The sequence below is a fragment of the Oncorhynchus clarkii genome, chromosome 4 (assembly GCF_045791955.1).
Source record: "Oncorhynchus clarkii lewisi isolate Uvic-CL-2024 chromosome 4, UVic_Ocla_1.0, whole genome shotgun sequence".
Lineage (NCBI taxonomy): Eukaryota > Metazoa > Chordata > Actinopteri > Salmoniformes > Salmonidae > Oncorhynchus > Oncorhynchus clarkii.
This window is the reverse complement of record NC_092150.1, coordinates 88342735-88480054: the sequence shown is the minus strand read 5'-3', so window position 1 is coordinate 88480054 and position 137320 is coordinate 88342735. Positions and strand designations below refer to the sequence as shown.

At 44.8% G+C, this 137320-nt stretch overlaps 5 protein-coding genes across 10 annotated transcripts; 2 read left to right on the top strand and 3 right to left on the bottom strand.

Annotated features, from left to right (window-relative positions):
- Window positions 1–15397: 15397 nt before the first annotated feature.
- LOC139407891 (prepronociceptin b) lies at window positions 15398–21362 on the top strand. Its single transcript, XM_071151766.1, has 2 exons — window positions 15398–15643; window positions 17528–21362. Exons 1-2 carry the CDS (start codon window positions 15497–15499, stop codon window positions 18182–18184), a joined length of 804 nt encoding a protein of 267 aa, XP_071007867.1. The 5' UTR covers window positions 15398–15496; the 3' UTR covers window positions 18185–21362.
- Window positions 21363–21617: 255 nt separating this feature from the next.
- Window positions 21618–35953, bottom strand: LOC139407414 (zinc finger protein 395b). Of its 6 annotated transcripts, XM_071151181.1 has the most exons (11): window positions 35774–35938; window positions 34407–34552; window positions 34023–34219; window positions 33696–33814; window positions 30398–30409; window positions 30150–30355; window positions 29902–30002; window positions 29273–29627; window positions 28819–28926; window positions 28446–28567; window positions 21618–24072 (listed from the first exon to the last, which is right to left on the bottom strand). In XM_071151181.1, the coding sequence occupies exons 2-11, from the start codon at window positions 34521–34523 to the stop codon at window positions 23961–23963; spliced, it is 1449 nt and encodes a 482-aa protein (XP_071007282.1). In that variant the 5' UTR covers window positions 34524–34552; window positions 35774–35938; the 3' UTR covers window positions 21618–23960. The 6 variants fall into 6 exon arrangements, with proteins under 6 accessions (XP_071007282.1, XP_071007277.1, XP_071007278.1 ...); XM_071151176.1 differs by having other exon boundaries at window positions 30150–30409; window positions 35774–35953; XM_071151177.1 differs by having other exon boundaries at window positions 30150–30409; window positions 34407–34543; window positions 35774–35952.
- Window positions 35954–61580: 25627 nt separating this feature from the next.
- On the bottom strand, window positions 61581–64098 carry LOC139407890 (progestin and adipoQ receptor family member VIII). The gene is made up of 3 exons (XM_071151765.1): window positions 63478–64098; window positions 62783–63003; window positions 61581–62515 (listed from the first exon to the last, which is right to left on the bottom strand). Exons 1-3 carry the CDS (start codon window positions 64007–64009, stop codon window positions 62195–62197), a joined length of 1074 nt encoding a protein of 357 aa, XP_071007866.1. The 5' UTR covers window positions 64010–64098; the 3' UTR covers window positions 61581–62194.
- An 8235-nt stretch (window positions 64099–72333) lies between these two features.
- LOC139408074 (minichromosome maintenance complex component 3) lies at window positions 72334–87250 on the top strand. Its single transcript, XM_071151890.1, is given in 11 exon segments — window positions 72334–72474; window positions 73615–73768; window positions 78827–78903; window positions 78905–78959; window positions 79558–79681; window positions 79713–79782; window positions 83990–84164; window positions 84716–84842; window positions 85345–85495; window positions 85589–85641; window positions 87052–87250. Coding segments are annotated over 11 exon segments (1326 nt in total).
- A 15438-nt stretch (window positions 87251–102688) lies between these two features.
- On the bottom strand, window positions 102689–136421 carry LOC139407413 (stathmin-like 4). The gene is made up of 8 exons (XM_071151175.1): window positions 136351–136421; window positions 132903–132974; window positions 128890–128988; window positions 126569–126774; window positions 125864–126055; window positions 109451–109702; window positions 108968–109159; window positions 102689–105020 (listed from the first exon to the last, which is right to left on the bottom strand). The coding sequence occupies exons 2-8, from the start codon at window positions 132913–132915 to the stop codon at window positions 104961–104963; spliced, it is 1014 nt and encodes a 337-aa protein (XP_071007276.1). The 5' UTR covers window positions 132916–132974; window positions 136351–136421; the 3' UTR covers window positions 102689–104960.
- Window positions 136422–137320: the final 899 nt, after the last annotated feature.

Here is a 137320-nt window from a genome sequence, read left to right as displayed (position 1 = left end):
TGTCATGACTTTTAGGAACTACTGGTGTGGGCAAAAATGGAAGTCCTTCAGCTAGTTCTGTAGAGCATTCAGGCCTCTAAATACATGTGTGTGTGTGTGTGTGTGTGTGTGTGTGTGGTAGATGGGAAACGGGAGGTTGTAAACTACATAATGACTCCAACAACAGTTAGTGCTTTAATCGCCATGTGTTTTGTAACTGAATGGTGCTTCTGTGAGGTTGCTGTTGTGTTGCTAATTATCACGTAGCTCTTGTAATTATCTCTAATTGGGGTCAAAGCCTCTCGTTTAGTTCTAAAGCGTGTGTGTGCGTGCGCGTGTGTGCATGTGTGTGTGTTTGTCTGTGTCTCTGTGTGTGTGTGCGTTCGTATGTGTGTGTCAGCACCTCTCAGAGAGAGAGAGAGACATTCTCCACAGCATTTCAGTTCCATGCTCCATTTAATAGAAGACAGTTGTCATGAATCATTATTTGTTTCTCGACTGGAGCCGAGCTGTTATTGAAGTCCACAGTCTTCTCTTTCTCACAGTATCCTTATCTTTTAAAGCTTAGCGAACAGGAAATTAAATGACATGTCAATACATCTGTCTCCTGGGTTGACCCATGCTGACCTTTGGTTAGTCCACAGTTAAGAGTTTCTTCATGCCTTAAATTGCACCAACAAGGAACTTTTAAAAGGAAATATGTGGGGAGCTGGTACATCTATGATTCACATAAAGTATTTCATACAAAATATGAATGACATATCCACATTCAAACTTCCACCCAGCTACTCTCAATAACCCACTCAACACATTATTTCTCCTTGATTCTTTGGTTCAGGGCTGGCTCCAGACATAAGCAATTGCTCAGGGGCCCCCTGCCACAAGCAGATTGACATAAAGTGTAGTCAACTTTGATCTTAGGGCAGACATAATATGGTTGGTTTAGAACAAATCTGATTGGTTATTAAAAAGGTCGATGGGCGGAGTTTAACAGATGCACAATTTTTGCAAGCATGGCAGAGGTTTGAAGTGAGAATCTTGAAAATAAAACTTTGAGTTAGTGTTTTAAAATGTTTTAAATGAATAATTGTTGTGTTACGGTAGTTAGACAAATGTGACAATATCTCTTAGATACAACTGGTCTGTTGACTTGAAGCAAAGTGTAAAATGTAGCAAGCTAGCAGCGACATGCTAAACTAGTCAGTGCAAGTTCTTAGCCTCTTAGCTACTCATGTTGAATGAATAAATAGAGCTAGCTGGCTAGGTCTCAAATATACAAGTAAGTCAGCTAACATTTGCTTTATTGAAATGTTAAGTTGAATAAGGTTCATGAACTTAAATAAAATAAGTAATGGACAGCTATGCTGCCGCTGGGGCAGCAAAGTTAAATGCTAAGCTAAACAGAGCTAGTTGGCTAGCAAATAGCTATTTCTTACTAATGTTGAGGCATAAAATATAGCTAGCTAGCTAGGTCTCAAATATTCCAGTAAATGAGAAAATGATAAAAAGCAAGAATAATTGGTCAAATAAATTTTAATAAACTACAAATCGGAATGCTGATCCAGGAGCATTATTGTTAGTTTGGGTGAAGATAACCATAGGATATATTTTAGATACTTATTGCATGAATTAACAACATTTGCTTGAAGTCTGCCTTTAGGGCACAAAATTGATCTTAACCCAAACTAACATTACTTCGCCTGGGGAAGCATTTAAACAGCGCATTCAAATGGCTTCCCCGAGGACAGTAAAGACTTTAGTATTACCTTTTGTGCTTGAAGTGCCCTGATGGCCTCAAGCGATCTTTTCAAGCAATCTTTTTCAAATTTCAATACAGCAAATGTTAGCTGACTTACTTGTATATTTGACATCTAGCTAGCTCTATGTATTAATTCAACATATGTAGCTAAGAGGTTGCTAAATGCCTAGCTAGCTTGCTTGCTCTGATTATTTTAGCATGTTGCTGATAGCTTGCTACATTTGACTTTTTTTGCTTCAAGTGAGAAGACCAGTTGTATCTTGGAGATATTGTCACATGAAGTCTGACTATTGTAACACAATTCGAACTTGTAATTCAACATTTAATTTACAAGATTCTCAGTTCAAACCTCCACCATGTTTACAAAATTTGTGCATCTGTTAAACTCCGCCCATTGACCTTTAAGAAACCAATCGGATTTGTTCTGCAACAAACCAGTCAGATTCTTTCTGCCCTTAGAACAAAGTTGACTACACTTCATGTCAATCTGCCGTCTGCAAAGGCAATAAATAAAAAATATCTAAAAATGTGAAACTCGGGCCTCCCGGGTGGCGCAGTGGTTAAGGGCGCTGTACTGCAGCGCCAGCTGTGCCATCAGAGTCCCTGGGTTCGCGCCCAGGCTCTGTCGTAACCGGCCGCGACCGGGAGGTCCGTGGGGCGACGCACAATTGGCCTAGCGTCGCCCGGGTTAGGGAGGGCTTGGTCGGTAGGGGTGTCCTTGTCTCATCGCGCACCAGCGACTCCTGTGGCGGGCTGGGCGCAGTGTACGCTAGCCAAGGTGGCCAGGTGAACGGTGTTTCCTCCGGCGCATTGGTGCGGCTGGCTTCCGGGTTGGATGTGCGCTGTGTTAAAGAAGCAGCTGCTTGGTTGGTTGTGTATCGGAGGACGCATGACTTTCAACCTTCGTCTCTCCCGAGCCCGTACAGGAGTTGTAGGGATGAGACAAGATAGTAGCTACTACAACAATTGGATACTACGAAAATTGGGGAGAAAAAGGGGTAAAAAAATTCAAAAAAAAAAAAAAAAAAAAAAATGTGAAACTCAGTCGAGGTCTCAATTTAGAGAATAGTAGAATAAACAAGTCACAATGTGATTGCGCATTATCAGTTTTTCTCTTGTTATGGCAGTCACTGACAGTCACTCAATTAGCTATGTCAGAAAAAAATAATGTAGTCTAGCCAGCTAATCATAGCCGAATACTGACAGGGCACACATGGCATGTACCCAGGGGCCCTGACCTCAAGTTTAACGGTTTATTAGTTGTATGTACAGGATACACATGGTATACACATTGTCCAACTAAATGCTTACTTGTAGGTTCCTTCTCGACAATAAGAAATAATACAAGATGAGAAAACAAACATAAATTAAATGGCTCAGTAAAATATAATAAATATTTTAGCATAAGTATAATACAGGAAGGGACCATTTATTGTACAATATTTACACCTATAACAGGGGAGGGCGAGGGGGGGGGGGGGGGGATTGGGGGGCAAGTTTTTAAATGGTGCAGTATTAGCTATAATAAATAAGGGTCTGGTTGCAGCAGTTGTGATGATGAATGTGTGTGTGTCTTTTTGTGTGTGTGTGTGTGTGCAGCTGCAGGGTGAATGTGACCGTCTACTGCAATAGTGCCTAGGTAGAGCAAAGTTGAATGCCCGCTTACCACGTGCTTGCATACTCTCGCTTACAGCTCCCTGCCGCCGGGCTATTCCTTGTGGTGAATTGGGGAGCAGCTTCATGCACACGTCTCCCCTTGCCGGTACAAAGCCTCTCCATGACAAAGACTCCTGTCGGGCCTCCTCACAGCTGCACAAGTTAACTGGTTGTCTTGAAAGTCTAGGCTAACCGGCAGGGGGATGTCGGAGCACCAGTGGGCCCCAGAGATGCGTCTGTTCAGGCAGGGGATCTCAGAGCAGCAGTGGGCCCCAGAGATGCGTCTGTACAGGCAGGGGATCTCAGAGCACCAGTGGGCCCCAGACATTCATCTTTAAAGGCAGGGGATCTCAGAGCAGCAGTGGGCCCCAGAGATGCGTCTGTTCAGGCAGGGGATCTCAGAGCAGCAGTGGGCCCCAGAGATGCGTCTGTACAGGCAGGGGATCTCAGAGCAGCAGTGGGCCCCAGAGATGCATCTTTAAAGGCAGGGGATTTCAGAGCAGCAGTGGGCCCCAGAGATGTGTCTGTTCAGGCAGGGGATCTCAGAGCAGCAGTGGGCCCCAGAGATGTGTCTGTACCGGCAGGGGATCTCAGAGCAGCAGTGGGCCCCAGAGATGCATCTCTACAGGCCCACCTCTGTATGGACACGTCCTGGCAGCCATCAGCCACTACCCCGCTGCCTTGTGGGTTAGTCAGGCACGACAAAGGCTAGGGGAGAACACCCTGAGAGAAAAGCAGTGTGCTGGCGGCGCGCGGTAGGCGGATGTGGACAGACTGGGGAATCCGGAAGCCTCCTGCAGGTGTGGAAGATACTGGTCGTCCTGGGTTTCCCCCCTTGCCACTGGAATTCACCTTCCTACAGGGAGGAAGTGCTGTTGGAGATTGCACACCCTCAGTAGCACTTTAAATAACTTTCTATGTGCAGGTATCCACTTCTGACCTCAGCTGAAGCCATCAACTGTGAAACCGGACTAAAGTATGGCGGTGTTGGGGTATCCGGTGATGGGGGCAGGAGTGAATGCACCGGAAGCCCTTAATCAGACCCCTGCACTCCAGCGGCACAGGACTATTATGGTCGTCAGCGGTTGGGACTTGAGTGGCAGCTGCTCTCGGCAGACCCCTGTATGACTGAGCAGCCCTATTTAGGAATCACACTGCTCACCCCAGCTGGGGAGAGGCATGGAAAAAGTGGCCTAAAAATTGCTCACAAACTACATCCTGGATAGGCTACCGCACCCATCGGGAGTTCCACTCAGTAGTCGAAAAATGCTGGTGACATGGAACATCAGAACTCCTTTGGAAAACTGACGATAATAGCGACAGGCCCCATCAGAGAACAGCTTTGATTGATGCAGAACTAAGGCTCTTCAACATTGACATTGCTGCCCTGAGTGAGAACAGGTTCCTGGATGAAGGGTCCCTGAAAGAGGAGGGAGAAGGCTACACCTTATGGACAACATGGACAACATCAGCACGGCGTGGGACTGGCAACTAAGAACAGCCTTTTACCCAGCCTTCACCGAAACCACCTGTAGGCATAAATGAAAGACTCATGTCTCTCCGTATAGACCCTAGCCAAGATGTGGGGGACTTCAATGCAAGGTTGGGACAGAACAACAGGATATGGAGTGGAGTGGAGTGCTGGGTAGGCATGCTGTTGGCCAGGTCAATGAGAACGGCATAAGACGGCTAACTCTATGTGCCAGCACAATCTCATCATTGATGACTGTGTTCTTGTGGCCCACACGCCAGAAGACCTTCAGTCCGTGAGGGTCTGTGAGGTTGTGAGGGTCTATAGGACTGTCTATCAACACCCCCAAGACAGAGGTGGTCTGCCAATGGAGATCCTGCCCTCCACCCACCATGCCTGTCTTCACCATTAAACACAAATCACTGGCAATAGTCCCGTCCTTCAAATACCCGGGCAGCAGGTTCAAATTCAAAATAGGATCGAGCATCAACTGCTTTCGGGAAACTCAGGAAACTCAGGTCTTCCACAACAGGGATCTCCACCTCCACACCAAAGTCTCCGTCTATCAAGCCGCCTGCATCACCACACTTCTTTACAGCTGGGAAGCCTGGGTCACTTACAGTCGCCACAACGAATGGCTCGAGGGATTCCACATAAGATGCCTGCAGTGCATCCTGGGAATCACCTGGTGCAACCGTGTGCCCCATACAGAAATACTTGCTAAAACCAACTACAAGAGTATGGAGGCCTTGGTCACCCAACATCAACTACGCTGGCTTTGGCATGTCATTAGAATGTCTCAGGAGTGCTTGCCACAGAAGATCCTGAATGACCAGCTACATCTTGGCCGGCGGTCCGCAGGGGGGCAGATGAAGCATTACAAGGACCAGCTGAAAATGACGTAGATTTTCTTTTTCCAGTGACGGGGTGTATATCTGTGTATGTCTGTGTGGGTCTGTGTATGTCTGTGTGGGTCTCTGTATGTCTGTGTGGGTCTGTGTATGTCTGTGTGGGTTTGTGTATGTCTGTGTGTGTGTATGTGTGTGTGGGTGTGTGGGTGAGTGAGTGCATGTGTGCTAAGGTGTGGAGAGTCCATTTAAAGTGTTCAGCAGTCTGATGGCTTGTAGATAGGAACTGAGCCTGTTGATATCAGACCTCGTGCTCCGATACCATCTGTCCGACGGTAAGGGAGTGAAGAGCTCATGGCCGGGGTCTGTGGGGTCCTTGATGATGCTGCGGGACATTCTTAGGCATCGTTTCAAGTAGATGTCCTGGATGGGGGAGAGCATGGCCCCAGTGGCAAAATCTCCACCCCATGGCAAAATCAGAAGAATTGCAGGAAATTAGCTGTGAAATTGCACATTTGTTCTCTCTACCATATGGCAAAAATGGCTAAACTTCTCTACTCCCCGTGGCAAAATGTGTAGAATTGCAGGAAATTTATTTTAAAATGTACATTTTTCTCTCTCGCTTAGGGCACCCAAATAGCTTTGGTGGACAGTGTTTTTGCAATGGTGTTTTTTAATTAACTTGGCTTAAAACATGTATTGTTTACAGACAAAATTAATGAAGGGTCCATGCAGTATTAGTTATGACCAGTTGGTCTGACAGATTATGCTTTAGAGTGCTATAAACCAGGCAGGGTAGTGATGCACCCAATGGGACAGGTACAGCACGGCTGCCTTTCATAGCTGTACAGGACAGGTTCATGGCTGCCTTTCATAGCTGTTCAAGACAGGTTCAGCAGTATTTAGAGATACTGATATACTGATAGCAGAGAGTAGATATACTGATAGTAGAGATACTGATAGCAGAGAGTAGATATACTGATAGCAGAGAGTAGATATACTGATAGCAGAGAGTAGATATACTGATAGTAGAGATACTGATAGCAGAGAGTAGATATACTGATAGCAGAGAGTATCAGTATTTCTGCGTTAGGAACACGTCAGGAACACATTTATCGATCCCTGATCGATTGATTTGGGATTGTGTTTCTAACTTGCATCTTTAGAATCAATGTGGATTAGTTTGACCTTAGATTGTGGATTTGATAGTGGGTTTGATAGTGGTTTGATAGTGGTTTGATAGTGGTTTGATAGTGGTTTGATAGTGATTTGATTGTGGGTTTGATTGTGGGTTTGATAGTGGTTTGATAGTGGGTTTGATAGTGGTTTGATAGTGGGTTTGATAGTGGTTTGATAGTAGGTTTGATAGTGGTTTGATAGTGGGTTTGATAGTGGGTTTGATAGTGGTTTGATAGTGGGTTTGATAGTGGATTTGATAGTGGTTTGATAGTGGGTTTGATAGTGGTTTGATAGTGGGTTTGATAGTGGGTTTGATAGTGGGTTTGATAGTGGGTTTGATAGTGGTTTGATAGTGGTTTGATAGTGGTTTGATAGTGGTTTGATAGTGGGTTTGATAGTGGGTTTGATAGTGGTTTGATATGAAAGCAATAGAAATACAGTCTGTAGATGCAGTTTAGCGTAGATGGTGGATATATACAATTTGTTTGTTTGTTCTTAGAGCACTAGAGATAAAAGTGATGTAGGCCAAGCCTCATATAGTACATCAGTGTTGATCACAGAATTAATGTATGGTATCTCCATTGTGTGCGTAACAGGGTACACCCCACGTCACTCTCTCCCTCCCCTCGGCTACGTGAATGGTGAGGTGAGGGGAAGGGGGAGCGGTGGGGGTATGTGCTAGGGGAACGGGTGTGTCACTATAAGAAGCCAGAGAGGGGAGCATGCAGACAGTTGGTTCAGAGAAACTCTTTGAAGCCTAAGGACAACACCTTACCGCTACTGCCACTCTGCATCCACAAGAGACTAAGATTCAAAAGCCACAAATACAGGTACGAGAGAGATTCGTTTGATTTCCGTGTGTGTGTGTGTGTGTGTGTCTGTGTGTGCATGCATTGGATAAGATAATATTTATATTTTGGGAGGGGGTGAAAGAAAAATATCTAATGAGAGAAATTGACACACCGTTTGTGTAGTCATGGGTTTAATCCTTAATTATGCCTACGGGTAATATCATTGGACAGAATGCTTATTACATTGTTTAGCCAATCATCATCATGTACTTTTCTCTATATTGTTTCAAAAGGGTTCTGTTCCTTTCATTCACACTGGATTTTCTATCTTTCCTGATATATTTTATACCAGCATTTCTTAAAGCTGGTCCTGGAAGACCCAAAGGGGTTCACCTTTTAGTTTTTACCCTAGCACTACACACCTGATTCCACTAATCAACTCATCATCAAACCTCTGATCAGTGGAACCACGTGAGTGTAACACTAGAGCAAAAACTACCATGTGGACAACGTTGTGTCCCCAGGACCTGTTTTACAGGATATACATTCCACCTTGAATAACACTTGTATTTCCATTACTCCATTATGCTTTTCCCGTGTTTCATTGCGTTGTTATCACCGTGCTGTGTCCCCTGGCCCGTGACACCGTCGTCATTACCACCGCGCTGAGTATGTTCCATTCCCATAGCATCATAGCAACTGTCCACCTGTTTCTCTGGCTCGCCAATTAATTAACAGAGGAATAAAAACCTCACCGAGAGTCACAACACCCAGCCTTTCTGCTGACTTAGTAGTTGTCCTTCGTTTCAGTAGTTATCGTCCAGCTTACTCATGCTTTCACAAGGAACCTCTTTGATGTCTTGTGTGTGTGTGTAATTTGTCCAATCAATGACGTCGGCGTGCAGAATTGATTTCTGCCATAACATTAGGTACATGGTATCTTTAATTAGTGACTACTTGCAATGTTATTACCGGATTTATCATCATAAATTACTAACAGGAAGATACATTAATTAATTATGTTCTAATCTATAAGTAGTGCTTGTAGTGTACAAAGCCCAATGGACCATGTACCTTTATGTATTGTTTTAAGTGTACAAGTGTACCCTACGTCATGTAGTTTTATGTATTGTTTTAAGTGTACAAGTGTACCCTACGTCATGTACCTTTATGTATTGTTTTAAGTGTACAAGTGTACCCTACGTCATGTAGTTTTATGTATTGTTTTAAGTGTACAAGTGCACCCTACGTCATGTAGTTTTATGTATTGTTTTAAGTGTACAAGTGTACCCTACGTCATGTAGTTTTATGTATTGTTTTAAGTGTACAAGTGTACCCTACGTCATGTAGTTTTATGCCTTTAGGCCTACGTGCTTCAGAGGGGGGTTTATTAAGCTCTAACAGGTTGGTTTATTAAGGTAGCCAGCTCCAACAGGTTGGTTTATTTATTAAGGTAGCCAGCTCTAACAGGTTGGTTTATTAAGGTAGCCAGCTCCAACAGGATGGTTTATTAAGGTAGCCAGCTCCAACAGGATGGTTTATTAAGGTAGCCAACTCCAATAGGATGGTTTATTAAGGTAGCCAGCTCCAACAGGATGGTTTATTAAGGTAGCCAGCTCCAACAGGTTGGTTTATTTATTAAGGTAGCCAGCTCTAACAGGTTGGTTTATTAAGGTAGCCAGCTCTAACAGGTTGGTTTATTAAGGTAGCCAGCTCTAACAGGTTGGTTTATTAAGGTAGCCAGCTCCAACAGGTTGGTTTATTAAGGTAGCCAGCTCTAACAGGTTGGTTTATTAAGGTAGCCAGTTCTAACAGGTTGGTTTATTAAGGTAGCCAGCTCCAACAGGATGGTTTATTAAGGTAGCCAGCTCCAACAGGATGGTTTATTAGGGTAGCCAGCTCCAATAGGATGGTTTATTAAGGTAGCCAGCTCCAACAGGATGGTTTATTAAGGTAGGCAGCTCCAACAGGTTGGTTTATTTATTAAGGTAGCCAGCTCTAACAGGATGGTTTATTAAGGTAGCCAGCTCTAACAAGATGGTTTATTAAGGTAGCCAGCTCTAACAAGATGGTTTATTAAGGTAGCTAGCTCTAACAGGATGGTTTATTAAGGTAGCTAGCTCTAACAGGATGGTTTATTAAGGTAACTAGCTCTAACAGGATGGTTTATTAAGGTAGCTAGCTCTAACAAGATGGTTTATTAAGGTAGCTAGCTCCAACAGGATGGTTTATTAAGGTAGCCAGCTCTAACAAGATGGTTTATTAAGGTAGCCAGCTCTAACAAGATGGTTTATTAAGATAGCCAGCTCTAACAGAGGGGTTTATTAAGGTAGCTAGCTCTAACAGGATGGTTTATTAAGGTAGCCAGCTCCAACAGGATGGTTTATTAAGGTAGCTAGCTCTAACAGGATGGTTTATTAAGGTAGCTAGCTCTAACAGGATGGTTTATTTATTAATGTAGCAGAGGGATATAGCTTAAGGTAACTAGCTCTAACAGGATGGTTTATTAAGGTAGCTAGCTCTAACAAGATGGTTTATTAAGATAGCCAGCTCTAACAGAGGGGTTTATTAAGGTAGCTAGCTCTAACAGGATGGTTTATTAAGGTAGCCAGCTCCAACAGGATGGTTTATTAAGGTAGCTAGCTCTAACAGGATGGTTTATTAAGGTAGCTAGCTCTAACAGGATGGTTTATTTATTAATGTAGCAGAGGGATATAGCTTAAGGTAACTAGCTCTAACAGGATGGTTTATTAAGGTAGCTAGCTCTAACAAGATGGTTTATTAAGGTAGCTAGCTCTAACAGAGGGGTTAATTAAGGTAGCTAGCTCTAACAGGATGGTTTATTAAGGTAGCCAGGTCTAACAGGGTGGTTAATTAAGGTAGCTAGCTCTAACAGGATAGTTTATTAAGGTAGCTAGCTCTAAGCTCTCAGTCATGGCCAAGCTAGTAGGCCTTTCCATTGTTTTATATTTTTCCATTAGTGTTTGACAGTGCTTTTAATTTGTGTTATTTTCATTCTACTTCCTCTTTGTCCTTTAGCACCCAATTACACCAGACAGAATACCCCAACATTATAATCCGAATACCTTGCATTTATAATCCATACAAGCTGTAGCCTGGGGTTTTATTTTTAATTTTTCTGATAGGTGGAAAGAGATAAAAAAACAAAAACGTTAGGCTATGATTGTTGTTGTTTTTCTCCGAAATAAAAGCATAATCAGTACGATCCTGAAGGTCTGCCCTAAAGCTGCTCCATCTGTTCTCCATCATAATAACCCTAGGAGATTGCAGTGTCATACTGCCATAATATAAACAGTCTGCTCAATTAAACTAACACGACGATGCTGGAAACGGATGGAATCAGTGGGTGTCTATCATGTTGTCACAGGCTTCGAATATAATAGAATTACTTCATATTATCCACACAAATGCTATTTTATTAAGCGAAACCTCGTCCCCAGGCTGGCACAAGAGGATTGCGCAAAGCATTAAAAATGTATTTCAAATTCTGTAGGATAGAAGTGGCAAAACCCCTGAATCGACAGAGACCTAGACACAGTGCTACTTTCAACAGACCTAGAGACAGTGCTAATTTCAACAGACCTAGAGACAGTGCTAATTTCAACAGACGTAGAGACAGTGCTAATTTCAACAGACCTAGAGACAGTGCTAATTTCAACAGACATAGAGACAGTGCTACTTTCAACAGACATAGACACAGTGCTAATTTCAACAGACCTAGAGACAGTGCTAATTTCAACAGACATAGACACAGTGCTAATTTCAACAGACCTAGAGACAGTGCTAATTTCAACAGACCTAGACACAGTGCTACTTTCAACAGACCTAGAGACAGTGCTAATTTCAACAGACCTAGAGACAGTGCTAATTTCAACAGACATAGACACAGTGCTAATTTCAACAGACCTAGAGACAGTGCTAATTTCAACAGACCTAGAGACAGTGCTAATTTCAACAGACATAGACACAGTGCTAATTTCAACAGACCTAGAGACAGTGCTAATTTCAACAGACCTAGACACAGTGCTACTTTCAACAGACCTAGAGACAGTGCTAATTTCAACAGACCCAGAGACAGTGCTAATTTCAACAGACATAGAGACAGTGCTAATTTCAACAGACCTAGAGACAGTGCTAATTTCAACAGACCTAGAGACAGTGCTACTTTCAACAGACATAGACACAGTGCTAATTTCAACAGACATAGAGACAGTGCTAATTTCAACAGACCTAGAGACAGTGCTAATTTCAACAGACCTAGAGACAGTGCTAATTTCAACAGACCTAGAGACAGTGCTAATTTCAACAGACCTAGAGACAGTGCTAATTTCAACAGACCTAGAGACAGTGCTAATTTCAACATCAGAGGTACTCATGATGAAACTACTTCTAAAGGCAAGAGCACATTGGGCACAGATGTCAGTTCAACGTCTAGGTTTGATTTACATTTGGTTGAGTTGTCAACTAACGTGAATTCAATGTGAAATCAACAACAACAACAAAACATCTTTACTTTGATGACTTTTTTTTGTAAATCCAATCAGTATTCCACATTGATTCAACATCATCACATTGCATTTGTTGTTGTTGTTGTTGTTGTTGTTGTTGAAATGATGTGGAAACAACGTTGATTGAACCAGTTTTTTTTGGCCCAGTGGGACCTGAACAAGTGTCACTGAACTGAACACTCCTCTCATAGTTATTTCCTTACACAGACATCGGTTTAACTCTCTTCCTCCAGACAGTACATTTACATAATCTATTTACATTTGATTAATTTGACAGAAGCTTTTATCCTGAGAGACTTATCAGTGGGCAAAAAAAAAAAAGGTTGATGTCACCTTTTAATCCATTTTGACAATTGGGTTATAATCAGTACCTGCACAATCTCATGTCTTCCTTCACCTTGACATTAATCCCTGTACATCCTGTACATACTATACCTATCCCGTATCCCCAGCCTCTGCTGTTTGACAGTGATTCAACCTTCTCCTGTGTGATACCACAGGTGTGTGGATCCATACTGCAGGATTAGGATCTATACAGGGTTGTTGCAGACCTGGGTTCAAACGCTATTTGAAATCTTTCAGATAACCTTGAGAGTTAGCTTTAGTCTGCGTGGAGTTCTAAGCGGGCAGTGTTTGCAGTTTTGCGACATTTATATTGGTTTATTGCACCAGAAATCCTTAATCACTACCAGCTATAGTATTTGAAATGATTTCAAATAGTACTTGAGCCCAGGTCTGGAGACAGGAGTGCGCTGCTGTTTACCAGCGGCTGGTATAATCAGGTAGTCCTACCCTGGGAGGATTAGCACATTGTCTCTGGCTCAGATATAGATCAGTCATTTCACATTTCCTCCTCCAGGATGACTGCTTAACAGAGATTCTGACAGACTATCGCGCTCACTCAGCGTCACTCTTCTACACCGTATTGTCAAATATGTTGAAGCCCATTCAGAAAAGTGATGTTGACACACCAGGTTGTAAATCCAAGTGAAGTGAGCTGAGTAATTGAACAAAAGGGCTCTGAGCAATGATGTATATAAACCCTTTAAACATTTCAAATAGAAAATTACAAGTGTTTAAGTCTTCTTTTGTTATTGTAATATAGTGGGTACAGTAACATTAGAACTTTCAAAAAAATTATACTTTAATTTATATATTTCTTTAGTAAAAACGTTATGTTTAGCTCACATAATATAATGTAAAAGTATGTATTAAGGTTGTCTGTAATAGAATAAACATGTCAGAAAACAAATGTAGACGTGAATAAGGGGTGTGGGAGGGAGGTGTGATGGCTTCTAAACAGCGCCCCCTGTCAGTCGTCTAATGTATATATAAATCATTGGTTCTGAGGCACTACAACTTCACATCTACTAGTTAGTATAGACATTGGAATTTACACTCTGAGAAATGTCTTTATTGTTTTGAAACTTCTGTATGTGTAATGTTTACTGTTCATTTTTATTGTTTATTTAACTTTATATATTCACTTTATATATTATCTACCTCACTTGCTTTGGCAATGTTAACACATGTTTCCCATGCCAATAAAGCCCTTGAATTGAATTGAATTGAAAAAAAAGGGATCCGAATGTTTTTTGGGGGGCTGTCCCCATAGGAGAACCATTTTTAGTTCCAGGTAGAACCCTTTTAGGTTCCGGGTAGAACCCTCTGTGGAAAGGTTTCTACATGGAACCCAAAAGGGTTCTACCTGGAACCATAATGGGTTATTCAAAGGGTTCTCCTATTTGGGAACAGTGGAAGAACCATTTTGGGTTCTTTTTTTTCTAAGAGTGTAGTCATTTCTTGAAGAACCGTCCTCTCCCCTGTCTTGTCCTCGGAAACACTGTCTGCTCTTTATATCTCGTTAGATATTCATGTCATTTCAAACAAGTGAACAAGTTCTTATCAAAGAGAATATCATGAAAAAAAAACTCTCCATCAAGTCACTTCTCAAAAACGTATAAAAAAACATTAATGATGTGTGAAGATTTAATAGGTATGAGAGAGAATTTGAATCATTTCAAAATCATTTTCTCCTCGACAATCACCTTACCTTAGTCTGACATAGAATAGCCCTTTTCAATATTCACTCTGCACGTCTTTATGAACTCTGGAAAGACATATGTGACATCATATATATGACATCTCAATGCATTATTATCCTCATGATCATATAATGGCACCAAATGGTACCCTAGTCCCTATATAGTGCACTACTTTGGACCAGAGTCCCATGGGAATAGGGTCCAAGTTAGTGTCTAATACAGGAGTAAAGTACCAGGGCCTTATGTTGGTATCTAATACAGGAGTAAAGTACCAGGGCCTTATGTTGGTGTCTAATACAGGAGTAAAGTACCAGGGCCTTATGTTGGTGTCTAATACAGGAGTAAAGTACCAGGGCCTTATGTTGGTGTCTAATACAGGAGTAAAGTACCAGGGCCTTATGTTGGTATCTAATACAGGAGTAAAGTACCAGGGCCTTATGTTGGTATCTAATACAGGAGTAAAGTACCAGGGCCTTATGTTGGTATCTAATACAGGAGTAAAGTACCAGGGCCTTATGTTGGTATCTATTACAGGAGTACAGTACCAGGGCCTTATGTTGGTGTCTAATACAGGAGTAAAGTACCAGGGCCTTATGTTGGTATCTAATACAGGAGTAAAGTACCAGGGCCTTATGTTGGTATCTAATACAGGAGTACACGGTGGCAATGTGAGTCAGAAGCGCAAAACTTTGTTGGTTGGTCGGATCGTGAGCGAGCGGCAGCGCCGTTCCTTCTTCGCGTTCCCCCACTCTCTTTTTTTTCTCCTGTTTCCTCGCTCTCATTCATTTCCTCCCTATTAAAACCACCAGGCAGCTAATGCACAGTACAATTACTGAGGCTGATAATGAACTTCCCTTTGTGACTCTTTAATGAACGTATTGCGCTGTGTATGAAACAAGCTGCTCCTGCATCGCTGTCGGGCCGACTGAGAACTCTTTCTTCATCGACTTTACAGAACAGGCCCTCGAGGTCTATCTATCCTGTCTGGAAAAGTGGACACACCTGACCAATTGAACTTTTCTCAGTTGTATTATGCTGTTGTTGTTGTTATTGTTGGTGTTGTTGTTGTTGTGCCCCTGCTCACCCCTTTGAAATGAGCGACTAACCTCCTCTTTCCTCACCTCTGTGTCTTCTCACCAGGCCGTGCCCTACTCCACATACCCTACACTTCCGGGCCTCCACCCTCTTCCTGTCCCTATTGCCCGTCCGTCCCGCCCCTCCCTCCCTCTGTAGTGAGTCATGAAGTGGTCCCTGTGGAGCCTACTGCTGCTGGTGGTGCGTCTGTGTTCCCCAGGACGAAGTGACTGCCAGGGTGACTGCCTGGCCTGTGGTCTCCTACTACCCCTACCCAACCCCCAGACCCAGCAGCAAACATTCAACACACTGGTGAGTGACTGTGTGTGTGTGTATGTCCTGCATGCAGAATGGGGATGATGGTTGTATGGATGATGGTTGTATGGATAATGGTTGTATGGATGATGGTTGTATGGATGTATGGATGTGTGGATGATGGATGATGGTTGTATGGATGATAGATGTGTGGATGATAGATGATAGTTGTATGGATGATGGTTGTATGGATGATAGATGATGGTTGTATGGATGATAGATGATGGTTGTATGGATGATGGTTGTATGGATGATAGATGATGGTTGTATGGATGATGGATGATGGTTGTATGGATGACGGTTGTATGGATGATGGTTGTATGGATGACGGTTGTATGGATGATGGTTGTATGGATGATGGTTGTATGGATGATAGACGATGGTTGTATGGATGACGGTTGTATGGTTGTATGGATGATGGATGATGGTTGTATGGATGACGGTTGTATGGATGATGGTTGTATGGATGATGGTTGTATGGATGATAGATGATGGTTGTATGGATGATGGATGATGGTTGTATGGATGACGGTTGTATGGATGATGGTTGTATGGATGATGGTTGTATGGATGATAGATGATGGTTGTATGGATGATGGATGATGGTTGTATGGATGATGGTTGTATGGATGTGTGGATGATAGATGATGATTGTATGGATGAAAGTTGTAGTGTGATCATCATTGTTTATTTGGAAAAAAAACGTTCTCCCTAAAAGGTTTACGACACAGCGTTTACAAGTTAGAACAGTAATTGAGTATTCTGCCATTAAGGTGACTCATGGGATGTAGCAGTGCTAATGTAGAAAATCATTCTAATGATGCTTCTGACTGAGGCAGCTTAACGAAGCAAATAGCACACCTGGGTTTAAACACTATTAGACATTTTTTTTCAGTGTTTGCTCTAGCTTGCCTGGAGTGCCAGATGGGGTGATGAGTTTTTCAGTATTGGGACTATTCTATAGGTTCCATTAAGCCAGTCAAGCTTAATCAAGCCCAGCTCAAGTATTTGAAATGGTTTCAAATACTCTTTGAACCCAAGTAGTTCTGAGACATAGCAGTGCAGATAATGATTATGTGGGCTGGTGCAGCTGGGTGATAGAGCTCTGTGGTAATATAGCAGCTAATTGGCTGTTGTAGCTGGGTGATAGAGCTCTGTGGTAATATAGCAGCTAATTGATTGGTGCAGCTGGGGGATAGAGCTCTGTGGTAATATAGCAGCTAATTGGCTAGTGCAGCTGGGGATGGAGCTCTGTGGTAATATAGCAGCTAATTGGCTGTTGTAGCTGGGTGATAGAGCTCTGTGGTAATATAGCAGCTAATTGATTGGTGCAGCTGGGGGATAGATCTCTGTGGTGCTCTGTATTAGCTGTTTATGAGGGTGATGCAGACAGAGATTGATGATTGACACATTGTATCAGGAACTTCTAGATGGAAAGATTGTGGTTTTATTGGTACATAGATTCCCCACCACTCACTGAGAGATTGTGAGGCCATTACATGGTCTGCATTCACACACACACACACACACACACACACACAAATTGCTGCAAAGATCTGACGTGAGGAGAATCTCCCGGTGAGCCCATTTCCATTTGAGACGGATAAATCATTTCCGCCAATAGCTACCCATTCTCTTTTGATGTGAGCCGCATTTCATACAACTCTCTTCAATTCATCTCCAATCCGAAGGGGATTAGTTAACAGGATTTACTGTTTACTTCATCAAAACTGACAATTACAGCTATCATGGGCCTGTCAGGTTTGTGCATGAGTCTTAAATGACTCCCTTTAACCCAAACAAACGTACAGGGCTACTTGACGCAGAGGACATATAGTCTAGACTCTACTAACACCTCTCCCTGTCCTTCTCTGTCCACAGGTGTGTCTGTTGGAGTGTGAGGGTCACGTCTCCACTGCCCTCACCTGGGAGCTGTGTCAGCGAGCCATCCTACCGCACTATCTCCTCCCACCAGATGGCGGTGCTGTGTCTAAGAGAGCAGCAGAGGAGCTGAACCTGGGCCCTGTACACCTGGAGTCTGATGGACAACTCCTCTACTCTGCAGCCATGGAGCACTACCAGCAGGACAGAGAAGACCAGGAAGACAGGGCCCTGGAGCAACGTGATGCCCAGTACGACTCCTCCCCACTGGGCTCGACCGAGGAGGAAGACTCCCTGGCTCTGGAAAACAGGGAGGAGAAGAAGGAGGAAGAGGACAGGAGGAGGAGCAGTCAGGGGGAGGGAGGAGATGAGGAGGAGGAAGCCACGGTCCAGCTGACCAAGCGTTTCGGGGGCTTCCTGAAAGGTCACCACGGTTATAGGAAGTTTATTGGCGGGCCGGTGGGGCGGCCACTGCAGAAACGCCTAGGAGGGTTCATCGGGATCAGGAAGTCGGCCAGGAAGTGGAACAACCAGAAGAGGGTGAGCCAGCTCCTCCGGCAGTACCTGGGGATGACCAGCAGCAGCATCCCTGGCCGCGGTGTTGGTCGGTTCAATAACCCAGGCCAGGGATTCAGGAGGCTACCCAGCCGGCTGTAGCCTCCCCTTCCCTCCACAACCCCCTGGGGGAGCAGAATTCTCTTTTCCCCTTCCCTCCACAACCCCCTGGGGGAGCAGAATTCTCTTCTCCCCTTCCCTCCACAACCCCCTGGGGGAGCAGAATTCTCTTCTCCCCTTCCCTCCACAACCCCCTGGGGGAGCAGAATTCTCTTCTCCCCTTCCCTCCACAACCCCCTGGGGGAGCAGAATTCTCTTCTCCCCTTCCCTCCACAACCCCCTGGGGGAGCAGAATTCTCTTCTCCCCGTGCCTCCACAACCCCCTGGGGGAGCAGAATTCTCTTCTCCCCGTGCCTCCACCCTCCCAAGGACCTCCATAGAAATGATAATAACTTTAGTTTACCGTTTGTCTACTATTATTTTAGTGTTCTGTTCCTATAGTCACCAACTATGTCTACGGGGGACCGTGAACTCCCTCGTACCTCATCAGCCTAATGAAGAAGAGTAACGATATGGTCATTCTGAAACCCATCCGGTGTTGTGAAGAGAAAGTAAGGAACGTTTCCTTCCAACCAATCAATGTTTCTCCCCCTCTACCGCCCCAGTTAATGAACTGCATCCTGAAAAAAATAAAAGTACAATGTGATATTGTGTGTCGGTATCGTAAAATCCAGACGACATGATACTAGATATAATACCAACCCATGTTAGGATGATGACTGGATGGATGTTTAGGATCTATGTATGCACTTTTAACTTTTTATTTATTTAAAGCTTGAGCGAGTGAGGGGTTGCATTTGTTATTTGCACTGTTCACGGTCTCTGGGTCATTAAAGAACTGGTGATCTGCATCTTCTCTATTCTGAGAATACACTGTATGTCACTGGGCAGAGAACAGTCGTCACTATCTGGCCAAGTTGCAAAGTTGGAAGCCCCTGCCTATTCTACAATTTCTCTTCTTAAAATCAGATTTTAAACCTAACCCTAACCTTAATCCTAAACTTAACCTTTACCTCCAACCTTAGGCTTGCCCACCTCATTTTTTATTTCCACCAAAAAGCTCCTTTTAGTTTTTCATAAATGTTTACTATATAGCCAATTTAGATTTTGCAGCTTGGGCATATAGTGGCAACCGCAGATTGGATCAGCTACCAGACAGTAGATATTAGGGTAACACTGCCAACTGGTGTTGTGTTGGTAGAGTAGAATCAGCATACTAGAGAGTAGGGTTATACTGCCCCCTGGTGTTGGTAGAGTAGATCAGCATCCCAGACAGTAGGGTAACACTGCCCCCTGGTGTTGTGTTAGTAGAGTAGATCAGCATCCCAGAGAGTAGGGTAACACTGCCCCCTGGTGTTGGTAGAGTAGATCAGCATCCCAGACAGTAGGGTTACACTGCCCCCTGGTGTTGGTAGAGTAGAATCAGCATCCCAGACAGTAGGGTAACAATGCCCCCTGGTGTTGGTAGAGTAGAATCAGCATCCCAGACAGTAGGGTAACAATGCCCCCTGGTGTTAGTAGAGTATAATCAGCATCCCAGACAGTAGGGTAACAATGCCCCCTGGTGTTGTGTTGGTAGAGTAGATCAGCATACCAGACAGTAGGGTAACACTGCCCCCTGGTGTTGTGTTGGTAGAGTAGATCAGCATCCCAGAGAGTAGGGTAACACTGCCCCCTGGTGTTGGTAGAGTAGATCAGCATCCCAGACAGTAGGGTTACACTGCCCCCTGGTGTTGGTAGAGTAGAATCAGCATCCCAGACAGTAGGGTAACAATGCCCCCTGGTGTTAGTAGAGTAGATCAGCATCCCAGACAGTAGGGTACCACTGCCCCCTGGTGTTGGTAGAGTAGATCAGCATCCCAGACAGTAGGGTAACAATGCCCCCTGGTGTTGTGTTGGTAGAGTAGATCAGCATACCAGACAGTAGGGTAACAATGCCCCCTGGTGTTGTGTTGGTAGAGTAGATCAGCATACCAGACAGTAGGGTAACACTGCCCCCTGGTGTTGTGTTGGTAGAGTAGATCAGCATCCCAGAGAGTAGGGTAACACTGCCCCCTGGTGTTGGTAGAGTAGATCAGCATCCCAGACAGTAGGGTTACACTGCCCCCTGGTGTTGGTAGAGTAGAATCAGCATCCCAGACAGTAGGGTAACAATGCCCCCTGGTGTTAGTAGAGTAGATCAGCATCCCAGACAGTAGGGTACCACTGCCCCCTGGTGTTGGTAGAGTAGATCAGCATCCCAGACAGTAGGGTAACAATGCCCCCTGGTGTTGTGTTGGTAGAGTAGATCAGCATACCAGACAGTAGGGTAACAATGCCCCCTGGTGTTGTGTTGGTAGAGTAGATCAGCATACCAGACAGTAGGGTAACACTGCCCCCTGGTGTTGTGTTGGTAGAGTAGATCAGCATCCCAGAGAGTAGGGTAACACTGCCCCCTGGTGTTGGTAGAGTAGATCAGCATCCCAGACAGTAGGGTTACACTGCCCCCTGGTGTTGGTAGAGTAGAATCAGCATCCCAGACAGTAGGGTAACAATGCCCCCTGGTGTTAGTAGAGTAGAATCAGCATCCCAGACAGTAGGGTAACACTGCCCCCTGGTGTTGGTAGAGTAGATCAGCATCCCAGACAGTAGGGTACCACTGCCCCCTGGTGTTGGTAGAGTAGATCAGCATCCCAGACAGTAGGGTAACACTGCCCCCTGGTGTTGGTAGAGTAGATCAGCATCCCAGACAGTAGGGTAACACTGCCCCCTGGTGTTGGTAGAGTAGATCAGCATCCCAGACAGTAGGGTAACACTGCCCCCTGGTGTTGGTAGAGTAGATCATGTCCTGTATTTGTTTTCTAGGATACATACCAAACTGAATTTACCACCTATCTGATTTTAACAAAAAAAAAGGCAAGATGAGAGATATGTGCATGTTATCTTCTTGCTACTGTATGAAACACAGTTTGTCTGCTTGTCTGAAAATACTCAATAACACAACACTATGTTATGGTTTTAGGTTAGAATTTCACCTGTTAGAGGTTGATATTGTTTTGCCATACCTTTAGGCAGTATTTATCCAGTGGGGTATGTTAAAGAGTGTGTGTTTGTGAGTACATGTCTCTCGTTCATACACAAAGAACTTTGGGAATACAGTGTACATTTCTAACGTGTATTATTGTTTAAAAGTCTTTAAGAAACCTGTATAGAGAAAAATATAATAAATGAATTTGCTATTTCTCTTGTGGATTGTCGTTACAGAAAATTGTCAGTGCCCGATATTCTCAGTGGTTATTTCTGTTGATACATTATTTGAATGTGTTAATAACATTAGACAATACGTTTTTGTTGTTTCATTAGAAGGCTATAACAAATTTAGTTGTCTAATTGCCTGATCCCTTGGTAGTGGTCCAATAGTAGAATTGGGTTCAATTCCAATTCAAATCAATCAATACAGAAAGTGTTTTGAATAAAAATTCTAAACTTGACAAACTTTTGAAATAATTTGCTTCTCCTCTTCCATTTATTGAGAAATCATTGAGAACAAACACCATTTTTAAAAAATTGGAATTTCAGTTTAAATTCCTGAATTGACTGCCCAATTCAAAATGACCCCAATACTGTCCAGAAGCTTATACAGACAGAACCATAACAATGCTTACCAAGACGGGGAAGAGTAAAATACTGTTATGGAAGGAACTGACTCGATTAAAAACCACAACGAGTCAAACCAAATGTAGCTTATTTATCATTATCCTTGTAAAATACATTTCCATAAAATGTGCCAAAACATAACATAAACCTCTGCCTACCTCTCAGGCGGGACAGAAAGACAATCATTTAAAAAGAGACACAAACACAAAATAGTCCAAAGGAAGAACTCATAGATAGCACACCATGTAGAAGGTTTCCATTACCTCCGTAGAGACCACAGGGAAGAATGAAATGTTGAAGAAGAAGAGAAAAAACATACAGTGGAAGGTGTGTAGAGATGCTCTCAGTGGAAGGTGAGGAGAAATGCTCTCAGTGGAAGGTGAGGAGAAATGCTCTCAGTGGAAGGTGAGGAGAAATGCTCTCAGTGGAAGGTGAGGAGAAATGCTCTCAGTGGAAGGTGAGGAGAAATGCTCTCAGTGGAAGGTGTGTAGAGATGCTCTCAGTGGAAGGTGAGGAGAAATGCTCTCAGTGGAAGGTGAGGAGAAATGCTCTCAGTGGAAGGTGTGTAGAGATGCTCTCAGTGGAAGGTGAGGAGAAATGCTCTCAGTGGAAGGTGAGGAGAAATGCTCTCAGTGGAAGGTGAGGAGAAATGCTCTCAGTGGAAGGTGTGTAGAGATGCTCTCAGTGGAAGGTGGAAGGAACCTGGGGACAGATCGGTTTCCTGTATAGAAGAAGAAGAATCCTGGATGGGGAGCAGTTAAGGGTTAAGTATCTTGTTCAAGAGTTCAACCAGGGATGGATATGAACCGTTCAGACCAGGCTAGTAGGATATGAAGCTAGCCCGCTAGTACCGTTCAGACCAGGCTAGTAGGATATGAAGCTAGCCCGCTAGTACCGTTCAGACCAGGCTAGTAGGATATGAAGCTAGCCCGATAGTACCATTCAGACCAGGCTAGTAGGATATAAAGCTAGCCCGCTAGTACCGTTCAGACCAGGCTAGTAGGATATGAAGCTAGCCCGCTAGTACTGTACAGACCAGGCTAGTAGGATATAAAGCTAGCCCGATAGTACCGTACAGACCAGGCTAGTAGGATATGAAGCTAGCCCGCTAGTGCTATTCAGACCAGGCTAGTAGGATATGAAGCTAGCCCGCTAGTACCGTACAGACCAGGCTAATAGGATATGAAGCTAGCCCGCTAGTACCGTACAGACCAGGCTAGTAGGATATGAAGCTAGCCCGCTAGTACTGTTCAGACCAGGCTAGTAGGATATGAAGCTAGCCCGCTAGTACGTACAGACCAGGCTAATAGGATATGAAGCTAGCCCGCTAGTACCGTACAGACCAGGCTAGTAGGATATGAAGCTAGCCCGCTAGTACTGTTCAGACCAGGCTAGTAGGATATGAAGCTAGCCCGCTAGTACTATTCAGACCAGGCTAGTAGGATATGAAGCTAGCCCGATAGTACCGTACAGACCATACTAGTAGGATATGAAGCTAGCCCGCTAGTACTATTCAGACCAGGCTAGTAGGATATGAAGCTAGCCCGCTAGTACTATTCAGACCAGGCTAGTAGGATATGAAGCTAGCCCGCTAGTACTATTCAGACCAGGCTAGTAGGATATGAAGCTAGCCCGCTAGTACTATTCAGACCAGGCTAGTAGGATATGAAGCTAGCCCGCTAGTACTATTCAGACCAGGCTAGTAGGATATGAAGCTAGCCCGCTAGTACTATTCAGACCAGGCTAGTAGGATATGAAGCTAGTCCGCTAGTACTATTCAGATCACACCAGGCCAGTCAAAGTTTGTTCTTAGAAATATTGTATGGCGCATACTTTGGACCCAAATGTTACCCAGGGCAACTAGCCAGTGCCCATCCCTGTGTATAGCTAACTCCTATGGTTGTTGCCATGCTACACAGCACAAACAGGTCTGGGACGGAAGAGCATTGGTAGGCCTACCACATAACACAGTCTAACCTACTAGCTACTAGCACCACCATCGCACACTGAAGTACTTCTCAGGTCAACGAATAAAAAAACAGAACTTTATTCCTCGAGGGGAAAATAAACAAGGTAGAAAAAAAGGAAGTTGTTGTTGTTGATGGCTTTACAGGCCCTGATCCTGATCGTGTCCTCTCTTTTTCAGTCTCTTTCTTTCATCATCCTTCGTTCACACACTCGTTTAGTCTGTGAAGCGCTGGCAGGCTTTCTTCCAGCGGCAGGCCGTGCACCACTGCTCCTTGTGCTCCACTCCGTACACCTTACGACACTTCTTAGCCTCCCCTCGCCCCTTCCTACAGGGATGATACATAAGAAACGTTTCAGACTCCCCTCGTCCCTTCCTACAGGGATGATACACAAGAAACCTTTCAATCTCCCCTTGTCCCTTCCCACAGGGATGAAACACAAGAAACGTTTCAGCCTCCACTCGTCCCTTCCCACAGGGATGAAACACAAGAAACGTTTCAGCCTCCCCTCGTCCCTTCCTACAGGGATGATACACAAGAAACCTTTCAGCCTCCCCTCGCCCCTTCCTACAGGGATGATACAGAAGAAACGTTTCAGCCTCCCCTCGTCCCTTCCCACAGGGATGAAACACAAGACACGTTTCAGCCTCCCCTCGTCCCTTCCTACAGGGATGATACACAAGAAACGTTTCAGCCTCCCCTCGTCCCTTCCTACAGGGATGATACACAAGAAACGTTTCAGCCTCCCCTCGTCCCTTCCTACAGGGATGATACACAAGAAACGTTTCAGCCTCCCCTCGTTCCTTCCTACAGGGATGATACATAAGAAACGTTTCAGGCTCCCCTCGTCCCTTTCCACAGGGATGAAACACAAGACACGTTTCAGGCTCCCCTCGTCCCTTCCCACAGGGATGAAACACAAGACACGTTTCAGCCTCCCCTCGTCCCTTCCTACAGGGATGATACATAAGAAACGTTTCAGGCTCCCCTCGTCCCTTCCCACAGGGATGAAACACAAGAAACGTTTCAGGCTCCCCTCGTCCCTTCCCACAGGGATGAAACACAAGACACGTTTCAGCCTCCCCTCGTCCCTTCCTACAGGGATGATACACAAGACACGTTTCAGCCTCCCCTCGCCCCTTCCTACAGGGATGAAACACAAGACACGTTTCAGCCTCCCCTCGTCCCTTCCTACAGGGATGATACACAAGAAACGTTTCAGCCTCCCCTCGCCCCTTCCTACAGGGATGAAACACAAGACACGTTTCAGCCTCCCCTCGTTCCTTCCTACAGGGATGATACACAAGAAACGTTTCAGCCTCCCCTCGTCCCTTCCTACAGGGATGATACAGAAGAAACGTTTCAGCCTCCCCTCGTCCCTTCCTACAGGGATGATACAGAAGAAACGTTTCAGCCTCCCCTCGTCCCTTCCTACAGGGAGGATACAGAAGAAACGTTTCAGCCTCCCCTCGTCCCTTCCTACAGGGATGATACACAAGAAACGTTTCAGCCTCCCCTCGTCCCTTCCCACAGGGAGGATACAGAAGAAACGTTTCAGCCTCCCCTCGTCCCTTCCTACAGGGAGGATACAGAAGACACGTTTCAGCCTCCCCTCGTCCCTTCCTACAGGGAGGATACAGAAGACACGTTTCAGCCTCCCCTCGTCCCTTCCTACAGGGAGGATACAGAAGACACGTTTCAGCCTCCCCTCGTCCCTTCCCACAGGGATGAAACACAAGACACGTTTCAGCCTCCCCTCGTCCCTTCCTACAGGGATGATACACAAGAAACGTTTCAGCCTCCCCTCGTTCCTTCCTACAGGGAGGATACATAAGAAACGTTTCAGCCTCCCCTCGTCCCTTCCTACAGGGATGAAACACAAGACACGTTTCAGCCTCCCCTCGTCCCTTCCTACAGGGATGATACACAAGAAACGTTTCAGCCTCCCCTCGTCCCTTCCCACAGGGAGGATACAGAAGAAACGTTTCAGCCTCCCCTCGTCCCTTCCTACAGGGAGGATACAGAAGACACGTTTCAGCCTCCCCTCGTCCCTTCCTACAGGGAGGATACAGAAGACACGTTTCAGCCTCCCCTCGTCCCTTCCTACAGGGAGGATACAGAAGACACGTTTCAGCCTCCCCTCGTCCCTTCCCACAGGGATGAAACACAAGACACGTTTCAGCCTCCCCTCGTCCCTTCCTACAGGGATGATACACAAGAAACGTTTCAGCCTCCCCTCGTTCCTTCCTACAGGGAGGATACATAAGAAACGTTTCAGCCTCCCCTCGTCCCTTCCTACAGGGATGAAACACAAGACACGTTTCAGCCTCCCCTCGTCCCTTCCTACAGGGAGGATACAGAAGAAACCAAGATGGGGACATGTGGCAGACTAATAGTATACATAATATAGAGAAAAGGTTGTGTTAGAGAGAACACGTTACACATTCTCCATCATGTTTCTTATCTAGCCATCTAATCATGCCCTCCCGTCACATTGGGAGAGGTGTGGAGTCTGTGCAGAGAAAAAGATAGAAGAGAAAGATAGAGGAGTTATCAGGAATGGAGAGGAGAGATAGTTGAGACATAATGGAGAGGAGAGATGTTGAGACATAGGGAGAAAGGGAGATAGTTGAGAGAATGGAGAGGAGAGACAGTTGAGACAGAGGGGAAAGAAGAGATAGTTGAGAGACGGGAAAGGAGAGATAGTTGAGACTAAATGGAGAGGAGAGATAGTTGAGACAGAGGGGAAAGAAGATAGTTGAGACATAATGGAGAGGAGAGATAGTTGAGACAGAGAGGAGAGGAGATATAGTTGAGACAGAGAGGAGAGGGGAAATAGTTGAGACAGAGAGGAGAGGATAGATAGTTGAGACAGAGGGGAGAGGAGAGATAGTTGAGACAGAGAGGAGAGGATAGATAGTTGAGACAGAGAGGAGAGGAGAGATAGTTGAGACAGAGGGGAGAGGAGAGATAGTTGAGACAGAGAGGAGAGGATAGATAGTTGAGACAGAGAGGAGAGGAGAGATAGTTGAGACAGAGAGGAGAGATAGTTGAGACAGAGAGGAGAGGAGAGATAGTTGAGACAGAGGAGAGAGGAGAGATAGTTGAGACAGAATGGAGAGATAGTTGAGACAGAATGGAGAGATAGTTGAGACAGAACGGAGAGGAGAGAAAGTTGAGTCAGAGGGGAAAGAAGATAGTTGGAACAGAATAGAGGAGAGGTAGTTGAGACAGAATGGAGAGGAGAGAATAGTTGAGACACAGGGGAGAGGAGAGATAGTTGAGACAGAGGGGAGAGGAGAGATAGTTGAGACAGAGAGGAGAGGATAGATAGTTGAGACAGAGAGGAGAGGAGAGATAGTTGAGACAGAATGGAGAGGATAGATAGTTGAGACAGAGAGGAGAGGATAGATAGTTGAGACAGAGGGGAGAGGAGAGATAGTTGAGACAGAGGGGAGAGGAGAGATAGTTGAGACAGAGAGGAGAGGATAGATAGTTGAGACAGAGAGGAGAGATAGTTGAGACAGAGAGGAGAGGAGGGATAGTTGAGACAGAGAGGAGAGGAGAGATAGTTAAGACAGAGGGGAGAGGAGCGATAGTTGAGACAGAGGGGAGAGGAGAGATAGTTGAGACAGAGGGGAGAGGAGAGATAGTTGAGACAGAGGGGAGAGGAGAGATAGTTGAGACAGAGAGGAGAGGATAGATAGTTCTAACCTGAAGGAGCAGTCATAGGTAGTTCTAACCTGAAGGAGCAGTCATAGGTAGTTCTAACCTGAAGGAGCAGTCATAGGTAGTTCTAACCTGAAGGAGCAGTCATAGGTATTTCTAACCTGAAGGAGCAGTCATAGGTAGTTCTAACCTGAAGGAGCAGTCATAGGTAGTTCTAACCTGAAGGAGCATTCATAGGTAGTTCTAACCTGAAGGAGCAGACATAGGTAGTTCTAACCTGAAGGAGCAGTCATAGGTAGTTCTAACCTGAAGGAGCAGTCATATGTAGTTCTAACCTGAAGGAGCAGTCATAGGTAGTTCTAACCTGAAGGAGCAGTCATATGTAGTTCTAACCTGAAGGAGCAGTCATAGGTAGTTCTAACCCGAAGGAGCAGTCATAGGTAGTTCTAACCCGAAGGAGCAGACATAGGTAGTTCTAACCTGAAGGAGCAGACATAGGTAGTTCTAACCTGAAGGAGCAGTCATAGGTAGTTCTAACCTGAAGGAGCAGCCATAGGTAGTTCTAACCTGAAGGAGCAGACATAGGTAGTTCTAACCTGAAGGAGCAGTCATAGGTAGTTCTACCCTGAAGGAGCAGTCATAGGTAGTTCTAACCTGAAGGAGCAGTCATAGGTAGTTCTAACCTGAAGGAGCAGTCATAGGTATTTCTAACCTGAAGGAGCAGTCATAGGTAGTTCTAACCTGAAGGAGCAGTCATAGGTATTTCTAACCTGAAGGAGCAGTCATAGGTAGTTCTAACCTGAAGGAGCAGTCATAGGTAGTTCTAACCTGAAGGAGCAGACATAGGTAGTTCTACCCTGAAGGAGCAGTCATAGGTAGTTCTAACCTGAAGGAGCAGTCATAGGTAGTTCTAACCTGAAGGAGCAGTCATAGGTATTTCTAACCTGAAGGAGCAGTCATAGGTAGTTCTAACCTGAAGGAGCAGTCATAGGTAGTTCTAACCTGAAGGAGCAGTCATAGGTAGTTCTAACCTGAAGGGGCAGTGAGAGCCTGACGGGGAGGCTGCTCTCAAGGTGGTTAGCCTGTTGGTGGCGCTGTTCTGTTGAAGCCACTGCTCTCCCACACTCACAGACCTGCAGCGACCCGTCACCACCTGTAGGGGGCAGGAGAGAAGGAGCAGAGGGGGAAGAGAAAAGCAAGGCATGTCTTAATAATAATAATAATAAATCATTAAATAGACACTAGTAATAAGCTCACATCCGCCTGTTATCCTACTGATGCTCTGACGTTAACCAGGACATAGATGTTAGCCAGATATCACAAGATATTCTCGTTCTGGAGAGACCTGGGAAGGAACGGCTGAGGTTGAGCCTAACCAGGAAGAGGAGAGGAGAGCAGACGTACCTGGGTGTTGTGATGGCTGTGTTGGTTAGAGACGGTGAGAGGGGGAGGGGTCCAACAACAGGGGGCGGGGCTGCAGGAGGACATGGTCACCTGGAGGGGAGTGCAGGCCTGGAGGACAGGAAGACAACAACAGACCAGACATCTCTCAAACTCCCATACATTTATTTGACTGCAATTCTAGTCAAACTATTTTCTAAACACAACGCATAAAACAATTCAACAACGCAACATCACTGCCTTGCCATACAAGACGAGCTGGTTGAAATGCGAAACAGAGAAACCAGCCTAAAACCATAAAAATGAATAAACAATCATGAACTGCAAAGGATCTCAACATCCAGAGCATCGACCCTCTGCAGGCCATGGCAGACCCAGTACGCCATAGAAAGCAGTGGCAATTGTTACTGAGTGGAATATATATGAAATGAAAAAGAGACCAGGGCCACCTACCTACCTGATAGAGATGGTCTGTCTGTATCTGCCAGGAGGAGCTAGGGGCAGACTGGCTGAGAGGTCTGTGCTGGTATGGGGCTGACTCTGGACCTGAGCTGGGCCTGGAGCTCCCTGACCCCGAGGAGGTGATCTGGAGTCCGGAATCTGGATCAGGGCTTAGAGGGGAGCCACAGGATGCCCAGGGGACGTGAGGGGAAGAAGCCGGGAGGGGGGCTGGGGGAAGAGGGGAGACGGGAGAGGGGTCTGGAGAGGGTTCTGGGGGAAGAGGGGAAACGAGAGAGGGGTCTGCTGGAGCTTCGCAGGAAATCTTTGTGTAGTAGAAGTCCTCCTCTCTTGGGGACTGCTCCGATCCACTGCTGTAGGTGTGTGCCGGGGTGTGGTGTGTGTGTGCCGGAGTGGGGTGTGTGTGTGTGCCGGGGTGTGGTGTGTGTGTGTGCCGGGGTGGGGTGTGTGTGTGTGCCGGGGTGTGGTGTGTGTGTGTGTGCCGGGGTGGGGTGTGTGTATGTGCCGGGGTATGGTTTGTGCGTGTTAATTTGGAAGGGAGAGACAAAGAGAGGGAGACAGAGTAAGTTAACAATATAATTGGGCTACATGGTTTCTCTAAACCAGATGGCTGAGAGGGAAACTCACCCCAGGTGCATCACACGGACATGTCTCTTCATACCAACTGAAGACGTGAGCACCTTGCCACAGCTGGGCCACAGACACCTGTACGTTCCTCTGAAAGAACTCTGTGATCAGAGAGAGAGAGAGGTAAAGAGAAAGAGAGACAGAGAGAAAGAGAGAAGAACAAAACAAACCTCATCAGCTACCTCACCGATTCTTCAACTGCCTTATTCTCTCTCTATCTTCATGGTGACAGCCTCCTCCCGCCTCACCTTTGACCTTGCGGCTGTATGTAGCTCACCCCCCAGCTCCATATGCAGTCCTTCATCTGGGCGGCTGTCCATCTCGGCGACAGAAGGGGACGGAGCGGGACTAACGTTGCCGTGGTCCCAGCTCCAGTAGCCACTGCTGCCGCTGTCCGAAAGCTCCCCGCCCCCACACTCCATGTCTCCGCCCCCACACTCCATGTCTCCGCCCCCACACTCCATGTCTCCGCCCCTACACTCCATGTCTCCGCCCCATGATGATGAACCTAGAGAGACACAGCATGGTGGTCAGTATAGTCACTATATAACCATGTTAGAGAGACAGCATGGTGGTCAGTATAGTCACTATATAACCATGTTAGAGAGACAGCATGGTGGTCAGTATAGTCACTATTTAACCATGTTAGAGAGACAACATGGTGGTCAGTATAGTCACTAGTCACTATATAACCATGTTAGAGAGACAACATTGTGGTCAGTATAGTCACTATATAACCATGTTAGAGAGACAGCATGGTGGTCAGTATAGTCACTATATAACCATGTTAGAGAGACAGCATGGTGGTCAGTATAGTCACTATATAACCATGTTAGAGAGACAGCATGGTGGTCAGTATAGTCACTATATAACCATGTTAGAGAGACAGCATGGTGGTCAGTATAGTCACTATATAACCATGTTAGAGAGACAGCATGGTGGTCAGTATAGTCACTAGTCACTATATAACCATGTTAGAGAGACAGCATGGTGGTCAGTATAGTTACTAGTCACTATATAACCATGTTAGAGAGACAACATGGTGGTCAGTATAGTCACTATATAACCATGTTAGAGAGACAGCATGGTGGTCAGTATAGTCACTATATAACCATGTTAGAGAGACGGCATGGTGGTCAGTATAGTTACTATATAACCATGTTAGAGAAACAGCATGGCGGTTAGTATAGTCACTATATAACCATGTTAGAGAGACAACATGGTGGTCAGTATAGTCACTATATAACCATGTTAGAGAGACAGCATGGTGGTCAGTATAGTCACTAGTCACTATATAACCATGTTAGAGAGACAACATTGTGGTCAGTATAGTCACTATATAACCATGCTAGAGAGACAACATGGTGGTCAGTATAGTCACTATATAACCATGTTAGAGAGACAGCATGGTGGTCAGTATAGTCACTATATAACCATGTTAGAGAGACAGCATGGTGGTCAGTATAGTCACTATATAACCATGTTAGAGAGACAGCATGGTGGTCAGTATAGTCACTATATAACCATGTTAGAGAGACAGCATGGTGGTCAGTATAGTCACTATATAACCATGTTAGAGAGACAGCATGGTGGTCAGTATAGTTACTATATAACCATGTTAGAGAGACAGCATGGTGGTCAGTATAGTCACTATATAACCATGTTAGAGAGACAGCATGGTGGTCAGTATAGTCACTAGTCACTATATAACCATGTTAGAGAGACAACATTGTGGTCAGTATAGTCACTATATAACCATGTTAGAGAGACAGCATGGTGGTCAGTATAGTCACTATATAACCATGTTAGAGAGACAGCATGGTGGTCAGTATAGTCACTACATAACCATGTTAGAGAGACAGCATGGTGGTCAGTATAGTCACTATATAACCATGTTAGAGAGACAGCATGGTGGTCAGTATAGTCACTATATAACCATGTTAGAGAGACAGCATGGTGGTCAGTATAGTCACTAGTCACTATATAACCATGTTAGAGAGACAACATTGTGGTCAGTATAGTCACTATATAACCATATTAGAGAGACAGCATGGTGGTCAGTATAGTCACTATATAACCATGTTAGAGAGACAGCATGGTGGTCAGTATAGTCACTATATAACCATGTTAGAGAGACAGCATGGTGGTCAGTATAGTCACTATTTAACCATGTTAGAGAGACAGCATGGTGGTCAGTATAGTCACTATATAACCATGTTAGAGAGACAGCATGGTGGTCAGTATAGTCACTACATAACCATGTTAGAGAGACAGCATGGTGGTCAGTATAGTTACTATATAACCATGTTAGAGAGACAGCATGGTGGTCAGTATAGTTACTATATAACCATGTTAGAGAGACAGCATGGTGGTCAGTATAGTCACTATTTAACCATGTTAGAGAGACAGCATGGTGGTCAGTATAGTCACTATATAACCATGTTAGAGAGACAGCATGGTGGTCAGTATAGTCACTACATAACCATGTTAGAGAGACAGCATGGTGGTCAGTATAGTTACTATATAACCATGTTAGAGAGACAGCATGGTGGTCAGTATAGTTACAATGTAACCATGTTAGAGAGGGGGGGGGGGGGGGCTTCTGTTGGTGGTTACTATTTAACCATGTTAGAGAGGAGGGGGGGGCTTCTGTTGGTAACCATGTTAGAGAGAGGGAGGGGGGGGGGGGCTTCTGTTGGTGGTTACTATGTAACCATGTTAGAGAGAGGGGGGGGGGGGGCTTCTGTTGGTGGTTACTATTTAACCATGTTAGAGAGAGGGGGGGGGGGGGGCTTCTGTTGGTAACCATGTTAGAGAGGGGGGGGGCTTCTGTTGGTGTTCACTATGTAACCATGTTAGAGAGAGGGGGGGGGTCGCTTCTGTTGGTGTAACCATGTTAGAGAGAGGGGGGGGGGGGTTCTGTTGGGGGTCACTATGTAACCATGTTAGAGAGAAGGGGGGGGGGGGCTTCTGTTGGTGGTCACTATGTAACCATGTTAGAGAGAGGGGGGGGGTCGCTTCTGTTGGTGTAACCATGTTAGAGAGAGGGGGGGCTTCTGTGGTAACCATGTTAGAGAGAGGGGGGGCTTCTGTTGGTGGTTAACTTCTCCTCAGGAACCCTCAGCTTTTCCATGTATTTTAAATATTCCAGAGCTAGCACACCTGATTTAAATTGTCAACTGTCAAGCCCTTGATTAGGTGAATCAGGTGAGCTGGTTCAGGGCTACAACCACTGTCTTAAAAGGTTCCAATTCCAGGGCAGGTTGGGCACCTCAAAGAGTCAATGTGTAATTGGAACCCTGGGTTGCAATTGGTTCTCTGTGTGTTTGCCTCACTGTGTCACGCCCTGACCTTAGAGAGACGTTTTATTTCTCTATTTGGTTAGGTCAGGGTGTGATTTGGGGTGGGCATTCTATGTTGTTTGTTTCTATGTTTTGGCCCGGGTGTGGTTCTCAATCAGGGACAGTTGTCTATCGTTGTCTCTGATTGGGAATCATACTTAGGCAGCCTTTTGTTCCTTTTGGTAGTTGTGGGTAGTTGTCTTCGTTTGTGCGTACAGCCTTACTGAGCTTCACGTTCGTTTTGTTGGCGACATTTGCATAATAAAGGACAAATGTACGCTCACCACGCTGCACCTTGGTCCATTCCATACGACGATCGTGACACACTGACTTACCTGGTACTGGGTCAGTGAGTGAGTGAGTGAGTGAGTGAGTGAGTGAGTGAGTGAGTGAGAGAGAGACAGAGGAAAAAAACGGAAGAGCAAGATGGTTCTGATTTATTGACTAACCTACCTGGTAGAGAGTCATTCTGACTCTGAGGAGAACTCTGGACCACAGGGCTGCAGGACAGACTGGTCAGAACCATGGCTGCCATGATCTCATCCATCTCCACCGACCCTGGGCTCCAGAAACTGAGGAGGAGGGGGGGGGCATTAATTACAAGATGGATTTAGTCTTGGGGCAACGATCACAATCTTCACCTACAACTTAAAGAAGAGGAGCAGATTAAGAATGGAGACTCCATTGAGGAGTACCAAGATAACAGTTGATGTTGTAAGGTGGTGTGAAAAGATGAAGAACAGCTTTAGGCTGAAGGATGCCCACAGCGAGAGAGCCTACCTGTAAGGGGCAGACACAGGGCAGGAGGGTATTGTGGGAGTTGTAGTCTGCTGGGGAGCCGAGGGGTGGGTCCAGACCCTCTCAGTCCTCCCCTGGGGCACGAAGACTGGGCCCTGATGGTTTCTATCCATGATTTTCCTATGACCGTTCCTCTCTGTCATGTTAGGGGCTTCCTGCCCACAGCACTGCATGTACACCTGCAGACAGACACAGGGACAGAGGTGCAACACTGATAAGATATGGGCGAGACGCAGAGATGGAGGCACAGTTGAGACAATGACACCTGTACAGTAAAACTGTGACAATACTTTTAGATACCCACAAAATATTGAAATTGAATGATGGATTCCTTCTTCCTATCTCTGCTTGTATGGGTCCACTTACCAGTGTCTCCTGTGTCTCTGCCCCAGGCTGCCTGGTGTCTGTGGGTCTTACTGCTGTAGAGGGACATGACTGTGGTCCTGAAGAAGAGATCCTGTCCTCTGGTCTCTTGGTTGCCATGGTGCTGCTGCTGGTAGAGGCTGGAGGAGCTCAGAATAAAAAATAAATAAAATCTAAGATACATCATGAAGTTCTATTAGAATAAAAGTTATGCTATTCTAGAACCATAGAATAAAAGTTATGCTATTCTAGAACCATAGAATAAAAGTTATGCTATTCTAGAACCATAGAATAAAAGTTATGCTATTCTAGAACCATAGAATAAAAGTTATGCTATTCTAGAACCATAGAATAAAAGTTATGCTATTCTAGAACCATATAATAAAAGTTATGCTATTCTAGAACCTTAGAATAAAGGTTATGCTATTCTAGAACCATAAAATAAAAGCCATCTCTTCATTGGAAGGAAAGCAGCAAATCATGTTTTTTTTTGTGTGCATATAAATATTATGTAATGTTTTGGAATGTAAATCACAGCACAAAATGTTTTACTTCAATCATTACTGGTAATTACATGTTTATCACATACACCTGCATGTGTAATTACAGTTTCCATCTAACAAAGGAGTGATGTTGCGAAAATTCCTAAAAGTCAACCACACAACCAATGACATCATCCTGTACCGAGAGTGTTTTATTTTTTTAAGATCACACACCCCTCTCTGTCTGACTGACCGAGAGGTAGCAAGTGTGCAGTGTGTGTGGACTCCTGAGTGGCTTTTAGTGGAGCACAATATCCCATTTCTGTTTAACCTAACGTTTATAATTTTAAAACATAGACTTGTTTTAAACTGCATTATTTGGGGACTGTGCCGATAGGCTAGTAAAGACCCTGGAGGTATAGTCATCTAGTCCAATAGGCGCTCACATCCACTAGTAAACAGCCCTACTGTGGAGGAGACGGGCGCTCATTGGCTGAGAGCTTCTTTCCAGGCTACACACCCCTTTCTGACAACGTGTTCGGACACGAGTTTCGGCCGGAGCGTTGGAGATGGTGATGGGAATGTAGTCATATCCGCTTAATGTTTAATACAAAGTAGAATAATTTCCCTGAGAATATTGCCATTTTCGTATTAGTCCGAAGTCATGTGTTGTAATAGTGAAAAGAAAATAGAGAAATCTCAAAACAACACCGATAAACTCAATGAAAACATCTATCCTACCCGGCAACCCAGAACGATTAGGAAATCCCCCTCATTACAAACATGCCCAAACATGTATTTAAAAAAAGCAGACCCATCACTAACGTTATTAATATTTTCTAAACATTACTACTATCCTATTTAATAATAAAACATGATGATATTTACCGTTAGAGCGATCGAGAATCTTGTGTCCAGTTTGGAGAGTGAATGAAAGTAGGCGTCTCCACCGGGTCTGCCTTGAAGACTACCAGTGAAAGGGTGGCTGGATGGGGAACGGATTGCAGGATGCGCTCTGTGCGGATGTGGCTACGTGCGCGCGTATGGTGGAGCAGTGCGGAGAGCGACAGCTGGCCACAGCGCGAGATATCAGACTGCACAAGGGCAGATCTGGGTGATAGGTTACGAGATAAAAATTATACCCTCGGCGCACAGACACAGACAGACGGAGGGAGAACTGCGCCAGAGAAAATAGGCTACATGAAACACAATGACCAGAGATTTTTACTTCTTCAGATTTTTTTTGATGCGTGTTTTCAATGTGCAGATAGTTTTGTTCAAATATAAATGTTCATAATGGGTTTCCCCCTCTCATTCTCGCAATTCGGAAAATAAACAAACACAAACAAAACATATGAGCTGAAAACACATTGAATGACTAAAATCTAAACATTTGTCATAACCTCAGAATTGTCATAGTCTTTTTTTACAACAGACCAGTAGACAATGTAAATGCATCTCTCATCAGTATAGGCCTGAACCACTCTATTTTGCACCTTAAAATATGTTGTATATGTTTAATGTGATATTAGCCTATTGGGGGGGGGGGGGGGGGGGTCCTGGAGGGGAGGGGGCAACCTCCCCCACACATATATCCAAGAAGAAAGTTGAATCTCATCTACTGCATTACTATACAATTTAAAAACTCTAAAATGCAATTTGGAGATCAGCAAAAACAAGCAAAATTTACACCAGCCATTAAAACGTTGGTTGCTGTAGCTTCATTCACCTCAGTCGATCTTATGCCATGTTACTGTGATATCTGAGTGAGAGGAACTAACACAATGAGTGGGTGCCCTGGTTGGTAATTAGGCCATGAACACTACACCCTGGCACGTCTACACTGATTCACCCTGGCTAGACTAACGAGACTCATTTACCAATCCATTTTTTTTTTTTTAACTGACATGGTCTAATTGAATGACTGTCAGTAGCTAGTGTTCCATCCAATTGGTGACAGATTTTCATGTAAATATGCTGCACTGAACAAAAAAATATAAAACACAACATGTAAAGTGTTGGTCCCATGTTTCATGAGCTGAAATAAGAGATACCAGAAATGTTCCTTAGGCACAAAAAGCTTATTTCTCTCAAATTTGTTTACATCCTTGTTAGTGAGCATTTCACTTTTGTCAAGATAATCCATCCACTTGACAGGTGTGGCATATTAAGAAGCTGATTAAACAGCATGATCATTATACAGGTGCGCCTTATGCTGGGGACAATAAAAGGCCACTATAAAATGTGCACTTTTGTCACACAATACAATGCCACAGATGTCTCAAGTTGAGGGAAAATGCAATCTGCATGCTGACCGCAGGAATGTCCACCAGAGCTGTTTACAGATAATTTTATGTTAATTTCTCTACCATAAGCCGCCTCCAAAGTCATTTTAGAGAATTTGGCAGTACGTCCAACTGGCCTCACAACCGCAGACCACGTGTAACCATGACAGCCCAGGACTTCCACGTGTCTTCACCTGCGTGATCGTCTGAGGGTGGAGGGCATGGTGCTATGGAATATTTCTGTCCCTTTTGTGTGGAAAAACTTTTATGATTGGCTGGGCCTGGCTCCCCAGTGTATAGACCTAATGAATTTATTTCAATTTATTTCAATTGACTGATTGCCTTATGCAGTGGGGCAAAAAAGTATTTAGTCAGCCACCAATTGTGCAAGTTGTCCCACTTAAAAAGATGAGAGAGGCCTGTAATTTTCATCATAGGTACACTTCAACTATGACAGACAAAATGAGAAAAAAAAATCCAGAAATTCACATTGTAGGATTTTTAATGAATTTATTTGCAAATTATGGTGGAAAATAAGTATTTGGTCATCTACAAACAAGCAAGATTTCTGACTCTCACAGACCTGTAACTTCTTCTTTAAGAGGCTCCTATGTCCTCCACTCGTTACCTGTATTAATGGCACCTGTTTGAACTTGTTATCAGTATAAAAGACACCTGTCCACAACCTCAAACAGTCACACTCCAAACTCCACTACGGCCAAGACCAAAGAGCTGACAAAGGACACCAGAAACAGAATTGTAGACCTGCTCCAGGCTGGGAAGACTGAATCTGCAATAGGTAAGCAGCTTGGTTTGAAGAAATCAACTGTGGGAGCAATTATTAGGAAATGGAAGACATACAAGACCACTGATAATCTCCCTCGATCTGGGGCCCCACACAAGATCTCACCCCGTGGGGTCAGGTGAGCAAAAATCCCAGAACCACACGAGGGGACCTAGTGAATGACCTGCAGAGAGCTGGGACCAAAGTAACAAAGCCTACCATCAGTAACACGCTACGCCGCCAGGGACTCAAATCCTGCAGTGCCAGACGTGTCCCCTTGCTTTAACTGTATATGAACTGTAACTCAGCAAAATCTTAGAAATTATTGCATGTTGCCTTTATATTTTTGTTCAGGAAAAAATATGCATAAAACAATATGTGCATTTTCCCACCAGATTTTCCTCAAATTGTCCTGTTGCAGATAAAGGCTGTGAGTGATGATGGAGTACTCATAAAAACACAGTTTACTGTTCAATTCCCACATACCGAACAAAAAATCCAAGTTAAACGTGTTTCCATCGCATTTTCAACTCTACTGATGATATTCTCGCTAAAAAAAAATTGCACTATATAGCGAGTGTGTCCACTCTGGTATGGACACGTGTGCCCACTCTGGTATGGACATGTGTGCCCACTCTGGTATGGACACGTGTGCCCACTCTGGTATGGACACGTGTGCCCACTCTGGTATGGACACGTGTGCCCACTCTGGTATGGACACGTGTGCCCACTCTGGTATGGACACGTGTGCCCACTCTGGTATGGACACGTGTGCCCACTCTGGTATGGACACGTGTGCCCACTCTGGTATGGACACTTGCGCTCTAGCCAACAGCTAGCAGATATGGTGCGGGTAGCTTATAGCCTACATGACTAAATTATTATTTGTCAAACCGTAGCAAAGCATCAATCATCATATCACCAGAATAAAACCCACAATATTTATTTGAAAAGGAACATCTCAATTATCGCCTTGCAATTTGTAGAATAATAATTCCATTTAGCAGACACTTTTATTCAAAGCAGTTTACAGTCCCTTATGGGTGGCCCCCGGGAATTAAACACACTATCCTGGCATTGCTGGTGCCTTGCTCTACCAACTACGCCATACAGGACCATTCACCACCCTGGGAAGTTCATCATCTTGTATTTAATCTGTATCCTAATAACCTGGTTTCCCGATTAGTCGTAGTGGGAGGACCACACATGTCATCGGATGACTCCAAGTTTAGTTCAATATGATGGTTATTATAATCAACATTTACGCATTAAAAAACTTTTCCCCTACCGACATTTGTCACACAATTCATTTTACAACACAAAAAGATCTCACCTTTTATTATGTCGACATTTGGAAAGTTTAACGAAAAATGTGTGGTTTCCATCAGGCTTGTTGTGACATTTTTGTACTTTACTCACATAAAAATGTTGGATGGAAACCTGGTTAGTGAGTGACATATAACAAGAGGAAAACTGATGATGCACAACGAAATTTCAAATTGTACTTTGGTGTGTATTCTACAATTCTAACTCTCAAAAGTACATTTTAGACCCTGACTGAGTTCCTAGAAAATGTAATTGAGGTCTGGACTTCTGTGTCCTCATATGTATCTACAGCCCTGCATATTTGTGAGTGGATTACAGCCCAAACCCTGTCTGTGTTTTTGGAATGAATGTGTAGTTACTTCAGCAGACCAGACAGACAGACGCTGCACAGACAGGGATTTTAGTCTGAGCTACAGCACTACTCAGTCCCTGAGTTACAGACAGAGGACCCAATCCCACTGCCAATCTCAAACCCAATCTAGACGGAATCCTGTCTATTAATTAAATCATGTGACCATGTCAGATTTATAACAACCCAGATGAAAGCTTGTTGGTGCTATGTTCTGAGCTGCTTCTTGTTTGCTTTAGATAGAATATCAAATGAAATGTATTTATAAAGCCCTATTTACATCAGCAGATGTTACAAAGTGTTTATACCGAAACCCAAACAGCAAGCAAACACAGTGGCTAGGAAAAACTAACTAGAAAGGCAGGAACCTAGGAAGAAGCCTAGAGAGGAACCAGGCTCTGAGGGGTGACCAGTCCTCTTCTGGCTGTACTGGGTAGAGAGGAACCAGGCTCTGAGGGGTGACCAGTCCTCTTCTGGCTGTGCCGGGTGGAGATTATAAGAGTACATGGCCATTAAAAGGATTTTCAATTTTTGCCAAAAATGACATACCCAAATCTAACTGCCTGGAGCTTAAGCCCCGAAGCAAGGATATGCATATTCTTGGTATCATTTGAAAGGAAACACTTTGTAATTTGTGGAAATGTGAAAGGAATGTAGGAGAATATAACACAATAGATCTGGTGATAGATAATACAAAGAAACGTATTTCTTATTTTGTATTTTTTTTGTACCATTATCTTTGAAAATGCAAGAGAAAGGCCATAATGTATTATTCCAGCCTAGGTAGAGTTTAGATTTTGGCCACTAGATGGCAGCAGTGTATGTGCAAAGTTTTAGACTGATCCAATTATCCATTACATTTCTGTTCAAAATGTTGTACCAAGACTGCTCAAATGTGCCTAATTTGTTTATTATTAACTTTTCATGTTCAAAATTGTGCACTCTCCTCAAACAATAGCATGGTATTATTTCACTGTAATAGCGACTAACTTGGACAGTGCAGTTAGATTAACAAGAATTTAAGTGTTTTGCCAATATCAGATATGTCTATGTCCTGGGAAATTTTCTTGTTACTTACAACCTCATGCTAATCGCATTAGCCTATGTTAGCTCAACCGTCCCGTGGAAGGGACACTGATCCTGAAGAAGTTTTAAGCCCGGATTGTTCTTCAGATGTTCAAACATTCATAGATGATCAGTAGGGTCAAGTAATAATCACAGTGGTTATAGAGGGTGCAACATGTCAGCACCTCAGGAGTTCATGTCAGTTGGCTTTTCATAGCTGAGCAGTCAGAGGTTGAAAGAGAGGAAGATCGGAGAGGAAGATCACGTCAGTGACTCAACCCACTCAAGTCGAGTATAGCGAAATAAGCCTGGCACGATGTGACGCACCCCTCCTAGGGACGGCATGGAAGAGCACTGGTAAGCCATTGACGAGGGACAATAAGGAGGCCTGTGTCTTGTGTGATCATAGGGCATGTTTAGGTATGTAAGGCAGGACCAAATCGGAGAGATAGGTAGGAGCAAGCCCATGTAATGCTTTGTAGGTTAGCAGTAAAACATTGAAATCAGTCATAACCGTAACAGGAAGCCAGTGTAGAGAGGCTAGCACTGGAGTAATATTATCGAAGATTCTAGAAGCTGTATTTACCATTAACTGAAGTCTATTAGCCGGAGAGTAGAGCATTGCAGTCTTCAAATCTAAAAAGGACAAAAGCATGGTTTAGCTTTTCTGCATAATTTTTGGAAAAAAGTTTCTGATTTTTTCGCAATGTTACGAAGATGAAAAAAAAAAAGCTGTCCTTTAAATATTTTTGATATGTTTGTTTAGAGTAACGCCGAGGTCCTTCACAGTTTTATTTGACTGTACAACCATCAAGATTAATTGTCAGATCAAACAGCAGATCTCTTTGTTTCTTGGGACCTAGAACTAGCATCTCTGTTTTGTCCGAGTTTAAAAGTAAAACATTTGCTGCTATCCACTTCCTAATGTCTGAAACACAGGCTTCCAAGGTATGCAATTTTGAAATGTACAGTTGTGTGTCATCTGCATAGCGAGTGAAAGTTGTGCTTCCGAATGACATGTATAGTGAAAGCCAAGGCCTTGGGTGACAGCAACGTCCCCCGATAAAAACCTGTAACGCAAGGCCTTGCGTGACAGCAACGTCCCCTGATAAAAACCTGTAAGGCAAGGCCTTCCGTGACAGCAACGTCCCCTGATAAAAACCTGTAAGGCAATGCCTTGCGTGACAGCAACGTCCCCTGGAAAGTAATCTTACAGTGGAGGAACACAACCACCGAAATGTTTATTTATTTATCCTTTATTTAACCTGGCAAGTCAGTTAAGAACAAATTCTTATTTTACAATGACGGCATAATTGAGACATGAGCCAACTGAGGGTGACATGGAACCCAAACCGGCTGCGCACGTGCGCCATCGTGCATGAATTTATTTTGTCCCCCCTGACCAAACGCGATCACGACACGCAGGTTAAAATATCAAAACAAACTCTGAACCAATTATATTAATTTGAGGACAGGTCGAAAAGCATTAAACATTTATGGCAATTTAGCTAGTTAGCTTGCACTTGCTAGCTAATTTGTCCTGGGATATAAACATTGAGTTGTTATTTTACCTGAAATGCACAAGGTCCTCTACTCCGCCAATTAATCCACACATAAAACAATCAACCGAATCATTTCTAGTCATCTCTCTTCCTTCCAGGCATTTTCTTCTCTTGACTTTATATTGCGATTGGCAACTTTCATAAATTAGGTGCTTCTATGACCAGACAACTCGAGACCTACCAGAGCTGGAGGTGGGCGACACATTTTCAAAAAAAATCGACTAGCGACAAATCTAGCGACTTTTTCTGGTGTTATTGGAGACTTTTGGAGACTGACGTGAAAACACTTATCGTTCTTACTCTTCTCAACAGCGGGCAGCGGGTGCTGCCTTGGCCCCCAGCCCCGTCCCAAAGCAGTCCTCGTGCACAGTCCCTCCCAGCTCTGCAGTCAGAGCAGGAGATGTTCACCCCTCCACATCCAGACTGCAAATGAATCGCGCGGGAAGCCACCGCAGGATGATTGTACTTTTTTGATTGTGTCATACCTGTGTTGGTGGACTTGCCAATTATAGTACGCTTTCTCAGACATCTCTGCTCTCCTGCGCCTGACTCCTTCACCTACCTCCTAAACGCAACATTATCACAGAATCCACATTTGATGGAGTCAGCAGGAGCGGATGTGCTCCTCCATAGATACTGGGAGCATGTCCGCTCCTGCTGACTCTATCAAATGTGGTGCGAGATTCTGTCATAATGTTGCGCTCAACACCAAGCGGTAGTGTTACACCGGCCTTGGACCGTGATGGATCAGGTGATGGCGACGATGGAAAGATGGGAGAGAGGTGGCCTTCCCACAACTCCATCAGCCACACCCCAACCAGTACCACAACTCTCTCCTTCATTGCCTGGGTCCAGTGGTATTCGACTCGCACTCCTGAGGGAGTACGATGGAACGGCAGCCGGGTGCCAGGGGTTCTTACTCCAGATGGAATTATACCTGGCAACCATTCACCCGACTCCATCGGGAGGTGAGAGCGTGAATGCCCTCGTCTCCTGCCTCTCAGGCAAAGCCCTGGAGTGGGCCAATGCGGTATGGAACGATCCTGACTCGGCGAGGGACAACTACCCAGAGTTCAACCGCCGCTTTCGGGCCGTGTTCGACCACCCACCTGAGCGCCGAGCGGCGGGTGAACGGCTGTTTCATCTAAGGCAGGAGAAGAGGAGTGCTCAGGATTTTGCCCTAGAGTTCCGGACCTTGGCCGCTGGCACGGGATGGAACGACAGGGCCCTGATCGATCACTATAGGTGCAATTTACGCGAGGACATCCGTAGGGAGCTAGCCTGTAGAGACACCACCCTCTCCTTGGACCAGCTGATAGACATGTACATTCGGTTGAACAACTTGCTAGGAGGTGCTGCAGTGAGGGCGACCGGAGGAGGGGGCCTTTCCTGTACCAGCTGTGGTCGTAGAGGGCACACTGCTGCTGCTGACCGGTGCTGGAGGGGTCCTTCAGGGAGTCGAGACGCCAGGCCGAGCACTGCTCGGACACCTCTGGTGAGTCGGCACCAGGCTCACCCAGAGCCCCCTGTTGGTCACATGTGTGTTGATTTTTTTTCCTGAATTTTCCCCTCATTCCCGGCATAAGGCGCTAGTAGATTCAGGCACAGCAGGGAATTTTATTGACCACGGTTTAGCGCATAGGTTAGGGATCCCCCTTGTTCAGCTTGACATGCCCTTCCCTGTGCACGCCTTCGATAGCCGACCATTAGGGTCAGGGCTAGTCAGGGAGGTCACGGCTCCACTGGGCATGGTTACGCAGGAGGGTCATGAGGAGAGAATTAGTCTCTTCCTCATTGATTCTCCTGCGTTTCCGGTGGTGCTGGGGATCCCCTGGTTGGCCCGTCACAACCCCAGGATTTCGTGATAACAGAGGGCTCTAAAGAAGTGGTCAGAGGAGTGCTCAGGTAGGTGTGTAGAAGTTTCCATCGGTGCTACGAAGGTGGAGAGTCCAGACCAAATCTTCACCGTGCGCATTCCCTCAGAATATGCCGATTTGGCAATTGCCTTCTGTAAAAAGAAGGCGACCCAATTACCACCTCATCGACGAGGGGACTGTGCAATAAATCTGCACTTCCCAGGAGTCACGTGTATCCCCTGTCACAGGAGGAGACGGTGGCTATGGAGACATATATACAGTATCTGAATCTCTGGAATCTCTGAATCTCTGGGGTTCATTCGGCCCTCCATATCACCTGCCTTCTCGAGTTTCTTTTTTGTTCATTTTTTGTGAAAAAAAAGGAGGGAGGGCTGCGTCCGTGCATTGACTATAGATGTCTAAATTCCATCATGGTGGGGTACAGTTACTCGCTACCTCTCATTGCCACAGCGATTGAGTCATTTCACAGAGCACGCTTTTTCACAAAACTGAATCTCAGGAGCGTATCCGGGAGGGAGATGAGTGGAAGACAGCGTTTAGTACCACATCCGGCCATTATGAGTACCTCGTCATGCTGTACGGGTTGAAGAATGCTCCAGCAGTCTCCTAATCTTTTGCAGACGAGATTCTCAGGGACCTGCACGTGCAGGGTGTGGTGGTTTATATCGATGACATTCTGGTCTATTCCGCTACACGCTCCGCGCATGTGTCTCTGGTGCGCAAGGTACTTGGGCGACTGTTGGAGTATGACCTGTACGTCAAGGCTGAGAAATGCTTGTTCTTCAAACAGGCTGTCTCCATTCTTGGGTATCGCATTTCCACATCAGGGTTGGTGATGGATTGTGACCACATTGCAGCCGTGCGTAATTGGCCGACTCCAACCATGGTAAACGAGGTGCAGCGGTTCTTAGGGTTTGCCAATTACTACCGGAGGTTTATCCGGGGTTTTGGGCAGGTGGCTGCTCCCATTACGTCACTGCCGAAGAGGGGGCCGGTGCGTCTGGGGTGGTCGGCTGAGGCGGACAGGGATTTTGGTCGCCTGAAGGCTCTTTTCACCTCGGCTCCCGTGCTGGCGCATCCGAATCCCTCTTTGGCATTCATAGTGGAGGTGGATGCGTCCGAGGCTGGGATTGGAGCCATGTTCTCACAGCGCTCGGCTACGCCACCGAAGCTCCGCCTCTGTGCTTTATTTTCGCGGAAGCTCAGCCTGGCGGAGCGAAACTATGACATGGGGGATTGGGAGTTGCTGGCTGTTGTCAGGGCCTTGAAGGTGTGGAGACATTGGTTTGAGGGGGCTCAACACCCTTTTCTCATCTGGATTTACCACTGTAATCTAGAGTACATTCGGTCAGCGAGGAGACTGAACCCTCGTCAGGCAAGGTGGGCCATGTTTTTCACCCGATTTAGGTTCACCATCTCCTATAGACCAGGCTCACAGAACACTTAGGCAGATGCACTGTCCCGACTGTATGATACGAAGGAGCGGGCCATCTATCCTGCTCCCATCCTCCCAGCCTCTTGTCTGGTGGCACCGGTGAGGTGGGAGGTGGACTCAGACATCGAGCGAGCATCGCGGGTTGAGCCTACTCCACCACAGTGTCCAGCTGGACGGGTGTACGTTCCGCTGGAGGTTAGGGACAGGCTGATTTGGTGGGCTCACACCATCCTCTGGTCATCTGGGGATCGGTAGGACGGTGCGATGTCTTAGTGGGAAGTACTGGTGGTCCACTTTAGCCAAGGACGTGAGGGTTTATGTGTCCTCCTGCTCGGTGTGCGCTCAGTGCAAGGCTCCTAGGCACCTGCCCAGAGGGAAGTTACAACCACTTCCCGTTCCACAGCGGCCTTGGTCACACCTGTCGGTTGACTTCCTGACCGATCTACCTCCGTCACAGAGCAACACCACGATCCTGTTAGTTGTGGATCGTATTTTTGTCCTGTCGTCTCCTCCCTTTGTCCGGTCTCCCTACGGCCCTATAGACTGCGGAGGCCCTGTTTACTCATGTCTTCCGGCACTACGGGGTGCCCGAGGACATTGTTTCTGATCGGGGTCCCCAGTTCTCGTCCAGGGTGTGGAAGGCATTCATGGAATGTTTGGGAGTCTCGGTCAGCCTTACCTCAGGTTTTCACCCTGAGAGTAATGGGCAGGTGGATAGAGTGAACCAGGAACCAGGACCGGCCAGGGGAGCGGGCAAAGTATATCCCATGGGCAGAGATGGCCCAGAACTCACTCCGCCACTCCTCTACGAACCTTTCGCCCTTCCAGTGCGTGTTGGGCTATCAGCCGGTTCTGGTACCATGGCATCAGAGCCAGACCGAGGCTCCTGTGGTGTACAATTGGGTAAGGCGCTCAAGGGAGACCTGGGAGGCCGCTCACGGGTACCTTAAAAGGGCCGAAGGGCGGCAGAAGGCAAGTGCTGGACCGCAACCGCAGCGAGGCCCCGGTGTTCGCACCGGGGGACCGGGTCTGGCTCTCGACCCGAAACCTGCCCCTCTGCCTGCCCTGCCGGAAGCTGGGTCCGCGGTTTATGGGGCCATTTAAAGTCCTGAGAAGAATAAACGAGGTGTGTTATAGGTTACAGCTCCCCCTTATTACCGTATTAACCCCTCGTTTCATGTGTCTCTCCTCAGGCCGGTGGTGGCTGGTCCGCTTCAAGAAGCTGAGGTGCCCGGAGGACGAGGGTCCCTCCGCCCCCCCTGGACATCAAGGGGGCGCCGGCGTATGCAATTTGGTCCTTGCTGGACTCGAGGCGTCGGGTGAGGGGCCTTCAGTGCCTCGTGGATTGGGAGGGGTACGGTCAGGAGGAGAGATGCTGGGTGCCGGTGGAGGACGTATTGGACCCACCTATGCTGAGAGAGTTTCACTGCCTCCATCCGGATCGCCCTGCGCCTCGTCCTCCGGGTCGCCCTCGAGGCCGGCGTCGGCGCGCTGCGGGAGCCGAGCGTCAGGGTGGGGGGTGCTGTCACGACTTCTACCGAAGGTAGTTCCTCTCCCTGCCATATGGGACATGTCCTCGGGTGCCATATGGGACATGTCCTCGGGTGCCATATGGGACATGTCCTCGGGTGCCATATGGGAAGTGTAATAGGGTGTCATTGGGGATAAGTACTGGCGTTTTACAACTGTGTGATCATTAATTCAGTTAAATTTCCCAGACACTTCAAGTGGTGCCTCTTTTGTCACGAGAAAATAATCTTGAAACCTTGTAAAAACAAAAACACACCCATTTACTATGCAGCATTAGTACTGGTATGGCTAGCTGTCTATCATCACCCAGACTCATTCCAGTACGGGGACAGCATTCCATTCCTCTGGGTGACAACAACGCGACCCAACCCATAATGCATTGTGCAAGGAGCCTAAGACATCAATATAAAGTATGGGCCCTAAATGGCACCATATTCCCCCTATGGGCCCTAAATGGCACCCTATTCCCCTAGGGCCCTAAATGGCACCCTATTCCCCTATGGGCCCTTAATAGCACCCTATTCCCCTATGGGCCCTTAATGGCACCCTAGCCCCTATGGGCCTTAAATGGCACCCTATTCCCCTATGGGCCCTTAATGGCACCCTATTCCCCTATGGGCCCTTAATAGCACCCTATTCCCCTATGGGCCCTTAATGGCACCCTACTCCCCTATTCCCATATGGGCCCTTAATGGCACCCTATTCCCCTATGGGCCCTTAATGGCACCCTATTCCCCTATCCCCTATGGGCCCTTAATAGCACCCTATTCCCCTATTCCCCTATGGGCCTTAAATGGCACCCTATTCCCCTATGGGCCCTTAATAGCACCCTATTCCCCTATGGGCCCTTAATGGCACCCTAGCCCCTGTGGGCCTTAAATGGCACCCTATTCCCCTATGGGCCCTTAATGGCACCCTATTCCCCTATGGGCCCTTAATAGCACCCTATTCCCCTATGGGCCCTTAATGGCACCCTATTCCCCTATCCCCTATGGGCCCTTAATAGCACCCTATTCCCCTATGGGCCTTAAATGGCACCCTATTCCCCTATGGGCCCTTAATAGCACCCTATTCCCCTATTGGCCCTTAATGGCACCCTAGCCCCTATGAGCCTTAAATGGCACCCTATTCCCCTATGGGCCCTTAATGGCACCCTATTCCCCTATCCTTTATGGGCCCTTAATAGCACCCTATTCCCCTATTCCCCTATGGGCCCTTAATGGCACCCTAGCCCCTATGGGCCTTAAATGGCACCCTATTCCCCTATGGGCCCTTAATGGCACCCTATTCCCCTATGGGCCCTTAATAGCACCCTATTCCCCTATGGGCCCTTAATAGCACCCTATTCCCCTATGGGCCCTTAATAGCACCCTATTCCCCTATGGGCCCTTAATGGCACCCTACTCCCCTATTCCCCTATGGGCCCCTAATGGCACCCTATTCCCCTATGGGCCCTTAATGGCACCCTATTCCCCTATGGGCCCTTAATGGCACCCTATTCCCCTATGGGCTCTTAATGGCACCCTATTCCCCTATGGGTCCTGGTCAAAAGTAGTGCACCAGCACTATATAGGGAAAAGGGTGCCATTTGGGATGCAAACAAACTTTCCCTGTGTTGTCTGTTTCCTGATGCCTCTCAATACTCATCTCAACACATTATACCTCATCTTACACACCACAGGTTCAGATGATAGATTATACAGTATATTACATTATGACCATTAATGCTACACAAGTAGACAAAGTCAATAACATACTCAAACAGTAGAATCGAAGCAGGGTACATGTAAGGGTTTTCCTCCTCCTCTTCGTCTGAGGAGGAGAAGCGAGAAGGATCGGGTGATCAATGCGCAGCGTGGTAAGTGTCCATGGTTGTTTATTTAGAAAACATATATTGAACACTATGAATACAAAAACAATAAACGTGAACAAAACCGAAACAGTACCGTGTGGCGATAAACACAGACACGGAAACAATCACCCACAAAACAACAGTGAAACCCAGGCTACCTAAGTATGATTCTCAATCAGAGACAACTAACGACACCTGCCTCTGATTGAGAACCATACTAGGCCGAAACACAGAAAACCAACCTAGAAACACAAAACATAGAATGCCCACCCAACTCACGTCCTGACCAACTAAAACAAAGAAATAACACAAGAACTAGGGTCAGAACGTGACAGTACAAATCAAATCAAATTTTATTTGTCACATACACATGGTTAGCAGATGTTAATGCGAGTGTAGCGAAATGCTTGTGAGTTGACACTGATCTTATATTCAGTAGTTCTTCTCGACTGTATGTAATGAAACCTAAGATGACCTGGTGTACTAATGTAAGAAATAACACGTAAAAAAACAAAAAACTGCATAGTTTCCTAGGAACGCGAAGCGAGGCGGCCATCTCTGTCGGCGCCGGAGGTTACACACTCACAGTAAATAGGTGTATGCATTTTTCTTTGCTGAGTGACACTTTGTCTGCTGAGGCAACTCGTAGCCTAACCTATCAAATTGAAGTCAGTCATTAAACCAACTGGTCAAAAGCAGTAGTCAGTCTGTCTGGTGTCTGTCATTCACCAGACTGATTGCATGATCTAGTCTCTGTACTGTTGTTGTTCTGTGTCTCTGTCTAGATTCTAGAGGTTATTATCTAATCCATAGTTCCTGTCTGTCTATTAAAAATTTGGCACTCATTTTTTTTGGTCCGGATACAACACATGAATTCAATGAATGAGGTTTATGGAAATGCATAAAGGAAGCTTTTACTAGTGCCATGATATTTCTCACATTCCAACAACAACCAGATATGAACACGCTTTACAGAATTTACTGTGAAGGATACTCAGTTGAGGTAATTGAGCATTGATGGGCTGTGGGCTGTGGTGACACACAATGTTTGTTTGTCAGTCATGTTGTGACATCACTTTTAAGGACAACACTGACCCCTACTGGTGATTTATAGGATTACAGAAAATCACAGACCGGAATAAAAATATATCTAAATAAAATTAAAGGTTATTGGTCGCTTACACATCTTTTTTAGATGTTATCACAGGTGCATCAAAAATGCTTATATTTCTAGCTCCATCATTGCCATAATATCTAACATAAAAAATACACACAATCCCCCCAAAATTTAAAGAAACAAATGAAGACATCAGAACGAGCAATGTATATATATATATATACACACACACACACACACACACACACACACACACACACACACACACACACACACACACACACACACACACACACTACCGTTCAAAAGTTTGGGTTCACTTAGAAGTGTCCTTGTTTTTGAAAGAAAAGCTAATATTTTGTCCATTAACATAACATTGATTGATCAGAAATACAGTGTAGACATTGTTAATGTAAACGCTTAAAAAAAAAAAAGTATTTACAAAATATATAATTTTACCCCCTTTTTCATAGTATCCAACTGTTAGTAGGACATCCCTACTGTAGGACATCCCTACTGAAGGACATCCCTACCGAAGGACATCCCTACCGAAGGACATCCCTACTGAAGGACATCCCTACTGAAGGACATCCCTACCGAAGGACATCCCTACCGAAGGACATCCCTACCGAAGGACATCCCTACTGAAGGACATCCCTACCCAAGGATATCCCTACCGAAGGACATCCCTACTGAAGGACATCCCTACCGAAGGACATCCCTACTGAAGGACATCCCTACCCAAGGACATCCCTACTGAAGGACATCCCTACTGAAGGACATCCCTACTGTAGGACATCCCTACCGAAGGACATCCCTACCGAAGGACATCCCTACCGAAGGACATCCCTACCGAAGGACATCCCTACTGAAGGACATCCCTACTGAAGGACATCCCTACCGAAGGACATCCCTACCGAAGGACATCCCTACCGAAGGACATCCCTACCGAAGGACATCCCTACCCAAGGACATCCCTACCCAAGGACATCCCTACTGAAGGACATCCCTACTGAAGGACATCCCTACCCAAGGACATCCCTACCGAAGGACATCCCTACCAACCAAACCCTCCCTAACCCGGGCGACACTAGGCCAATTGTGCGTCGCCCCATGGACCTCCCGGCCGCGGCCGGGTGTGACAGAGCCTGGGCTCGAACCCAGAGTCTTTGGTGACACAGTTAGACCACTGCCTTAGACCACTGCGCCACCCGGAAGGCAAATGCTGACCTTCTAGGCAGAGTTTCTATGTCCAGTGTCTGTGTTTAATGAATCTTTTCTTTTTATTGGCCAGTCTGAGATATGGCTTTTTCTTTGCAATTCTGCCCAGAAAGCCAGGATCCCGGAGTCACCTCTTCACGGTTGACGTTGAGAATGGTGTTTTGCGGGTACTAATTAATAATGAAGCTGCCAGTTAAGGACTTGTGAGGCCTCTGTTTCTCAAACTAGACACTCAAATGTACTTGTCTTCTTGCTCAGTCGTGCATCGGGGCCTCCCACTCTTCTTTCTATTCTGGTTAGCGCCAGTTTGCGCTATTCTGTGAAGGGAGTAGTACACAGCGTTGTACGAGATCCTCAGTTTCTTGGCAATTTCTCGCATGGAATAGCCTTCATTTCTCATAACAAGAATAGACTGACAAGTTTCAGAAGAAAGTTATTAGTTTCTGGCCATTTTAAGCCTGTAATTGAACCCACAAATGCTGATGCTCTAGATACTCAACTAGTCTAAAGAAGGCCAGTTTTATTGCTTCTTCAATTCATGACAGCAGTTTTCAGCTGTGCTAGCACAATTGCAAAAGGGTTTTCTAATGATCAATTTTAAAATGAGAAACTTGGATTAGCTAACACAACGTGCCATTGGACCACAGGAGTAATGGTTGCTGATAGTGGGCCTCTGTACGCCTATGTAGATAGTTCATTAAAAAAAATCAGCCGTTTCCAGCTGCAATAGTAATTTACAACATTGACAATGTCTACACTGTATTTATGATCAATTTGATGTTATTTTAATGGACAATTTTTTGGGGCTTTTTGTTCAAAAACAAGGACATTTCTAAGTGACCCCAAACTTTCAAAAGGTAGTGTATATATATATATTAGTATGTACTGTATGTATGTATGTATGTATGTTTGTATGCATGTATACATACATATATATACACATATATATATATATACTGTATACACACAAATATATATATACAGTGGGGGAAAAAAGTATTTAGTCAGCCACCAATTGTGCAAGTTCTCCCACTTAAAAAGATGTGAGAGGCCTGTAATTTTCATCATAGGTACACTTCAACTATGACAGACAAAATGAGAAAGAAAATCCAGAAAATCACATTGTAGGATTTTTAATGAATTTATTTGCAAATTATGGTGGAAAATAAGTACACACACACACAGCGCCTTAGGAAAGTTTTAGACTCCTGGACTTTTTCCACATTTTGTTAGATTAAAGCCTTATTCTAAAATGGATTCAATATTTTGTTTTTCTCATCAATCTACACACAATACCCCATAATGACATCACAATACCCCATAATGACATCACAATACCCCATAATGACATCACAATACCCCATAATGACAAAAAGCGAAAACAGATTTGATTCAATATTTTGTTTTTCTCATCAATCTACACACAATACCCCATAATGACAAAGCGAAAACAGATTTTTATTTTTTTGTGTGCAAATTTATTAATCCTTTCTCACCTTCACAAGACGCCATCTGCCATCTTCCAGATACATTTGAAACCGGGATTCATCCCTAAAGAGCTTCTCCAGCGTGCCAGTGGCCATCGAAGGTGAGCATTTGCCCACTGAAGTCGGGTTACGACGCCGAACTCCAGTCAAGTTAAGACCCGTGTGAGGACGACGAGCACTGATATTACCTTCCCTGAGACGGTTTGTGACAGTTTGTGCAGAAATGTTTTGTATGTGCAAACGCTCAGTTTCATCAGCTGTCCGGCTGGCTCATCTTAGACCACCCCACAGGTGAAGAAGCCGGAGTGGCTACACTCGCTATATAATGCAAAAAATAATTGTGAGAAAACCATCAGTATAGTTGAAAATGCGATGGAAACACATTTAACTTGTATTTTTTATTCGGTACACGGTAATTTTAACAGTAAACTGTATTTTTTTTTATTTGCACAGCTTTTTATCCACAACAAGTCAATTTGAATTAAATACATCTCTGGTGAGAAAATGTACATTGTTTTATGCGTTTTTTGTTTTATACAGAAAAATATACACTACCGTTTAAAAGTTTGGGGTCACTTAGAAATGTCCTTGTTTTTGAAAGAAAATCACATTTTTTTTGTCCATTAAAATAACATCAAATTGATCAGAAATACCGTGTAGACATTGTTAATGTTGTAAATGACTATAGTAGCTGAAAACGGCTTATTTTTAATGGAATATCTACATAGGTGTACAGAGGCCCATTATCAGCAACCATCACTCCTGTGTTCCAATGACACGTTGTGTTAGCTAATCCAAGTTTATCATTTTTTTTGCAAATGCAACTTATTTCTATGTGAAAACTGAAATGGTTTATTCATACTTTTCCATTTTAGTAGACGCTCCTATCCGGAGCATCTTACAGTAGTGTCTACATGTTTATACTTCATCTTGAACCCACAACCCTACCATTGCAAATGCCATACTCTTATCAACTGAGCCACATAGAAAGTCTACAGGTACAACCCTAAATGACCAGCCTATCTACAGTACAGTACATTTACATGAAGTGGTTTGTAAGGATGGTCAATTAATGATGCACAAAAAGTGGTTGTTTTCCAGGTTATTTGATCAAGAAAAATATTTAATTTGATGTGGATGTCTTTGCCTGTAACTTTGCACCTTTTCATGTAACTGTTTGAGGACAGGGTTTTGTTCTTTCTAGATTCCATTAGAATGACACCACAGAGAAAGGGCCAGGGTTTTGTTCTTTCTGGATTCCATTAGAATGACACCACAGAGAAAGGGCCAGGGTTTTGTTCTTTCTAGATTCCATTAGAATGACACCACAGAGAAAGGGCCAGGGTTTTGTTCTTTCTGGATTCCATTAGAATGACACCACAGAGAAAGGGCCAGGGTTTTGTTCTTTCTGGATTCCATTAGAAGGACACCACAGAGAAAGGGCCAGGGTTTTGTTCTTTCTGGATTCTATTAGAATGACACCACAGAGAAAGGGCCAGGGTTTATTCTTTCTGGATTCTATTAGAATGACATCACAGAGAAAGGGCCAGGGTTTTGTTCTTTCTGGATTCCATTAGAATGACATCACAGAGAAAGGGGCAGGGTTTTGTTCTTTCTGGATTCTAATAGAATGACACCACAGAGAAAGGGCCAGGGTTTTGTTCTTTCTGGATTCTATTAGAATGACATCACAGAGAAAGGGCCAGGGTTTTGTTCTTTCTAGATTCCATTAGAATGACACCACAGAGAAAGGGCCAGGGTTTTGTTCTTTCTGGATTATATTAGAATGACATCACAGAGAAAGGGCCAGGGTTTTGTTCTTTCTGGATTCTATTAGAATGACATCACAGAGAAAGGGCCAGGGTTTTGTTCTTTCTGGATTCTATTAGAATGAAATCACAGAGAAAGGGGCAGGGTTTTGTTCTTTCTGGATTCTATTAGAATGACATCACAGAGAAAGGGCCAGGGTTTTGTTCTTTCTAGATTCCATTAGAATGACACCACAGAGAAAGGGCCAGGGTTTTGTTCTTTCTGGATTCCATTAAAATGACATCACAGAGAAAGGGACAGGGTTTTGTTCTTTCTGGATTCTATTAGAATGACACCACAGAGAAAGGGCCAGGGTTTTGTTCTTTCTGGATTCTATTAGAATGACATCACAGAGAAAGGGCCAGGGTTTTGTTCTTTCTGGATTCTATTAGAATGACATCACAGAGAAGGGGCAGGGGCAACAACTCTTATAATTCCAACTATTGAATCCTACAAGATTCTGTTCTTAATTATACAACTACCTTTTTTGCCAAAGTGGAGATGCTGAAAAAAAAAACTGCACTAATTTTGTGAAATAATATATATTTTTTCCTTCAAATTTTCAGGGGGTACTGCAGCACCCTCAGCCGTTCTACCTCCTACAGCTGTGCTAGTTTGGGCCCCCATGTTGAGGATCAGCATTTTTGGAGGTGTTGTTGTCTACCTTCAACACCTGGGGTCGGCCCGTCAGCAAGTCCAGGACCCAGTTGCACAGGGCGAGGTTCAGACCCAGGGCCCCAAGCTCAGTGATGCGCTTGGAGGGCACCATGGTGTTGAAAGGCGAGCTGTAGTCGATGAACAGCATTCTTAAATGAAGTATTTTTCTTGTCCCGTTGGGATAGAGCAGTGTTCAGTGCGATGGCGTCATCGGTAGAATGAAGTGGGTCTAGGGTATCAGGTAAGATGGAGGTGATATAATCCTTAACTAGCCTCTCAATGCACTTCACGATGAAAGAAGTGAATGCTACGGGGCGATCAAAGCATTTGGCAGTTCTAGTACAGATGCTCCACAGCCAACTAATTTATATTCCAGCTAGGATAACACTATCACACTTGATTCAACTAATCATTAAGCCCTTGAGTACTTGAGTCAGGAGTAATAACATAGGCCTGAAAATAACATGTCACTGCTGTGGATCAATTGAAATCCTCTGGTCTATCACATTTGGTTGAAAATGCCATTATATATTGCCATTGTCAACTATGTCAGGTTTGGTCTCTATATCTGGTTCGATCACAGAATGAGCAATATTGGGTGTAACAAAAATACACATATTTTTCTCTGTTTTAAATTTAAATTCTTCTTCCTAAGAGCTGGCTGGCTAAAACCCCATAGTGAGACCATTTTCACAAGGAAAGTCTTCAGTCCACAGAAATACTGTTGTTCTGTACTGCAGCACTAGAACAGATGGGCCAACCAGGGCAGAGAAACAGAATCAGGGGACACGGCCCAAATAGCACCCTATTCCCTATCTACAGTGCCTTCGGATAGTATTCAGACCCCTTGACCTTTTCTACATTTTGTTTACGTTACAGCCTTATTCTAAAATGGATTACATTAATTTTCTCATCAATCTACACACAATACCCCATAATGACAAAGCAAAAACATGTTTTTTGAAATGTTTGCAAATGTATAGAAAACTAAAATACCTTATTTACATAAGTATTCAGACTCTTCGCTTTGAGACTCTAAATTGGGGACAGGTGCATCCTGTTTCCATTGATCATCCTTGTGATGTTTCTACAACTTGATTGGAGTCCACCTGTGGTAAATTAAATTGATTGGACATGATTTGGAAAGGCAGACACCTGTCTATATTAGGTCCCACATTTGACAGTGCATGTCAGAGCACAAACCAAGCCATGAGGTTGAAGGAATTGTCTGTAGAGGTCCGACAGACAGAGATGGCCGCCTCGCTTCGCGTTCCTAGGAAACTATGCAGTGTTTTGTTTTTTTACGTGTTATTTCTTACATTAGTACACCAGGTCATCTTAGGTTTCATTACATACAGTCGAGAATAACTACTGAATATAAGATCAGCGTCAACTCACCATCAGTACGACCAAGAATATGTTTTTCGTGACGCGGATCCTGTGTTCTGCCTTACAAACAGGACAACGGAGTGGATCCCATGCAGCGACCCAAAAAAACAACTCCGAAAAAGAGGGAAACGAGGCGGTCTTCTGGTCAGACTCCGGAGACGGGCACACCGTGCACCACTTCCTAGCATTCTTCTTGCCAATGTCCAGTCTCTTGACAACAAGGTTGATGAAATCCGAGCAAGGGTAGCATTCCAGAGGGACATCAGAGACTGTAACGTTCTTTGCTTCACGGAAACGTGGCTCACTGGAGAGACGCTATCCGAGGCGGTGCAGCCAACGGGTTTCTCCACGCATCGCGCAGACAGAAACAAACATCTTTCTGGTAAGAAGAGGGGTGGGGGCGTATGCCTTATGACTAACGTGACATGGTGTGATGAAAGAAACATACAGGAACTCAAATCCTTCTGTTCACCTGATTTAGAATTCCTCACAATCAAATGTAGACCGCATTATCTACCAAGAGAATTCTCTTCGATTATAATCACAGCCGTATATATCCCCCCCCAAGCAGACACATCGATGGCTCTGAATGAACTTTATTTGACTCTTTGCAAACTGGAAACCATTTATCCGGAGGCTGCATTCATTGTAGCTGGGGATTTTAACAAGGCTAATCTGAAAACAAGACTCCCTAAATTTTATCAGCATATCGATTGCGCAACCAGGGGTGGAAAGACCTTGGATCATTGTTACTCTAACTTCCGCGACGCATATAAGGCCCTGCCCCGCCCCCCTTTCGGAAAAGCTGACCACGACTCCATTTTGTTGATCCCTGCCTACAGACAGAAACTAAAACAAGAGGCTCCCACGCTGAGGTCTGTCCAACGCTGGTCCGACCAAGCTGACTCCACACTCCAAGACTGCTTCCACCACGTGGACTGGGACATGTTTCGTATTGCGTCAGACAACAACATTGACGAATACGCTGATTCGGTGTGCGAGTTCATTAGAACGTGCGTTGAAGATGTCGTTCCCATAGCAACGATTAAAACATTCACTAACCAGAAACCGTGGATTGATGGCAGCATTCGTGTGAAACTGAAAGCGCGAACCACTGCTTTTAATCAGGGCAAGGTGTCTGGTAACATGACCGAATACAAACAGTGCAGCTATTCCCTCCGCAAGGCTATCAAACAAGCTAAGCGTCAGTACAGAGACAAAGTAGAATCTCAATTCAACGGCTCAGACACAAGAGGCATGTGGCAGGGTCTACAGTCAATCACGGACTACAGGAAGAAATCCAGCCCAGTCACGGACCAGGATGTCCTGCTCCCAGGCAGACTAAATAACTTTTTTGCCCACTTTGAGGACAATACAGTGCCACTGACACGGCCTGCAACGAAAACATGCGGTCTCTCCTTCACTGCAGCCGAGGTGAGTAAGACATTTAAACGTGTTAACCCTCGCAAGGCTGCAGGCCCAGACGGCATCCCCAGCCGCGCCCTCAGAGCATGCGCAGACCAGCTGGCCGGTGTGTTTACGGACATATTCAATCAATCCCTATACCAGTCTGCTGTTCCCACATGCTTCAAGAGGGCCACCATTGTTCCTGTTCCCAAGAAAGCTAAGGTAGCACTCACTCCCGTCATCATGAAGTGCTTTGAGAGACTAGTCAAGGACCATATCACCTTCACCCTACCTGACACCCTAGACCCACTCCAATTTGCTTACCGCCCAAATAGGTCCACAGACGATGCAATCTCAACCACACTGCACACCGCCCTAACCCATCTGGACAAGAGGAATACCTATGTGAGAATGCTGTTCATTGAATACAGCTCGGCATTCAACACCATAGTACCCTCCAAGCTCGTCATCAAGCTCGAGACCCTGGGTCTCGACCCCGCCCTGTGCAACTGGGTACTGGACTTCCTGACGGGCCACCCCCAGGTGGTGAGGGTAGGCAACAACATCTCCTCCCCGCTGATCCTCAACACTGGGGCCCCACAAGGGTGCGTTCTGAGCCCTCTCCTGTACTCCCTGTTCACCCACGACTGCGTGGCCACGCACGCCTCCAACTCAATCATCAAGTTTGCGGACGACACAACAGTGGTAGGCTTGATTACCAACAACGACGAGACGGCATACAGGGAGGAGGTGAGGGCCCTCGGAGTGTGGTGTCAGGAAAATAACCTCACACTCAACGTCAACAAAACTAAGGAGATGATTGTGGACTTCAGGAAACAGCAGAGGGAACACCCCCCTATCCACATCGACGGAACAGTAGTGGAGAGGGTAGCAAGTTAAGTTCCTCGGTATACACATCACAGACAAACTGAATTGGTCCACTCACACAGACAGCATTGTGAAGAAGGCGCAGCAGCGCCTCTTCAACCTCAGGAGGCTGAAGAAATTCGGCTTGTCACCAAAAGCACTCACAAACTTCTACAGATGCACAATCGAGAGCATCCTGGCGGGCTGTATCACCGCCTGGTACGGCAACTGCTCCGCCCTCAACCGTAAGGCTCTCCAGAGGGTAGTGAGGTCTGCACAACGCATCACCGGGGGCAAACTACCTGCCCTCCAGGACACCTACACCACCCGATGTCACAGGAAGGCCATAAAGATCATCAAGGACATCAACCACCCGAGCCACTGCCTGTTCACCCCGCTATCATCCAGAAGGCGAGGTCAGTACAGGTGCATCAAAGCTGGGACCGAGAGACTGAAAAACAGCTTCTATCTCAAGGCCATCAGACTGTTAAACAGCCACCACTAACATTGAGTGGCTGCTGCCAACACACTGACACTGACACTGACTCAACTCCAGCCACTTTAATAATGGGAATTGATGGGAAATGATGTAAATATATCACTAGCCACTTTAAACAATGCTACCTTATATAATGTTACTTACCCTACATTATTCATCTCATATGCATACGTATATACTGTACTCTATATCATCGACTGTATCCTTATGTAATACATGTATCACTAGCCACTTTAACTATGCCACTTTGTTTACATACTCATCTCATATGTATATACTGTACTCGATACCATCTACTGTATCTTGCCTATGCTGCTCTGTACCATCACTCATTCATATATCCTTATGTACATATTCTTTATCCCCTTACACTGTGTATAAGACAGTAGTTTTGGAATTGTTAGTTAGATTACTTGTTGGTTATTACTGCATTGTCGGAACTAGAAGCACAAGCATTTCGCTACACTCACATTAACATCTGCTAACCATGTGTATGTGACAAATAAAATTTGATTTGATTTGATTTTGATTTGAGAAAGGATTGTGTCGAGGCACATATCTGGGAAAGGGTACCAAAATATGTCTGCAGCATTGAAGGTCCCCAAGAATACAGTGGCCTCCATCATTCTTAAATGGAAGAAGTTTGGAACCACCAAGACTCTTCCTAGAGCTGGCCGCCCAGCCAAACTGACCAATCAGGGGAGAATGACCTTGGTCAGGGAGGTAACCAAGAACCCGATGGTTACTCTGACAGAGCTCCAGAGTTCGTCTGTGGAGATGGGAGAACCTTCCAGAAGGACAACCGTCTCTGGAGCACACCACCAATCAGGCCTTTATGGTAGAGTGGCCAGACAGAAGCCACTCCTCAGTAAAAGGCACATGACAGCCCACTTGGAGTTTACCAAAGGGCACCTTAAGGACTCTCAGAACATAAGAAACAAGATTCTCTGGTCTGATGATACATCGATTGAACTCTTTGGCCTGAATGCTAAGTGTTACGTCCTGAGGAAACCAGGCACCACTCATCACCTGGCCAATACCATCCCTACGGTGAAGCATGGTGGCGGCAGCATCATGCTGTGGGGATGTTTTTCAGCAGCAGGGACTGGGAGACTAGTCAGGATTGAGGGAAAGATGAACAGAGTGGCTTTGGGACTCTGAAAGTCTCTGAATGTCCTTAAGTGGCCCACCCAGAGCCCGGACTTGAACCCAATGGAACATCTCTGGAGAATCCTGAAAATAGCTGTGCAGCGACGCTCCTCATCCAACCTGACAGAGCTTGAGAGGAACTGCAGAGAAGAATGGGAGGCACTCCCCAAATACGGGTGTGCCAAGCTTGTAACGGCAGTAAAAAAAAAATTGAAAACATTTCTAAAAACCTGTTTTTCCTTCGTCATTATGTTGTATTGTGTGTAGATTGATGTGGAACAACAACACCTTAATCCATTTTAGAACAAGGCTGTAATGTAACAAAATGTGTAAAAAGTCAAAGGGGTCTGAATACTTTCCTGAAGGCACAACTCTTGACCATGCAGAGCCCTGTGAGGAATCGGGCAGCATTTCAGATGCAACCAGAGTCAATAGTGTGCACAGAAACCTGATCAAGTGTGCTGTGTACCAATAGCAGAATTAGAGGAAGAGTTTGAACGGCTTTCTCTGCCTGCCTGGTACAGTCATGGTTTTCATGGATCGCAATGTCAACTAAAATCATAACACTGGTATTCAATTACCGGCCATACAAACAACAAGCTCGCTATAGAATTCTACATTCATGTTCGGAAAATTCCCATTCCCAAGCGAGTCATCCTATTTATTTATTTATTTAATTTATTTTATTTCACCTTTTATTTAACCAGGTAGGCTAGTTGAGAACAAGTTCTCATTTACAACTGCGACCTGGCCAAGATAAAGCAAAGCAGTGTGAACAGACAACAACACAGAGTTACACATGGATGTTGATGGGCTTTTTTCATATGGACGTCATACAAATGTCTAGGTCCAATCACACAACACATTTCTTTGTGTAGATGTGTCTTGCATCAATGCTTTTTTTTTGGCTAGTTTTGTAAAAATGCCAATTAGTGTATCCACTATGACCCAGGTTCGGCATGTATAAAAGCATGACTCCTCGTCACCCACAGCTCTCCTCCTGATCCTCAACCCACTCGCTCTAGTTGTCATATCCTGCTCTGCAATGGCCTATAGTCTGCCTGTCACTATGGCCAAAATCACAGCCTGTTCTGTTCACTGCTCAATAAAACAGACTTCTTTGTTTGCTCAATCCCGTGGCCTGCCCAGTTTCACTCCGACAGCTGAAAGAGAAATCCAAAAAATCCAGCTTTAAAAATGTCACTGACTCTTTATCAGACAGACTTCAGGGTGAACTTCCATTAAGCTTAACACAAAAACACCCTTCATGGGTTCCTCAGATATAAACTGAATCAATAGCCTGGTCCCAGATCTGTTTGTACATTTGGCATGACAATGTCCATAGGCGTTGACTATACAGCACAAACAGATCTGGGACCAGGCGTCTGAATCTAAGCTTATTGACCAATAACTAGTCAGAAATAGGCAATGAAGAAATATTTAACCCCGTGTCCAGGAAGTAAACAAAGAAGGACATGGTTAGATTGTACAGGAATCAAATGATCTTTTAAGGCAAGAAACCTTTATCTGCTACAAAGATGCTCATTATCTTAGATAAATACTGTCTCTCTATACATTTACAGGACATGATTATTCTCAAAACACTGAACATGTCTCTCGTTCTTCCTCTCCCTGCCATTCCTCACTGTTTCACAGTTTCACTTTTCTCCAGTCGTCTCTGTACATGCCTCCTCATGACAACCGCAGTCAGGGTGCTACATAGTGCCAGGGCGAGGAAGGATACACCGGCGAACCACAGCTGCCTCTCCCCATACAACTGCAGCACTGTATCCCTCCGACCCCCATAGTCCAGGAAAAGGGCCTCCAGCTGACACAGCGTACACAGAGACAGGAAGAGGTGGAAGATCTGGTGACCCTGACCCATGATGTCACAATGCCCCGGGAAGAACCTCTCAGGAACAGGGCAGGAGAAGAAGAAGGCTGCAAGCAGGAAGGCGGCCATCTAAATATGGAGGACCACAATGGAAACAAGTCAGTTGACTCTGTGAATTGTTTTTAAAAAAAATCCTCAATCATTTTTGTGTGTGTTGTATTCTCACGACTCAGGCAACTCTATGGGCCAGTTTACCAGACACAGATGGGAGCTTCTCCATTGACCATGCTTTGTAGACTAGGACTTGGCTTTCGTTATCTGTGTCTGGGAAACCGGCCCATAGAGTTGCCACACCATGATAATTCCCTCCATTCATTCATCCAGTCATCCACCCACCTGCAGGGCGTGGAGCGGTAGAGCGGGGTCCTGACCCCAGGGTACGGTAGCCAGGCGGTGGGCTACAGGGCTGATGTCCAGGAAGTAGGCCATGCTGGTGGGGATCAGCTGGCAGATCTTCCTCCGGAGCGGGTAAGGCCGGCGGTAGCGTGACTTGGCAAAGCAGCAGCTAGCACAGGACAGCCAGCCAAGTAAGGCAGCGCCAGGGAGGAACCAGTACCCTAGAGGTAGAGGTAGAACAGTTTGTCATTCCACAGTATTAAGAATAGGGTGATATTGCCCTTAGATGCTGATCCTGGGTCACTTTTGCATTTTCCCCACTAATGGTTAAAGTTAGGATTGGGGGAGGAGAAACTGATCCTAGTACAGTGTCTCGGGAAATTTCACCCCGGAGCACAATATTACAACAATCGGCAATACATATTACAGATTTAAAAGCCACCATGTGGGACCACTTAGAGTTAAGAGACTGTAATCCTCCGTAGGCAATTATAACACAACATCAGAATCAGGTATGCTAAAACGAAACACAATGTACCTAAGGCATCCAAAATGGCATTCTTTTCCCTTTTGGGCCCAGGTGAAAAGTAGTGCACTACATCGGGTATCACTTGGGATGCAGACAAGTTGAATAAAGTGCACTAGAGTGTGGAGAGAAAGCGTGTTGCCATAGCAATAATAAAAACACAAACTACCTACGGGGCTCTCCCTCCAGGCTGGCTCAGAGCAGTAGAAATAGTGAGCCAGCGAACAGCCATACTGATACACAGACACACCCACGTAGTCCAGGAAGAACAGAGTATAGTGGGCCAGCTCAGAGTGGGACTGAAGCAGGTGAGCTGCTACGCTACAACACAAGTAGGTGAGGGCAGACAGTATGTACAGGCAGAGAGGCAGGGACGCCGAGTCTAGGGACAATCCATAGGCCCAGACGCGTAGTAGCACCAGGGGACCTGCCAGAAGGTGTGTCCAGACATTGAGGGATTCATTGTGTCTCTGGAAGAGGCTGAGGACGTAACAGCGCCAGTCTTGCCCAACCGGGCGGTAGCCAGAGAGGATGTAAGGCTCCTGGAACAGAGTGGGGACGCAGGAGACAGGGACGGTGGGGCTGGGGGAGGGGAGGGAGGGGAGTGAAGAGGGGAGGATGTCGGAGAGGTGAGGCAGCCGGCTGAGCTGCTTCACACTCAGAGTCAAGGTACTGAGACGCCCCAGGGCTCCGCTGGACATGATGATGGTGGGGCGAGGGAAGGAAAGAGGTATGGAGGGAAAGAGGTGGGAATGGGTATAGAGGAGGAGTAGGGTGGAAAGTTGATTTGGGAAGACTTGGGTTTTGCTGTGTAAACAGAGAGAAACAAAATGCAGTTAAGATTATTTAAGAATCAAAGTATAGCTTAGGTTGTATTGTATTCTGTATTATACCAACAGTAGCAACTAGGTCAAAACCGATGCTGTTTAAAATGAGGCAGGCTGACAGACACACATTTCTCACATAGCTGGCCATCTGGGAATTGGTTCACCGGTCTGTCAGCTTACACTGGGAAGCAGGTAGGTAAGCTGGCATGCACCAGAGAGCAGGCATGCAATCATACCTGTAAATTGTTACCTCTAGCCTGCTACCTGACCCAGTACCCTAGTCTCACTGCCTCCCTTGACACCCCACCCACACACTACGGAATGACAACAGCCACCCTATCTATGGCGTTAGCAGCGATACTAATAAGCACCTATGGAGACCAAAGACAAACATATACACCCAGAGAATACAAACCAAGCCATGATTGTGACTGATACAGTGCCAACTGGAAAGGGGACACTTCTGAAACTCCTAACAGCCGCCTTACCTTCCTCACATTAAGCGTGATTGTGTCCGATATTAGTGGTGACATTTCCCTTATTTGAAAAAACTTTACAACCGGGGTTGTCATTTATGGGTGACATGCTTCTACAATTAGCCTGGGTAGCCAGTCTGTTTGAGTTATCATTCCACTCCTTGTTATCATGCGTTCTACAGTAGCCTGGCCCCAGATCTAGGATCAGGTTACTTGTACAAGGGGAGAAAAAGACTACAAAGACAGGGATGAGGCAAACAGCATTCTAGACAATACAACTACAGAAACAGATGAGGCAAACAGCATTCTAGCCAATACAACTACAGAAACAGATGAGGCAAACAGCATTCTAGCCAATACAACTACAGAAACAGATGAGGCAAACAGCATTCTAGCCAATGCAACTACAAAAACAGATGAGGCAAACAGCATTCTAGCCAATACAACTACAGAAACAGATGAGGCAAACAGCATTCTAGCCAATACAACTACAGAAACAGATGAGGCAACAGCATTCTGCACTGGCTGAATGGAGTGTCTGTCTGTCTCTATCCATGTCAGTGGCCCATTATCAGCATTCAACTAAACCTCTAGAATCTAGAAGAAAATGACCAAGAATGGGATAACCACAAGAAGCAATGAGAGAGAGAGAGAGTTCTAGATGAATGTAAAAGGGGAAATAATATATTTAAAAAAAATGCTAGACAAGTTATTATCCTCTCATATTCAAATTATTGTTTGAAAATATAGAAATCTCACCTGTCTTTCTGTATGTTCCTGAATGTCTAGACAGAACACACCTGTTGCTGGGAGCCGTCGCAGTTATCAAATACCACTACAGCGCTAGACCCACTCCACATCGTTTTTCATTTCTACATCGATTTCGTGATGCTGATGGTGAAGCCTATTCTCAAGCAGACAGTGAGTGGCAGCAGCACGACAGGTGAACTCTAGCAATCTACAAGTGACAGCCTAGCAACCCTACTGCAAAGAAGTGATTTGGGAGACTGGGCGTGCCTAAAAAGGTATGCTAAACCATTGGGCTAAACAGAGAACGCCCAAAACTCAAGGACTGACCTACATTTTCCGAGGCAGTGGCGCTATGAAAAAAATGATCTAATCCTAAAGCTACGCACATAGGGTTACGCATCACAATCAAATATATAGCCTAGGATATTTTGTGTCTCATAATACAATCACAATAGCTTATCAAAACAACCATTTTTTCATGCACACGAGAAACAGAAAACATGATTTATTATTGAAGCATAATATCAAATTGCATGATATGTTGATAAATGATTTCGAATAGCATTCTAATATATATTTTTTGCATTTTTACATGTGAATATGCAGAGCCTCATTATACGTTTAAAAACCAATCAGTGCCTATGCGTTACAATACATACACTACAATGCACTACAAAATTAGATACTTTGCAAATAATGCAATGGCCACAGCTCGTTTTAGTTAAATAGCGTCATCTGGTGTACTATCGGTGGAAGAGCGTCGTTTGTGGGACCAGGCAATGCAAGGGGTGTTTAGAAGATATTGAACATGCGCCATAGGCAGCTGGTGCATGTTCTATAGTGGATCTTCCGAGCCTCTCTTCTTGCCATGGCAGGGGAAAGATGTTTTGGGGGGGGATGGTGCTGAGGAAAAGTATTTTTCTTCCTGCTCTGCTGTTGAGTATTTTTCTCCTTTCATAGAGGAGCAATAAAGATTTGAAAAATATATATACATATATTTTAAATAATATTAATTCCTTTTTAAATGTTATTTATCACCACACTACGGAATGACAACAGTAGTGGGTCTGAAGCACCCCTCAGCACCTCTACTTCCCATGGCTCCAGTTCTGTTTGTGCTCTTACCAATGTAAAGGACGTCACGCTGCCTGCTTAGCGAGTATCACTTCCTCCCGCTTCGGCCCGTACCTGGCTCGAACCATCCTCCCTCAGGCATATTAGCTGATCTAATGCTTGCTAATGATTTTACACAAGCGGGACACTTAAGGCCGAGTAAGTTTTACACATCGTCACGTGCTACACTAACATGAAAATGATACATGAAATGAGTTGGCAGCGTCGTTCGAGGGATGCTAACTGAACTATACTGAACAAAAATATTAAACGCAACATGTCTGGTGAGTATGCAGGCCATGGAAGAACTGGGACAATTTTCAGTTTCCAGGAATTGTGTACAGATCCTTGTGACATAGGGTCGTGCATTAATGCTGAAACAAAGTGATGGCTGCGGGGGGGATGGCACAACAATGGGCCTCAGGATCGCGTCACGGTATCTCTGTGCATTTAAAATGCAATTGTGTTTGTTGTCTGTAGCTTATGCCTGCCCATACCATACCATAGTGCACTCTGTTCATGCTCACTAACGGATGTAAACTAATTTGGGCACTAAATTTAAGAGAAATAAGCTTTTTTGTGCGTATGGAACATTTCTGGGATCTTATTTCAGTTCATTAAACATTGGACCACCACTTTACATGTTGGGTTTCTATTTTGTTCTGTATAAATGACCGTTGCATTATCTTCTTTTAAGTCCTTTGAGAGGCTAGTTAAGGATCATATCACGTCCACCTTACCTCACACCCTAGACCCACTACAATTAGCATACCTCCCCAACAGGTCCACAGATGATGCAATCGCCATCACACTGCCCACTGCTCTATCCCATCTGGACAAGAGGAATACCCATGTAAGAGAGGTCAACCGATTATGAGGACCAAACAAAAACGATACAGATTAATCGGCTGATTTAAAAAATATATATATATTTGTAATAATGACAATTAAAACAATACTGAATTAACACTTTTATTTTAACTTAATATAATAAATAAATACAAATCTATTTAGTCTCAAAATAAATAATGAAACATGTTCAATTTGGTTTAAATAGTGCCAAAACACAGTGTTGGAGAAGAAAGTAAAAGTGCAATATGTGCTATGTAAGGAAGCTAATGTTTCAGTTCCTTGCTCAGGACATGAGAACATATGAAAGCTGGTGTTTCCTTTAAACACGAGTCTTCAATATTCCAAGGTAAGAAGTTTTAGGTTGTAGTTGTTATAGGAATTATAGGACTATTTCTCTCTACTTTTTTACTATTTTTTTTTGACTATTGGATGTTCTTATATACTAACGTATTGCCAGCCTAATCTCTGGAGTTTATAGGCTTGAAGTCATAAACAGCGCTGTGCTTCAAGCATTGCGAGCAGAAAATTGCTGTTTGAATGAATGCTTACGAGCCTGCTGCTGCCTACCACCGCTCAGTCAGACTGCTCTATCAAATCATAGACTTAATCATAATAAACACACAGAAATATTAGCCTTAGGTCATTAATATGGTCAAATCCGGAAATTATCATTTCGAAAACAAAATGTTTATTCTATCAGTGAAATACAGAACCGTTCTGTATTTTATCAAATGGGTGGCATCCCTAAGTCTAAATATTGCTGTTATATTGCACAACCTTCAATGTTATGTCATAATTATGTACAATTCTGGCAAATTAATTACTGTCTCTGTCAGGAAGAAATGGTTCGCAACGAGCCAGGCGACCCAAACTGCTGCAATATAGCCTGTGTCTGCTTGCACAGAGTGCAAGAGAAGTGACACAATTTCCCTAGTTAATATTGCCTGCAAACATGAATTTATTTTCACTAAATATGCAGGTTTAAAAAAAATATACTTGTGTGTTGATTTTAAGAAATGCATTCGCGTTCCTAGGAAACTATGCAGTTTTTTGTTTTTTTACGTGTTATTTCTTACATTAGTACCCCAGGTCATCTTAGGTTTCATTACATACAGTCGAGAAGAACTACTGAATATAAGATCAGCGTCAACTCACCATCAGTACGACCAAGAATATGTTTTTCGCGACGCGGATCCTGTGTTCTGCCTTACAAACAGGACAACGGAGTGGATCCTATGCAGCGACCCCAAAAAACGACTCCGAAAAAGAGGGAAACGAGGCGGTCTTCTGGTCAGACTCCGGAGACGGGCACACCGTGCACCACTCCCTAGCATTCTTCTTGCCAATGTCCAGTCTCTTGACAACAAGGTTGATGAAATCCGAGCAAGGGTAGCATTCCAGAGGGACATCAGAGACTGTAACGTCCTTTGCTTCACTGAAACATGGCTCACTGGAGAGACTCTATCCGAAGCGGTGCAGCCAACGGGTTTCTCCACGCATCGCGCTGACAGAAACAAACATCTTTCTGGTAAGAAGAGGGGCGGGGGCGTATGCCTCATGGCCAACGTGACATGGTGTCATGAAAGAAACATACAGGAACTCAAATCCTTCTGTTCACCTGATTTAGAATTCCTCACAATCAAATGTAGACCGCATTATCTACCAAGAGAATTCTCTTCGATTATAATCACAGCCGTATATATCCCCCCCCAAGCAGACACATCGATGGCTCTGAACTAACTTTATTTAACTCTCTGCAAACTGGAAACGATTTATCCGGAGGCTGCATTCATTGTAGCTGGGGATTTTAACAAGGCTAATCTGAAAACAAGACTCCCTAAATTTTATCAGCATATCGATTGCGCAACCAGGGGTGGAAAGACCTTGGATCATTGTTACTCTAACTTCCGCGACGCATATAAGGCCCTGCCCCGCCCCCCTTTCGGAAAAGCTGACCACGACTCCATTTTGTTGATCCCTGCCTACAGATAGAAACTAAAACAAGAGGCTCCCACGCTGAGGTCTGTCCAACGCTGGTCCGACCAAGCTGACTCCACACTCCAAGACTGCTTCCACCACGTGGACTGGGAGATGTTTCGTATTGCTCAGATAACAACATTGACGAATACGCTGATTCGGTGTGCGAGTTCATTAGAACGTGCGTTGAAGATGTCGTTCCCATAGCAACGATTAAAACATTCCCTAACCAGAAACCGTGGATTGATGGCAGCATTCGTGTGAAACTGAAAGCGCGAACCACTGCTTTTAATCAGGGCAAGGTGTCTGGTAACATGACCGAATACAAACAGTGCAGCTATTCCCTCCGCAAGGCTATCAAACAAGCTAAGCGCCAGTACAGAGACAAAGTAGAATCTCAATTCAACGGCTCAGACACAAGAAGCATGTGGCAGGGTCTACAGTCAATCACGGACTACAGGAAGAAATCCAGCCCAGTCACGGACCAGGATGTCTTGCTCCCAGGCAGACTAAATAACTTTTTTGCCCGCTTTGAGGACAATACATTGCCACTGACACAGCCTGCAACAAAAACATGCGGTCTCTCCTTCACTGCAGCAGAGGTGAGTAAGACATTTAAACGTGTTAACCCTCGCAAGGCTGCAGGCCCAGACGGCATCCCCAGCCGCGCCCTCAGAGCATGCGCAGACCAGCTGGCCGGTGTGTTTACGGACATATTCAATCAATCCCTATACCAGTCTGCTGTTCCCACATGCTTCAAGAGGGCCACCATTGTTCCTGTTCCCAAGAAAGCTAAGGTAACTGAGCTAAACGACTACCGCCCCGTAGCACTCACATCCGTCATCATGAAGTGCTTTGAGAGACTAGTCAAGGACCATATCACCTCCACCCTACCTGACACCCTAGACCCACTCCAATTTGCTTACCGCCCAAATAGGTCCACAGACGATGCAATCTCAACCACACAGCACACTGCCCTAACCCATCTGGACAAGAGGAATACCTATGTGAGAATGCTGTTCATCGACTACAGCTCGGCATTTAACACCATAGTACCCTCCAAGCTCGTCATCAAGCTCGAGACCCTGGGTCTCGACCCCGCCCTGTGCAACTGGGTACTGGACTTCCTGACGGGCCGCCCCCAGGTGGTGAGGGTAGGCAACAACATCTCCTCCCCGCTGATCCTCAACACTGGGGCCCCACAAGGGTGCGTTCTGAGCCCTCTCCTGTACTCCCTGTTCACCCACGACTGCGTGGCCACGCACGCCTCCAACTCAATCATCAAGTTTGCGGACGACACAACAGTGGTAGGCTTGATTACCAACAACGACGAGACGGCCTACAGGGAGGAGGTGAGGGCCCTCGGAGTGTGGTGTCAGGAAAATAACCTCACACTCAACGTCAACAAAACTAAGGAGATGATTGTGGACTTCAGGAAACAGCAGAGGGAACACCCCCCTATCCACATCGATGGAACAGTAGTGGAGAGGGTAGCAAGTTTTAAGTTCCTCGGCATACACATCACAGACAAACTGAATTGGTCCACTCACACAGACAGCATTGTGAGGAAGGCGCAGCAGCGCCTCTTCAACCTCAGGAGGCTGAAGAAATTCGTCTTGTCACCAAAAGCACTCACAAACTTCTACAGATGCACAATCGAGAGCATCCTGGCGGGCTGTATCACCGCCTGGTACTGCACTGCCCTCAACCGTAAGGCTCTCCAGAGGGTAGTGAGGTCTGCACAACGCATCACCGGGGGCAAACTACCTGCCCTCCAGGACACCTACACCACCCGATGTCACAGGAAGGCCATAAAGATCATCAAGGACATCAACCACCCGAGCCACTGCCTGTTCACCCCGCTATCATCCAGAAGGCGAGGTCAGTACAGGTGCATCAAAGCTGGGACCGAGAGACTGAAAAACAGCTTCTATCTCAAGGCCATCAGACTGTTAAACAGCCACCACTAACACTGAGTGGCTTCTGCCAACACACTGACACTGACTCAACTCCAGCCACTTTAATAATGGGAATTGATGGGAAATGATGTAAATATATCACTAGCCACTTTAAACAATGCTACCTTATATAATGTTACTTACCCTACATTATTCATCTCATATGCATACGTATATACTGTACTCTATATCATCGACTGTATCCTTATGTAATACATGTATCACTAGCCACTTTAAACTATGCCACTTTGTTTACATACTCATCTCATTTGTACATACTGTACTCGATACCATCTACTGTATCTTGCCTATGCTGCTCTGTACCATCACTCATTCATATATCCTTATGTACATATTCTTTATCCCCTTACACTGTGTACAAGACAGTAGTTTTGGAATTGTTAGTTAGATTACTTGTTATTACTGCATTGTCGGAACTAGAAGCACAAGCATTTCGCTACACTCGCATTAACATCTGCTAACCATGTGTATGTGACAAATAAAAGTTGATTTGATTTGATGTTTCTGATTAGGTACATTGGTGCAATGACAGTGCTTTTTTCGCCAATGTGCTTGTTAAATCATCATCCGTTTGGCGAAGTAGGCTGTGATTCACTGAGAAATTAACAGGCACCGCATTGATCATATGCAACACAGGAAGGGCTAGTTAAACTAATAATTTCATTAACCATGTGTAGTTAATTCGTGATTATGTTAAGATTCATTGTTTTTTTTACAAGATAAGTTTATTGCTAGATAACAACTTAACTTGGCTCCTTGCTGCACTCGCATAACAGGTAGTCAGCCTGCCACGCAGTCTCCTCGTGGAGTAACAGGTAGTCAGCCTGCCACGCAGTCTCCTCGTGGAGTAACAGGTAGTCAGCCTGCCACGCAGTCTCCTCATGGAGTAACAGGTAGTCAGCCTGCCACGCAGTCTCCTCGTGGAGTAACAGGTAGTCAGCCATGCAGTCTCCTCGTGGAGTGCAATGTAATCAACGTCCAAAAATGCAGATTATCGATTGTTATGAAAACTTGAAATCGTCCCTAATTAATCGGCCAACCTCTAGTAAGAATGCTGTTCATTGACTACAGCTTAGCCTTCAACACCATTGTACTCTCCAAGCTCATCATTAATCTTGAGGGCCTGGGTCTGAACCCCTCCCCGTGCAACTGGATCCTGGACTTCCTGACTGGCCGAACCCAGGTGGTGAAGGTTGGACACAACACCTCCGCCACGCTGATCCTCAACACGGCCCACAATGGTGCGTGCTCAGCCCCCACCTGTACTCCCTGTTCACCCATGACTGCATGGTCACGCACGCCTCCAACTCAATCATCAAGTTTGCTTGATGATTGACGACACAACAGTAGTAGGCCTGATTACCAACAACGATGAGGCCGTTTACAGGGAAGAGGTGAGGGCCCTGCAGAGTGGTGCCAGGAAAATAACCTCTCCCTCAACGTCAACAAAAAGAAGGAGCTGATTGTGGACTTCAGGAGACAGCAGAGAGAGAGCACCATCCACCTGTTCACCCCACTACCATCTAGAAGGCGGAGATAGTACAGGTGCATCAAAGCTGGGACCGAGAGACTGAAAAACAGGCCATCTCCAGGCCTTCAGACTGGTAAACAGTCACCACTAGCCAGCCAGTCTCCGCCCAGCACCCTGCCCTGAACTTAGTCACTGTTACTAGCCGTCTACCACCCTGTACTTTACCCAGCACCTTAGACTGTTGCCCTATAGACATAGTCATTAAACACTGGTCACTTTAATAATGTTTACATACTGTTTTACCTACTTCATATGTATATACTGTATTCTAGTCAAGGCTCATCTATTGTACTGCAATTACTGCTGTACACCTTTCCTTTTCATATACTGTCCATACACACCATTTTACATATATATATATATATATATCTATATACACAGTGGGGCAAAAAGTATTTAGTCAGCCACCAATTGTGCAAGTTCTCCCACTTAAAAAGATGAGAGAGGCCTGTAATTTTCATCATAGGTACACTTCAGCTATGACAGACAAAATGAGAAAAAAAATCCAGAAAATCACATTGTAGGATTTTTAATGAATTTATTTGCAAATTATGGTGGAAAATAAGTATTTGGTCACCTACAAACAAGCAAGATTTCTGGCTCTCACAGACCTGTAACTTTTTCTTTAAGAGGCTCCTCTGTCCTCCACTCGTTACCTGTATTAATGGCACCTGTTTGAACTTGTTATCAGTATAAAATACACCTGTCCACAACCTCAAACAGTCACACTCCAAACTCGTTCATAAATACATGAAGAACTTTATAGACCATCTCTAGCTATACTAACTCTCTCTTCTCCAGGATGTGTTTGACCAGCTATCCCGCTCCCTAGCCCCCAGCATTCACGGGCATGAGTACATTAAGAACGCCATCCTGTGTATGTTGCTGGGAGGAGTGGAGAAGGTTCTGGAGAATGGGTCACACATCAGAGGAGACATCAATGTACTGCTCATAGGTACTGAGACCACTGAACTACTGTCGTTCTCTCGCTCTTTCCTTCTCTCGTTCTCTCTAATGATAATGATAATAATTATATTATTATTTTCAGTGATATTCTGATTTCATCTCTTCAGTTTTTGTTGGAAAGGGTTAACACTGCAGAGAAAAAAAGATCCAGTCAGGATTTTTCTTTGGTGGTCTATGTGGAGATAATTTTAGCTATTGGCCATTGGCTACGCTATCAGAAGCTAGATGGAAAGGCATCAGCCATTCAACTGTGTTAGGGCAAAACATTTTGGAGTGACAGTGGAATCAACCAATCACATTTTGACTTGTAATGGGTGGGACCGCCTTCTCAAAGGGCAACAATAGCGAGCAGAGCAGTAGTTTTCCCACAGTCTAGCTAGCTTTTGTTGTAGGCTAGTTTGCAGCAGGTGTTATCAAAGAGGATGGTGATGCTAATTTGTTAGCTTCTCCCTTTTCAAGAATAACTTTCAATAAGAAGTTAACTTTTTTTTAATGCAGTGGGCTAAATCAGGGTCTCACGGAGGGAGACCTCACACCCAGGGTTATGTGCTGACTAAGACGACACCTGTACCATGACCTGGACCATGTTAGATATAAAGCTGAAATGCATTTCATTTTTTGTTTGCATCCCAATATTATACATCGCAAAATACTAAAATATAACAAAACTGTTTTGACATAGAAGCATTTATGTAATTTGTTTAATTAAATAATTTGTATTAATTATGAAACATAGTAATAACATTCCACCCATGAGGCCAAAGAGGGTGATTTTGGTCATTGACTATAGGAAAGGGTTGTTTCATGTGAGCTGTGAGTGGAGCTGTGTGTTCCGTTCCTCCCTACCCTTCTGGCTACCCTACTGGCTACCCTACTGGCTACCCTACCGGCTACACTACTGACTACACTACTGGCTACCCTACCTGTTCCACCCTACCCTACTGGCTACCCTACTGGTTCCTCCCTATCCTACTGGCTACCCTACTGGTTCCTCCCTATCCTACTGGCTACCCTACCGGTTCCTCCCTACCCTACTGGCTACCCTACCGGTTCCTCCCTACCTTACTGGCTACCCTACTGGCTACCCTACCGGTTCCTCCCTACCCTACTGGCTACCCTACTGGTTCCTGCCTATCCTACTGGCTACAATACCGGTTCCTCCCTATCCTACTGGCTCCTCCCTACCCCACTGGCTACCCTACTGGTTCCTCCCTACCTTACTGGCTACCCTACTGGCTACCCTACCGGTTCCTCCCTATCCTACTGACTACCCTACCGGTTCCTCCCTATCCTACTGGCTATCCTACTGGCTACCCTACTGGTTCCCCCCTATCCTACTGGCTACCCTACCGGTTCCTCCCTATCCTACTGGCTAACCTACCGGTTCCTCCCTATCCTACTGGCTACCCTACCGGTTCCTCCCTACCCTACTGGCTACCCTACCGGTTCCTCCCTACCTTACGGCTACCCTACTGGCTACCCTACCGGTTCCACCCTACCCTACTGGTTACCCTACCGGTACCTCCCTATCCTACTGGCTACCCTACCGGTTCTTCCCTACCCCACTGGCTACCCTACTGGTCCTCCCTACCTTACTGGCTACCTTACTGGCTACCCTACTGGCTACCCTACCGGTTCCTCCCTATCCTACTGACTACCCTACCGGTTCCTCCCTACCCTACTGGTTCCTCCCTACCTTACTGGCTACCCTAACGGTTCCTCCCTATCCTACTGACTACCCTACCGGTTCCTCCCTATCCTACTGGCTATCCTACTGGCTACCCTACCGGTTCCTCCCTACCCTACTGGCTGCCCTACTGGCTACACTACTGGCTACCCTACCGGTTCCTCCCTACCCTACTGGCTATCCTACTGGCGACACTACCGGTTCCTCCCTACCCTACTGGCTGCCCTACTGGCTACCCTACCGGTTCCTCCCTATCCTACTGACTACCCTACTGGCTACCCTACCGGTTCCTCCCTATCCTACTGACTACCCTACTGGCTACCCTACCGGTTCCTCCCTACCCTACTTGCTACCCTATTGGCTGTCCTACTGGCTACCCTACCGGTTCCTCCCTACCCCACTGGCTACCCTACCGGTTCCTCCCTACCCTACTGGCTACCCTACCGGTTCCTCCCTATCCTACTGGCTACCCTACTGGCTACTCTACCGGTTCCTCCCTACCCTACTGGCTGCCCTAATGGCTACCCTACCGGTTCCTCCCTACCCTACTGGATATCCTACTGGCTACCCTACTGGCTACCCTACCGGTTCCTCCCTACCCTACTGGCTACCCTACTAGCTACCCTACCGGTTCCTCCCTACCCCACTGGCTACCCTACCGGTTCCTCCCTACCCTACTGGCTACCCTACCGGTTCCTCCCTATCCTACTGGCTACCCTACTGGCTACTCTACCGGTTCCTCCCTACCCTACTGGCTGCCCTACTGGCTACCCTACCGGTTCCTCCCTACCCTACTGGCTATCCTACTGGCTACCCTACTGGCTACCCTACCGGTTCCTCCCTACCCCACTGGCCACCTTACCGGTTCCTCCCTACCCCACTTGCTACCCTACTGGTTCCTCCCTACCCTACTGGCTACCCGACCGGTTCCTCCCTACCCTACTGGCTACCCTACCGGTTCCTCCCTATTCTACTGGCTACCCTACTGGCTACCCTACCGGTTCCTCCCTACCCCACTGGCCACCTTACCGGTTCCTCCCTACCCCACTTGCTACCCTACTGGTTCCTCCCTACCCTACTGGCTACCCGACCGGTTCCTCCCTACCCTACTGGCTACCCTACCGGTTCCTCCCTATTCTACTGGCTACCCTACTGGCTACCCTACCGGTTCCTCCCTATCCTACTGGCTACCCTACTGGCTACCCTACCGGTTCCTCCCTACCCTACTGGCTACCGTACTGGCTACCCTACCGGTTCCTCCCTACCCTACCGGCTACCGATGGCATTCTTCTGTGATTTTGAGAGCAGTACACTCTTGCTGCCTACAGATAATATTCAGCTGAAACTAGGCTAAGTGTACAGTTTATACCTGCGTATAGCCTCCACTACACCACTGACCCTTTGTGTTTTATAAAAGTACACTCTGCTACATGAGTGGGCTGGTATTATGGTTGCTGTTCTTTCAGCATCACACACCTGTCACTCACCGAAAACCAATAGGCTCTCCACTATACTAACCTGTCACACAATGAAGACCAATAGGTTCACCACTATACTAACCTGTCACACACTGAATACCAATAGGTTCTCCACTATACTGACCTGTCACACACTGAAGACCAATAGGTTCTCCACTATACTGACCTGTCACACACTGAAGACCAATAGGTTCTCCACTGAAGACCAATATGTTCTCCACTGAAGACCAATAGGTTCTCCACTGAAGACCAATATGTTCTCCACTGAAGACCAATAGGTTCTCCACTATACTAACCTGTCACACACTGAAGACCAATAGGTTCTCCACTATACTAACCTGTCACTCACTGAAGACCAATAGGTTCTCCACTGTAGACCAATAGGTTATCCACTAGACTAACCTGTCACACAATGAAGACCAATAGGTTCTCCACTAGACTAACCTGTCACACACTGAAGACCAATAGGTTCTCCACTATACTAACCTGTTACACACTGAAAACCAATAGGTTTTCCACTGTAGACCAATAGGTTCTCCACTATACTGACCTGTCACACACTGAAGACCAATAGGTTCTCCACTGAAGACCAATAGGTTCTCCACTGAAGACCAATAGGTTCTCCACTGAAGACCAATAGGTTCTCCACTGAAGACCAATAGGTTCTCCACTATACTAACCTGTCACTCACCGAAAACCAATAGGTTCTCCACTATACTAACCTGTCTATAATAGATTTAAAGACTAAGATATTAATGTTTAGATAAAGGAGTGTTTATACTGTATTAATGTTTAGAGCAAGGAGTGTCTATATTTAGCCTGGTGAAGTGGTTTTTATGCTCTGACTAAATGAAAGTTATGAGGTCTTTATTTATTTTTTAACTCCGCTGGTCTGGGGAAAAAATGACGAGTCCTCACTGTCCAAGACGGAGTACAAATACACCTGACACCGAGACTGAGACACTGAATATGGGGTCTGGAGTACTACAACACTGCCTTGGACTGCTAGCTAGCTAGCTTACGCAACATTTGGTTCTGGGTTATGAGATTAGTTTGGGAAGAACTTGGTAACTTGTTAGTGAGTAGTGAACAAATGTATACAGTTTCATATTGCAATATTATTTTGGACAATATTATATCCATACTTTGACTCCAAATAATGTATTTATTTTTTGCTAGGTCACGTTAGCTAGCGCTAGTCGGCTGTACCTGCACCAAAACTACATTTTTCATCCTATATCTTGTTCTCGTCTGTTTAAATAGTATTGTGATAATATTGTATTGTGAGGTCCCTGGCAATTCCCAACCCTATTAGTGAGCAATGTTAAAAGTGTTACAGTAATGGTCTGGATCCTAATTGTATCACATGTAAGAATGACCTCTCAATCTCTCTCGATCCCTCTCTCTCTCTGTCTCTCTCTCTCGATCCCTCTCTCCTGATCCCTCTTTCTCCCCTCTCACTCGATCCCCCTCTCTCACTCGATCCCCCTCTTTCTCTCGATCCCTCTCTTTCTCTCAATCCCTCTTTTTCTCTCGATCCCTCTCTCTCTCTCGATCCCTCTCTTTCTCTCGATCCCTCTCTCCCCCGATCCCTCTCTCTCCCCTCTCTTTCGCTCTCCCTCGATCCCTCTCTCTCTCTCGATCCCTCTCTTTCTCCCGATCCCTCTCTCTCTCCCGATCCCTCTCTCTCTCGATCCCTCTCTCTCTCGATCCCCCTCTCTCTCTCGATCCCCCTCTCTCTCTCGATCCATCTCCCTCTCGATCCATCTCCCTCTCGATCCCCTCTCGATCCCTCTCTCGATCCCTCTCTCTCTCTCTCTCTCTCGATCCCTCGATCCCTCTCTTTCCCCTCTCTTTCTTCCCCTCTCTCTCCCTCCACTAGGTGACCCGTCAGTGGCTAAGTCCCAGCTGCTGCGTTATGTTCTGCACCCGACGCCCCGAGCCATCCCAACCACCGGCCCGAGGGTCATCTGGAGCGGGCCTGACCGCTGCTGTCACTACTGACCAGGAGACTGGTAAAGACACACACACTGAGGTGAAACTCGACTGAAAGAGTGAATATGATCATCCTACCTGAAAGTGAATGAATCCATGACATGCCTATCAAATTAGGTAGTGAAACATTCAAATATACACCAAATGAATAAGTGAATCATATCATATTTACATCAATGAATCATTAGTTGAAAAAGTGAACGAATCACATCATAAATGGCTCACTGATCCCCCTCACCCATAACACACGTTTACATTTAGCAGACTCTTATCCAGAGATGATACAGTAGTGAGTCATTTAACAGACTCTCTTATCCAGAGCCACTACAGTAGTGAGTCATTTAACAGACTCTCTGATCCAGAGCCACTACAGTTGTGAGTCATTTAACAGACTCTCTTATCCAGAGCCACTATAGTAGTGAGTCATTTAACAGACTCTCTTATCCAGAGCCACTTACAGGAGCAATTAGGTTTAAGTGCCTTGCTCAAGGGCACATCGGCACATTTTTCAACTAGTCGGATAGGGGACTTGAACCAGCAGCCGCTAGGCTACCTGCCGGTAATATACCACTGTTATTACAGGTATATTACTATATTGCTTCTCTCCTCTCCCACGAGGTGAGCGTCGTCTGGAGGCTGGGGCGATGGTTCTGGGGGACAGGGGTGTGGTCTGTATCGATGAGTTTGACAAGATGTCCGACATGGACCGTACAGCCATCCACGAGGTGATGGAGCAGGGCCAGTATCCATGCCAGGGCCGGTATCCATGCCAGGGCCGGTATCCATGCCAGGCTCAACGCCCGCTGCTCCGTGCTGGCAGCTGCCAACCCCGTCTACGGCAGGGCGAGTTATGAACTATTACCGCTTTCAGACGTATGGAATGTCGGCTACGATGCCGCCACGGAACCTTCTCTGGAGATCGTTTCGAAGCGCCACTGGAACGAGCGTTTAACTTGTCTGTAAAGGAATGCCGCTTCTGAAGCGGGACTAACGTCCGTCACTAGGCAACCGGAACTGTCAATCAAATGCTCTCGAGCTGCCTGCACGCAGCCCACTAACTCATAGGAAAAATACTATACAATGATTTACCAAGACAATTAGTAGAAATAAAAACACATCTAGCTACCATAAACAACAACACCAATCAGCAACGTTTATCGTTGTCAGGGAAACAACACTGAACATTCTATTCCGGAGCAGAATTCTACTGTCTGAAAACAGACGCTTCTGATGAGCCGCTTTGTTTTAGTGTCTGTAAAGGGTATTAATTGTTGCTATCGACCCGTTAGCGTAGCTGCATTGTGTCTGAAAGGGTATTAATTGTTGCTATCGACCCGTTAGCGTAGCTGCATTGTGTCTGTAAAGGGTATTAATTGTTGCTATCGACCCGTTAGCGTAGCTGCATTGTGTCTGTAAAGGGTATTAATTGTTGCTATCGACCCGTTAGCGTAGCTGCATTGTGTCTGAAAGGGTATTAATTGTTGCTATCGACCCGTTAGCGTAGCTGCATTGTGTCTGTAAAGGGTATTAATTGTCGCTATCGACCCGTTAGCGTAGCTGCATTGTGTCTGTAAAGGGTATTAATTGTTGCTATCGACCCGTTAGCGTAGCTGCATTGTGTCTGTAAAGGGTATTAATTGTCGCTATCGACCCGTTAGCGTAGCTGCATTGTGTCTGTAAAGGGTATTAATTGTTGCTATCGACCGTTAGCGTAGCTGCATTGTGTCTGAAAGGGTATTAATTGCTGCTATCGACCCGTTAGCGTAGCTGCATTGTGTCTGAAAGGGTATTAATTGTTGCTATCGACCCGTTAGCGTAGCTGCATTGTGTCTGTAAGGGTATTAATTGTTGCTATCGACCCGTTAGCGTAGCTGCATTGAGTCTGAAAGGGTTTTAATTGTTGCTATCGACCCATTAGCGTAGCTGCTTTGTGTCTGTAAAGGGTATTAATTATTGCTATCGACCCGTTAGCGTAGCTGCATTGTGTCTGTAAAGGGTATTAATTGTTGCTATCGACCCGTTAGCGTAGCTGCATTGTGTCTGTAAAGGGTATTAATTGTCGCTATCGACCCGTTAGCGTAGCTGCATTGTGTCTGTAAAGGGTATTAATTGTCGCTATCGACCCGTTAGCGTAGCTGCATTGTGTCTGTAAAGGGTATTAATTGTCGCTATCGACCCGTTAGCGTAGCTGCATTGTGTCTGAAAGGGTATTAATTGTTGCTATCGACCCGTTAGCGTAGCTGCATTGTGTCTGAAAGGATATTAATTGTTGCTATCGACCCGTTAGCGTAGCTGCATTGTGTCTGAAAGGGTATTAGTTGTTGCTATCGACCCGTTAGCGTTGCTGCTTTGTGTCTGTAAAGTGTATTAATTGTTGCTATCGACCCGTTAGCGTAGCTGCATTGTGTCTGTAAAGGGTATTAATTGTTGCTATCGACCCATTAGCGTAGCTGCATTGTGTCTGTAAAGGGTATTAATTGTTGCTATCGACCCGTTAGCGTAGCTGCATTGTTTCTGTAAAGGGTATTAATTGTTGCTATCGACCCGTTAGCGTAGCTGCATTGTGTCTGCAATGGTATGAATTGATGCTATTGACCCGTTAGCGTAGCTGCATTGTGTCTGAAAGGGTATTAATTGTTGCTATCGACCCGTTAGCGTAGCTGTATTGTGTCTGTAAAGGGTATTAATTGTTGCTATCGACCCGTTAGCGTAGCTGCATTGTGTCTGAAAGGGTATTAATTGTTGCTATCGACCCATTAGCGTAGCTGCATTGTGTCTGTAAAGGGTATTAATTGTTGCTATCGACCCGTTAGCGTAGCTGCATTGTGTCTGTAAAGGGTATTAATTGTTGCTATCGACCGTTAGCGTAGCTGCATTGTGTCTGTAAAGGGTATTAATTGTTGCTATCGACCGTTAGCGTAGCTGCATTGTGTCTGAAAGGGTATTAATTGTTGCTATCGACCCGTTAGCGTAGCTGCATTGTGTCTCTAAAGGGTATTAATTGTCGCTATCGACCCGTTAGCGTAGCTGCATTGTGTCTGTAAAGGGTATTAATTGTCGCTATCGACCCGTTAGCGTAGCTGCATTGTGTCTGAAAGGGTATTAATTGTTGCTATCGACCCGTTAGCGTAGCTGCATTGTGTCTGTAAAGGGTATTAATTGTTGCTATCGACCTGTTAGCGTAGCTGCATTGTGTCTGTAAAGGGTATTAATTGTCGCTATCGACCCGTTAGCGTAGCTGCATTGTGTCTGTAAAGGGTATTAATTGTCGCTATCGACCCGTTAGCGTAGCTGCATTGTGTCTGAAAGGGTATTAATTGTTGCTATTGACCCGTTAGCGTAGCTGCATTGTGTCTGAAAGGGTATTAATTGTTGCTATCGACCCGTTAGCGTAGCTGCATTGTGTCTGTAAAGGGTATTAATTGTCGCTATCGACCCGTTAGCGTAGCTGCATTGTGTCTGTAAAGCTTATTAATTGTCGCTATCGACCCGTTAGCGTAGCTGCATTGTGTCTGAAAGGGTATTAATTGTTGCTATCGACCCGTTAACGTAGCAGCGTCCTATGCATGAAAAGGGTATATGACCCCATAAAATGATTTTCTATTTGAGACTATTAGTCATTTAAGGTACAGTTCCCTGTCTGGTCCGGACCCTGTCTGAAACTAATCTGGTCTTCGGCGACTTACAAGATGTGCTCTACCTCTCTCTCTCTCGCGCTCTCTCTCTATCTCTATCTCTGTTTCTCTCTCTATCTCTGTTTCTCTCTCTATCTCTACCTCTCTCTCACTCTCTCTCTCTCTCTGTTTCTTTCTCTCTCTGTTTCTCTCTCTATCTCTCTATCTCTGTTTCAATTCAATTAAATTCAAGGGCTTTATTGGCATGGGAAACATGTGTTAACATTGCCAAAGCAAGTGAGGTAGATAATATATAAAGTGAATATATAAAGTGAAATAAACAATAAAAATTAACAGTAAACATTACACATACAGAAGTTTCAAAACAATAAAGACATTACAAATGTCATATTATATATATATAATTTTAACAATGTACAAATGGAAAAGGACACAAGGGAAAATAAATAAGCAATAAATATGGGTTGTATTTACAATGGTGTTTGTTCTTCACTGGTTGCCCTTTTCTTGTGGCAACAGGTCACAAATCTTGCTGCTGTGATGTCACACTGTGGAATTTCACCCAGTAGATATGGGAGTTTATCAAAATTGGATTTGTTTTCTAATTCTTTGTGGATCTGTGTAATCTGAGGGAAATATGTCTCTCTAATATGGTCATACATTGGGCAGGAGGTTAGGAAGTGCAGCTCAGTTTCCACCTCATTTTGTGGGCAGTGAGCACATAGCCTGTCTTCTCTTGAGAGCCATGTCTGCCTACGGCGGCCTTTCTCAATAGCAAGGCTATGCTCACTGAGTCTGTACATAGTCAAAGCTTTCCTTAATTTTGGGTCAGTCACAGTGGTCAGGTGTTCTGCCACTGTGTACTCTCTGTTTAGGGCCAAATAGCATTCTAGTTTTCTCTGTTTTTTTGTAAATTCTTTCCAATGTATCAAGTAATTCTCTTTTTGTTTTCTCATGATTTGGTTGGGTCTAATTGTGCTGCTGTCCTGGGGCTCTGTAGGGTGTGTTTGTGAACAGAGCCCCAGGACCAGCTTGCTTAGGGGACTCTTCTCCAGGTTCATCTCTCTGTAGGTGATGGGTTTCTTATGGAAGGTTTGGGAATCGCTTCCTTTTAGGTGGTTATAGAATTTAACGGCTCTTTTCTGGATTTTGATAATTAGTGGGTATCGGCCTAATTCTACTCTGCATGCATTATTTGGTGTTCTACGTTGTACACGGAGGATATTTTAGCAGAATTCTGTGTGCAGAGTCTCAATTTGGTGTTTGTCCCATTTTGGGAAGTCTTGGTTGGTGAGCGGACCCCAGACCTCACAACCATAAAGGGCAATGGGCTCTATGACTGATTCAAGTATTTTCAAGTAGTCTGTCTGTCTGTCTGTCTGTCTGTCTGTCTCTGTCTCTGTCTCTCCCCCCAGTACGATCAGTATAAGACTCCTATGGAGAACATTGGTCTGCAGGACTCTCTGCTGTCTCGTTTTGACCTGCTCTTCATCATGTTGGACCACATGGATGCAGAGCAGGACAGAGAGATCTCAGACCACGTCCTCAGGATGCATCGATACAGAGACCCGCGCGAACAGGACGGGACAGGTAACACTACTACTACTACTACTAACCACAGATCTAGGATCAGATGTACCACTAGGGACAGGTAACACTACTACTACTACTACTAACCACAGATCTAGGATCAGATGTACCACCAGGGACAGGTAACACTACTACTACTACTACTAACCACAGATCTAGGATCAGATGTACCACTAGGGACAGGTAACACTACTACTACTACTACTAACCACAGATCTAGGATCAGATGTACCACTAGGGACAGGTAACACTACTACTACTACTACTAACCACAGATCTAGGATCAGATGTACCACCAGGGACAGGTGACTAGATATGCCAGGCAGTGATCATCAGCCCAGGTCCTTGAGAGCTGCTGGTTGTGCTGATTCAACGTCATTCATCTTAGCTACAACTAATTATCAAGGCTTTTATCTGAATCAGATGGTTCTAGTGCTTGGCTTGAACAAACGTCTGGATATCCTGTAGCTTTCCAAAACCAGTGTGTGACCTCTGATCTATGATCTAGACTACTGTGTGTGTGTGTGTGTGTGTGTGTGTGTGTGTTGTAGCGATGGCCTTTGGTGGGTCAGTAGACATCCTGACCACTGAGGACCCTGACTCGGTTCAGGAAGAGCAGGAGGAACTGCAGGTGTACGAGAAACACAACAACCTGCTGCACGGCACCAAGAGACGCAGGTATGGAGACACACACACACCCACACACACACACACACACACACACACACACACACAGGTAACACACAGGAAACTCAGGGTACTGGAGTTGGGAACCACTGGTCTAAATGTGCAGACTCTTCCCACTGGGTGAGGAAATACAAACATGCCCTCTAATTAGTGCATGTTTTAAGCATCCCTATATTTCTGTTATTACGGTGCTGTCACCCTCCGCAGTCGTCTCAATGGAGATGGACCGGACCAGGGTGCCATGGTAACCATGTACTGTGGAAATACGTTTTTTTAGTAAACGTTGTTAAACTGGAACCTAGTCGTTGCGTCGTTTTTTAAGTGAAAACCCTCTCCCTCATTCTCTACTTCTTCACTCCCTCATTCCCTCTCCCCCTCATTCTCTACTCCTTCATTCCCTCATTCCCTCTCCCTCACTCCCTCATTCTCTACTCCTTCATCACTGCATCTTTCTCTCTCCGTGCTAAATCAGTTGTTATGTTGTTGTTTATAGAGAGAAGATAGTGAGTAAAGAGTTTATGAGGAAGTACATCCACATCGCCAAGGTGTTGACCCCCACGCTGACCCAGGAAGTGGCCAATCACATCGCTGAAGAATACTCCAGGCTGAGAAGCCAGGAACAGCTGGGCCCCGACATCGCCAGGGTGAGTGAGTAGTGTAGACGCGCACACACAGACAGAACATAGCCTTATAGTTACACCCATCTAGTACTGTGTCGGACCCCCTTTTGCCTCCAGAACAGTCTGAATTCTTCGAGGCATGGATTCTACAGGTCGGAAGCGTTCCACAGGCATGTTGGTCCATGCTGACGCGACGACATCACACAGTTGCTGCAGATTGGACGACGCTGCACCACCATCACCAGCCTGTACCGTTGACACCAGGCATGTTGGTCCATGCTGACGCTACACCACCGTCACCAGCCTGTACCGTTGACACCAGGCATGTTGGTCCATGCTGACGCTGCACCACCGTCACCAGCCCGTACCGTTGACACCAGGCAGGATGGGGCCATGGACTCATGCTGTTTACGCCAAATACTGACTCTGCCATCAGCATGACGCAACAGGGACCAGGATACGTTGGACCAGGCAGTGTTTTTTCTTTCCTCAGTTGTCCAGTGTTGGTGATGGCGTTGCCCACTGGAGCTGCTTCTTGTTTTTAGCTGATAGGAGTGGAACCCAGTGTGGTCGTCTGCTGCAATAACCCATCCCTGACAAGGACAGACGAGTTGTGTGCGTTCCGAGATGCCATTCTGTACACCACTGTTGTACCACGCTGTTTGTGTCCCGCCTGTTAGTTTCCACGATTCTTGCCATTCTCCTTGGACCTCTCTCATCAACGAGCAGTTTTCACCCACAGGACTTCGCCTGACTGGATGTTTGTTTGTTTGTCGCTGGTTTTAAAAAACAGATAAAGCAACACCTCGCTCTCCCCTATTTGACCTAGATAGTTTGTGTGTATGCGTTGACATGTAGGCTACTTGTGCCTTTATAAAAAATGTAGGCCGTTTCTGTCCTTGAGCTGTTCTTGTCTAATGATGTTCTGTATTATGTCATACTGCGTTATGGTTCATGTTCTGTGTGGACCCCAGAAAGAGTAGCTGCTGCTTTTGCAACAGCTAATGGGGATCCTAATAACATACTAAATACCCCCCACCCACCCATCTAACCTTCTCCCCCGTCTGACCTGCCTGGTGTGTTCCTTGTTCTTCATGATGCTCTCTGCACTTTTAACGGACCTCTGAGACTATCACAGTGCAGGTGCATTTATATGGAGACTTGATTACACACAGGTGGATTGTATTTATCATCATTAGTCATTTAGGTCAACATTGGATCATTCAGAGATCCTCACTGAACTTCTGGAGAGAGTTTGCTGCACTGAAAGTAAAGGGGCTGAATAATTTTGCACGCCCAATTTTTCAGTTTTTGATTTGTTAAAAAAGTTTGAAATAGCCAATAAATGTCGTTCCACTTCATGATTGTGTCCCACTTGTTGTTGATTCTTCACAAAAAAATACAGTTTTATATATTTATGTTTGAAGCCTGAAATGTGGCAAAAGGTCGCAAAGTTCAAGGGGGCCGAACACTTTCGCAAGGCACTGTATGTACTGTTGGAAGTCTAGGGGGCTGGGTGCTATATATATATATATATACTGTTGGAAGTCTAGGGGGCTCTCTCTCTGTGTGCTTTCTAGGCTGAAGGAGTTTAAGTCCTCTCTCCTGGAGGTGTTCCGTTCCACACATGCCCAGTCCGTCGGTATGAACTCTCTGATGGAGAGTGTCAACAAGGATAGTGACGCCCCCTTCACCCTGACAGAGGTCCAGGCTGCCCTTGCTCGCATGCAGGACGACAACCAGATCACGTTGGCTGACGACATCATCTTCCTCATCTGAAGACCTGGGACAACGACATTATCATCCTCATCTGGCATAGGAGGAGGGAGGAGAGGGAAGAGGTGGGAGGAGATGGAGGGAGGAGAGGTGTTACGAATACCTTTTGGCCCGACAGTCTAGGGGGGATGGTAATGAGACCCGTAACATAACTCATGTAAATTATAATTGTGACAAAGTAAAAGTGTGAACGTAATAACCAGGACAACTGAAATCTACCGTCAAACTCAAGGTTTATTGTAAAACACACGGTAATGGGGGGAGCAGGAAAAGGGGCTGAGCTGGACCCAAGGAAAGAAACAAATATGCAAAAACACCCCTAAACTAGACTAGCCTATTTCAACAACAGCTAACTAACTAACCAAAATACAGTGGGTGGTCCGCCCAGTTCTAACTAGTGTTTTTAACAAAGTTCACCTACGGGTAGTGTATGCCCATGGGCGACTTGTCTTGTTTTCCCCTTTTCCCACCAGCAACAAACAAACACCATAACCAAAACAATACTCACAGGTGATGACAAAGTGATATGGAGGTGCTCAAACTAAAAGAGACGTCTAAGACACAAAGAGAGAGTGAAACACAGAGATCTACCAGCATGGCATTTACAAAGAGATTGAGCTCTAGAGCAAACAAATGATGGGGTTTTTAAACCATGGGGAAGGAACTGTGATAGGGTAGGAAACAGGAGGAGGTGTGTCTTCTGATTGATGGGTTGATTGTTGACTGATTGGGGAGTGATGATTTTCACCTGTGAGGGGAGAAGGAGAGAAAACAACACAGGATACACACACACAGGATACACACACAGGATAACTGTATCCGTAACAAGAGGGAAGAGGTGGGAGGAGATGGAGGGAGGAGAGGGAAGAGGTGGGAGGAGATGGAGGGAGGAGAGGGAAGAGGTGGGAGGAGATGGAGGGAGGAGAGGGAAGAGGTGGGAGGAGATGGAGGGAGGAGAGGGAGAAGGACAGAAGGAGAAGCAAGTCTGAATGGAAAGATGTTGCTTCCCGTTTGAGACCAAAAAGGATGAGAAGGAATTCAGAAGAAGAATTTAAGTAGATTTTGACTGGTTCTTCTGGGTTTTTGGGCCTCTTGCTTCCTCCAGTTAGCCTTTTTGGGCAGCAACCACTTATGGACTAAAAAGGAGTTGAAAGATTTCAAATCAAATCAAATTTTATTTGTCACATACACATGGTTAGCAGATGTTAATGCGAGTGTAGCGAAATGCTTGTGCTTCTAGTTCCGACAATGCAGTAATAACCAACAAGTAATCTAGCTAACAATTCCAAAACTACTACCTTATAGACACAAGTGTAAGGGGATAAAGAATATGTACATAAAGATATATGAATGAGTGATGGTACAGAGCAGCATAGGCAAGATACAGTAGATGGTATTGAGTGCAGTATATACATATGAGATGAGTATGTAAACAAAGTGGCATAGTTAAAGTGGCTAGTGATACATGTATTACATAAAGATGCAGTAGATGATATAGAGTACAGTATATACATTTTGGTTTTATGTTGTTTAATGTCTTAGGTTTATTCTTGGATCAGTTTCAACATTTAGTTTATTTGCTTTACTCATGTTTTAGCTACATGTTATGGTATGTACACGGTCTGGTTACAATCATGAGCTGTGGGTTAAAAAGGCCGTTGTCTCTAGAGAAAAGCCTTCTATGCCTTATTTTTAAAAGTTTTATTCTGTTTAAAAAACAAACATTTATTTTGTAGAATGACCTTTCTTGTTTATATTGTTGTGTTATGAAAAATAAAGGTCTTCATTGTAAAGTTTTGTCAACCGTAATAGTGCATCGAGATTGAACATTAAATTGTTTGATGTTAGACATTATGTGGCTGATTGAAGGTACACTAACAGCTGTGCCCTCATTTGCATACACACACACACACACATCGGGGTATAACGCATCCCTTTTAAACAACTGATGAACAATGCAGTGAGGTGCAGCTGCCTGTGAAATGGGGGTTCACTGTGTTGTACAATGGGGAAATCATAAACTGTGGTTTTGATTGGGCCTCCCTAGCCCAACCTCCACCCAGGCTAGTCTCTCTGCTCTCTACACCCACGTCTGAATCATCTACTGGGGGTACGGGGCCCCAACCCACACCCTGCCTCTCCCCATCTATCCTTATAGTCCCAACCCACACCCTGCCTCTCCTCATCTACCCTGCCTCTCCTCCTCTATCCTTATAGCCTCAACCCACACCCTGCCTCTCCTCATCTATCATTATAGCCCCAACCAACACCCTGCCTCTCCTCCTCTATCCTTATAGCCCCAACCCACACCCTGCCTCTCCTCCTCTATCCTTATAGCCTCAACCCACACCCTGCCTCTCCTCCTCCCTCCTTATAGCCCCAACCAACACCCTGCCTCTCCTCCTCTATCCTTATAGCCCCAACCCACACCCTGCCTCTCCTCCTCTATCCTTATAGCCCCAACCCACACCCTGCCTCTCCTCATCTATCCTTATAGCCCCAACCCACACCCTGCCTCTCATCTATCCTTATAGCCCTAACCCACACCCTGCCTCTCCTCATCTATCCTTATAGCCCCAACCCACACCTTGCCTCTCCTCATCTATCCTTATAGCCCCAACCCACACCCTGCCTCTCCTCCTCTATCCTTATAGCCCCAACCAACACCCTGCCTCTCCTCCTCTATCCTTATAGCCCCAACCCAATACCCTGCCTCTCCTCATCTATCCTTATAGCCCTATCCACACCCTGCCTCTCCTCTATCCTTATAGCCCCAACCCACACCCTGCCTCTCCTCTATCCTTATAGCCCCAACCAACACCCTGCCTCTCCTCATCTATCCTTATAGCCCCAACCCACACCCTGCCTCTCCCCATCTATCCTTATAGCCCCAACCAACACCCTGGCTCTCCTCATCTATCCTTATAGCCCCAACCCACACCCTGCCTCTCCTCATCTATCCTTACAGCCCCAACCAACACCCTGCCTCGCCTCCTCTATCCTTATAGCCCCAACCCACACCCTGCCTCTCCTCATCTATCCTTATAGCCCCAACCCACACCCTGCCTCTCCTCATCTACCCTGCCTCTCCTCATCTATCCTTATAGCCCCAACCAACACCCTGCCTCTCCTCTATCCTTATAGCCCCAACCAACACCCTGCCTCTCCTCATCTATCCTTATAGCCCCAACCCACACCCTGCCTCTCCCCATCTATCCTTATAGCCCCAACCCACACCCTGCCTCTCCTCATCTATCCTTATAGCCCCAACCCACATCCTGCCTCTCCCCATCTATCCTTATAGCCCCAACCAACACCCTGCCTCACCCCATCTATCCTTATAGCCCTAACCCACACCCTGCCTCTCCCCATCTATCCTTATAGCCCCAACCCACACCCTGCCTCTCCTCATCTACCCTTATAGCCCCAACCCACACCCTGCCTCTCCTCCTCTATCCTTATAGCCCCAACCCACACCCTGCCTCTCCTCCTCTATCCTTATAGCCCCAACCCACACCCTGCCTCTCCTCATCTATCCTTATAGCCCTATCCACACCCTGCCTCTCCTCTATCCTTATAGCCCCAACCCACACCCTGCCTCTCCTCTATCCTTATAGCCCCAACCAACACCCTGCCTCTCCTCATCTATCCTTATAGCCCCAACCCACACCCTGCCTCTCCCCATCTATCCTTATAGCCCCAACCAACACCCTGGCTCTCCTCATCTATCCTTATAGCCCCAACCCACACCCTGCCTCTCCTCATCTATCCTTACAGCCCCAACCAACACCCTGCCTCGCCTCCTCTATCCTTATAGCCCCAACCCACACCCTGCCTCTCCTCATCTATCCTTATAGCCCCAACCCACACCCTGCCTCTCCTCATCTACCCTGCCTCTCCTCATCTATCCTTATAGCCCCAACCAACACCCTGCCTCTCCTCTATCCTTATAGCCCCAACCAACACCCTGCCTCTCCTCATCTATCCTTATAGCCCCAACCCACACCCTGCCTCTCCCCATCTATCCTTATAGCCCCAACCCACACCCTGCCTCTCCTCATCTATCCTTATAGCCCCAACCCACATCCTGCCTCTCCCCATCTATCCTTATAGCCCCAACCAACACCCTGCCTCACCCCATCTATCCTTATAGCCCTAACCCACACCCTGCCTCTCCCCATCTATCCTTATAGCCCCAACCCACACCCTGCCTCTCCTCATCTACCCTTATAGCCCCAACCCACACCCTGCCTCTCCTCCTCTATCCTTATAGCCCCAACCCACACCCTGCCTCTCCTCCTCTATCCTTATAGCCCCAACCCACACCCTGCCTCTCCTCCTCTATCCTTATAGCCCCAACCCACACCCTGCCTCTCCTCCTCTATCCTTATAGCCTCAACCCACACCCTGCCTCTCCTCCTCTATCATTATAGCCCCAACCAACACTCTGCCTCTCCTCATCTATCCTTATAACCCCAACCCACACCCTGCCTCTCCTCCTCTATCCTTATAGCCCCAACCCACACCCTGCCTCTCCTCCTCTATCCTTATAGCCCCAACCCACACCCTGCCTCTCCTCCTCTATCCTTATAGCCCCAACCCACACCCTGACTCTCCTCATCTATCCTTATAGTCTCTGATTGGTGATCATCATAGTGGTCTCTGATTGGTGGTCGTCATTTGGTGTGTCATCATAGTGGTCTCTGATTGGTGGTCATCATTTGGTGTGTCATCACAGTGGTCTCTGATTGGTGGTCATCATTTGGTGTGTCATCATAGTGGTCTCTGATTGGTGGTCATCATTTGGTGTGTCATCATAGTGGTCTCTGATTGGTGGTCAGACTCACTCAGATGAAACAAACTTCAACTTGCGCCTTTTTTTTCTTTCAATGCTGAATTGAATGTCATTGAGAAAACAGAAAGCTTTCATCATGTATTTTTTAACCAACATCCTTTCTGAATTTAAAAGTAATCCAAGAAGTAATCATCTAGTTTTTCCAAAGTATCTAATCTGATTACAATATTATTGCTGGTAACATAACTAATTAGTTAGTTTTTTTAATAATATATATATATTTTTTTACAAGTAATCAGGCCCCCCCAACACCTGACTGCAGTTTGTAATCAGATTACATGTACTGTAACATATTACTTCTAATCAGATTACATGTACTGTAACATATTACTTCTAATCAGATTACATGTACTGTAATAGATTACTTCTAATCAGATTACATGTACTGTAACAGATCACTTGTAATCAGATTACATGTACTGTAATAGATTACTTGTAATCAGTTACTCCCCATCCCTGGCAGTTTCTATTTAACACAATACTCAACTCGGGGCCCCAAACCATAATCAAAGCGAGCGGTGATTCTTTCCAATGGCTAGCGGTTAGTTAGACCCAGAGCAATATAGTAAGGAAAGGGGGATACCTAGTCAGTTGTACAACTGAATGCCTTCAACTGAAATGTGTCTTCCCACATTTAACCCAACCCTTCTGAATCAGAGAGGTGCGGGGAAGGGGGGGGTCTGCCTTAATCGACATCCACGTCTTCGGCGCCCAGGGGAACAGTGGGTTAACTGCCTTGCTCAGGGGCAGAGCGGCAGATTTGTACCTTGTATTAGTGTTGGGACATTGAGGATTCTGTATTGTGATTTACATGACACTGGGGCATTATAAGGCAGCCATGTTAGCGCCCCATTAACAATACACGGGGAATCTTGTTGTTGTTGTTGTTTATGCTGTGGAACTGAATGTATAGAATGAGAATGTAAAGAAAAAAAACAATTGGCCCAAATCTCAAAATGTAATCTCTGTTCCGTTTTCAGTCTCTTGACCTGAGTAAATCTGATTTGACCTGAGAAACTAAACAGCATATCTGTGACCTGAATAGGTCGGGCTAGAGAGAAGTGGGTGGACAGCCTATACATCCCAAATGGCACCCTATTCCCTTTATAGTACACTACTTTTGGCCAGGGCCCATAAGGCTCTGGTCAAATGTAGTGCACTATGTAGGGAATAGGGTGCCATTTGGGACTAGGTAGAGCACTATGTAGGGAATAGGGTGCCATTTGGGACTAGCTAGTGCACTATGTAGGGAATAGGGTGCCATTTGGGACTAGGTAGAGCACTATGTAGGGAATAGGGTGCCATTTGGGACTAGGTAGAGCACTATGTAGGGAATAGGGTGCCATTTGGGACTAGGTAGAGCACTATGTAGGGAATAGGGTGCCATTTGGGACTAGGTAGAGCACTATGTAGGGAATAGGGTGCCATTTGGGACAATGAAAGTGTGTCTGTGAAGATTGTGCCTCTTCTTGAGATGTTAACCGGTTAGCTGCAGTGGTGCGAGGAGAAGTGGGTATCCTCAAATCTTGCAAAAAAAACAAAACAATCCCAAACAGCCCTCCCGCTAAAGGAAAGGTGCCCTGTGTGAATAATTCTACGAGAAACAGTGACACTCTGAAGGACCTAAAATGATCAATCCCATATTGGTCTATAAACAGTCAGGCCAACCCAAGCTGTACTGTGCAGGTCGGCTAATAGTAGGTCTACTTTTGAAATAGATAAATTAGCCTGTCAACTGAAGCAGAAATTCACCGGTTTCTGATTTCCCCAAATGAGTTCAATTTTTTTTTCTTTCTCAAAGCCAATCTTTATTATTAGAAAAACAACAACATTGGATGTTGTAAATCCATAAAAAGGCCTAAACCACATCAGGAAAACACTTTTGAGGTCTGAGAAAAATCTTAACAAATTTAGATTTTATTTTGGTGTAGTTACCCTTTAATTCAAGTGAGCAGGCACCGAAGTGAGGTGATTACAAGGAACCGGATCTAGAAGACAAAAAAATCTAAAGAAGGTGGAAAAGGGTGAACTCTCAGCACAGAGGGGAAAAGGGTAATTGGAAGTCACACTTCGCAAAGCCAAAGGGTGGCTAAGTTCAAAAACGACAGCGGAAGATTGATTGGGGAGAGAAGATGAGCATGAAATTCATGGAGGCGCCTGTCCACCACAGAGAGACGATATGGATAATGGCCCGGGAAGAGATGAATCTCATTGTGGACAAGCTGGAAGAATGGAGGGCTGTGATTTAATTACAAGGGCCATGAATCGATGGGCGAAAGGCGCACCAGGCTAACCTGATATCAACCCACAGGCCACGTTTGAGGGCACTGGCAATAAGGAAGCAGCTGTATTGACCTATCAAACGGATTCATGGTCAGTAACCCTTTGCACGGCAGCTGTATTGACCTATCAAACGGATTCATGGTCAGTAACCCTTTGACCTCTGCCTCTCAATTTAACCCACAAATTGCTTCTTTAATCAGAACAACAGTTTTCAGCTGTGCTAACATGAATTGCAAAAAGGGTTTTCTAATGATCCATTTAAAAAAAAAAGATAAACTTGGATTAGCTAACACAACGTGCCATTGGAACACAGGAGTGATGGTTGCTGATAATGGGCCTCTGTACACCTATGGAGATATTCCATTAAAAATCAGCCGTTTCCAGCTACTATAGTCAATTACAACATTAACCATGTCTACACTGTATTTCGGATCAATTTAATGTTATTTTAATGGACAAAAAAAAAAAGGCTTTTCTTTAAAAAACATGGAAATGTCGAAGTGGCCCCAAACTTTTGAACGGTAGTGTACGTAGATACACGGAACTAGAACATAGGGACCAAGACAAAGATCTAGAAGTAAGGATCCGTGTGGAAGGAATGGGTTCAGAAACTAGTTTGGTAAATAAAGGAGAAGGGCTAATAGCACCTTGGTCTTGGGAGTCTACGGTTGGTGGAGCAGAAATATGTATGTAATATGTATGTAATATGTATGTAATATGTATGTAATATGTATGTAATATGTATGTAATATGTATGTAATATATAATGAAGCTGGTATGCCGATCATAGAACACACTCGGAGCAGGGTGCATTGGAGAATATCCTGTTGGACCCACAGTTATAGTTTGTGTATGGTGATGAACCGGAGAAGCTAAGGAGGTGAATGAGCCTGAGATAGTAGTAGGAACTGTATACCCATGTCTCCCGTAAGGGGACTGTTACCTATTAAAACAGCAGGGGAAAACGGTGACGCAAAGGAGAGGTACCACCGTTGGCTCAACCCAAACAGGCCAGAGGTACCACCGTTGGCTCAACCCAAACAGGCCAGAGGTACCACCGTTGGATAAACCCAAACAGGCCAGGTACCACCGTTGGTTCAACCCAAACAGGCCAGAGGTACCACCGTTGGTTCAACCCAAACAGGAGAGGTACCACCGTTGGCTCAACCCAAACAGGCCAGGTACCACCGTTGGTTCAACCCAAACAGGCCAGAGGTACCACCGTTGGTTCAACCCAACCAGGCCAGAGGAACCACCGTTGGCTCAACCCAAACAGGCGAGAGGTACCACCGTTGGCTCAACCCAAACAGGATAGGTACCACCGTTGGTTCAACCCAAACAGGCCAGGTACCACCGTTGGCTCAACCCAAACAGGCGAGAGGTACCACCGTTGGTTCAACCCAAACAGGCCAGGTACCACTGTTGGCTCAACCCAAACAGGCCAGGTACCCCCGTTGGCTCAACCCAAACAGGCGAGAGGTACCACCGTTGGCTCAACACAAACAGGCCAGAGGTACCACCGTTGGCTCAACCCAAACAGGCCAGAAGTACCACCGTTGGCTCAACCCAAACAGGCCAGAGGTACCACCGTTGGCTCAACCCAAACAGGCCAGAGGTACCACCGTTGGCTCAACCCAAACAGGCCAGAGGTACCACCGTTGGATCAACCCAAACAGGCCAGAGGTACCACCATTGGTTCAACCCAAACAGGCCAGAGGTAGGAGCTATACTGGAGGGCCTGCTGGAGACTGAAAAGCGGATAGATAAAGCAGTTACTTGATAATTGATAGTGATTACTGTCCAAGGACACAAGGAGGATCTGGGGATTTGGGAGGAAAATGGTTATGAGGGTGCTAAAGGGTAAAGAAGTGACCCACAGGCAGGGGGTCATGGGAGAAAATAGCAGAACTCATTACAAAAACTAATATTGAATTCACACCACCGACTGGAAGCATTGGGAAGGTAATGGAGAAGTTCACATGTTGGCCCACATGAGGGTGTGTAATTGTTGTTGGGGCACAGAGCTGGGAAAAGGGGGACAAAGGAATAAATGTTCCGGATAAGTGTATGGAACATTTGGTTACCGGGGTGCACACAGGAACATTGGCGCTGTGTGCACATCGTTGCGCCTGAAATGTGAAGAAATAATCGTTTATCAACATTTTAAGTGAAACATTCTGATTGGTTCCATCAGCCTTATGAATTGATACAGCATATACCTCCACTACACTACTTTGATACCAGTGGAGGCTGCTGAGGGGAGGACGGCTCATAATAATGGCTGGAACGGGGGGGAAATGGAATGGCATTTATGTGTTTGATAGCATTCCACAAATCACGCTCCAGCCATTACCACGAGCCCGTCCTCCCCAATTAAGGTGCCACCAACCTCCTGTGAATGATACGCATAGTGGCGATTAAGAAGTGAGTTTTCGCAATGTCCACTGAGAAATAAGTCCTGTGAATACCTTCCAGTACTCACCTGGTTAGCTGCTGAAAAAACAAGTCCTGTGAATACCTTCCAGTACTCACCTGGTTAGCTTCTGAAAAAACAAGTCCTGTGAATACCTTCCAGTACTCACCTGGTTAGCTGCTGAAAAACAAGTCCTGTGAATACCTTCCAGTACTCACCTGGTTAGCTGCTGAAAAACAAGTCCTGTGAATACCTTCCAGTACTCACCTGGTTAGCTGCTGAAAAACAAGTCCTGTGAATACCTTCCAGTACTCACCTGGTTAGCTGCTGAAAAATAAGTCATGTGAATACCTTCCAGTACTCACCTGGTTAGCTGCTAAAAAACAAGTCCTGTGAATACCTTCCAGTACTCACCTGGTTAGCTGCTGAAAAACAAGTCCTGTGAATACCTTCCAGTACTCACCTGGTTAGCTGCTGAAAAAACAAGTCCTGTGAATACCTTCCAGTACTCACCTGGTTAGCTGCTGAAAAAACAAGTCCTGTGAATACCTTCCAGTACTTACCTGGTTAGCTGCTGAAAAAAAATTTGACCAGTCAGCCATGCTTATTGTCTAAAGGTTAATTTGCATAATTTAGTGGAACAAACATACAGAGCCTAGTTTGAGGAGCGGAGTAGTCTTAAATAGTCCCCATTGTCTTAAAATCAGAGAGCGCGTTGATTTCGCCTGCCTCTTATATTTGCAAAGGCTAATGGTATAGATCATAAGTAGTCCGGCCACAATGGTGCAGGTGTCTCTTTTGCCCTCAGAACAGCCTCAATTCTTCGGGGCATGGACTCTACAAGGACGGCGCACAATTGGCCCAGCGTTGTCCGGGTTAGGGTTTGGCCGTGGTAGGCCTTCATTGTAAATAAGCATTTGTTAACTGACTTGCCTAGTCCCTGTGTTCCACAGGGATGCTGGCTCATGTTGACTCCAATGCTTTCCACAGTTGTGTCCAGTTGACTGGGTATCCTTTGGGTAGTGGACCATTTTTCATACACACAGGAAAGTGTGAAAAATTCAGCAGCATTGCAGTTCTTGACACACTCAAACACAAAACTACCATACCCTGTCCAAAGGCACTTAAATCTTTTGTCTGGCCCGTTCACCCTTTGAATGGCACGCATACACAATCCATGTCTCAATTGCCTCAAAGCTTTAAAATCCTTCTTTAACCTGTCTCCTCCCCTTCATAAAATCCACTGATTGAAGTGGATTTAACAAGTGACATTGATAATTGATCATAGCTTTCACCTGGATTCTCCTGGTCAGTCTATGTCATGGAAAGAGCAGGTGTTCTTAATGTTTCACACTCAGTGTGTATCTTTTAGATCTGTGCTTTAAGTGCTCTTGATCAATGACAATCTGGTGGAAATGCATTGGAACACTGACAACATAACTGCTTCTAGAACAAAGGCAACATAAAACGTTCTATCACAGCAACGTTCCATTCTGAAGAAACAGACAAGCATAGAAAAGAGAGAGTTTTCCTACTGCTTTTTTAATTGAAATGACTAGAATGTGTCCACCCTAGTTTACAGTAGAATGTGTCCACCCTAGTTTACAGTAGAATGTGCCTACCCTAGTTTACAGTAGAATGTCTTTACCTTAGTTTACAGTAGAATGTGCCTACCCTAGTTTTACAGTAGAATGTATCCACCCTAGTTTACAGTAGAATGTGTTTACCCTAGTTTACAGTATGATATGTCTACCCTAGTTTACAGTATAATTTATCTACCCTCGTTTACAGTAGAATGTGTCTACCCTAGTTTACAGTAGAATGTGTCCACCCTAGTTTACAGTAGAATGTTCCCACCCTAGTTTACAGTAGAATGTGTCCACTCTAGTTTACAGTAGAATGTGTCAACCCTAGTTTACAGTAGAATGTGTCTACCCTAATTTACAGTAGTATGTGTCCACCCTAGTTTACAGTAGAATATGCCCACCCTAGTTTACAGTAGTATGTGTCCACCCTAGTTTGCAGTAGAATGTGTTTACCATAGTTTACAGTAGAATGTGTCTACCCTAGTTTACAGTAGAATGTGTTTACCCTAGTTTACAGTAGAATGTGTTTACCCTAGTTTACAGTAGAATGTGTCTACCCTAGTTTACAGTAGAATGTGTCAACCCTAGTTTACAGTAGAATGTCTTCACCTTAGTTTACAGTAGAATGTGTCTACCCTAGTTTACAGTAGTATGTCTTCACTTTAGTTTACAGTAGATTGTGTCAACCCTAGTTTACAGTAGAATGTGTACCTTTTAAATAATTGTAAAACATCTTACCCCTTATTCTGTAAAAAAACAAATTCATGACAGATTTTCACGTCTGTTATTATTTTGTTAGACGATTGTCATTATATATATATTTTTTCTGACTCAGTCGCTCTGGATAAGAGCATCTGCTAAAAGACCAAAATTAAAGATTTCAATATTTCTATTAAAAAATATCAAAAAAGACGAAAACGAGTTCAGTCAAGAGAAGCGTTTACTGACCATGCCAAAGAGTAGATTAGAACATAACAAATACACACATCGCAAAACCCCACATTCCCCCAACAAACATTTCACACAACGCCACAATGAAGACAGAGACTTACGTCCTAAATAGCACTCTATACCCTATTCCCTATACCCTATTCCTGGCTGCGTTTGACCAATCCGATCTGAAAGAGATCTGATGTGAAAAGATCTGATGTGATTAGTCAAAAGACAAATAAGTGAGAGAAAAAAATATTAGAATTGGGCTGCCTGTGTAAATGAAGCCTATTTAGGGAATACGGAGACATTTAGGAAGTACCCAGAGTGGCTTCAGCTAACATCAACCCCAATCATTTAGGATGTACCCAGAGTGGCTCCAGCTAACATCAACCCCAATCTTTTAGGATGTCCCCAGAGTGGTCCAGCTAACATCAACCCCAATCATTTAGGATGTACCCAGAGTGGTCCAGCTAACATCAACCCCAATCTTTTCCTCTCATTTAGGATGTCCCCAGAGTGGCTCCAGCTAACATCAACCCCAATCATTTAGGATGTACCCAGAGTGGTCCAGCTAACATCAACCCCAATCATTTAGGATGTCCCCAGAGTGGTCCAGCTAACATCAACCACAATCATTTAGGATGTACCCAGAGTGCTCCAACTAACATCAACCCCAATCATTTAGGATGTACCCAGAGTGGTCCAGCTAACATCAACCCCAATCATTTAGGATGTACCCAGAGTGGCTCCAGCTAACATCAACCCCAATCATTTAGGATGTCCCCAGAGTGGCTTCAGCTAACATCAACCCCAATCATTTAGGATGTACCCAGAGTGGTCCAGCTAACATCAACCCCAATCATTTAGGATGTACCCAGAGTGGTCCAGCTAACATCAACCCCAATCATTTAGGATGTACCCAGAGTGGCTCCAGCTAACATCAACCCCAATCATTTAGGATGTACCCAGAGTGGCTCCAGCTAACATCAACCCCAATCATTTAGGATGTACCCAGAGTGGCTCCAGCTAACATCAACCCCAATCATTTAGGATGTACCCAGAGTGGCTTCAGCTAACATCAACCCCAATCATTTAGGATGTCCCCAGAGTGGCTTCAGCTAACATCAACCCCAATCATTTAGGATGTACCCAGAGTGGCTCCAGCTAACATCAACCCCAATCATTTAGGACATACCCAGAGTGGCTCCAGCTAACATCAACCCCAATAATTTAGGATGTACCCAGAGTGGCTCCAGCTAACATCAACCCCAATCATTTAGGATGTCCCCAGAGTGGCTCCAGCTAACATCAACCCTAATCATTTAGGATGTACCCAGAGTGGCTCCAGCTAACATCAACCCCAATCATTTAGGATGTACCCAGAGTGGCTCCAGCTAACATCAACCCCAATCATTTAGGATGTCCCCAGAGTGGCTCCAGCTAACATCAACCCCAATCATTTAGGATGTACCCAGAGTGGCTTCAGCTAACATCAACCCCAATCATTTAGGATGTACCCAGAGTGGCTCCAGCTAACATCAACCCCAATCATTTAGGATGTACCCAGAGTGGTCCAGCTAACATCAACCCCAATCTTTTAGGATGTACCCAGAGTGGTCCAGCTAACATCAACCCCAATCATTTAGGATGTACCCAGAGTGGTCCAGCTAAGATCAACCCCAATCATTTAGGATGTACCCATAGTGGCTCCAGCTAACATCAACCCCAATCATTTAGGATGTACCCAGAGTGGCTCCAGCTAACATCAACCCCAATCATTTAGGATGTACCCAGAGTGGCTCCAGCTAACATCAACCCCAATCATTTAGGATGTACCCAGAGTGGTCCAGCTAACATCAACCCCAATCATTTAGGATGTCCCCAGAGTGGCTCCAGCTAACATCAACCCCAATCATTTAGGATGTACCCAGAGTGGCTTCAGCTAACATCAACCCCAATCATTTAGGATGTACCCAGAGTGGCTTCAGCTAACATCAACCTCAATCATTTAGGATGTACCCAGAGTGGCTCCAGCTAACATCAACCCCAATCATTTAGGATGTACCCAGAGTGGCTCCAGCTAACATCAACCCCAATCATTTAGGATGTACCCAGAGTGGCTCCAGCTAACATCAACCCCAATCTTTTAGGATGTACCCAGAGTGGCTCCAGCTAACATCAACCCCAATCATGTAGGATGTACCCAAAGTGGCTCCAGCTAACATCAACCCCAATCATTTAGGATGTACCCAAAGTGGCTCCAGCTAACATCAACCCCAATCATTTAGGATGTCCCCAGAGTGGTCCAGCTAACATCAACCCCAATCATTTAGGATGTCCCCAGAGTGGCTCCAGCTAACATCAACCCCAATCATTTAGGATGTACCCAGAGTGGCTTCAGCTAACATCAACCCCAATCATTTAGGATGTACCCAGAGTGGCTCCAGCTAACATCAACCCCAATCATATAGGATGTCCCCAGAGTGGCTTCAGCTAACATCAACCCCAATCATTTAGGATGTACCCATAGTGGTCCAGCTAACATCAACCCCAATCATTTAGGATGTACCCAGAGTGGTCCAGCTAACATCAACCCCAATCATTTAGGATGTACCCAGAGTGGTCCAGCTAACATCAACCCCAATCATTTAGGATGTACCCAGAGTGGCTCCAGCTAACATCAACCCCAATCATTTAGGATGTACCCAGAGTGGTCCAGCTAACATCAACCCCAATCATTTAGGATGTACCCAGAGTGGCTTCAGCTAACATCAACCCCAATCATTTAGGATGTACCCAGAGTGGTCCAGCTAACATCAACCCCAATCATTTAGGATGTCCCCAGAGTGGTCCAGCTAACATCAACCCCAATCATTTAGGATGTCCCCAGAGTGGTCCAGCTAACATCAACCCCAATCATTTAGGATGTACCCAGAGTGGTCCAGCTAACATCAACCCCAATCATTTAGGATGTCCCCAGAGTGGCTCCAGCTAACATCAACCCCAATCATTTAGGATGTACCCATAGTGGTCCAGCTAACATCAACCCCAATCATTTAGGATGTCCCCAGAGTGGCTTCAGCTAACATCAACCCCAATCATTTAGGATGTACCCAGAGTGGCTCCAGCTAACATCAACCCCATTCTTTTCCTCTCATTTAGGATGTACCCATAGTGGTCCAGCTAACATCAACCCCAATCATTTAGGATGTACCCAGAGTGGTCCAGCTAACATCAACCCCAATCTTTTAGGATGTACCCAGAGTGGTCCAGCTGACATCAACCCCAATCTTTTCCTCTCATTTAGGATGTACCCAGAGTGGCTCCAGCTAACATCAATCTCTTCTCTCATTCTTTCGTTCTCTCTCTTCTTCTATCATCAAAAAACACAACAGACAATCACAGTTAACAAGTAAGTACAGTGACATGCCAAAGCAAAGCGTACCCATTGGATGGTCTGGTCTGACAGCGCAGTTTACCATCCTGTCAATCAATCAATGAACCAATCGGAACCAGGTCCTCACCCTCCCTAACGTCCAAGGTGTGTTCTGCTCCATGTTCTTTTGTATCGGAGTGATTTTTTATTGAGTCGTGGTTAAAAAAGGAAAGTGATGATCATATGTCCATTAAAACAGAGTCCATTTTGTACTCTAAGTCTGTAGCTATGTGGATGAAGTCAATTTACTATCACTAACTAAAGTTGGTAAAGTTTACTGGATGACACAACTCAATCTTTTATCTGTCATTCACAAATCATTCATCATTTATAGTGTTTCCTGGTAAATTCAAAATAGAACACGTAGAATGGAACACGTGCATAAACTGTTTACAGCATTCTGTTAAAGCTACAGGGAAATGTTTAATAAATAACTCTTATGTGTAAGAGCTTGCATGTGAGATACAGAGAGATTGTGTATGAGCATAGATGTGAGGCGTGTAAACTATGGGAAAGTGGGCTCTATAAGGGTGTTGCGTTGTAGCCTGCGAAAACTTGATTTACAGTAACTGTTCTGCAGTTGACTAAGGCACCATACCCATTCTAACATAATCATTTACATCACCCCCCCTCACACTACCAGACCACTTCCTCATTTGTGCGCACCTTGATCTGCCAGCCAGCCAGACAAGCACTGCATTCACTTCTTATTTTCTCTTGTATTTCATCATTTCATCGCAATGTTTTTGTTGTATGTAGTCAAATCCCCCCAGTAGAAACTGTTTAGTTTGTGTGCTTGTTCCAAATCGTTGACACATACAGTACCCGTCGAAAGTTTGGACACACCTACTCATTCAAGTGTTTTTCTTTATTTTTTAAAACTATTTTCTACATTGTAGAATAATAGTGAAGACATCAACACTATGAAATAACACAATATGGAATCATGTAGTAACCAAAAAAAGTGTTAAACAAATCAAAATCTATTTTATAATTGAGATTCTTCAAAGTAGCCACCCTTTGCCTTGATGACAGCTTTGCACACTCTTGGCATTCTCTCAACCAGCTTCATGACGTAGTCACCTGGAATGCATTTCCAGTGCAGTCGCAAAAACCATCAAGCGCTATGATGAAACTGTCTCTCATGAGGACCGCGACAGGAAAGGAAGACCCAGAGTTACTTTTGCTGCAGAGGATAAGTTCTTTAGAGTTAACTGCACCTCAGATTGCAGCCCAAAGAAACCACTACTAAAGGACACCAATAATAAGAAGAGACTTGGTTGGGCCAAGAAACACAAGCAATGGACATTAGACCAGTGGAAATCTGTCCTTTGGTCTGATGAGTCCAAATGTGAGATTTTTGGTTCCAACTGCTGTGTCTTTGTGAGATGCAGAGTAGATGAACGGATGATCTCCGCATGTGTGGTTCCCACCATGAAGCATGGAGGTGTGATGGTGTGGGGGTGCTTTGCTGATGACACTGTGAATAATTTTTAATTCAAGGCACACTTAACCAGCATGGCTACCACAGCATTCTGCAGAAATACGCCATCCCATCTGGTTTGCGCTTACAGGGACAATCATTTGTTTTTCAACAGGACAATGACCCAACACACCTCCAGGCTATGTCAGGGCTATTTGACCAAAGAGTAATGGAATGCTCCATCAGATGACCTGGCCTTCACAGTCACCCGATTTCAACCCAATTGAGATGGTTTGGGATGAGTTGGAACGCAGGGTGAAAGAAAAGCAGCCAACAAGTGCTCAGCATATATGTGGGAACTCCTTTAAGACTGTTGGAAAAGCATTCCAAGTGAAGCTGGTTGAGAGAATGCCAAGAGCGTGCAAAGCTGTAATCAAGGCAAAGGGTGGATACTTTGAAGAATCTCAAATATAAAATATGTTTTGATTTGTTTAACACTTTTTTGGTTACTACATGATTCCATATGTGTTATTTTATAGTTTTGATGTCTTCACTATTATTCTACAATGTAGAAAATAGTTGTTTATTTTAACTTAAAAAAAACTTGAATGAGTAGTTGTGTCCAAACTTTTGACTGGTACTGTACATCAACTCCTGTCTTCATCGCTCTGATGGGGCAGCTTTTGGTTTTCTTTTTTTCCCCCTCATTGTCTTGATCTCTTGTTTTTTTTTTAATGACACAAAACCACTCCTCCGTTCTCTCTCCCTCTATCTTTCCGCTCGTCTAATGGCAGGCCTCCTCCTTCAGTTCTTTTTTCTTCCTCACCTCTAATGCGTGTTCTTCCTGAAAAACAACAAAAACAACAACAATATTTACATTCAGGAATCTATTAGCATTAATGATCCAGATGTAAAAAGATTCAACTTGAAAACATTCATATTGCTCAAGGGAGGTACTCAACAAGGGAATTATAAGACAAAAAACCTAAGACAAGGGAGAAATACAAATATATAATACTTAATGTATTATTCATCAAGACTGTAGAAGTTTGTAGTTGAGAGAGAGAGGGAGAGAGAGGGACAGAGTGTGTGAGAGAGAGAGGGAGAGAGAGGGACAGAGTGTGTGAGAGAGAGAGGGAGAGAGAGGGACAGTGTGGGTGAGAGAGAGGGAGAGAGAGGGACAGTGTGTGTGAGAGAGAGGGACAGAGTGTGTGAGAGAGAGAGGGAGAGAGAGGGACAGTGTGTGTGAGAGAGAGGGAGAGAGAGGGACAGTGTGTGAGAGAGAGAGTGTGTGAGAGAGAGGGAGAGAGAGGGACAGTGTGTGTGTGAGAGAGAGGGACAGTGTGTGTGTGAGAGAGGGAGAGAGAGGGACAGAGTGTGTGAGAGAGAGAGGGAGAGAGAGGGACAGTGTGGGTGAGAGAGAGGGAGAGAGAGGGACAGTGTGTGTGTGAGAGAGAGGGAGAGAGAGGGACAGAGTGTGTGAGAGAGAGGGAAAGAGAGGGACTGTTGCCACGAGAAAAGGGCAACCAGTGAAGAACACACACCATTGTAAACAACCCATATTTATGCTTATTTATTTTATCCTGTGTCCTTTAACCATTTGTACATTGTTAAAACACTGTATATATATATAATATGACATTTGTAATGTCTTTACTGTTTTGAAACCTCTGTATGTGTAATGTTTACTGTTAATTTTTGTTGTTTTTCACTTTATATATTCACTTTGTATGTTGTCTACCTCACTTGCTTTGGCAATGTTAACACATGTTTCCCATGCCAATAAAGCCCTTGAATTGAATTGAATTGAATTGACAGTGTGTGGGAGAGAGAGTGTGTGAGAGAGAGGGAGAGAGAGGGACAGAGTGTGTGTGAGAGAGAGAGAGAGAGAGAGAGAGACAGACAAATCAAATCAAATCAAATTTTATTTGTCACATACACATGGTTAGCAGATGTTAATGCGAGTGTAGCGAAATGCTTGTGCTTCTAGTTCCGACAATGCAGTAATAACCAACAAGTAATCTAACTAACAATTCCATAACTACTGTCTTATACACAGTGTAAGGGGATAAAGAATATGTACATAAGGATATATGAATGAGTGATGGTACAGAGCAGCATAGGCAAGATACAGTAGATGGTATCGAGTACAGTATATACATATGAGATGAGTATGTAAACAAAGTGGCATAATTAAAGTGGCTAGTGATACATGTATTACATAAGGATGCAGTCGATGATATAGAGTACAGTATATACATATGCATATGAGATGAATAAGTAACATTATATAAGGTAGCATTGTTTAAAGTGGCTAGTGATATATTTACATCATTTCCCATCAATTCCCATTATTAAAGTGGCTGGAGTTGAGTCAGTGTCAGTGTCAGTGTGTTGGCAGCAGCCACTCAATGTTAGTGGTGGCTGTTTAACAGTCTGATGGCCTTGAGATAGAAGCTGTTTTTCAGTCTCTCGGTACCAGCTTTGATGCACCTGTACTGACCTCGCCTTCTGGATGATAGCGGGGTGAACAGGCAGTGGCTCGGGTGGTTGATGTCCTTGATGATCTTTATGACCTTCCTGTAACATCGGGTGGTGTAGGTGTCCTGGAGGGCAGGTAGTTTGCCCCCGGTGATGCGTTGTGCAGACCTCACTACCCTCTGGAGAACCTTACGGTTGAGGGCGGAGCAGTTGCCGTACCAGGCGGTGATACAGCCCGCCAGGATGCTCTCGATTGTGCATCTGTAGAAGTTTGTGAGTGCTTTTGGTGACAAGCCAAATTTCTTCAGCCTCCTGAGGTTGAAGAGGCGCTGCTGCGCCTTCTTCACGATGCTGTCTGTGTGAGTGGACCAATTCAGTTTGTCTGTGATGTGTATGCCGAGGAACTTAAAACTTGCTACCCTCTCCACTACTGTTCCATCGATGTGGATAGGGGGGTGTTCCCTCTGCTGTTTCCTGAAGTCCACAATCATCTCCTTAGTTTTGTTGACGTTGAGTGTGAGGTTATTTACCTGACACCACACTCCGAGGGCCCTCACCTCCTCCCTGTAGGCCGTCTCGTCGTTGTTGGTAATCAAGCCTACCACTGTTGTGTCGTCCGCAAACTTGATGATTGAGTTGGAGGCGTGCGTGGCCACGCAGTCGTGGGTGAACAGGGAGTACAGGAGAGGGCTCAGAACGCACCCTTGTGGGGCCCCAGTGTTGAGGATCAGCGGGGAGGAGATGTTGTTGCCTACCCTCACCACCTGTGGGCGGCCCGTCAGGAAGTCCAGTACCCAGTTGCACAGGGCGGGGTCGGGACCCAGGGTCTCAAGCTTGATGACGAGCTTGGAGGGTACTATGGTGTTGAATGCCGAGCTGTAGTCGATGAACAGCATTCTCACATAGGTATTCCTCTTGTCCAGATGGGTTAGGGCAGTGTGCAGTGTGGTTGAGATTGCATCGTCTGTGGACCTATTTGGGCGGTAAGCAAATTGGAGTGGGTCTAGGGTGTCAGGTAGCGTGGAGGTGATATGGTCCTTGACTAGTCTCTCAAAGCACTTCATGATGACGGAAGTGAGTGCTACGGGGCGGTAGACAGACAGACACAGAGAGAATGAGTGACTAGAGAAAAAGACTAGAGAGAGCGGGACAGTGTGTGTGTGTGTGAGAGAGAGAGAGAGAGAGAAAGGGGAGAGAGCGAGAGAGTGTGTGAGAGAGCGAGAAAGAGAGACAGACAGACACAGAGAGAATGAGGGACTAGAGTGAAAGACTAGAAAGAGTGGGACAGTGTGTGTGTGTGTGAGAGAGAGAGAGAGAGAGAGAGAGAGAGAGAGAGAGGGGAGAGAGCGAGAGAGTGTGTGAGAGAGCGAGAAAGCCAGACAGACCGACACAGAGACTATGAGGGACTCGAGAAAGACAGAGAGACAATCAAGAGAACGAAAGGAGAGCCAGATAGTAGCAAAACATTGCTTCTCCTGAGAGAGAGAGACTCACAGACTGAAGAGAGAATATAGAGAAAGAGAGAGATCACAGGTAAACATTACCATCTCCAGAGAGAGAGAGAGAGAGAGAGAGAGAGAGAGACTCACATACTGAAGAGAGAATAGAGAGAAAGAGAGAGATCACAGCTAAACATTACCTTCTCCTGAGAGAGAGAGAGAGAGAGAGAGAGAGAGAGAGAGAGAGAGAGAGAGAGAGAGACAGACCCACAGACTGAAGAGAGAATAGAGAGAAAGAGAGAGATCACAGCTAAACATTACCTTCTCCTGAGAGAGAGAGAGAGACAGACTCACAGACTGAAGAGAGAATAGAGAAAAAGAGAGAGATCACAACTAAACATTACCTCTCCTGAGAGAGAGAGAGAGAGAGAGAGAGAGAGAGAGAGAGAGAGAGAGAGAGAGAGAGAGACAGACAGACTCACAGACTGAAGAGAGAATAGAGAGAAAGAGAGAGATCACAGCTAAACATTACCTTCTCCTGAGAGAGAGAGACAGACCCACAGACTGGAGAATAGAGAGAAAGAGAGAGATCACAGCTAAACAATACCTTCTCCTGAGAGAGAGAGAGAGACAGACCCACTGACTGAAGAGAGAATAGAGAGAAAGAGAGAGATCACAGCTAAACATTACCTTCTCCTGAGAGAGAGAGAGAGAGAGAGAGAGAGAGACAGACTCACAGACTGAAGAGAGAATAGAGAGAAAGAGAGAGATCACAGCTAAACATTACCTTCTCCTGAGAGAGAGAGAGAGACAGACTCACAGACTGAAGATAGAATAGAGAGAATAGAGAGAGATCACAGCTAAACATTACCTTCTCCTGCAGTCGTTCCAACATGGCCGCCAGCAGAGCCTCTCTGTTCTTCTTGTTGGCCTCCATTTTGTGCTCCAGCTTCTCCTTGACGTTCTTGATGAAGTTGTTGTTGTCCTCAAAGGCCTTCTGGATCACCTCTCTCTCATGCTCTCTCTTCTCTGCCAGGTGCTTCAGCAGCTCAGCCTCCTGGCACTAAAGGGCGGTGTGAGGGTATCAGGAGCAGGATACAGACAGACATGGATTATGGCGAGTATGTTTGTGCACACGTACTGTATATGCATGCTTGTGTGTGTGTGTGTGTGTGTGTGTCTGTGTGTCGGTGTATATGTGTGCATTCCATATTTTTGTGAAAGTGAGCGTGTGTGTGTATACTGGTCTGCTTGTGAATGTGTGTGTGTATACTGGTATGCTTGTGAATGTGTGTGTGTGTGTATGCGTTTATATGTGTGTGTTTGTTTCTCCTCTCCTCCCTGTCCTCCTCACCTTCCTCCTCTCCTCTGCAGCCTCTAGTTTATTCTGGATCTCCTCCATGGAGAGTTCCCTGCGTTGGGGCATGGTAACGTTGAGCTCTGGGACGCCATCGAACGACGGAGGCTTCAGGATGACCTCGAAGGCCTGGCCCGACGCACGCTTGTTCAACTCTATCACCTCTACATCCTTTATCACACACCAGCCCAGATCCACCACATCTGCCAAAGCTAGTACCTTTTTCCTCACCTCTTCTGCATGTTTGTCCTGCCACACAGGAGAAACAACAACAGCAATATTTACATTCAGGAATCTACTGGCATGAATAATATCCAGACGTAAAAACTGCATGAAACCAAAAAAAAAATCCTAATATAAACAAAAGTATCTAGACATCCCTTCAAATGAGTGGATTCGGGTAACAGGTGGTAACAGTTGGTAACAGGTGCTTAAAATCGAGCACCCAGCCGTGCAATCTCCATAGACAAACATTGGCAGTAAAATGGCCTTGAAGAGCTCAGTGACTTTCAACGTGGCACCGTCATAGAATGCCACCTTTCCAACAAGTCAGTTAATCAAGTTTTTGCCCTATTAGAGCCGGTCGACTGTAGTGCCGTTATTGGGAATTGGAAACGTCTAGGAGCAACAACGGCTCAGCCGCGATGTGGTAGACCACACAAGCTCACAGAACGGGACGCTGCGTGTAAAACTCATCTGTCCTCCGTTGCAACACTTACGACCAAGATCCAAACTGCCTCCGGAAGCAACGTCAGCACAATAACTGTTCGTCGGGAGCTTCATTAAATGGGTTTCCATGGCGAAGCCTAAGATCACCATGCGCAATGACAAGCGTTAGCTGGAGTGATGAATCACGCTTCATCATCTGGCAGTCCAACTGACAAATCTGGGTTTGGCGGATGCCAGGAGAACACTACCTGCCCGTATGCATAGTGCCAACTGTAAAGTTTGGTGGAGGAGGAATAATGGTCTGGGGCTGTTTTTCATGGTTCAGGCTAAGCCCCTTAGTTCCAGTGAAGGGAAATCTTAACACTACAGCATACAATGATATTCTAGACAGTTCTGTGCTTCCAACATTTTTATGCCTTTATTTAACTAGGCAAGTCAGTTAAGAACAAATTCTTATTTTAAATGATGGCCAGTTAACAGTTAACGGCCTTGTTCAGGGGCAGAATGACAGATTTTTTTTACCTTGTCAGCTTGAGGATTCAATCTTGCAACCTTTCGATTACTAGTCCAACTCTCTAATCACTAGGCTACCTGCCACCCCTCCACTCTAACCACTAGGCTACCTGCCACCCCTCCACTCTAACCACTAGGCTACCTGCCACCCCTCCACTCTAACCACTAGGCTACCTGCCACCCCTCCACTCTAACCAATAGGCTACCTGCCACCCCTCCACTCTAATCACTAGGCTACCTGCCACCCCTCCACTCTAACCACTAGGCTACCTGCCACCCCTCCACTCTAACCACTAGGCTACCTGCCACCCCAGGTTGTGGCAACCGTTTGGGGGAGGCCCTTTTCTGTTTCAGCATGACAATGCCCTTGTGCACAAAGCGAGGTCTAAACAGAAATGGTTTGTCAAGATTGGTGTGAAAGAGCTTGATTGGCCTGATTAGAGCCCTGACCTCAACCCCATCGAACACCTTTGGGATAAATTGGAACACCGACTGAGAGCCCAACCTCACTAATGCTCCTGGGACTGAATGGAAACAAGTCCCCAGAGGAATGTTCCACCATCTAGTGGAAAGCCTTTCCCAGAAGAATGGAGGCCTGTTATAGCAGCAAAGGGGGGAGCAACTCCATATTAATGCCCATGATTTTGGAATGAGATGTTCGACAAGCAGGTGTCCACATACTTTTTTGTCATAAGGTGTCTATAAAATATTTGTAAAAAAATGAGATTTGAGATCTTAGTGGAGAGGATTTTAGATTCGATTTTGTTATGATATGATGTGTTATGGTGAAAATAAAATACAAAATGTAAAAATGATACATTCTAGATATAGTATAGTAACATTTAAAAAAAAAGTGTATTTGTCACGTACACAGATGAGCAGATGATAAAGCACGTGCAGCTTTTGTTTGCAGCAGTGAAATACACTGAGAGCACAGTAGAATAAGAAAAATAAAATAAGAAAAAAAAAAGAGATTAAGAAATATAAGGGTCCAGGATGTAAATACCTGATGTGTAAAGGCAGTATGGACAGTAGATACGTAGGAAAAGGTATGTTATGTAAGATGAGCTATGTCCAGAATACAGTATGCCCAGCAATAGTTATATAGGATGAGCTATGTCCAGAATACAGTATGCCCAGCAATAGTTATATACGATGAGCTATGTCCAGAATACAGTATGCCCAGCAATAGTTATATAGGATGAACTATGTCCAGAATACAGTATGCCCAGCAATAGTTATATACGATGAGCTATGTCCAGAATACAGTATGCCAAGCAATAGTTATATACGATGAGCTGTGTCCAGAATGCAGTATGCCCAGCAATAGTTATATAGGATGAGATATGTCCAGAATACAGTATGCCCAGCAATAGTTATATACGATGAGCTATGTCCAGAATACAGTATGCCCAGCAATAGTTATATAGGATGAGATATGTCCAGAATACAGTATGCCCAGCAATAGTTATATACGATGAGCTATGTCCAGAATACAGTATGCCCAGTAATAGTTATATAGGATGAGATATGTCCAGAATACAGTATGCCCAGCAATAGTTATATAGGATTAGCTATGTCCAGAATAGAGTATGCCCAGCAATAGTTATATACGATGAGCTATGTCCAGAATACAGTATGCCCAGCAATAGTTATATAGGATGAGCTATGTCCAGAATACAGTATGCCCAGAAATAGTTATATAGGATGAGATATGTCCAGAATACAGTATGCCCAGCAATAGTTATATAGGATGAGCTATGTCCAGAATACAGTATGCCCAGTAATAGTTATATAGGATGAGCTATGTCCAGAATACAGTATGCCCAGCAATAGTTATATAGGATGAGCTATGTCCAGAATACAGTATGCCCAGCAATAGTTATATAGGATGAGCTATGTCCAGAATACAGTATGCCCAGCAATAGTTATATAGGATGAGCTATGTCCAGAATACAGTATGCCCAGCAATAGTTATATAGGATGAGCTATGTCCAGAATACAGTATGCCCAGCAATAGTTATATAGGATGAGATATGTCCAGAATACAGTATGCCCAGCAATAGTTATATACGATGAGCTATGTCCAGAATACAGTATGCCCAGCAATAGTTATATAGGATGAGATATGTCCAGAATACAGTATGCCCAGCAATAGTTATATACGATGAGCTATGTCCAGAATACAGTATGCCCAGTAATAGTTATATAGGATGAGATATGTCCAGAATACAGTATGCCCAGCAATAGTTATATAGGATTAGCTATGTCCAGAATAGAGTATGCCCAGCAATAGTTATATACGATGAGCTATGTCCAGAATACAGTATGCCCAGCAATAGTTATATAGGATGAGCTATGTCCAGAATACAGTATGCCCAGAAATAGTTATATAGGATGAGATATGTCCAGAATACAGTATGCCCAGCAATAGTTATATAGGATGAGCTATGTCCAGAATACAGTATGCCCAGTAATAGTTATATAGGATGAGCTATGTCCAGAATACAGTATGCCCAGCAATAGTTATATAGGATGAGCTATGTCCAGAATACAGTATGCCCAGCAATAGTTATATAGGATGAGCTATGTCCAGAATACAGTATGCCCAGCAATAGTTATATAGGATGAGCTATGTCCAGAATACAGTATGCCCAGCAATAGTTATATAGGATGAGCTATGTCCAGAATACAGTATGCCCAGCAATAGTTATATAGGATGAGCTATGTCCAGAATACAGTATGCCCAGCAATAGTTATATAGGATGAGCTATGTCTAGAATACAGTATGCCCAGCAATAGTGATATAGGATGAGCTATGTCCAGAATACAGTATGCCCAGCAATAGTTATATAGGATGAGCTATGCCCAGAATACAGTATGCCCAGCAATAGTTACATACAATGAGCTATGTCCAGAATACAGTATGCCCAGCAATAGTTCTATAGGATGAGCTGTGTCCAGAATACAGTATGCCCAGCAATAGTTATATAGGATGAGCTATGTCTAGATTACAGTATGCCCAGCAATAGTTATATAGGATGAGCTATGTCCAGAATACAGTATGCCCAGCAGTAGTTATAAAGGATGAGCTATGTCTGGAATACAGTATGCCCAGCAATCGTTATATAGGATGAGCTATGTCCAGAATACAGTATGCCCAGCAATAGTTATATAGGATGAGCTATGTCCAGAATACAGTATGCCCAGCAATAGTTATATAGGATGAGCTATGTCCAGAATACAGTATGCCCAGCAGTAGTTATATAGGATGAGCTATGTCCAGAATACAGTATGCCCAGCAGTAGTTATATAGGATGAGCTATGTCCAGAATACAGTATGCCCAGCAATAGTTATATAGGATGAGCTATGTCCAGAATACAGTATGCCCAGCAATAGTTATATAGGATGAGCTATGTCCAGAATACAGTATGCCCAGCAGGAGTTATATAGGATGAGCTATGTCCAGAATACAGTATGCCCAGCAGTAGTTATATAGGATGAGCTATGTCCAGAATACAGTATGCCCAGCAGTAGTTATATAGGATGAGCTATGTCCAGAATACAGTATGCCCAGCAATAGTTATATAGGATGAGCTATGTCCAGAATACAGTATGCCCAGCAATAGTTATATAGGATGAGCTATGTCCAGAATACAGTATGTACAAGCAGTAGTTATATAGGATGAGCTATGTCCAGAATACAGTATGCCCAGCAATAGTTGTATAGGATGAGCTATGTCTGGAATACAGTATGTACAAGCAGTAGTTGTATAGGATGAGCTATGTCCAGAATACAGTATGTACATATAAAGTGGGTAATCAATGAGTTAACTTTTTCAGAGATCAAATCTTATCTGTTCCTAACTACTTAAACGATTTCAGAACAATAAACATTATGTAAACATTATTAAGTGACCACTCTTCCATGACATAGGGCAGCAGTCTCTAATGTGCAGATTTGCGTCCCGCGTGGTAGTCGACTAGTGACCAGTGTTCAATGACTCTATGTACATGGGTCATGGCTTTCTCATGATGGTAAAGACTACACCTTTGAATCTCCGGAGGAGGCTATGGCTCACATTCAACACCACGTCAAGAAGTCTTGAACTTGATCATAGATCAGCAACTGTTGCTTGCGAAATGTGGATAGTAAGTAGTTTAGTTATAACGTATCCCCAATTTAGATTTTAGGGATTTCAACTGTACAATATCCCCAGTTCTTGACAAGTCCTCACGATAAACAACAGGCCTATCTAAATGTGCCCTACTTATTCAATCCTTTCTTCAGAAATATGCTACAGTATAAGTGAGGCCTGGCGCTTCCTAAACCCTACAGACAGTATTCCTTTTTTTCTCATGTTCATCAAACATACTCCCGCATTGATTACTTATTTTTGGAATAAAAACTTAACCTTCGGAGGTGTACTTACGAGAGTATTGTTATTTCTGACCATTCACCATTAGTGCTTGAACTAGAGTTTCCCCAGCGACCTCCTATGTGTTATCAATGGCGTCTTAACCCCATTTTACTCTCAGATAAGGAGTTTGTACATTTTATTTATTTTGAAATCCCCTTATTCCTAGAAATTAATTAAACGCCAGGTATGTCCTGCTCTACCATATGGGAATCTCTCAAATTATTTCTTATACAACCGAAAAAACAAAGCTCGCTCTCAGCGGCTTCAAGACCTGCGAGAAGCCATAGCTACTTTGGATGAGAAGTGTGCTACGGATCCTTCCTCTGATCTACATAAAGAGCGCCAACTACTCCAATCTGAATTTGATGAGCTCGGTACAGAGTGTATGAACAATGCGACAAGGTCAGTAAACTCCTTGCACATCAGATCCGTAAATCTGAGGCCTCACGTTTAATCTCACAAATAAGGACCTTGTCTGGTGCTACCACAGTTATACATAAAGAGATCAATGATCAATTCAAAGAATTTTACTCTGTGCTATACACCTCTGAATCTCCTCAAGACCCTTTGCTGATTGATTAATTCTTTAATGGTCTGAATATGCCTTCAATTGATACAGACTCCCATGACCGTTTAGAAGAAGAATTTACACCTGAGGAGATTGCAACAGCAGTGTCCGCAATGGAAAGCGATAAATCACCGGGTCTGGACGGCTTTCCAATTTTACAGGACGTTTTCTAGTCTGCTTTGCCCGTTATTGTCTTGATTATTTGTAGAGTGCCTTAATACATCAAAACTACCACCTAGTCTTTATCAGGCTTCAATTTCATTACTGTTAAAGAAAAACAAAGACCTCCTGGAATGTGGATCCTATCCCCCAACCTCACTTTTAAACTGTGATTATAAAATCCGAGCCAATCTTTTAGCCATCCGTATGGAAGACTCGCTACACTAGGTAATACACTCGGACCAGACTGGCTATATGAGAAATAGGCATTTTCAATATTAGACACCTTATGAATATACTGTACTCCCCAGCGTCGGGGGACCTGGAGGGGGTGGTCTTGTTCGATGCGGAAAAAGCTTTTGACAGCGTTGAGTGGGACTACTTAACAGCTGCCCATTATAGATTTGGCTTTGGTCCCAAATTCATTGCGTGAATAAAGATTCTTTATTTTTCTTCCATGGTACGGTACGGACTAACAACTTGTCCTCTGTCTATTTTCCCTCGCACTGTGGATCTAGACAGGGTTGTCCACTCTCCCCCTTGTTGTTTGCTTTGGAAATTTAGCCCCTCGCCGTCTCACTGCACTCTAATGATGCCTTTCAAGGTATAATCAGGACGGGCTTAGAGCAGAAAGTCTCACTATATGCTGATGACCTCCTTTTGTTTATATCCAACCCTGATACCTCCTTACCACGTACCTTATCTGTTCTTAAAAGTTTGGATCAATCTCAGGGTACAAGCTGAATCTAGGCAAGAGTGAGCTTTTTCCTGTAAATAAGGCTGCTTTAAAGTGCTCTTTTACAAGCTTTCAGTTTAGGATTGTCCGGGATCAATGGACCTACTCACTGTCACAGTCAAACTCTGGACCTAGTTTTGTCCCATGGAATAAATGTTGTGGATCTTAATGTTTTTCCTCATAATCCTGGACTATCGGACCACCATTTTATTACGTTTGCAATTGCAATAAATAATCTGCTCAGACCCCAACCAAGGAACATCAAAAGTCATGCTATAAATTCACAGACAACACAAAGATTCCTTGATGTCCTTCCAGATTCCCTCTGCTTACCCAAGGACGCCAGAGGACAAAAATCAGTTAACCACCTAACTGAGGAACTCAATTTAACTATGCGCAATACTCTAGATGCAGTTGCATCCCTAAAAACTAAAAACATTTTTCATAAGAAACTAGCTCCCTGGTATACAGAAAATACCCGAGCTCTGAAGCAAGCTTCCAGAAAATTGGAACGGAAATGGCGCCACACCAAACTGGAAGTCTTCCGACTAGCTTGGAAAGACAGTACCGTGCAGTATCGAAGAGCCCTTACTGCTGCTCGATCATCCTATTTTTCTAACTTAATTGAGGAAAATAAGAACAATCCGAAATTCCTTTTTGATTCGGTCGCAAAGCTAAATAAAAAGCAGCATTCCCCAAGATAGGATGGCTTTCACTTCAGCAGAAATAAATTCATGAACTTCTTTGAGGAAAAGATCATGATTATTAGAAAGCAAATTATGGACTCCTCTTTAAATCTGCGTATTCCTTCAAAGCTCAGTTGTCCTGAGTCTGCACAACTCTGCCAGGACCTAGGATCAAGAGAGACACTCAAGTGTTTTAGTACTATATCTCTTGACACAATGATGAAAATAATCATGGCCTCTAAACCTTCAAGCTGCATACTGGACCCTATTCCAACTAAACTACTGAAAGAGCTGCTTCCTGTGCTTGGCCCTCCTATGTTGAACATAATAAATGGCTCTCTATCCACCGGATGTGTACCAAACTCACTAAAAGTGGCAGTAATAAAGCCAAACCTTGACCCAGAAAATATAAAAAACTATCGGCCTATATCAAATCTTCCATTCCTCTCAAAAATGTTAGAAAAGGCTGTTGTGCAGGAACTCACTGCCTTCCTGAAGACAAACAATGTATACGAAATGCTTCAGTCTGGTTTTAGACCCCATCATAGCACTTAGACTGCACTTGTGAAGGTGGTAAATGACCTTTTAATGGCATCAAACCGAGGCTCTGCATCTGTTCTCGTGCTCCTAGACCTTAGTGGTGCTTTTGATACCATCGATCACCACATTCTTTTGGAGAGATTGGAAACCCTAATTGATCTACACAGACAAGTTCTGGCCTGGTTTAGATCTTATCTGTCGGAAAGATATCAGTTTGTCTCTGTGAATGGTTTGTAATCTGATAAATCAACTGTAAATGTCGGTGTTCCTCAAGGTTCCGTTTTAAGACCACTATTGTTTTCACTATATATTTTACCTCTTGGGGATGTCATTCGAAAACATAATGTTAACTTTCACTGCTATATGGATGACACACAGCTGTACATTTCAATGAAACATGGTGAAGCCCCAAAATTGCCCTCGCTAGAAGCATGTGTTTCAGACATAAGGAAGTGGATGGCTGCAAACTTTCTACTTTTAAACTCGGACAAAACAGAGATGCTTGTTCTAGTTCCCAAGAAACAAAGAGATCTTCTGTTGAATCTGACAATTAATCTTAATGGCTGTACAGTCGTCTCAAATAAAACTGTGAAGGACCTCGGTGTTACTCTGGACCCTGATCTCTCTTTTGAAGAACATATCAAGACTGTTTCAAGGACAGCTTTTTTCCAACTACGTAACATTGCAAAAATCAGAAACTTTCTGTCCAAAAATGATGCAGAAAAATGTATCCATGCTTTTGTCACTTCTAGGTTAGACTACTGCAATGCTCTACTTTCCGGCTACCCGGATACAGCACTAAATAAACTTCAGTTAGTGCTAAATACGGCTGCAAGAATCCTGACTAGAACCAAAAAATTGGATCATATTACTCCAGTGCTAGCCTCCCTACACTGGCTTTCTGTCAAGGCAGAAAGGCCGGTTCCCCTCTTTCCACTGGGATTCTCTGCCTCTAACCCTATTACAGGGGCTGAGTCACTGGCTTACTAGGGCTCTTTCATACCGTCCCTAGGAGGGGTGCGTCACTTAAGTGGGTTGAGCCACTGATGTGATCTTCCTGTCTGGGTTGGCGCCCCCCCTTGGGTTGTGCCGTGGCGGTGATCTTTGTGGGCTATACTCGGCCTTGTCTCAGGATGGTAAGTTGGTGGTTGAAGATATCCCTCTAGTGGTGTGGGGGCTGTGCTTTGGCAAAGTGGGTGGGGTTATATCCTTCCTGTTTGGCCCTGTCCGGGGGTGTCATCGGATGGGGCCACAGTGTCTCCTGACCCCTCCTGTCTCAGCCTCCAGTATTTATGCTGCAGTAGTTTATGTGTCGGGGGGCTAGGGTCAGTTTGTTATATCTGGAGTACTTCTCCTGTCCTATCCGGTGTCCTGTGTGAATTTACAGTGCCTTGCGAAAGTATTCGGCCCCCTTGAACTTTGCGACCTTTTGCCACATTTCAGGCTTCAAACATAAAGATATAAAACTGTATTTTTTTGTGAAGAATCAACAACAAGTGGGACACAATCATGAAGTGGAACAACATTTATTGGATATTTCAAACTTTTTTAACAAATCAAAAACTGAAAAATTGGGCGTGCAAAATTATTCAGCCCCTTTACTTTCAGTGCAGCAAACTCTCTCCAGAAGTTCAGTGAGGATCTCTGAATGATCCAATGTTGACCTAAATGACTAATGATGATAAATACAATCCACCTGTGTGTAATCAAGTCTCCGTATAAATGCACCTGCACTGTGATAGTCTCAGAGGTCCGTTAAAAGCCCAGAGAGCATCATGAAGAACAAGGAACACACCAGGCAGGTCCGAGATACTGTTGTGAAGAAGTTTAAAGCCGGATTTGGATACAAAAAGATTTCCCAAGCTTTAAACATCCCAAGGAGCACTGTGCAAGTGATAATATTGAAATGGAAGGAGTATCAGACCACTGCAAATCTACCAAGACCTGGCCGTCCCTCTAAACTTTCAGCTCATACAAGGAGAAGACTGATCAGAGATGCAGCCAAGAGGCCCATGATCACTCTGGATGAACTGCAGAGATCTACAGCTGAGGTGGGAGACTCTGTCCATAGGACAACAATCAGTCGTATATTGCACAAATCTGGCCTTTATGGAAGAGTGGCAAGAAGAAAGCCATTTCTTAAAGATATCCATAAAAAGTGTCATTTAAAGTTTGCCACAAGCCACCTGGGAGACACACCAAACATGTGGAAGAAGGTGCTCTGGTCAGATGAAACCAAACTTTTTGGCATAAAACCAAAATTGAACTTTTTGGCGTAAAAGCAACACAGCTGAACACACCATCCCCACTGTCAAACATGGTGGTGGCAGCATCATGGTTTGGGCCTGCTTTTCTTCAGCAGGGACAGGGAAGATGGTTAAAATTGATGGGAAGATGGATGGAGCCAAATACAGGACCATTCTGGAAGAAAACCTGATGGAGTCTGCAAAAGACCTGAGACTGGGACGGAGATTTGTCTTCCAACAAGACAATGATCCAAAACATAAAGCAAAATCTACAATGGAATGGTTCAAAAATAAACATATCCAGGTGTTAGAATGGCCAAGTCAAAGTCCAGACCTGAATCCAATCGAGAATCTGTGGAAATAACTGAAAACTGCTGTTCACAAATGCTCTCCATCCAACCTCACTGAGCTCGAGCTGTTTTGCAAGGAGGAATGGGAAAAAATGTCAGTCTCTCGATGTGCAAAACTGATAGAGACATACCCCAAGTGACTTACAGCTGTAATCGCAGCAAAAGGTGGCGCTACAAAGTATTAACTTAAGGGGGCTGAATAATTTTGCACGCCCAATTTTTCTGTTTTTGATTTGTTAAAAAAAGTTTGAAATATCCAATAAATGTCGTTCCACTTCATGATTGTGTCCCACTTGTTGTTGATTCTTCACAAAAAAATACAGTTTTATATCTTTATGTTTGAAGCCTGAAATGTGGAAAAAGGTCGCAAAGTTCAAGGGGGCCGAAAACTTTCGCAAGGCACTGTAAGTATGCTCTCTCTAATTCTCTCTTTCTTTCTCTCTTTCTTTCTCTCTCTCGAAGGACCTGAGCCCTAGGACCATGCCTCAGGACTACCTGACATGATGACTCCTTGCTGTCCCCAGTCCACGTGGCCTTGCTGCTGCTCCAGTTTCAACTGTTCTGCCTGTGATTATTATTATTTGACCATGCTGGTCATTTATGAACATTTGAACATCTTGGCCATGTTCTGTTATAATCTCCACCCGGCACAGCCAGAAGAGGACTGGCCACCCCACATGTGCTCTCTCTAATTCTCTCTTTCTCTCTTTCTTTCTCTCTCTCGGAGGACCTGAGCCCTAGGACCATGCCCCAGGACTTCCTGACATGATGACTCCTTGCTGTCCCCAGTCCACCTGGCCGTGCTGCTGCTCCAGTTTCAACTGTTCTGCCTTATTATAATTCGACCATGCTGGTCATTTATGAACATTTGAACATCTTGGCCATGTTCTGTTATAATCTCCACCCGGCACAGCCAGTAGAGGACTGGCCACCCCACATAGCCTGGTTCCTCTCTAGGTTTCTTCGTAGGTTTTGGCCTTTCTAGGGAGTTTTTCCTAGCAACCGTGCTTCTACACCTGCATTGCTTGCTGTTTGGGGTTTTAGGCTGGGTTTCTGTACAGCACATTGAGATATCAGCTGATGTACGAAGGGCTATATAAATACATTTGATTTGATTTGATCGCTTGCTGTTTGGGGTTTTAGGCTGGGTTTCTGTACAGCACTTTGACATATCAGCTGATGTACGAAGGGCTATATAAATACATTTGATTTGATTTGATCAATTCACCTACTTGGGAGTTAAAGTGACATGGAAATATTCCAATTTGTTTAAGGCATTGTTGCTCCAGCAGTTTGAAACAATCTCTAACTTTTTGGAAGTTTCTACCTCTTTATCTTATTGGAAGGATTAATGTCATTCAAATGAATGTGTTGCCCAAATGTTTATATTTATTTCAATGTTTACCCATTTTTATTCCAAAATCTTTTTTTTAATTAACTGGATCAAACATTCATGTATTTTATTTGGGATGGCAAGGTACCAAGGATTGGTATAAAACATTTACAGGAGCCTAAGGCATTGGGGGGGGGGTTAGCTCTTCTAAATGTTCATACATACTATTGGGCTGCAAATTTCAGAGCCCTTTTATACTGGTTGCAGACTGAACCTACTGACCCAAAACCACTCTGGGTCCAAATGGAGTCTGAATCATGATGAATCACCTGCTGCTCTTTCTTCTGTGTTGTGCTTGTCTCTCCCAGTGTCCCTAGGTAAAAGGTGTGTCAACCCAATCGTAAAGCAGTCTCTTAAAATTTGGAATCAGTTCCGTTTTATTTCCTCCATCTTTAAATGATTTGGCTTTTGGCAAGTGGCACTCACTAGGCCTCTCCTCATTAGCCCAATTATTCTTTGATGATACACTTTTGCTCAACTACATGAAAAGTTCAACCTCCCCAAAATTCCACTTTTTCCGCTATCTCCAGACTATGAACTTTGTCAGAGCTAACACACCTGCATTTCCCCATAGGCCTTCGAATACAGCATCTTTGAGAGCATCTTTGAGTTAAACAAGCTTCCGATGGGTGCAATTTCAGATGTATATATATCATTAATCACGTACAGAACTCTTCTTTGTTTCCTTTAAAGACTCGCTGGGAAAAGGATTTGTGGGAGGAACTTGCAGCGGGGAATCTGTGCTGCACAGGGTGCATTCGTCCTCTTTTAGCACTATCCACTGGTCTGGGGCCAAACTCGAAAGAATATTCTCTGATTTTGATCCTGCCTGTGTCTGATGTAAAACAGAACCCGCCACACTGTATCATATGTTTTGGGGCTGGCACAAACTGTCAGGTTTCTGGGAATGAATATCTAAATGTTTCTCTGATATTTATGACACTGTTATAGATCTGTCTCCTCTGACAGACCCTTTGGAGTACTGCCCATAGGTACCCCCCTGTCAAGAATTCAGTCGGACACTGTAGCTTATACAACTCTTTTAGCTAGACGGCTAGATGGCAGCTCCCCCATCTTATAAATATTAAGTGAGAGATGTGTTGTGCTCTCTGAAACTAGAAAATATTTTATTCAATATGCGTTGGAACCTCAAACTGTTTTATGAGGCTTAGGCTCGATTCCGGTCTTACTTTAAACAGTCCATCCTCTGATGGCATTCCTAGTAAAACTAAAAATAAGTCTGTATTTGACTCCACTGTGATATAAGGGTTGGATGAGCATTTCTTTTGTGTTTTTTTGTTTTGGAGGGGGGGCATTAAGGTTGATGATGTGCTTATTGATTGTGACCTGCAGATGCCTTTTTCTTCTATCAGAGATTAAAATGTGAGCTTGTTTTGCCCAGGTTTTATTTTGTTTACATAAAAAAAATAAAAAAAAATATTGTAAACTTTATTTTTATTCCAGTGGATGGTCGGTCTGTGGCCATGACTGTCTGTGAGGGTGAGAGGTTGTCACGTTCTGACCTTTATTTCCTTTGTTTTGTCATTATTTAGTATGGTCAGGGCGTGAGTTGGGGTGGGCAGTCTATGTTTGTTTTTCTATGTTTTGGGGCATTTCTATGTTTCGGCCTAGTATGGTTCTCAATCAGAGGCAGGTGTCATTAGTTGTCTCTGATTGAGAATCATACTTAGGTAGCCTGGGTTTCACTGTGTGTTTGTGGGTGTTTGTTTCCATGTCTGTGTTTTTTCACCACACGGTACTGTTTTGGGTTTCGTTCGTTCGTTCGTTCCACGTTTATTGTTTTTGTATTCAGTTGTTCATGTTGAGTGTTTCTTATTAAAAGAACCATGGACACTTACCACGCCGCATATTGGTCCTCCGATCCTTCTCGCCTCTCCTCTTCGGAAGAAGAAGAAGAAATTCCTTACAGAGGTTGCATTTTTTCCACCCCCATCCCTTGTCTGTTTACAGGAACAATGGTGAGGTGTCCGCTCTGTCCCTGTACTACAGATTGCCCTTTAACCTTTGTAGCTGTCACGCCCTGACCTTAGTTATCTTTGTTTTCTTTATTATTTGGTTAGATCAGAGTGTGACGAGGGTGGTTTGTTTAGTTTTTGAATTGTTGAATTGGGGTTTTTGTATGTCTAGGGTTTACCTAGTCTAGGTGTTTTATATGTCTATGGTTGGCAGCTGTTTATCGTTGTCTCTGATTGGGAACCATATTTAGGTAGCCATATTCCTTGGTTATTTTGTGGGTTGTTATTCTATGTTTAGTTGCCTGTTCTGCACTAGTCACATTGCTTCGCGGTTTGTGTTGTTTTGTTCATTGTTCTCTCTTTAATTAAAGAGAGATGTTCGCTTACCACGCTGCGCCTTGCTCTCCTCTTTATGACCACCGAGACAGTAGCCTTCTGCCCGGTGTGTTTAACTTGTCTAAAGTACGGTATCTTTATAGCTATTATTTTTTTTATTCTAATTGAGTATATTATTTATATTGTTTTGTGTTGTCTTATGTGTGTAAAACTGAATAAACAGAGTTTTCAACAAAAAAATGTCTGTAGACACTCCAGCCAGCTGTTCTGCACATGCTCTGAGGATGTGGCTTGGGATGCTGTCTGGACCAGTAGCCTTGTGTAAGGGGTTAGCAAGGGGTTAACAAGCTTGAATGTCTTACACTGGACAAGGAGATCGGGAGCACACAGTCCTCGTGAGTGGCGGGACCCACGTGAGTGGCTCTGTGTTGTTTTCCTCAGTGCGGGCGACTAAGGTGTTGATCTTGTCTGGGAGTGAGGCGTCGGTGTCCGCGACATGGCTTTCTTTTTATAATCCATGATTTTCTGGAGTCCCTGCCATTGAATTGCATCTTGTAGTGTCATTTTGCCTCTTTGATTGCCTTACAGAGGTCATAGCTGGCCTGTTTGTCCATGTTCCCAGTCACCTTGCCGTGGTTAAATGCTTGTTGTTGCACATATGCTGCCATCTATCCAGTGTTTGGTTTGGATAAGTTCTAATCGTCACAGTAGAAACAACATCCTCTATGCACTTCCTGATGAACCCAGTCACCATGGGAACAACATCCTCTATGCACTTCCTGATGAACCCAGTCACCATGGGAACAACATCCTCTATGCACGTCCTGATGAACCCAGTCACCGAGTCAGTGTATACGTCGATACTATACCTAGAGGTGACCCGGATCATTTTCCAGTCCGCTTGATCAAAGCGATCCTGAAGCATGGATTCCGATTGGTCAGACAAACGTTGAACAGTCCTTACCACGGGTGCTTCCTGTTTAAGTTTGGAGGAGCAGGATGGAGGCATGATCTGATTTGCCTAAGTGGGGGTTGGGGATGGCCTTGTAGCCATCCCGGAAGGGAGAGTAGCAATGGTCAAGCGTGTTCTATCCGCGTGTAGCACAGGAGATGTGTTGGTAGAATTTTGGGAGCATTCTCCTCAGATTTACTTTATTAAAGTCTCCAGCTACAATAAATGCGGCCTCAGGATATGCAGTTTGCACAAAGTGCAGTGTCGTTTCTTGAGAGCCGTGTCGGTTTGGGGGGGATATACACCGCAGTGACAATAACCAAAGAAAATTATCTGGGGAGGTAATGCGGTCAATATTTGATGCTGAGGATTTCCAGATCGGGAGACCAAAAGGACTTGAGTTTCTGTACGTTAGCACGATCACACCATGAGTTGTTAACCATGAGACATACCCCCCCCAATGTTCTGGTAAAATGTCTGGTGATTGACAACTGATGTAATGGCCAAAACTTTTTTTGGGGGGGGGGGGGGGGGACTGTAGGAAATAATACTAGAAAGGTTCAGGGCAAATAATGTAAGGTATGACACTAATAAAAGCAAAAATACTGCAAAGTCGGCAAAAGAGCTAAAAACAGGGAGACCATGTCTGTCAGCACCATCGTGTCATATTATCTACCTTCCTTTATAGAATCATTGTGAGAGACTGGTGAGAGGAAGAGAGAGGGAGACTAAAGAGTGGGTTTGATTAGACAAACTGAAGTGAGACACTAAAGAGAGAGAGAGATACAGACAGACATAGACAGAAACAGAAAGACTGACTAGAGAGAAAGAGAGAGAAAGAACAAGAAGACAGTTAAACATTACCTTCTCCTGCAGCCGTTCCAACATGGCCGCCAGCAGAGCCTCTCTGTTCTCCTTGTTGGCCTCCATCTTCTGCTCCAGCTTCTCCTTGGAGTTCTTGATGAAGTTGTTGTTCTCCTCAAAGGCCTTCTGGATCACCTCTCTCTCGTGCTCTCTCTTCTCTGCCAGGTGCTTCAGCAGCTCAGCCTCCTGGCACTAAAGGGCGGTGTGAGAGTATCAGGAGCAGGATACAGACATGTGTGTTTGTGCCATAGAGATAGTTAGAGGACATTATATCTGTCCCATTATAGCATCTTTGAGAGCATGGGTAGCGCCGTTGAGGCCATCTCCATTTTGAAGTCAATTTTAATCTAGTACTTCTATGAGTTGGTAAACTGAAAGGGTGCATACTGCCACCTAGTGTGTTGTTTGAAAAGGTAGAAAGTCAAAGTTGGCGATTTACTGCCACCTGGAGTAATGGAATATTTGTTCACAAGTTTAATTCACTGGCTGATCTCTCCTGTTGACCTGGATGGAATTATGTGATCCTTCCTTAACCGATCCTTCCTTAAGCGATAAGTCCCACCCATTTGACTACTTAAAAATTGTGAAAGTCCTCAATGGTGATTTCCATGCTAAAACAGGCCTTTGGGTACTAGGCCTTTATCTATCTCTATGGTTTGTGTGTGTGTGTGTACATGAATATTTCCTCAATTCATGTCTCCTCACCTTCCTCCTCTCCTCTGCAGCCTCTAGTTTATTCTGGATCTCCTCCATGGAGAGTTCCCTGCGTTGGGGCATGGTAACGTTGAGCTCTGGGACGCCATCGAACGACGGGGGCTTCAGGATGACCTCGAAGGCCTGGCCCGACGCACGTTTGTTCAACTCTATCACCTCTACGTCCTTTATCACACACCAGCCCAGATCCACCGCATCTGGGGATGGTACAGGAGAGACTAGAGGTAAGCACTTTAAAAACACAATCCTTTAGATAACTAGTTATATATGTGTATATATATATTCACCCCAGTCACATATATTTTATATAAACACAACAACCAAAATATAAACACAACATGCAAACATTTAAAAGATTTTATAGACGTACAGTTCATATAAGATAATCAGTCAATTGAAATAAATGAATTAGGCCCTAATCTTTCACATGACAAGGAATACAGATATGCATCTGTTGGTCACTGATACCTTTAAAAAAGGTAGGGGGCGTGGATCAGAAAACCAGTCAGTATCTGGTGTGACCATTTGACTCATGTAGCGCGACACATCTCCTTCGCATAGAGTTGATCAGGCTGTTGATTGTGGCATGTGGAACGTTGTCCTACTCCTCTTCAATAGCTGTGCAAAGTTGCTGGATATTGGCGGGAACTGGAACACGCTCTCGTACACGTAGATCCAGAGCATCCCAAACATGCTCAATGGGTGATATGTCTGGGGAGTATGCAGGTCATGGAAGAACTGGGACATTTTCAGCTTCAAGGAAATGTGTACAGATCATTTCGACATGGGGCTGTGCATTATCATCCTGAAACATGAGGTGATGGGGGCGGGTGACTGGCACGACAATGGGCCTCAGGATCTCGTCACGGTATCTCTGTGCATTCAAATTTCCATCGATAAAATGCAATTGTGTTTGTTGTCCATAGCTTACCCATACCATAACCCGATCGCCACCATGGGACACTCTGATGTAAACGTTGTGAACAGCAAAGTGCTCGCCCACACGACGCCATACACGTGGTCTGCGGTTGTGAGGCCGGTTGGACGTACTGCCAAATTCTCTAAAACGATGTTGGAGGAGGCTTATGGTAGATAAATTAACATTCACTTTTCTGGTAAAAGCTCTGGTGGACATTCCTGCAGTCAGCATGCCAATTGTAAGCCCCCTCTAAACTTGAGACAACTGTGGCATTGTGCTGTGTGACAAAACTGCACATTTTAGAGTGGCTTTTGTTGTCCCCGGCACAAGGTGCACCTGTGTAATGTGTGTGCTATTGAATCAGCTTCTTGATATGACAAACCTGTCAGGTGGATGGATTATCTTGGCAAAGGAGAAATGCTCACTAACAGATATGTAAACACATTTTTGCAAACAGTTTAAGAAAAATATGTTTTTAATGTGTATGAAACATTTCTGGGACCTTTTATTTCAGCTTATGAAACATGGGACCAACACTTTATATGTTGGACCCATTTATTTAGTGTATATAAATTAAATATCAGTGGACAGTTTATTAGGTACATACATGAAAATGGATCGCTCCTACAGACAGAGTCACATGGCCGTGGCTTGATATATAAAGCAGGAAAACAGGCATCGAGGCATTCAGTTACTGTTCGACTGAACGTTAGAATGGACCAAACGAGTGACCTACGTGACTGAGCGTGGGTATGATCGTTGGTGACAGGCGCGCTGGTTCCAGTATCTCAGAAACGGCCTCCTGGGCTTTTCACTCATGTCTAGGGTTTACTGAGAATTGTGCGACAAACAAAAAAACATCCTGTTATTGGCAGTCCCGTGGGTGAAAATAGCTTGTTGATGAGAGAGGTCTAAGGTGAATAGAAAAATCATGAAAGCTAATAGGCAGGCCTCAAAATAACGGCAAAGTAAAACAGTGGTGTGCAGAACGGAATCTCGGAACACACAACTCGTCGGTCAGGGATGGGCTTTTGCAGCAGACGACCACACCGGGTTCCACTCCTATCAGCTAAAAACAAGAAGAAGCGGCTCCAGTGGGCAACGCCATCACCAACACTGGACAACTGAGGAATGGGGAAAAGCATTGCCTGGTCCGACGAATCTTGGTTCTTGTTGCGTCATGCTGATGGCACAGTCAGGATTTGGCGTAAGCAGCATCAGTCCATGGACCCATCCTGCCTGGTGTCAACGGTACGGGCTGGTGTTGTAATGGTGTGGGGAATGTTTTCCTGGCACAAGTTAGAACCTTGATAGCAGTTGAGCAATGTTTGAACGCCACACTTTGGAGAATCCACGGCGCAAGATAGGTGTACAGAGAGTCTAAACGTCTTACCTTCTGCTTTGTATATGGGCTTACAGTCGATGGTCTGAGGGTTGATGCAGGAGCAGAACAGAGACACCAGGGGGAGCTCTTTCAACTTCTCTTTGTACGCTGCAGGGCACACGCACGCACGCACGCACACACACGCACGCATGCAAACACACACACACACACAGACAAATAGTAGTTTGTCATCATGATCATCATCATCATCATCATCGTTATCATCTCTTGAGACAGTTCACATTTAAATGTTAAACTCAATGGCAAATTGAATAGTTGGACAGATATTTGGTTCTGGGTGACAAGAACCCATCGTCACTAATTTCTATCATTATCAAAAGATCAGTCAGGATATAGATTTATATATTTAAATTCATGTACTTTAATAAAAAACAACAGTGATTTTTTTTGCCTCGTGTGACCCAGCTCTGTTTCGCTACACAGCGAGATAGATTAAACGTTAGGTCAGTAGAGGACAAGACCAAAATCCACATCTAGCCAATCTCTGCCGTTGGTATTCAGCTTAGCCTAGGTCAACTGTAAGGTACAGTTTAACTCTGACAGTGTAAACCTAGCCACACATTCCAAGCCAACACAAGAATAAGCCAGACTAATGTTAACCCAACCTCCCTATAATATACCGTGCATTCGGAAAGTATTCAGACCTCTTGACTTTTTCCACATTTTTGTTAAGTTACAGCCTTATTCTAAAATTGATTAAATAAAATAAAACATCCTCATCAATCTACACACAATACCCCATAATGACATCACAATACCCCATAATGACATCACAATACCCCATAATGACATCACAATACCCCATTTTTTTTGCACATTTATAAAAATAACCCACGGAAATATAACATTTACTTAAGTATTCAGACCCTTTAATCAGTACTTTTGTTGATGCTCCTTTGGCAGTGATTACAGCCTCGAGTTTTCTTTGGTATGACGCTACATGCTTGGCACACCTGTACTTGGGCAGTTTCTCCCATTCTTCTCTGCAGATCCTCTCAAGCTCTGTCGGGTTGCAATGGAGAAATGGAAAACGTTTGGAACCAGCAAGGCTGAACAGCTATTTTCAGGTTTCTCCAGAGATGTTTGATTGGGTTCAAGTCCGGGCTCTGGCTGGGCCACTGAAAGACATTCAGAGACTTGCCCCCGAAGCCACTTGGCTAAGTGCTTAGGGTTGTTGTCCTGTTGGAAGGTGAACCTTCACCCCAGTCACCTCAGTCTGAGGTCCTGAGCAGTCTGTGCTTTTCTCCGTTCATCTTTCCCTCGATCGTGACTAGTCTTCCAGTCCCTGCCGCTGAAAAACATCCCTACAGCATGATGCTGCCACCACCATGCTTCACCGTAGTAATGGTGACAGGTTTCCTCCAGACGTGACGCTTGGCATTCAGGCCAAAGAGTTCAATCTTGGTTTCATCAGACCAGAGAATCTTGTTTCTCATGGTCTGAGAGTCCTTTAGGTGCCCTTTGGCAAACTCCAAGGGGGCTGTCATGGGCCTTTTACTGAGGTGTGGCTTCCGTCTGGCCACTCTACCATTAAGGCCTTATTGGTGGAGTGCTGCAGAGATGGTTGTCCTTCTGGAAGGTTCTTCCATCTGCACAGAGGAACTCTGGAGCTCTGTCAGAGTGACCATCAGGTTCTAGGTCACCTCCCTGACCAAGGCCCTTTTTCCCCGATTGCTCAGTTTTGGTCTGACGGCCAGATCTAGAAAGAGCCTTGCTAGTTCCAAACTTTTTCCATTTAAGAATGATGGATGCCACTGTGTTCTTGGGGACCTTCAATGCTGCAGAAATGTTTTGGTACCCTTCCCCAGATCTGTGCTTTGACACAATCCTGTCTCAGAGCTCTACAGACAATTCCTTCGACCTCGTGGCTTAGTTTTTGCTGTGACATGCACTGTCAACTGTGGGACCTTTTATAGACAGGTGTGTGCCTTTCCAAATCATGTCCAATCAATTGAATTTACTACAGGTGGACTCCAATCAAGTTTTAGAAACATCTCGAGGATGATCAATGGTAACAGGATGTATCTGAGCTCAATTTCGAGTCTCATAGCAAACTGTCTGAATACTTATAAGGTATTTCAGTATTTTATTTGGAATAAATTTGCAAAAATGTCTAAAATCCTGTTTTCGCTTTGTCCTTATGAAGTATTGTGTGTAGATTGATGAGAAGTGTTTTCTTCAATCCATTTTTGTAACGTTACAAAATGTGGGAAAAGTGAAGGGGTCTGAACACTTTCTGAATGCTCTGTATATACCCTGGAATTATGTGGCTGAGCCATGAGGAGAAACTGAAATGTGTTTTTGTCCGTTGTATATTTCTGTTTACAGAATTTTTAGATAAAGCCTGGATTAAAATAAAAAGAGATCCTGGGAGGAGAGAGAGATAAGATCATCTGTCTACTGCTCCTATGAGGAGAGAGAGAGATAAGATCATCTGATCTTCTGCTCCTGGGAGGAGAGAGAGAGATAAGACCAGCCATCTACTGCTCCTAGGAGGAGAGAGAAAGATAAGATCATCTGTCTACTGCTCCTAGGAGGAGAGAGATAAGATCATCTGATCTTCTGCTCCTAGGAGGAGAGAGATAAGACCAGCCGTCTACTGCTCCTAGGAGGAGAGAGATAAGATCATCCGTCTACTGCTCCTAGGAGGAGAGAGAGAGATAAGATCATCTGTCTACTGCTCCTAGGAGGAGAGAGAGAGAGAGATAAGACCAGCCGTCTACTGCTCCTAGGAGGGGAGAGATAAGACCAGCCGTCTACTGCTCCTCGGAGGAGCGAGATAAGATCATCTGTCTACTGCTCCTAGGAGGAGAGAGAGAGAAGACCAGCCGTCTACTGCTCCTAGGAGGAGAGAGAGAGAAGACCAGTCATCTACTGCTCCTAGGAGGAGAGAGAGAAGACCAGTCGTCTACTGCTCCTATGTGGAGAGAGATAAGACCAGTCGTCTACTGCTCCTATGTGGAGAGAGAGTGATAAGCATTATCCCCACCCCTTTTAGTTTACAGTTTTAAATCAACACCTCCCAAACATGGCTTAACACAGTAGCTACTGGATAAGCAGGATCATCGTTCAACACCTTTCCAACAAGTCAGTTAATCAAATTTCTGCCCTGCTAGAGGTGCCCCGGTCAACTCTAAGTGCCGTAATTGTGAAGTGGAAACATCTATGAGCAACAACTGCTCAAACTGCCTCTGAAATCAACGTCAGCACAAGAACTGTTGGTCAGGAGCTTCATGTACTGGGTTTCCATGGCCGAGCAGCCGCACACAAGCCTAAGATCACCAGACACTTCACCATCTGGCAGTCCGACGGACCAATCTGGGTTTGGCGAATGCCAGGAGAATGCTACCTGCCCGAATGCATAGTGCCAACTGTAAAGTTTGGTGGAGGAGGAAAAATGATCTGGGGCTGTTTTTCATGGTTCTAGGTAGGCCCATTAGTTCCAGTGAAGGGAAATCTTAATGCTACAGCATACAATGACATTCTAGACAGTTCTGTGCTTCCAACTTTGTGGCAAAAGTTTGGGGAAGGCCCTTTCATGTTTCAGCATGACAATGCCCCCGTGCACAAAGCTTGGTCCATACAGAAATAGTTTGTTGTAATTGGTGTGGAAGAACTTGACTGGCCTGCACAGAGCCCTGACCTCAACCCCATCGAACACCTTTGGGATGAACTGGAACGCCGTCTGCGAACCAGGCCTAATCGCCCAACATCAGGGCCGGCCTCACTAATGCTATTGTGGCTGAATGGAAGCAATGTTCCAACATCTAGTGGAAAGCCTTCCCAGAATAGTGGAGGCTGTTATAGCAGCAAAGGGGGGACCAACTCCATATTAATGCCCATGATTTTGAAATGACGAGCAGGTGTCCACATAATTTTGGTCATGGTAGGTATAAGGTATTGTGTATCTCTGTATTGTGTGTCTCTGTATATACTGTCTGAAATTATAATAGATACTTAGTAAACAATAAATATACAGTATATTTCAAGTTATATCTTACCTGCTAGGGTCATGTTTCCACTGTGTCTGTGTTCCTCACCAGAGATTAGCTCAGATCCTCACAATGCTGCTCCTGTAGATAAAAAGGGCTTCAATGAGGATTTACTTTCTAAGAATGAATATTAAAATATTCTGGGGTTTAACCATACTATGTTCAAGAGTTTGAAGTTGTAGTTACAAAAAATGGCTTCAAATAGAAAAATAAATTCAAGGAATAAAAACAGAGATTAAAAGTTAGAGAAACTCAAACTGTATAGAGTTGTTTGGAAAGTGGGGTTTGGATCATCATCATGAATGTTTATAATCAGGTTGTTTATGATGGTAATCATCATGAATGTGTTTATAATCAGGGTGTTTATGGTGGTAATCATCATGAATGTGTTTATAATCAGGGTGTTTATGGTGGTAATCATCATGAATGTGTTTATAATCAGGGTGTTTATGGTGGTAATCATCATGAATGTGTTTATAATCAGGGTGTTTATGGTGGTAATCATCATGAATGTGTTAATAATCAGGGTGTTTATGGTGGTAATCATCATGAATGTGTTTATAATCAGGGTGGTGAAATGTGTATACAGATTGAGGGGGGGCTGTCACCCCTGCATAGTGATAAATCAAAATTGTGAGACATGCAGAGGGAACGGCAGGTGTCTGACTCCACCCCCGGATCTTCAGATGGAATCCTCAACACTGAATTGATATTCCACAACAAAAGCCTCACACATATTTTTTTCAAGGGGCCTAAAAATGGCTATAGATTGAAAATATAATGAATACCTTTTTCCTCATTTGGATCAATGCCGGGTTCAAAGATATAGCCAAATAAACACAATCAAACCCTGTCATACTGCTACAGCTGAAGTAGGGCCTCCATCCTGAACAGTATCATCCCTAGTACAGTGATAGAAAACACTGTACTACATACAACGTGTCTCCTTTAGGTTCATAGATGTTCTGTCTCTGCCTGTCAACAAACAGGATTTTTTTTCTGGATCAAAATGAGGCTTAGGTGGTGGGCGTGGCTGGGGGCGTGGCAGTGGGCGTGGCTGGGGCATAGTAGTGGGCGTGGTTAATCGCACAATTGCAATTCTATGCACTTTGAGAGAACATTTTACAGTTTTGAAGCAAATTTTCTGCAATTCTACACATTTTGTCACAGCTTATGCCATATTCTAATGTTATCTGACTAACTCAAACACTATAACAAAATCAAGGGGGGCCATATACCATGACAAAAATATTCCTGATTTCTGGAATTTTAGATTCTCCCTGACTGTCTATTTTTGTTGTTGTTGGTAATTGTTAAGTTCTCAAAGATGACCTAATTTTTAAAAATATATAGGTCCATGACCTTTTCTATGTCAATCAAATGTTTTTATAAAGCCTTTTTTTGCATCAGCAGATGATGTCACAAAGTGCTTTACAGAAACCCAGCCTAAAACCCCCAAACAGCAAACAATGCAGATGATGTCACAAAGTGCTTTACAGAAACCCAGCCTAAAACCCCCAAACAGCAAACAATGCAGATGATGTCACAAAGTGCTTTACAGAAACCCAGCCTAAAACCCCCAAACAGCAAACAATGCAGATGATGTCACAAAGTGCTTTACAGAAACCCAGCCTAAAACCCCAAAGAGCAAACAATGCAGATGATGTCACAAAGTGCTTTACAGAAACCCAGCCTAAAACCCCCAAACAGCAAACAATGCAGATGATGTCACAAAGTGCTTTACAGAAACCCAGCCTAAAACCCCCAAACAGCAAACAATGCAGATGATGTCACAAAGTGCTTTACAGAAACCCAGCCTAAAACCCCCAAACAGCAAACAATGCAGATGATGTCACAAAGTGCTGTACAGAAACCCAGCCTAAAACCCCCAAACAGCAAACAATGCAGATGATGTCACAAAGTGCTTTACAGAAACCCAGCCTAAAACCTCCAAACAGCAAACAATGCAGATGTAGAAGCACGGTGGCAAAAACTCCATAGAAAGGCAGGAACCTAGGAAGGAACCTAGAGAGGAACCAGGATCTGAGGGGTGGCCAGTCCTCTTCTGTCTGTGCCAGGGGGAGATTATAAGAATACATGGCCATTTAAGGCCAGATTGTTCTTCGAGATGTTCAAACATCCATAGATGACCAACAGGGTCAAATAATAATCACAGTGGTTGTAGAGGGTGAAACAGATGAAAACTCAGGAGTAAATGTCAGTTGGCTTTTCATAGCTGAGCATTCAGAGGTTGAGACAGCAGGTGCGGTAGAGCAGGTCGAAAACAGCCGACACTTACTTATATCTGGTTGTAGTTGTTTATGTTTACACTAAAATGGGTTTACCATCCCGAAAATGATTTGTATGTATTTTTATTTTTTTTACTTAGGCAGTCTGCCCAATACCTTTCTATACAGAAAAAAACTACAATGTGACATACCTCTCTCTCTTTTAACCTTTATTTATCTAGACAAATTCTTATTTTCAATGACGGCCTAGGAACAGTAGTTTAACTGCCTTGTTCAGGGGCAGAACGACAGATTTTTACCTTGTCAGCTCAGGGATTCGATCTTGCAACCTTTCCAACGCTCTAACCACTAGGCTACCCTGCCTGCCTATCTCTCTCTCCTTTCATTATCCTATTACCCGATGTCCTCCAAATACACCCAGAGTGAAGCCAGTGCACCAAAGATGATATCTATTCACAGATGATATCCATTCACAGATGACATCCATTCACAGATGATATCCAAATGAAATTAATCTACATGTAATTTGTGAGCGATATTGTTCAGCTGCAAGTGCTGTTTTTCGAACACATGGTTATGAAGATGTTGGCAAATATCTGTTCTCCCACCCAGACGTGTCCATAACACATATACCGATAGGTACACTACTTACATACACATCTTAGACTCGATAACAAACAAAAAATACACATACCCTGCAAGTTTACACACACACACACACACACACACACAGACACAGACACACACACACACAGACACAGACACACACACACACACACACACACACACACACAGACACACAGACACACAGACAGACAGAGAGCTGCAATGGAGACAGACAGACAGACAGACAGACAGACAGACAGACAGACAGACAGACAGACAGACAGACAGACAGACAGACAGAGAGCTGCAATGGAGACAGACAGGGGGACACAGCGTGGAGTCGAGGGTAAACGGAGTACTGTAGACGCCATGATCCAGCTACAACATCGACACTAATAACAGCCAATATCACCTCCTTCATCTCGTTCTAGGTTGTGTTTAGCAGAGATGCATTCTGACCCCCTCACCCCCCTCCAGAGCAGTGTGCTGAGACGATGTCTGCACTACATCTACAAAACATTGCATTGTAACATCCCATAACTAGTTTAATAACATAATAATATCAACCTCCCCTCTCTATATCTAGCGTTGTTTAGCCTTACCCTCCTCCAGATCAGTGTTGAGATGATGATGGTGGTGCCTGTGTGGTCCCAAATTTCAGGCTGTCTGTCTCTTTCTCTGTCTGTCTGGCCCCTTGGATACAGGCTAGCAGCAGCATCAGCCACAGCCCCTCTCCTTCCCCATGACATCACCACCGAGCCCTACTATTGGGTAAGAGGAATGGCAGCATCCAGCCCTAGCAGCCTATCAGGTGAGAGAGCAGGGAAGGGAAGGGCTGTTAACCCTTTGGGTTGTATACTGCAGGGGGCATCATCCAGAATTATACAGTAGGGAGGTGTGTGTGTGTGTGTTTGAGGGAGAGAGAGTGTTTGAGGGAGAGAGAGTGTGTGTGTGTGAGAGAGAGACTGTGTGTGTGTGTGTGAGAGAGAGTGTGTGACAGAGAGAGAGAGTTTGTGTGAGAGAGAGAGTGTGTGTGAGAGAGTGTGTGTGACAGAGAGAGAGTGTGTGTGACAGAGAGAGAGTGTGTGTGAGGGAGAGAGTGTGTATGTGAGGGAGAGAGTGTGTGTGAGAGAGAGAGAGAGTGTGTGTGAGAGAGAGAGAGTGTGTGTGTGAGAGAAAGAGAGAGTGTGTGTGTGTGACAGAGAGAGAGTGTGTGTGAGAGAGAGAGAGAGAGAGAGAGAGAGAGAGAGAGAGAGAGAGAGAGAGAGAGAGAGAGAGAGAGAGAGAGAGAGAGAGAGAGAGAGAGAGAGAGAGAGAGAGAGAGAGAGAGAGAGAGAGAGAGAGAGAGAGAGAGAGAGAGAGAGAGAGAGAGAGAGAGAGAGAGAGAGAGAGAGAGAGAGAGAGAGATTGATAGGTATTATATTGTGGTGTTGATAGGTATTGTATTATATTGTGGTGTTGATAGGTAATATATTCTATTGTGGTGTTGATAGGTAATATATTATATTGTGTTGTTGATAGGTATTATATTGTGGTGTTGATAGGTATTATATTGTGGTGTTGATAGGTATA

What these genes read in the sequence shown, in the direction of transcription:
- LOC139407891 (XM_071151766.1), top strand. Translation starts at nt 15,497, where the DNA reads ATGAAGTGGTCCCTGTGGAGCCTACTGCTGCTGGTGGTGCGTCTGTGT. An exon ending in AGCAAACATTCAACACACTG is followed by an intron (nt 15,644 to 17,527) that starts GTGAGTGACTGT and finishes CTCTGTCCACAG; the next exon opens with GTGTGTCTGTTGGAGTGTGA.
- LOC139407414 (XM_071151176.1), bottom strand. Translation starts at nt 34,523, where the DNA reads ATGGCAACCAAGAGACCAGAGGACAGGATCTCTTCTTCAGGACCACAG. An exon ending in ATACAGCCGCAAGGTCAAAG is followed by an intron (nt 30,003 to 30,149) that starts GTGAGGCGGGAG and finishes CTCTGATCACAG; the next exon opens with AGTTCTTTCAGAGGAACGTA. An exon ending in GTCCGTGTGATGCACCTGGG is followed by an intron (nt 29,628 to 29,901) that starts GTGAGTTTCCCT and finishes ACACACCTACAG; the next exon opens with CAGTGGATCGGAGCAGTCCC.
- LOC139407890 (XM_071151765.1), bottom strand. Translation starts at nt 64,009, where the DNA reads ATGTCCAGCGGAGCCCTGGGGCGTCTCAGTACCTTGACTCTGAGTGTG. An exon ending in CTGGAGGGAGAGCCCCGTAG is followed by an intron (nt 63,004 to 63,477) that starts GTAGTTTGTGTT and finishes CTCTACCTCTAG; the next exon opens with GGTACTGGTTCCTCCCTGGC. An exon ending in TACCGCTCCACGCCCTGCAG is followed by an intron (nt 62,516 to 62,782) that starts GTGGGTGGATGA and finishes CTCCATATTTAG; the next exon opens with ATGGCCGCCTTCCTGCTTGC.
- LOC139407413 (XM_071151175.1), bottom strand. An exon ending in TGGAACGGCTGCAGGAGAAG is followed by an intron (nt 109,703 to 125,863) that starts GTAATGTTTAAC and finishes CCTGTGTGGCAG; the next exon opens with GACAAACATGCAGAAGAGGT. An exon ending in CTGCAGAGGAGAGGAGGAAG is followed by an intron (nt 109,160 to 109,450) that starts GTGAGGAGGACA and finishes ACCGCCCTTTAG; the next exon opens with TGCCAGGAGGCTGAGCTGCT.